Below are 141,738 nucleotides of genomic sequence, written 5' to 3' on the forward strand. Positions count from 1 at the left end.
TCGTTTCCTCCCTGCGGCCGAGAAAGAGGAGCTCTCGCAAACAAACACCGGCCACCACGCATTGGTGGTCGTTTACCACTCCAACGTCGCTAGCCACCACCGAGGAGGCTCCACCGTCCCTAGATGAGTCAAAAAAAACCTCAATTCCATCTCTACCCCGAAACCTCAGAGACCCGACCACTAAAGGCCCCAAAATATCCACCCTCTCGAACGGTTCTAAGCTAAACCCCGATCACCACACCTCCTCTGACTCCGGCGACCTCCAAACCCGACGATAAGGGTCGACGGCTAAGGTAAATAAACCCTTTCCCTATCTTATTTTCTTACATTCGAATGAAAATAGGATATTCGTGCTTAGATCGAAAGAGAAAAAAAGCTAAATACCTTTGAAATTTTCGGTTATGTTTTATTGATTGCTGATAGAAATTGGGTTGTTACATGGCTTTTTGTTCTTCCCTCCCTGTGTTTCTGATCGGGAGTCCCTCTCTGCTTTTTTTTCCGGGCCCCCCGTTTACATTGCTTTTGGGTGGGTTAAATACCCATTACATAGAATAAAAAAAAGTAGTGGAGCAAACTAGCATGGGCGGTATGGGACTTGCACGGTATGGGCAAGGTGTTGGGTTTGGAAATGACACTTAGTGGGGAACAACAGGGCATGGGTTGTGCATGGGGGACATCAATGTATGGAAGCTGTGTACGGACCAAAAATTGGTTACTACAGTATTCATTAATATTTTTTTTTTTGAAATTTTAACTCTATTTCTTTCGATGATTGAAGAGGGGAGCAGTCAAAGATGGATAAAAGGAGATGATTGAGAATAATCATTACCTGAAATTATCATATATATTAAATTTATTTATATATTTTTATTGATAATTCATTTTTATTTCTCTTTAGAATTTGAAAAGTTGACTCATAATATAAAATAACGTGGCTATTCATGGGGGAGTAACGGCAAAGATGACCTTCTAGGAGCTCTCGCACGTGCCAATCGATAGCACCAGGCAGATAATGTCCATACAAATTAGGGACCAAAAGTTGAAGTTGGGCGGTTCCTTTCTTCTTTCCTCGGTCTGTGCCGTCCGATCTTTTGTGTTGATGAGTGTTTGGACATATCGGATAGATCATGACCCTACGTAGTAGGTATAGTACAACTATATCGATATGTCTCAAATAATTATCCAACAAATCAATTGATTTTTACTCATTTAAAAAATACATATTTCGAGGTAGTTGAATTTTAATTTAATTAGTACGAGATTTAAATTAAAGTTAATATTTAACTGATATAATGTTAGTTTTCTAATTTAGTTCACACAGTATTGTCAATTTAAATGCATAATATTTTCATAAAATAATGTAATTAACTATGGATATAAATTTAAAAATGGTATAATTAATGCTTTTCTGATAAAAAAAAAATTTGGAAATGTCACGTATTAATCTTCTAGAAACCTTAGTACGTACGATAAGGGTGGGGTATTATTATTTTTTTCATACGTTAAGGGTGGGGTATTAATTTGTGCGAAGTAGGGCACTAGCTTAGCTGGTTGGTGGCTTGGTGCCGATGCCTTTGCGTCGAGGTAGGAGAGGACGGGGACCAGATGGATACTCCGGTTAGCTACGTAAAAATAATCTAAATATTGTCTAAATATATATACATATTTTAAAATTTAAATAATATAAATGGGCAGTATATGAAATTAAAAAAATAAATTTAATTTGAACATGAATATATATTTGCCCAGTGCCTAATATACATATACCATCTCTAGATGAGTTAAATATAAAAAGTCAAGTTAGGTAGTCAAGTACACAAAACCCGCATTAGTGATTACATGATAAAGTACGTATTTAGAAGATTGTAGTAGTTTTTTTTAAAAATATTTTATTAAAATTTGATTTTGTTTTTTAGGGAAGATTCAGGCAACGTGACTTGAAATCAATCCAACGCTTATATTCAATTGAAGACTAGTTAAGTAGTAATGAAAATCCACTTAAACTATAATGAAATAGAGTTAGATTCAACTTTGGCTCCCACTCACTCACTCTCTCCCTCTCTTTTTTCAACTTTCATTCACGACTTCTTCACTAAAAAAACGCTAACATTCAACAAGACCAAGGTTTGAATAAATTGTTAATTCGTTTCCTGTTTACCAAGTATTACCATAGTATTTAATCACATACATCAGTTTTGTCACATTAATTTTAATTTCTTTTTTATAATTTAAAATTTTTGTTTAAATTTTTAGTGATTGTTGATTAAGTCTTAATTCAATTTTTTTTAAAAAATGATTCATTCAAATATGTTTAAATATATTTATCTTTAATTTTAAGAGATTATGAGTATTTTAGATATCAAGTTATTTTTTTTTGGATAAGTAAATTATATTCATCCAAAAAAGAGTACAACAAAGCTGTTACAAGAACAAGGCAAAATCAGCACTAGATCAACCCCCAATTTATACCCACTTGCCTATTTACATCATCAATCTCCTGTAAACTATAGCTATACAATTTGATTTTTACAGCATCTTTAATACTACTTACAATCATATCAGCAGAACGCGAAACACCCCTAAAGCTTCTATGGTTACGCTCCTCCCAAATGTAATACAAAAAACCAGTCCAGCCAAGCTTAAGAATCCTCACCCTGAGAGATTTGCCCTTCAAGTTAACAATCAACCATTGAAGGCAATCGTCCCAATTAAGCGAAACAGGACGAATCCCACAGGAGACTAGCACAGCATCCCAAACTTCTTGAGCAAAGAAGCAATCAGCAAAGAGATGGTCCCGGGACTCAATCCCAGACCCACACAGGACACATCCTTGATCCAAGACCAGACCGAACCTAATCAGCCTATCTCTCGTAGGCAGTCTATCAAGGGTGGCCATCCAGGCAATAAGGGAGAATTTTGGAATATGAGCAGGGAACCAAATGATCCTGTGCCAAGTAACTTTCGTTGCACGAACTCTGATCTGATCCCAAAGCCATTTACCCTTAATCAGGCTCCAATTAGTACAAGGAATAAACAAGTTCCTAGCCTCCTCACGAAGTTTCAACAGCTTTTTTAACAACCAGCTGAAATAGGCTTTGTACTCAACTTCCCAGAAGCTTACAGCTTTAAGACAGTATGCATGTAACCATGCAATCCAGAGAGAACCATCATTTGCAAGAATTTTTTAATGAGCAAAAGGCAGCAAGCCTTATTCCAAAGAACAAGACTTCTTAGACCCAGACCCCCCTCAGACCTAGGTGAGCAGATTTGGCTCCAACTTACACGAGCACCTCTGGCAGGGACATCACAACCTTTCCAGAAAAAACGCATGCAAAGCCTCTCAACATCATTGATAATCCCCTTGGGAAGAACCAGCTGCCTGCTCCAGAAGTTAAAGATACTGAACAAGACGGTTTTTACCAACTGCAGCCTGCCCCCAAAACTGAGCTTTTTACTAGACCATTGAGCCAGTTTACCTTTAATACGTTCCAAGAGAGCAGAACAGTCCTTACCCGTGAGTTTACGAGTAACAAGAGGAACTCCAAGATACCTGACAGGGAACTGCGCAGTCTTAAACCCAGTAGCTTGCTGGATCAGACCAAGAGTGTTAATGTTTAAGCCACAGGCAAAAAATTCTGTCTTCAAAACATTTAGCTTTAATCCTGACAGTTCGTAGAAAACCTCTAAAGTGCTCAGCACTCCCATCACAGACTCAAGAGAGCCATGGCAAAAAACTAATAGATCATCCGCGAAGCAAAGGTGAGTGAGAGAGACTCTCTTGCATTTGGGATGGAATCTAAAAATTCCTCTCTTGGCAGCAGCATTCAACAGGGAGGATAGGACATTCATTACAATAACAAAAAGGTAAGGGGATAGAGGATCCCCTTGCCTAATCCCCCTAGCCCCTTTAAAGTACCCTACTAAACTACCATTCAAGCAAACAGAGTACATAGGGGTGGTAATACAAGCCTTGATCCAATTGCAAAACACATCAGGCAGCCCCATTGCCTCCAGAACAGACAGCAAAAAATTCCAGTTAACAGAATCAAAAGCCTTTTGCAAATCAATCTTTACAGTACATCTAGGAGAAAGGTTTTTCCTAGAATATCCCTTCACAATTTCTTGAGCTAACAGGGTATTATCAACTATGTTTCTACCCTTGACAAAAGCTGATTGATTGTATGAAATCAGACCAGAGAAATAAAGAGTAAGTCTATCAACAAGAATTCTGGTGATAGTTTTGTACACAACTGAGCAGCAAGAAATAGGCCTAAAATCCTTGGCTAGGGCAGCATTTGGAGATTTAGGGACCAAAACTAAGGCTGTGGAATTGAAGGAAGACAGTAAACAGGATGTAGAGAAGAAATACCTCACAGCAGCAATGAAATCACTGCCCACAATGCTCCAGGCAGCTTTGAAGAAGCCAGCAGTGTAGCCATCAGGGCCAGGGCTTTTATCCTTCCCTTGTCTGAAGAGAGCCTCTTTGATCTCCACATCACTCACCTCCTTAGTAAGACATATATCTGCACCTTCAGGAAGACAAACATTAATCAAGTTCTTCAGATCTTTAGCAGGGCAGCCTTTAACTGAGGGGTCAGGAGAGCCAATGAGGTTAGTAGAAAAACCCACTAACTCAGCAGCCATATCTTTAAAAGAATCAAACACCTACTCATCCTCGCTTTTAATAACTCTGATAGTGTTCCTCTTTTTGTTAGCCTGAACCTTCTGATGAAAGAACTTTGTATTCAAGTCCCCCTCACTAAGCCAATGAGCTTTGGCTTTCTGTCTATAGAAGGCAGCTTCAGCAGTTTCCAAATCCACAAGTTCAGAATGAACCCTATTCTCATCATCAATCCTTCTTAGAGCTGTGTGAGTCAGATTAAAAGTTTGGATATGCTCCAATTCAGACCTTTTATCTTTGACTCTACCAGAAATGTCAGAGAAAAACTCATTGTTAAGCTCCTTGAGTAATGGCTTAAGCCTCCTCAGCTTATTGAAAAAACAGCACATAGCAGAGCCTCCACAATGTCTCTGCCAGGAGTCTCTAACAGTGATCAGGAACCTATCATGGCCAATCCAACAATTAAAGAACTTAAAAGGCTTTGGGTGCATGGTCATTGTTGCCTTATGTGACCACAACAAGCCTAAACAATGGTCAGGAACCCCCTGGGCTTTATATTCAACAAAAGAGTCTGGGAAATCCAATAACCATTGATCATTGACTAAAATTCTGTCAAGCTTGCGGGCTAAGAAAGAGTCATCCTGCTTGTTGGACCAGGTGAATAAAGGCCCAAGAAAAGGATGATCAATAAGGTCTAGGCTCTCCAAACACTCCTGGAAATCTTTCATATCAGGGGTGCAGTGGACTCCCATGACATCAAAGTCAAAACTCTCCTCTGCTTTGGCAATGATGTTAAAGTCCCCACCCACCAGCCAGGAGGAAGGACCAATGTCTTTATCAACAGCACCAAGATAAGACCAAAGGCCCCGTCTAAGAACACCATGGTTGCTACCATAGACAGCAGTAATGGCAGTCTTATGCCCATCAACAACCCCAACAATAGTTATAGCTTGATCACAACAATTCAAAACATTGAACAGCAAATGCTTCCTCCAAAAGATCCAAAGTCTGCCTCCCTCAACAAAGTCATAGTTCTCAGCATAATTCCAGTCACCAGCCAATGCATTAGAAAACCTATCAGAGTTAACTCTTTTAATGCGAGATTCCATCACACAGAAGACATCCACACCACAAGCATCAAATCTTCTAAGCACCTTCAATTGCTTAAGGGGGTTATTAATCCCCCTAACATTCCAAAAAGCAACCAACATTCAAGCTGGAAAAGATTGAGCACTATTGCAAGTGCCCGGAACACCCATCGTACACCTAGCTTTCTCAAGATGATCTTTTTTCTTAGATTTGATCTCGTTAAGCAACATTGCCACACCCATAGAAGCTACTCGGGCTTTCCTAGGACCCTCAACCACAGTCTCCGTTTTACTGGAAGAACCAACATCCTCTTTTTTCCTTCCCTTAGTCCTCTTTCTCAAGGAGTCTTGGAGGGAAGGGAAATCCACAGAATGAACCACTTCCTGTAACTGGCTCAAACTACCCTCAGTAGCATGGCCCTTATCCTGTTCACAAGGGTCAATCACCGTCAGGGGCACCGTACTCAACAAATCAGCAGCAGGAAACTGTGAGGAGGTAACACTGGCTTACTTCAAAAAAGGCACAGTAGCCTCCTGCAATGCAAGTACTGTTGTCTCAACAGCTGCACCAACTTGCAGACCATTCACCATTTCTTCTGCATTGTTATTTAGATTTCCAGAGAAAGAATCTGTCATCCCCTTGGAACTGCTGACTGATCCAGCAATCCCCGTAGAAACCCCTGGTAAGTCCCCCTTACTTACAGGCACCATAACATCCTTTTTCCTCCAAACCTGGACCTCTTTGAGCTTTTGAGGAACTTGTCTATCCACAGAACAAGAATTAACGTGGTGTCCAAATGATTTGCATTTATCACAACACTTGGGCATCCAAGGCACATGCACTTTAATACTAACAGAGGAACCATCACTAACAATAACATGAATAATATCAGGAATGACAACCCCTGCTTCAACCTCCACACAAACCTTGGCAAATTCGAGCCTATTCTTTGAAGATGTAACCGAGTCCATAAACAGAGGGTTACCTAAGGCACTCGCTATGTAACTCAAACCCTTTTGAGAATAGAGCTCTAAAGGAACATTATAAAGCTGGATCCAAATTGGCATAAAGGAGAGATCAAAACTAAGTTTCTGCATACCAGGAACCCAATTCCTTAAAACCAGTGGCTTGTTCTGGACATGCCAAGGTCCATTATCTAGAACCCAGTCCCTCAGGCCAGCATCCAAGAACGAAAACACATAAAGATTAGGGCCAGCGATACTGACCTTAACTTGCGAAGAGTTCCCCCAAATTGATTCAATGATTCGCTTCATAGATCCGAAGCTCGGGGTTGAACCAATGAATTGCCCAACAAGAGCATTATTCCAATCAGCTATACCTTCATCAATTACCTCAGCCGGAGGTATAACAGTGGCCACTCCATCACACATCTCAGGGGGAAAAAAGTCGAGGGACTGCTCCTTCGATCCCACGAAGAGCTTCTTCCAATCGAGGCTCAATGACCGCGACTCCATACAGCAACAATAAGAAAACCTAGAAATCTCACTAAGAACAAGAACGAGAAAGGATTAGAAACGAGGAAGAAAATCTGAGAGACCATTAGGCCTGCTAACGTGCGCCCAGAGCATTTCCATTCAATAAAATATTAAATTTAATTATAATTTATTAAATCTTTATTTAACAAATTACAATTAATTAAACTTCTAATTATATTTTCTGTTAATTACATCGACTATCGTTAAGTGGCCGAGGTAAAAGCCGAAAGGCTAGAGGTGGAGAACAAGATCTTCTAGAAGCTAAAACTAAAACAAATATGGGATTCAGAAACTAATTGGCAGGTGGTCAGCATGCACAAAACCATATTAACACAACACACCATCTTTATATGAAACAATTTAAAATACAGGAAGTTTCAAAAATATATATAATAAAAGTATCATATAAATATTATAAAAATATTAATTCACTAAAATTTATATACATTATAAAAAAAATTATTTAAATATTATATTTTCATTGTTCAGATCCGTTTTTAGTTTGTTCTAACTCATTCCACACACAAGTCAATCTTTAATTTTCATCTCTAAATAGAATGAAAGGTTTAACATGTCTAAGTTTTAACTCAAATTTAATTTATTAAATATCATTTAAATATTATAGTTAAATATTAAATAATTACTGAATTTGATTTATTTGATAACTCAAAGTGAAAAAAAAATTAAACTAAAATCAAATTCCTTAATATGGTAAAATATAAAAATAATTTGATGATACAATCTACGTTTCTACCTTTGACCTCTATAATATAATGGCCTCACTCTCTCCCATCATGTACAAGCAGAAGCCAGAAGAATTCCCTTTCTTTCCATAGTCATTTTACCATTTCAGGCTCCCCTTGATACTTTCCCCATGTATTCAATTGCAACCGTCTCTTCTCCTTTTACAGTTAGAGTCGTTAACAGTAGCTCTCCGGTTCCGCGACTGACTAATACAGCGACCGTGAGAAATTCGGCGCGGATGGTGGCTTCGTCTGTTAAGTCTGCCTCCGCTGCGGAAAACAAGGTGGCGGGAAGTTTGTATGAGATTCTTAGGGTGGAGAGAACGGCGTCGTTCAATGAAATCAAGACGGCATACCGGAGCTTGGTCAAGGTTTTCCATCCAGACGCGATGGGATAGTCATCGGACGGCCGTGATTTCATAGAGATACGCAACGCCTACGCGACGTTGTCGGATCCGACTGCGAGGGCCATGTATGACATGTCGTTGGTGGGGACACGTCCGAGGCGGATCAGGACTCGGGTTTACCCTACTCGAAGATGGGAAACAGATCAGTGCTGGTAGAACACGGACATTTGACAGAGGAATCTGTTTCTGTCACAGACCTTTTTTTTTTTGTTTCTTTTCTTTTCATCTTCAGCCGAGGCAGCCCAAAGTAAGACCAAATCAAAAGAAAATCTAAGCGATGGGAACTGAAAGTGAATGATATTGTTTTGGAAAAATCGTAACCGACCTTCATTTTCATGGTTCAAATGCTAGCTTTTGGGAAATCTATACCTGTGAAGACGAGAAATGGGTTCTGAACAGTAAATCAGTAGAGCGCACGCCCCATCTTCAACAGGCACAATACCGAAGCATGGCCGAGGTTTTCCATTCAGACGCAATGATATATCATCGGACATTCGTTATTTCATAGAGATACACGACGTTGTCGGATCCGACGGCGAGGGTGTGTATGACATATCGTTGGTGGGATACGTTGTAGGCTGATCAGGACTCCGGTTTACCCGACATAAAAATTGGAAACCGATTAGCGCTGGTAGAGCATTGGCATTTGATAGATGAATCTGTTGGTTTTACAAAATTGATGTTTTGCTGGGAAAACTGAAAATGTAGGAAATTTTCGACACATGTGTTGCCAATGTTATTAGAATTTGCTGTGAATCCCTGATTTTTCTTTACATGTCGGTAACTGAGTAAATACATTTACTTGTGTTTTCGAAAGATGAAGCAGTCACGACCGAGGAAATAAAGAAGATCCCATTTTCAACGAGACGGATGCACTACAAATTTCTACCTGGGAGCGTAGAGATTTTGTAGTCTTCAGAACGAAGGAACTATCTGTAGCTTTTAAGTCAACCACCATTGCTTTAGTTCCAAGTATTCCGAATCCTGCAAGACTGACCTTATTTCCTGCTGCAGTTTCGTTTACAAACAAGGGTAATTGCTAAACGTATAAAGTCATTGTCCGCTAATGTTAATTAGCAACTAGAAAGCTAGTGGATAATGTATTATTTGCTCAGGATAATTTATCTTGAACTAATTAGTTTGCTGATGCTCAGATCAGTTGAATCCAAAATCGATTCATTCAATGGTTCGGATAATGTAATTAAATTAGAGTTGAATTGAAACCTTTAAAACTGCAAAATCATAACCGGTTAAATTGAGATATATGGTATTTCAGCTCAAATTTGAATTTATACCCCAAATTAACACATTCTTCATCTCAGACCAAACCTTTTTAATATTTATAACATTTGAAACAAAAAGAGTTAGTAATCTAAGGATAGTTATAGGGGTTCAGCGCAACAAACCACAAAATTCAAAACGGACATGGTCCATAAAATGTATAACCTACACAGGTAGACATTTATTTATAAAATACTTTCATTTTGGTCATCCAAATTCAAAAACTTGTAAAATAACCACTACAACTATTATGTTTTCATTTATAAAATAACCATTCCACTCCACTCCACGTTTTTCTCTCAAATCCAAAAACCTCCCCCTTTCTATTCACGTCTCCCTCACTCTCTTTATAAGAAAGAATAACTAAAAAAAGAAAAACAAATCCTAAATCCCTATGAAGAACCAGAAAGTTTTCTTCTCTTTTCATTTTTGTGCATAAATAAATAATAAATCGAAGAAGATGTGTGTTGGGAGGATCTGCTCGTGTTGCATATGTTTGGCAATCATGGTAATTGTGACTGGTACATTGTCTGGTTTTGGTGTATTCAAGAAAGGGTATCATAAGCTCAAAGACTTAAAGCATGATGAATATTATCATTGTGACCCTTCACTCTCTTCTTGTCATACCTCTACTAACTTCGCTTATGGACTTCCCCCCTTCACTTCTAATTTCTCTCCTTTCTTTATTAACTTTCTTTCTTTTCCTTCTTTTGTTTCATATGTTTTCCGGTTGGGATTCATGGATGCTTTTTTCTATTATTTTTGTTTATAATGCTGAGAGAACGACCCGTACCGGAGCATGGCCAAGATTTTTCATTCAGACGCGACGCTGTGTCATCATCGAACGGATACACGACGCTGTCGGATCCAATGGCGATGGTCGTGTCGTTAGTGGGGATACGTTCGAGGCGGGTCAGGATTCGGGTTTACCCGACTTGAAGATGGGAAACCGATTAGTGATGGTAGAGCATCGACATCCGATGGAGGAATACGGTACTGTTACAAGTAGTTTTTTTGCTGGGAAAACACAAAATGTAGGAAATTTTCGACACATACATTTAAGAGTTGAGGAACGCAAAAATCTTATTTAATCAATGTTTAAATTAAATAAAATTAAAACAACTTGGGAAAGACAAATAAATCCGTCCTGCAAACTCTTTACTTTTACGTGAATTCATCTTTTTTAAAACTATTGGACATTCCATATATCTATCGTTTGCTCTTTAAATGTATTTTTCATCAAATTTGTTGTTTATTTTACTTGAATTTATATTTTTATAAACTAATATTATAGTCACGTTTATATAATTTAAACATCATTTGGTTTTTTGAACTCACGTAATCAAATTATTACTTTAATCTCTATGGGTTTTTTTTCATAGGTCAAAATTTGATTATAATTTTTTTTATATCATATCTGACATGTTATAATAATTTTAATTTAATAATAACAATAATAAAATATTACATTATTTATATATTTTATAATCAAATTAAAAATTAACTTTTATCTTTAATTATTTTTAGACTAAATTTACTTTTGCGACTTTGTACAGAATTCCACTTTAAATTTAACTTAAATTCTTCTATTAATTTTTGTATGTTGCAAAAACTATAGATATAATATTTATATTTTGATTCAATCACTTTTAATTTTAGTACTTTTGAAAATTGTAAAAAATTGATTGTGACTTATTTTACACATAATATAAGGACTAATCACGGAATTTAACTCAAATTTGTAAAGTTAAATGGACGATTGAGCTTCATTCGAATTAAGTACATCTAGTAGTATTACATAGATAACAAAGATTACCACTAATAATATGCCATGTAAGCGCTTAACTCTACTTCGCACTGTAGGAAATAACTTGCACCTTTTTTTATCCGAGATGAAGTTAAAGTCCGAACACAACCGAAATTCTGTCGTAAGAAACAACATAAATTTAAGTCAAAGTGAAACAAGGTTAAAGTCCTTTCCTTTTATATATTACTAAATACTTTTTATTATTAACCTCAAAAATTTTCATTGAATCTAAACCCAGCAGCCAACAAGAGACAGAGAAGATCTAACGCTAACCCCCAGGATGAGAATTACTGTAATGACAGCTGATGAACAGATCCGTGGCTTAGATGTTGATCCTCATGAAACTGTTAAGTACCCTTTTATCCCATCTATATCCTTATTCTAAATCTTTAATCTTCTTTTCACCGATTTAATGCTTTCATTGTTTCTGATAGGTTGAAAATTTGAAAGCTTTGCTTGAAGTTGAGGTTAGAGATTAGTACCCTTTTATCTTTATGCTTCGTTTTTTTTTAATTATTTGGTCTTTTGGTGTTAATAAGCGAAGCTGTTTGCTTCCCAGATTTCTGGGGTTTTTGAAAGTTGATTATTGAGATTCATTAGCTTATTTTAGTCGATAAAAGGTTAAATTTTTATCCCTTTTCCCATAATTGTAGGATACCATCGAAAACTCCACACAAAAAAACCCCCATTTTTCTTTTCTTTTCACAGTTTCTTTCTCATCCGAATGGAAGAATGTGTCTTAACCAAAGTCCTCTCCTTTAGCCGACTCGAGTACCGAGTCGAACTCGGTCAGTACATTTTATTATTTTTAAGTTCGAAGTTGGCAACATATAAAGAATAAACCTTTAGAGTCGAGAGATGTGGGGAACAGGTTGACATGGGGGCCTAGAAATCTTGCTAAGCAAGCGGCGAAAGAGAAATCACCCTCGCCAACCAGCAATCTTATGGCTGCTGTTGTAATGCATTATCCGTTTTTCTTCTTTATTGAAATCAAAGCTAAGCAGATCCATTGTTGATTCCTTGACATGCAATTTTCGATAATTCTGTGTTCCTAATTTTTTTAGTGCATTTTATAAGAATTATAGGCCTGGCTTTTCAGTATCTTCCATTAAAACATGCATGCATTCAACTCCAACATTTTATAGTTTTTCGAGATTCATGTTTCCAAACAATCTTTTTGTTAATGTGATGCTTCAGTTTCGTTTAGTTTTAGCGTATGAAATGAAGAAGACCAAAGGGTAAATTGATTAAGTTTTATGAACATTTCGACTTTACGATTCAAGATTAGTTTCTTTAATGTTATATGTAGTTAATTAAGTAGCTGGGCACTGTGAATCATCTCTTGTAATGGTTTAAGTAGCTAAGGCTTTTAGCCTCTTTTTCTCTCTTAAAACTATAACATTATCCCTTATTACACATTAATTCTCACTTTATTCCCAATACAATTGTTATGTGCTATCATTTTATTTTCTCTATTACTCTAGCGTGGGATGGTAACGGGTTTGTTCTACCGAATATGATCTAAAAATTGAAATCTTCCACCTGCACTTGATCCAATTCAAATTTAGAAAATTTTTCATTCGACTCAAAATTCAGTCCCATTTTTTAGTTTAAAAACGCATTTGACCTGATCTAAATATATATAATTCATTTTTATTAGATAAAATAAAGACATAGTTGAAAAATAAAATAAAATATATATTATTGTAATTTTTTTAAAATATAAAAGATAATTATATTATCATGTCATATCAGAGTTTTTCTACTTTAAACCTGAACCAAACTTACTCACACTCTACAAAATATCTAATCCAACCCGACTTCAATCCAAATGATAGGTCCAAATAAAATGACAATCTCTTATCCAATAATATGTTCCTGTAAAAAAATTATGCAACATAATCAAAGGTTGTCACGTATCATAAAAAATAGGTGAAATATTATTCTCTAAGTATTAATATTTTTTTTAGAAAACATAATAGAGGTCATCACATATCGTTATAATTTTTTTAGTATAATTTTTAACTTACAGTAATTTAAAATAATTATTTATTTCATCAAATATTATTTTAGTATTAATCTTAAACACTTGAATCTAAAATCAAACTCTTGGAAAAATACATTGTTATCACACTTTTTATTTTTTAAATAGTTTTTTATAATACTTTTTAAAAGATAATATACTAAACTAATTCTAATTATAATTTTTTATCACAAGAAATTAATAGCTAAAACTGTTGGTTATATATATATATATATATATGGTTAGAATCCACATATAACGTAAAACTCATTAATTTTATACAAATATAGGATCGTTGGATGAGTGAAAATAAATGGCTGAGATTTACTCTTTGTTTTGTTTCTTCCAATGAATATCTTCTTATTTACTACGATTAATTTTATTAAATCTATTTTCAGTCATCTAACGGTTCTAAACATGTGTAGAACTAAAAAAGTTATACATTTTATAACCTATCCTATCTCTCATTATATTATATATATATAACATACAGAAATTGGGATTTTGCATTAGACCCCGATCAGTGTAATCTCAAAACCAGAAAATACAGATCATCAAGGCCATTGTAATATCCAGCAATCAAATTAATAAGCACAACAGATAAATTAGAGGATTATTCTCATACCAACACAAAACAAACACATAGAAATAATTTAATACTTGTAACCCTTAACATACAAACTCTCCGAAGCCAATCCGCCGGCACTTCCTCCGCCGTACTTTCCGAGCGTGGCCTCCGAATTCGCTTTGCACCTTGACAAAAATGCTTCCTGCGCTTTCGCAACGTTCTCCTTCTTCCCTGCCCATGTCTTGAGCGTGCTCTGTTGCAGGGCTCGTCCGAACGAGAACGACAACGTCCATGGCTTCAACACGTCGAGTTTGTTCATCGCGTCCAGGTTAACCGTTGCTTCTTCCTCGCTTTGTCCGCCTGATAAAAACACGATCCCCGGCACTGCCGGCGGGACGGTTCGGCGAAGTGCGGTCACCGTGTATTGCGCAATCACCTCCGCTGCAACCTGTGCAGATTAATACAAGTGTTTTTCAGCCATCATGAAAATATAAGAAAATCACTGATCGTCTGTGATAATATATGGTTTACCTTTGGGCTGTCAGAACCTGGAGTGACCATATTAGGTTTCAAAAGGGTGCCCTCAAGTAAAACATGGTGCTCATTCAGCGCTTTGTAAACCGCCGCAAGCACGGTTTCAGTGACGGCGGCGCATTTCTGAATATCATGAGGGCCATCGGTTAGCACCTCAGGCTCAACAATGGGGACCAGTCCATTTTCCTGACAAATGATGGCGTAACGAGCCAACCCCTGCGCGTTCTGTTGTATCGACAACTCAGAAGGCTCGTTGGGACCGATCTTGAGCACCGCGCGCCACTTGGCGAAACGCGCACCAGCTTTATAGTATTGCTGGCACCGCGCGCCTAAGGAGTCGAACCCTTGAGTCGTGGTCTCGCCATTGGTGCCGGCTATCTCGACGGTGCCCTTATCTACCTTGATACCCGGAATGACGTTGTTATCTTCAAGGACCTCAACGAAGGGTTTCCCATCAGATGTTTTTTGGTAAAGCGTTTCCTCGAAAAGGATGACGCCGGAGAGGTACGACAAGGCGTTCGGAGAGGTGAAAAGGAGCTCGCGCAGGGCTTGGCGGTTGGACTCGATGTTCTCGACACTAATACTCGAGAGACGCTTTCCAATGGTGCCGGTACTCTCGTCGGCCGCCAAAATACCCTTGCCTGGGGTGGCGATGTACTTGGCGTTCTTTATCAACTCCTCTGGAGACAAAAAGAAGAAGAAGAAGAAGATCCATGCATATTAGTCCAAGCTAGGATTAACGAATTCATGCATTAAATTTGGTATCAATAATGAACAGATGAACATGCATTTTACAAAGCAGAAAGGTAATCCTACGTAGTTACAGTGCATGCCATGCATTGAAAGGTGATGGTGACATCTTCAGCATGAATATATACAATAATATAAATATACTACGGTGGAATGAGAGAGTTTACCTGCATACTTGCCAACAAAAGCCGACATGGTTAAGGGTGGAGAGGAAGATACGAGGAAAATACAAAAGCAAATCCAAAGGAGCACCACTCTTATATAGATGAGATCGTAAGGAATATGCTACATATAAAAGATTCCATGACGTGCAACAAGAGCGTTACACGTGTCAAAAGAGGAACCATTGGAAAATTATCATAGTCGGATAAAGTAACGAGTGATCAGATTGGTGGCCAAGTGGCAGCTTAAATCCATGCATTATCCCTCCTTACAATGTATCGCAAATTGCTTATCCTTGAAACTGTTGTTTTGTTGGGGGAATCCTCAATCAGCCACATCCTTAACAATTGGTCCAAACTCTTCACATTATAAGCAACAAATATCATATCGCTGCACTGTAGTTGCCTTTTAAATTGACCGTGGAACATCTGTTGGCCAATGCAAATATTTTTTCCCAAATTTCAGGCATCTAGCTTCAACTTAGAGATAAAAATCAAATTACTTGGCCTCGTTTTATTAGATTAATTTATCGGTGTTCAATTGCTGGTAACCTCAAAACGTAAAATGGAATTTCATTATATTGAAATGAAATTTTGTGGATCATGCTACAAAATATATAGGAGAGGATGCTATATTATTATGCATAAAGGTATACCATGAAAAAGAAATGCAAAGTTGTTCTGTGTATAAATGGCATCAATGTGTAAATGGTACTCTGACTCTTATTTTTTTAAATATTTGTATCTAATATCTATGTTCGACGTATTTAAACTTAGATTTAAGGATATGACGTTTTACTCACATGATAAAATATCTAAAAAAAATTAATTATCATCGTCTCAGGCACATACTCATAACTCAAGTATGACCGGTCATCATCATCGGTTCCAAAATATGGGTCCCCGAACTCACCCATACCGGGGAAATCTTGATTTAAACCAATATCAATCTCAGAAGTCACAATCTTTACTCTTGGGGAAGCTTTTGCACACCAATGTACACCCCGAGGAGCCTGGGGAATCAAGTGAAATGATCATAGTAGACCAACATAAATCTAATCCGAAATTATTCAAGAGAACGAGATACTCAAAATCTTAATGCCCCCTTTTTATAAGTAATGAAATAGCTTACAGATATGAGATTGAGAAAATTGATGCACCCTTTTTTTTTTAAGTAATGAAATAGCTTGGACAACTGTATTTCCTATTAGAATAGTTGCAATATGTTAATCACTACTCTCTGATGGAGGGAAATGTCAAATATCGTTGATTTTTTTTACCAGTGCTAAAATATGAACTCCAGCTATGCAACATAATTGTAAACATGTCAAGGGTGTGTAGATCAATGTGTAAGTATTAACCGTTAATCGGTATAATGGTTATATTGTATCTGCGTTAATAATAGCATACCAATGACAACAGTCTGCTAGTTTAAGTGACCTACACAGATAAATGATGCATGTCCAGTCTAAAATGCTCCTAGCAATACGCAACTGCAGATATTTCGAATGAATGTATGTTATCGAGAGTCTGATGTGAGTGCTGGATATGAATATGTATGCAATAGAGGTATGGTTCAATTTTTTCAAGTTATTCCATGTATTTGGAGGAACCTTGGAGATCGCATCCTAATATCCATGTATTGACCATGAGAGTTGGGCACAAGAGTTCAAGAAAAAAGAGGAGTTCAAGCAACATAGAGAAGAATAATGACTATTATGGTATTGGGGATGGGGGGTAAGAAAACTATACCATTAACAATATCTAGAACCACAAAAACATAGAATTTAGGTGACAAATAATGCAGATATGCAGCATGCAACCAAATTTCATCAGCCAAAGAATAGGCAGGACTTTGAAAATCCATGCAAGCTATAATTTATGTTGATCAGGATTCTTTGTCTAAATAATCCTTAACAAAATAGCATTTGGAACTAGGAACATTTACCTGGTTCACTAATATCCTCAACTGGTTTAGAATCCATATGCTAGACCAACAAATAAAACTTACCGTGAGAAAACAACTATACAAGATTACAAACAAGATAGAATCTAAATCAAACATAAACTCCGGCTCAACTGAATCGAGTCTTAGTCCATTTTCATTTCCTTTCCAAAGAGAGAAACAATTTACAGATACGGCCATCATTATCCCATTCATACAGTCATTAAAGGAAGCAATGTTCTCCCCTAATTTCCGATACACATGAAAGCTATCTCGTTTTTAATTTTACATATTAGAAGTAGAAGTTCAACAGACAAGCAAAAGCTAAAACAGTAAGACATATTGCAGAACATTCGTTAAGAAACAAAATCATAGTAAAGAAAACCAAGTACGGTCGTTTCTTTTCTTTCTTGGATTTGCCACTCTATAAATGATCCTGATTGCAACAACCGAACACGACATAAATACTATATACTACAGAACACTAGCCTATTGCTATGCCATTGCCACAACTAGGGATTTAATTTATGATTGTAATTGCGTTGTATTTATCGAGATTGCATAATAACAGATAGTATTGCCACTATTGCAAGTATCGCGGTTGTAAAATAACAATTTCAAACGCTATCTTTATCGTTATATAACAATCACTATTCCAATAATCGACCGCTATTTAAATCCTTAACTCCAAACGATCACTCTCTCATACACCAACTTAAAAAAAAAAAAAAACTCATACAACAAAATGGTGCTATGATCAATAGAATTAAAGTGAACCAGCATATAAAAAGAGTATTTAGCTCCCAATCATAACGTAATACTTAATCCAACAGTGGAACTAAAAAGGAAAGAGAAAATCGCCTCAGTGACCAAAAAAAAGTTATAATATACGATTTTAACCAACTTTTTTTGGATTTGCCAAAATGACCAACAAAATCGCAACGCGAAATAAAAATCGCAACGCGATCCCCAGAATCGCAAATCAGTTTCCAAAATCGCAACGCGATTCTTGAAAATCGCAATGCGATAGTACAAATTCGCATTGCGATTTTCCAAAATCGCAACGCGAATATTAAAATCGCAACGCGAACACATAAATCGCAACGCGTATCCGTAAATCGCAACGATAATCCGTAAATCGCAACGAGAATCTGTAAATCGCAACGATAATCCGTAAATCGCAACGAGAATCTGTAAATCGCAACGATAATCCGTAAATCGCAACGAGAATCTGTAAATCACAACACTGAAATTTTGGGTATATAACACTGAAATCATAAACTAAATCCCTAAATCGCAACTCATTCCATCTCCATCTATCACTCTCTCCGGCGACATCCGTTCCTATATCCAACGACATCCTTCCCAATCCGGCAACAGGTTTTAGTTTCGCAGCTCGTCTGTTTAGTAAATTAATTTACAACCATGAAATCATCTAATGTTGATCATGTTTGGATAGATTGGTGTTTTGGAGGGTCATGGGATAATGTTCATGGTGTTTTACAATATATGCCTTTACCCATGAATCTTCAACTAAAATTGTCTTTACAAAAGTTAACTTATGAAACTCTAATGCTACGTGTTTCAAATAAATTGAATTTAGAGCCCCTAAGTGGATTTAGGCTATCTTATCAGAGAAATGGTAAAGTTTATTTGTTAACCGACAATGAAGATGTTGAACGATTCATTGCTTACATTAGTGTTTCACAAGATGATGTTACATTGTATGTTGTTGAACCTAGAAGTAGTATTGTTGGGTCAGTAGCGGGTAGTAATCAACTAAGTTTTTCTCAAAACCCACAACCTTTCTCTAATCCAAATCCCAATCAACTTTCAGCACCAAATTCCGGTTTTCGTATTGACCAGTTAGACGATGATGAGCCAACAGAAAAAATTGTGAGTACTAGTCAGTATTCGAAATTTGTCTTGGTCAATATCCGAACTTTGATATTGGTCAATACACGGATTTTGATGATGTTTCAGAAGAAAAACAGACCATGCGTGTAATGATATTGATATTGGTCAATACCCGAATTTTGATGATGAAAAGCCGATGCCGAAGAATGTATTGTTGATGATAATGAGGAGGAAGTTACGACTGTGAATGAACATGTTGAACATCCATTCTGTAATTCATATATCCTGAAGAAGAAAAAGAAGAAGAAAAAGTCCCCGAAGAAAGAAAATGCCACGGGCGTATAACTGGAATATGCCAGAATTACTTCAGATACCGGAAGAAGAGTTGATAAAGAAAGCAGTTGATTGTTACACAAAGTTATTCGTATCAAGAAAGATGATTGTTTTGATACAAAGGAAGACTTGAAGATAGCTTTATATACGAAATGTGTGGAAGATGGCTATCAACTAAAGTTAACAAATCAAGCAAGATCGTTTCGAAACAAGGTGTATGATTGACAAAACTGTACGTGGCGTATGATTGCAAAGAGAATAAAAGATTGCAAATGTTTCAAGTTAGGACTTTTATTGATAAACATACATGTTCAAGAACCCAAGTTTTTCCTCACCATAGACAGGCAAACAAAAAGGTGTTGGGTGGTTTTCTGGCTGAGTTAATGTTTTTGAATGGCAGGGTATATCGGGGACATGAATTATGACTGACATGAATGCTCGGTTCAAGATTAGTATATCATATTCTCAAGCTTGGAGAGCCAAATGTTATGCCTTGGAATTGTTGAGGGGGTTGCCAGAAGCATCGTTTGCCCAACTGCCGGCTTATTGTCACAATTTAAAGCTGAAAAATCCTGGGTCGGTAACTCATATCAAAACAGATAGAGATGGACGCTTTGAGTTGCTGTTTATCGCCATTGGTGCTACGGTTAGTAAATCAATATAATTTTGTTGACTCATTTTTGTTAGTTACATGCATTTCACATTTAAATGATTATATTTCTTGTGTATATTATTTTGTAGATTCGTTCGTTTATTACTTGCATGCGCCCAGTTATTACAGTTGACGGAGCACATTTGAAAGGTCGATACCTTGGAGTAAACTTATTAGCAGTAGCCATGGATGCTAACAATGGGATATTGCCAATAGCTTACGGGGTTGGCAAATCTGAAACCTCTGATTCATGGACATGGTTTATGGGGCATCTTAGGGATTGCATAGGTCCTATTAGCAATCTGACAATCATATCCGATAGGGCAAACTCAATTGACAACGCTGTTAGAAGGTGTTTCCCAGATGCTTTTCATGGACTTTGTGGTGTTCATTTGTATAGAAATCTAAAATCAAGGTCTGCTGGTATAAAAAAGCACAAATGGACATACTGGAAGGCTGTAAAAGCTTATCGGGAAGTGGATTTCAATAAGCATATAAATTGTTTAAGACGTTTTGCCTCAGTGTGCTCAAACACTAGAAGATGTCGGGTTTGAAAGATGGTCAAGAGTACATCAACTTGGAGCAAGATATGGTTTCATGACGTCTAATAGTGCAGAATCAATCAACGCTCTAAGTCGTCATTCCCGGAAATTACCCATTACTATGTTAATGGAGTTTTTTCGAGCCTCTATTCAACAGTGGTACTACAAGAAAGAAACCATGCAGGTATTATTTCTTTGAATTCGTAACTTATCATATTTATATATTTTACTAAGTATTGTTTATTTAAATTTACAGGAACATTGGAACATCGTGTTACACCATGGACTGAAAAAAAGATAACGAAACGTGTTGTGAAGTCAACGTCATGGAGAGTTGAACCATGTTCAAACACTTTGTTTCAAGTACTGGATAATAACTTAAATGGGCTAGTCGATCTAAATGCAAAGACGTGTAGTTGTATGAAATGGCAAACATCTGGTTCCGTGTGGCCATGTTATAAAAGTTGCTCTTCATTTAAACCAAGATGATTCAAGCGCATACGCTATGGATTGCTACACTACAGAAGTTTATCGACAGACTTATGCCGAGATTGTCTACCCTATTCCACATCCTTCTGAGTGGGACATACCAGATGACTTACAAACAGTTTTGCCACCAGCCATGGACAGAAGGCTACCTGGCGACCAAAAAGTCACGATCGTATACCGTCTAAGGGTGAAGAGAAGAAGAGATCGACATGTAGTCGGTGCAAGGAAAGTGGTCATACAAGGTTGACATGTGGATCACCAGTGCCATCAAAATCATATTTTCCTCTACCAAAATATGGATCCTCATCAAAATCCAAAGCTCATATGGTGTCAAGCAAAAGGCAATCATCTTTAAAATCCCAATCACAATTGGCTTCACCTTTTGGGACTGTTAACTTAGCTGATTTTTAAATGCAAACGTTGTATTATGTGGATTTATGTGTGAACTTTTAACATTTTCAGTTGAATTAATGACTCAGGCCAACCATTTTGACTTAACCAACTCTTGTTATTCAGTTGTTATCACTATTAGGCATGCATTTGACTATCGCAACACGGAAATTACAATCGCAACGAGAGAATCGCAATGCGAAATGAAAATCCCAACATGAAAATCGCAATGCGGAAATGAAAATCGCAACGAGAGAATCGCAATGCGAAATGAAAATCGCAATGCGAAATGAAAATCGCAACGAGAGAATCGCAATGCGAAATGAAAATCGCAATGCGAAATGAAAATCGCAACGAGAGAATCGCAATGCGAAATGAAAATCGCAATGCGAAATGAAATCGCAACGAGAGAATCGCAATGCGAAATTATAAACGCATTGCGATTCTCTCGTTGCGATTTTCATTTCCGCATTGCGATTTTCATTTCGCATTGCGATTCTCTCGTTGCGATTTTCATTTCGCATTGCGATTTTCATTTCGCATTGCGATAGTCATTTTTGCCTTCAACATAATGCAGATTGAAATCAACAAAATCAACCATTACATTTCAATCAATTAAACAAGCACAAATAAGAATTATGTTCGCATCAATTACACAAATCAACTTTTACAAATCATCTTTTACAAATCAATTAAACAATCAAAAAATAAGCAATAATTCTTATTTCCGATCATCTACTATTGAATCAACTTTTACAAATCAATTAAACAATCAAAAAACAATCAATTAAACTATTGAATCAACTTTTGCAGCCATACATCATTTTCACGCAGTTCACTTCTGAGATTAACCTGCAGAAACCAAACATTTGCTCAAACAACACTTTCTACACATCTAAAACCTACAAACAGCAAATTATTGAATTCTAGGTACTTAACCAAACATTTTCAAACCAAAAGTATATAACTTACCAATTGTTTATGGACATTTTTATAACGCGGATGCAGGTAGGCAGCGTCTCGTATATATCGATTTAGCCATATAATGCCGAAACCACAAGCCTACTGCAGCTCTATCTCTATCGGTGGGAGGTAGATACTTGATGCTTCCCGTCATTAAACGCTCCAACGCCAAGCATACGAGAGGACCACAATCTCCTCTGGCTCCGCTCGTTTGTTGTGGCGCGGTCTCGTCTCTAATAACTGTAATATTGAGCTTCTTTGGCTTCTTGTTTCCAGAACGAGTCCAATAATTGATCGCATCCAAGAATTTAGCCAAATGAGAGCTCCATCCCTTAATAACATCTCTTAAATCAGCCAATGATATGTAATTTATCATGCTGTCATACACTATTGTCTTAAGGGATGGGAGCTGAAGCTCGACGAGAATCCAATGTTTACGTTCCAAAACAGGGATAAACACCTGCAATCATAAGTAATAATTCATTCATTTGCGCACTTATTTCATAAAACCTTTAAACTCAATCTAAAATAAATACTAACCTTATCGACCTCCCACCATGCAGGATAAAGTTTAGCTTGTCCATTGCCCAAATCAAATGATTCATCTCGTGCATTCTTCAAGTGAACGGCGTGAAAAGACGTCGGCATAATTGTATATCGTATATTTTTATTTTCTTAAGTTTTCTTATTATTAGAAGACGTGTCACCCACGCATCGATATGCTGTTTTACAAAAAAAGACATATATTAGTGACTTACATAAATTTAAAAAAAAAATTAATCAAATTGAAATATAAGAAAAATATAAGACTTACCCCCCATCGAAATAGCCATTGTCTTCGACCCCTAATAATACGCCCCACCAAGACCGATCAAGCAACAAATAGATATCATCGGTGAGCTTGCATATGTCAGTGAAACACCCCTGGCTCCGCTCATGTAGATAAAATCAACAGCGGTATTAGCCCAAAGGGTGTTATCCAGAATTGTGTCCGGTAGTTGTTCCCTCTCCTCTTCAGATACCGGTATGGTACTGGCCGGTAACTCATACGAGAGCCAACTTGAATCCATCATGTCCGGCACGTCAGAGGGTTTCTCAAGAAGCCTACATATGACGCCATGTGAATCGGGCTCTTGAATGGTGGGAGGGACCTCTTCAATGATGACAGTGGCCTCTTGAACGGTGGGAGGGGACTCTCGAGGAATGATAGGGGGCCTCTTCAACGATAGGAGTGGACTCTTGAGGGATGACAGGCGAGTCGGGCTTCTTCTTGCGGTGTCTTCGCACTATTGGGGTGTACGGAGACTTAATAGCACGTGCACGCTGTCTGATGCGTGAACTCCGTCGTGCAAGCATAACCCAACGTAAAGCATCCACTCTATCGGGCCGCTAAATAATTAAATACAAAAATCAGTAAATAAACATACATGATATTTAAACAGTGAAAACAAAGACAAATATGTTTCAAACTTGCATTGTATTCACCCAAGTCATTATTCTATCATAGTTCACAAAATGCATCAGATAACAAAGAAAAATATGTTTCAAACTAATACCCTGAAGTTAGTATTTGTCTTTGTTTTGTCTATTGGTTGAAGTAATGCAATCCATTCAAGTTTCAATTTGCAGAAGAAGAAATAGTTTACTTTCGCAACACGAAACTTAAAATCGCAACGCGAAACCAAAATCGCAACGCGAAATGAAAAACGCAACGACAGAATCGCAATGCGAAATGAAAATCGCAACGAAAGAATCGCAACGCGAAATGAAAATCGCAATGCGATTTTGGTTTCGCGTTGCGATCTTGTCGTTGCGATTTTGGTTTCGCGTTGCGATTCTGTCGTTGCGATTTTCATTTCGCGTTGCGATTTTGGTTTCGCGTTGCGATTTTAAGTTTCGTGTTGCGAAAGTAAACTATTTCTTCTTCTGCAAATTGAAACTTGAATGGATTGCATTACTTCAACCAAAAGACAAAACAAAGACAAATACTATTTCACAGTGTTAAAGAATACACAGTTTAGCAGAATTGGCAGCAACCGAACAAATTTACTTTCAACCAAAAGACAAAACAAAGACAAATACTATTTCACAGTGTTAAAGAATACACAGTTTAGCAGAATTGGCAGCAACCGAACAAATTTACTTTCAACCAAAAGACAAAACAAAGACAAATACTATTTCACAGTGTTATTCTATACATAGTTTAGCAGAATTGGCAGCAACCGAACAAATTTACTTTCAACCAAAAGACAAAACAAAGACAAATACTATTTCACAGTGTTAAAGAATACACAGTTTAGCAGAATTGGCAGCAACCGAACAAATTTACTTTCAACCAAAAGACAAAACAAAGACAAATACTATTTCACAGTGTTAAAGAATACACAGTTTAGCAGAATTGGCAGCAACCGAACAAATTTACTTTCAACCAAAAGACAAAACAAAGACAAATACTATTTCACAGTGTTAAAGAATACACAGTTTAGCAGAATTGGCAGCAACCGAACAATTTACTTTCAACCAAAAGACAAAACAAAGACAAATACTATTTCACAGTGTTAAAGAATACACAGTTTAGCAGAATTGGCAGCAACCGAACAAATTTACTTTCAACCAAAAGACAAAACAAAGACAAATACTATTTCACAGTGTTAAAGAATACACAGTTTAGCAGAATTGGCAGCAACCGAACAAATTTACTTTCAACCAAAAGACAAAACAAAGACAAATACTATTTCACAGTGTTAAAGAATACACAGTTTAGCAGAATTGGCAGCAACCGAATAAATTTACTAAGCAATCTAAGTGAAATGGCTAATCTAAGTGAAATTACGAGTAAATTTATCATTAAGTTAAATATGGAAAATCTTAAACTTACCTCGTTGCGTAGAGTATGAACCTCATTCTGCAACGATACTATCATCTCACGTAGAGCGGCAACCTCACCACGTAAGTTGACACCTCCACACGCCATGCACCATCGTTATCGCGTAGAGTACCGATCTCCTCACGCAAGACATTGACCTCATCACGTAACTCCCTTGACTCATCCCGTGGAGGTGGAGGTGGAGAACAGGGAGATAGGAGTCGTGGCATCTTTGCCGGTCGCCTATCATGAGGTGATGGTGGAGAAGAGGCTCGATGATGTGACGGGATAGGTGATGGCTCTCGTTCTAGAGGTGTATAGTCGGGTCGATCGGGTGATGGCTCTAGGTGAGGTGATGGCTCTCGAATTGGAGGAAGTGGATGCTGCTCATCATCCGTGCCATCAAAAAAACTCTGACTAGCTTGCCACCAATCAGTGGCAAGCTCTTCCTCCGTGGGTGTCAGTCTTTGTAATGGAATGTTGGCCTCCTAAAATATAAAAACTCAACAAAGTTAAACGTCTACTATTAATAACTTGTTTATATATTATATGAAAGTATTTGTGTTAACTTACATTATTTATTGTCGCATATGGTATTAAGTCTTCCCAATCCAACAGAGTTTTCCTCTTCCAGGAAATAGCCCTGGGAATATCATTTGACGTTTTTATTGCATATGTACGCATGCTGGGGAAAGCCTCGAATATCCAAATCTACAAACAATATAATAACAAATTAGTAATTGTTAAATAATTAATTATAATTTTAGAAACATTATATAGAAATTCTTACCTTAAAGGCCCAAACAAAGCCTGACAAAGTGTATTTGGACCCATCGCCCCGCAAACTTTTGCGGTCATCAAAGGCAGACGACAACTTAGTCCAGGTAGCTTTCCATATATACGAATCCCACGGAAACAGATTCCATGCATTCAGGTCCTCTACCAATATTATTAGCTCCCGATGAATAGGTTGTCTGGCCTCTCTGCCTAAAAAGCCGGCATACACAAGTAGTAGAAGGCATACTCGGACAACATCGACGTCATCCATCCGAGTGAAACCAGCTTTCTTATTAAACAATTTCTTCAGGTCGTCGACATGTAGGTTCGGCTTCTCCATTGACTCATCCGGAAAAACCCGGGATAACCATGATGGGCGGGCGATATGACGAGTGTACCGGCCTACATCATCGTGTCCGAATCGTAGACCAGTGATTAAGCAGAACTCCTTCCGCCCAAAACAAGTATACGCTGGTGGAAAATGAAACCATATCTCTTCCTCACCACGTTGTATACTGTCGGGTAGATTTGATGTCATGGTCTGAAGCCACAAATGGGTCAAATTAGCATCTCCACCCGGATGTTGTACTCTCAGCCATGGCCCGAAGCAGGTTTCCTCAAACAATTGTCTTTGAGCAGGTGAAAGCTTCGAAGCAATTGTAGTGGCCAGGCTGACTTTATTTCTCAAGGTCAATTGAGCCGAAAAAAATTTCTACAAAAACAATAAACATACCAAGTTAGATATACCAAAAACTACACTGTGAAGATATACCAAAAACAATAACATAAAAGTAGTAGTTTATTCTTGAAACTAAAATTTGCAACACTGTTTTGTCTTTTGGTTGAAATGAAAATCGCAACGAGAGAATCGAAACGCGAAATGACAATCGCAACGAGAGAATCGCAACGCGAAATGAAAATCGCAACGAGAGAATCGCAACGCGAAATGAAAATCGCAATGCGATTTTGGTTTCGCGTTGCGATTCTCTCGTTGCGATTTTCATTTCGCGTTGCGATTCTCTCGTTGCGATTTTCATTTCTCTCGTTGCGACAGTCATTCTCTCGTTGCGATTTTCATTTATCTTGTTGCGACTCTTCTGCAAATTGAAACTTGAATGGATTGCATTACTTCAACCAAAAGACAGAACAAAGACAAAGACAAATACTAACTTGAAAATCGCAACGAGAGAATAGCAACGCGAAATGAAAATCGCAACGACAGAATCGTAACGCGAAATGAAATCTAAGTGAAATGGTTAATCTATTATTGAAATGACCAGTAAACTTATCATCAGTTTCAATATGAAAAACCTACAATAATGCAAACATTTCAAAATAAAAATAATTAAAAAAACTAACCCTCGGAGGTTGATTTTCCATTTCTGAATATTGTGGGGATTTCTGACCGTGAATGGTTGTGAGGGATTTCGCCGGAGATGGGGACGGAAATCTTCGGAGATGGGGACGGATTTCTTCGCCGTAGAGAGTGAGAGATGGAGATGGGACTGAGTTGTGATTTTAGGTTTTAGGTTATGAGTTGCGATTACAGGATTTTGTCTTAATATTCGTTTTTGTAATTTGAAAATAAAATACGCGTAGCGATTATAATGGCGCTTTAAATATCGCGTTGCGATTTACGGATACGCGTTGCGATTTTATGTATTATCGTTGCGATTTACGGATACGCGTTGCGATATACGGATACGCATTGCGATTTACCCATACGCGTTGCGATTTACGGATACACGTTGCGATTTATGTGTTCGCGTTGCGATTTTCATATTCGCGTTGCGATTTTGGAAAATCGCAATGCGAATTTGTACTATCGCATTGCGTTTTTCAAGAATCGCGTTGCGATTTTGGAAACTGATTTGCGATTCTGGGGATCGCGTTGCGATTTTTATTTCGCGTTGCGATTTTGTTGGTCATTTTGGCAAATCCAAAAAAAGTTGGTTAAAATCGTATATTATAAGGCATTTTTGGTCACTGAGGCGATTTTCTCAAAAGGAAAATAGCAAATATTAAAAAGAGCATCTTTAGAATATCACACAATAACTTAATTAAGTAATTAGATTTAAATATAATTATTTATGAATATATATGTAATATATTTGAATAATTAGTGTAATTGTTGAATTTTATTATATTAAACATAATTAAAGTATTTAATAAATTATATAATTTATATTAAGATTGATATTATGAGATTACATGTGTGAAATGAAACAACGATCTAATGGAAAGTTAAATTTTTTCTTCTATTGTTAATTTTCAGATTAATTTAAAACAAAAATATGTTAATCTTTTAAACAAATGAAGTCTTTTCACCATTAAAATTGATCGATGATCATTTTATTTATTAATAATTTGTGCTTTTGGGAAAGTTATTAATTTAAAGTTTATTATTTTTTTATTCTAAAAAGAAGACTTTAATGTATTTTTTTAAATGCCAGCTAAGGATCGAAAATAATCATAATGAAAATAAATTAAAAGTTCAATGACTGCTGTAATATAATATTTAAAAATTTGGTGAACAAGGTGAAAATATACTGAAAATCAAGTGACTACCCAAGTAATTTACTCTTGAATTCTCGGAATAAAAGTTTAAAGCGAAGCAAAAAAAAAAAAAGAAGGATCTGGAATTAGGGATCGTATGATCTTGTAATCCTTTAGCTTTGCTTCATTCAGAAAAAAACAAGAAGGATCTAGAAAATCGGCCATAACTATGATCAAGGAAAGAGAAAAACAAATTTTTAAAGAATAGAAGGTGAGTAAACGGTCATTAGAAGGATCTAGAATCCCTAAAGAGTTCTACTTCTATATAACCTCGTTACCATGTCATGGAGGCGCCATTCTGATCTTTCTGTTCTAAACTCTAAAACTGATTATAATCCTCTGTTCTGGGCTACGCTGTCTTTCCTTTCTGGGTGCTCTTAAAATCGGGTTTTGAGTTATTCATAAATGGCTGACACAGAGACGTTTGCTTTCCAAGCTGAGATTAACCAGCTCCTCAGTTTGATTATCAACACTTTCTACAGCAACAAGGAGATCTTTCTTCGTGAGCTCATTAGCAACGCTTCCGATGTAAGCCTTACCCTTCTCTGTCTGAACTTTTTCTTTAAAAAATGTTTTTATTATTGAGGTTTTTGTTAATTATAATTTTATCGCGTGGTTTATTGGATCTGATCTCTCTTGCTTTGAAGTTTGCGGGTTTGGTTTACTTAATTGCATTATAACGAAATTTATGGTTTTTCTGTTTGTTTTCAAGTTATGCAATGTTCTGTTCTTTGGTTGCTCACTTCGATTGCATATTACATTTGTTAATAAAGTTTTCCCTTTTATCGTTTGATTTATTTGTTAATAGTTAATAGTTTCTCTTAATGTTATGAATTTATAGGTATGAGGTGAAACTTTGTTTCTTGAAGCTTAATTAAACCTGCAATTCGATAGTATAATTCTGTTTATTTTTTCTGGGTTTTAATGTTTATCAATATTGAATTATTGTTAAAAATGTCTTTAGGCTTTGGACAAGATTAGATTTGAGAGCTTGACAGACAAGAGCAAACTTGATGCTCAACCAGAGCTCTTTATTCACATTGTTCCAGACAAGATAAGCAACACCCTGTCCATCATTGATAGTGGTATTGGCATGACCAAGGCTGGTAAGTTCATTTTTGCTTCAGTTTCTTGCACATTTAGATGTCGAATTTTAATTAAGAGGGGGTGATAATGTGATTTTATCTCTGTTATTACAGATTTAGTGAACAATCTCGGTACTATTGCAAGGTCTGGGACCAAGGAATTCATGGAGGCATTGGCTGCCGGTGCTGATGTTAGCATGATCGGACAATTTGGTGTTGGTTTCTACTCGGCTTACTTGGTCGCCGAGAGGGTTGTTGTTACAACGAAACACAATGATGATGAGCAGTATGTGTGGGAATCTCAAGCCGGTGGATCCTTCACTGTCACAAGGGATACTTCTGGGGAGAACCTTGGTAGGGGTACTAAAATTACCCTTTTCTTGAAGGAAGACCAGCTTGAGTACCTTGAGGAGCGACGTTTGAAGGACTTGATAAAGAAGCATTCTGAATTCATTAGCTACCCAATTTCCCTTTGGATTGAGAAGACGACTGAGAAGGAGATTTCCGATGATGAGGATGAAGAGGATAAGAAGGATGAGGAAGGGAAGGTTGAGGATGTTGACGAGGAAAAGGAGAAGGAAGAGAAGAAAAAGAAGAAGATCAAGGAGGTCTCGCACGAGTGGTCATTGGTGAACAAGCAAAAGCCGATTTGGATGAGGAAGCCCGAGGAGATTACCAAGGAAGAATATGCTGCATTCTACAAAAGCCTTACAAATGATTGGGAAGAGCATTTGGCTGTCAAGCACTTTTCAATTGAGGGCCAATTGGAGTTCAAGGCTATTCTCTTTGTTCCAAAGAGGGCACCATTTGATCTTTTTGATACGAGGAAGAAACCCAACAACATCAAGCTCTATGTTAGGCGTGTCTTTATTATGGACAACTGTGAGGAGCTCATTCCCGAGTTTCTTGGCTTCGTTAAGGGTATAGTTGACTCTGAGGATCTTCCTCTAAACATCTCTAGAGAAATGTTGCAGCAGAACAAGATCTTGAAGGTTATCCGAAAGAATCTGGTCAAGAAGTGCATTGAGCTCTTCTTTGAAATAGCTGAGAACAAGGAAGATTACAGTAAGTTCTATGAGGCCTTCTCCAAGAACCTCAAACTTGGTATCCATGAGGATTCTCAGAACAGAAACAAGATTGCAGAATTGCTCCGATATCACTCTACCAAGAGTGGTGATGAGATGACCAGCTTGAAGGACTATGTGACCCGAATGAAGGAGGGTCAGAATGACATCTATTACATCACTGGTGAGAGTAGAAAGGCAGTTGAAAACTCCCCATTCCTTGAGAAGTTGAAGACGAAAGGTTATGAGGTGCTCTATATGGTTGATGCCATCGATGAGTATGCTGTCGGTCAGCTCAAGGAATTTGAGGGCAAAAAGCTTGTGTCTGCAACAAAGGAAGGTCTTAAACTTGATGAGAGTGAAGATGAGAAGAAAAAGAAGGAAGAATTGAAGGAGAAATTTGAGGGTCTTTGCAAGGTCATCAAGGATGTACTAGGTGACAAGGTTGAGAAAGTTGTGGTCTCCGATCGAGTTGTTGATTCTCCCTGCTGTTTGGTAACAGGTGAGTATGGTTGGACCGCCAACATGGAGAGAATCATGAAGGCCCAAGCTTTGAAAGACAACAGTATGGCTGGATATATGTCGAGCAAGAAGACGATGGAGATCAATCCTGAGAATCCCATCATGGAAGAGCTGAGAAAGAGAGCTGATGCTGATAAGAATGACAAGTCTGTGAAAGACCTTGCTCTTCTGCTATTTGAGACTTCTATCCTCACATCCGGGTTCAGTCTCGATGACCCAAACACCTTTGGAAACAGAATCCATAGGATGTTGAAGCTTGGGTTGAGCATTGATGAGGATGCAGGGGATGATGAGGTTGATTCTGAGATGCCTCCATTGGATGATGTTGATGCCGAGGACTCCAAGATGGAGGAAGTCGACTAAGATTATAACATGTTACGATGAATGGTTTTATATTATTCTGATGACCTCTTTTAGCTTTAATGTTTTAGTAATGGGGAATTCCGGAGTAGTTTGTATGTTTTTTTCCTTTATTAGTAATGAGCAATAATATATGTTTTAGTAATGCGGTATAAGCCATTGCGTCTTAAAAGAGCAGCCCTGATCATTGACGCCTGTTGCAACTTTTTAATAGCATGCTCTTGATTTTACTAATCATTACCTCGTCTGTTTTGGTTGACCCTAAAACCATACCATAATCATTCTTGATTTTAATAATTGCAACTTTCCATTCGTTTGGATGTTTATCTGTGATTTCCACTGTATAAACAGCGACTCCAAACTTTTTCTCCTTCAACACCAGTTATAATGATCATCAATTTAGCATGATTCCTCCCCCAACCCACCTGGTATGGTGCATAATCAATTTCGAATGATTCCTCCCCCAGCCCAACTGGTATGACTCCGCTCATAGCAACAATCCAGTCGAGGATCAGGCACTGTTTGAGCCCACTTCTAAAGGTAAACTCGTCTTGAAAGATGCAAAGTTGTTAACGATACTTAGGTTTAGTCCGCAGGCACTGTAGGCAACTCCGTCTCGAGGTTAAACTTGAGAACAGAGGGGAGCCTCTTGCTGCTTGACAAAACCACCACATTGTTTTGCATTCATTCGACCACCCGATGGACACTTTAGTCCGTGGTCAAAGATTAGTGTCAGGACAAGAAACTGAGAGCCATTAGATAGCGCCACACGATCAGAGCAAAGGTTTGCATGTATTTGTGAAAATCGGTGATGGTGAATCCACTGTTTATATGGGTTCAGATCCTTCCCAATTCTGTTATAGACGTTTTTACTCGAAAGCAAATGATAATTCAGTATGCAAAAGTTATTGTGGGCTGGACTCTTGGAGCTAAGTATTCTTTGTTCCTTATTTGCGCTCTCTTTTTTCATCAGATTTAGAAAAGTATCCAAGAAGTTGAGGAAGATTATCTAGACAGCATCCGGGGAATGCCAACTAAATTCTCTTACGAAGAGTTGAAGAACGTTACCAATAATTTTAGCAACAAGCTGAAGGTGGCTTCGGGTCTGTTTTCCATGGACCTTACCTTAGGCTTCTGAAGTTGTGGTGAAGCATCTCGTCGGCTTTGGTTTGGTTAACAGGTCCTTCATGGCTGAGGTTCAGACAATTGGAAGTATTCACCATTACAATTTGGAAAGCTATATAGGATTTGTGCTGAAAAATCCAATAGGATATTACTTTACGAGTACATGGCTAATGGATTGATAAATCAATGGATCTTTTCAACAAAAACCAAGAAACACCTCTCGGTTGGCAGATTAGAATAGCCAAGGGACTAGCCTATCTTCATCAAGATTGCAACCGAAAGATCATTCACTTAGACATCAAGCCTCAAAAATATCAACGCCAAAGTTTCGGATTTCAAGTTATCTAAACTAGTTGGAAGTGACAAAAGTCGAGCTCATATTCTTTCTCAAACATAATAAAACCCAAAAATACCCATCATAGAAACCAATTTTGATATTGAACAAAGAAGTTGGAATCTCACTAAAACTGCTACTGATTTGCTTATTTGCCTTACTCAACTTTTACATTTTCAAACAAATATTTCCATATTCCAGAATAGAAATCGAAAAATTCTTTTCAAATGGCCCCACAATTCTTTTTTACATTAAAGACCATCTGAAATCAACCAAAACCACTAAGAAGAACAACCAACAGAATATTCAATGGTTGAATATGGACGCGCACAAGAAGAAAAAAATTAACCAATGAACCAAAACATCACAGAGACCCACTCTCTTTTCCAATTTATATTTGAATCTGCCATCACAGCCTAGTATGAAATAAGGCCATATGAAAGCTTTAACCCAATTGCTGATTTCAGGTATCATCGACTTGTGAGTGGAAAACAAAGCTCGGGAATGTCGTGGTGATGTCTCTGTTCAACGAAACAAGCAAAGAACAGTTGAAGTTGAGCACACATCACTATCAGTAAGTCTTTTACGATAACAAAGCTGATAACGTTGCTTACTACAGAGTAAATTCGGAACTTACTTGAGGTATTGCAGGGTCATATTTTTCAGAAGGGATGGATGTCGCAAAACTAGACTTCGCCACTCTTCCTTATCAATCCTCCCATCATGTTTTGTATCAGCTTCCTCAAAAGTCTGACAAAAAGATCCGAAACTTAACATGTAGAAACTAGATCCAAGAAGAAGAAAAAATTACAAGAAATACAGCTTCAGTTAAATCAGATTGAGTTATTACCTTGTCAATTATACTTTCTATAACATCATCTGAAAGGTTCATGCCAGACTCAGCAAGTGTAGCCACTACCATTTGCTTAACCTATAAATGAAAAATATATATAATGAGAGAAAAATAGAAAAAACAAAAATGATCAAATCAAAATCACAGCACGTACCTCCTGTCTCTCAATGTAACCTTGCTGCTTGAGATCGTATAGTTGAAAAGAGACTGCAAAGTAAAAAAATATAACAATTAAGAGAAGACAAAGCACTTAGTTACTGGAAGAAGACATGCTTAAGTTCATAATTGTATTTCTAGTATTTAGATTCAACAAGTTAACACGATTAGTGCGGTGGCCAAATAGGCAAATCGAGGACTTGTTGCAAACAACTTAAAATATTGGGCACATACACTCAATCTTATCGTCAATAGGAGCATTTGGATGGAAGACAGAAAGAGCTCGAGCAAACTCTTCAAAACCTAGAATTCCATTGTGCTTTGTATCAAACAGGTCAAACACCTGTAGTGAAACCAGAAATACGTGGAAAGTAGCTCAAGATAATTTGTGCTAAAATACTACGAATAACTGGCATGATGAGATTGACAATAATTCTTTTATCAATAATGGGAACAAAATAGTAACTAACATTAGATAAAATATTACCCGATCAGCAAACAAGCTCTCCTTTTTGTTTGTTTTGAATAAGGCCAGTTGAAACTCCTCCTGCCAAATGGAATATAAACAAAAGTCAAATACTAAAAGGACCATCCAAGTTCAAAAACTCGACAAACATAACAAAAAGTATTGATTCACAATAAAATGTACCAAAAAACTAATTAAAGAAACCTTGTTAATCAGCCCATCGTCTATCACTGCACTGCTTATCTTCTTGAAGAGTTCATACAGTGCTTCTATTTCACTTACACTAACTGCATCAGGGTGAGCAAAACAACAAATTCCAGTAAAATTAATTACTAAAATAACGTAGGCAAAGTCCAAAGAAGATGATAAATTATGCAAAAGCACAGACACTATTGTTCTAGCAATAGAATACAAGCTTCACAGTATAACTTGAAAAGAAAAGAAAAAGAAAATTGATAACATACAAACTGTCTCCCTTGCGAGAAGTTCAGGATCCCCGAGACCTTTCGGTTGCTTGTACAAATCAATATCACAACAGTGCAATACAGAAGCAAATAAATGCTTCAATCCGTCTAAGCACTGCAACATGAAACCGAGATTTCAACCAATAACTGTATGCTTCAAACCAAAAAGTCCGAGCCCGATTTGTGAAAAGAAGTATGCTTGGCGTCCTCAACTCAAAACAGTATCTGTTGCACAAATGAAACCAAGAAATATCTGAGGAAAATTACGTATTGTTTTCTTTTCACTCATTAGATATAATCAATACAATCAGACAATGCATACAGCAAATTCAATAATCAAGAAATACAGAGCGACGAGAGAGAGAGAGAAAAAGAGTAATCGTATAATTAAATAATATCACATACGTCCAGTTTGATCACAAATCACTAAGCTTTAGTTTTCTCAAGAAATTGCAACGGTCAGAACTTGGAATGATATGCATATATATCGAACAGAAAATTCCAATCGAGAAGAGAAAAAATAACAATAAGCCCAATTCAAACCTAAAAAATACATCTTCATAAAAAAATTGAACATGGTCAGGATCCAAACTAACCAAACCTGATCAAGATCTACCGGAAGCATGGAAAATTATAAATTAAACTATTTACTTTAAGCTAACAAAGATTTCAAAATACGTTCTTCTGAATTTTCTTGGAAAACAAACAGAGGGAACAAATGAATTTATGGAACCAAAAATATGTTAATTATTACCTTTTCCTGGGGAGAGTGAATGGGTGTAGTATGGGAAACTGTGAAACCGGAAGTGAGTTAAAAAAATGGAGATGGCGATTGAGAGAGCTGGAGATTTCAATGAGTTATATCTACGCAGACATGAAAAAATATATATAATATTTTTAATTAATTAATTGAAAATAAAAATGTATATATAAATTAATTAAATAAATAATAATTAGATACTTACTAAAATTTGATAATACGTGGAATCTGATGCTGATACTTGGATAGGGAAATTGCTTTTCTTTTGTCAAGAGCAGCTTCGTCACTCGTCGGGACAGGGAAACCCAACACGGCGCCGTATTGTATTATTGATTCACCGATGAATTCTTCTTTATTGGTATCATGGTAATTTGAAATTTAATTAGTTAGATTCAATTTTAATTATTTTAATATCAAATATTATTATTTATATTAACAAAAGATGTAAAATCAGTCAAATTTATGTTATATTTATTAATGAAATAATTTTAATCTTAATTAATTTTAAATTTTAAAATATAAATAAAAGTAAATGAAGAATATATTAAATGTTTAAATAAAAATAAATAAATTTAAAATAATTAACTGAAGATAAATTTATAAGTTTAATTAATTAATTTTTAAATATATTTTATTTATTTTTAGAGATTTTCTTAGAAAAATATTTAAAGTGTTATTTTACTTCTAAAACAAATTCATATGTGTAATTTTACTCATATTTTTAATTGCATTAATCTCTCTTTAACTCATTTAATTTTTTAATTATTGATTAATGTTGGTGTGATAATTAATAGTAGTGACATAATATCCATGATATTGATATGATGATTTATTATATTGACGCGATAATTTATGTGTGAATGATGATGTGAAAGAATACTAACGTTATTATTATTATGTTGATGTGAGATTCAATAATATTGACATAACAACCTATGATGTTGACATTTAATAGTATTGACATAACGATCTATAATGTTGACATGATATTTTATGCACGTGTAAATAATGACATGATGAAGAATTGACGTTAATCAATATGATATTAATATGACAACCAATAGTTTTAACATAACGATTCATGGTACTGACATAACGATATATGATGTTGATGTGATAATATACATGTAAATGATGATGTGACAATTAAATAATAATTTGTCACTGTACATACGAAGCTCAAATAATATAACATATAATAATTTATATGATTACTAGGGATGTAAATGAACAGAGGCGTTTAGTGAACTATTCGTATAACGTTCGTTTATGTTCATTTGTTAAGCTAAATAAACTAGTACGAATAAAATTTTTATGTTCATTTAACAAACGAACGAACACGGACAAATGTATATTCGATTCGTTTATGTTCATGACCAAACTCATTTACCTTTTTTTACATTTTAAATATTAGTAAATGTATGAATTAAATTGAACCCATGGTGAAATTTGGAGGTGAATTTTGGAGTTTAACTTATAAAACTTAAGGAGTTTAAACACTAGTGCCGTAGTTTTATCATTTTTAGCTTACAAATGAAAATGTTCACGAACGGTTAAACGAACGTTAAACGAACATAACATGTTCGCAAACCTTAAATGAATATATTCATGAACACTAAATGAATAAACACAAATACCTTACAAAAATAAACAAACACAAACACGATATTAAAAATTTAAACGAACACGACCATATATGAACACATTCAAAAATAAATAAACAAATATTAACATACTCATATTTGTTAAAGTTTAATTCATTTACGTCCCCTAATGATTACAACAAACTATATGATGATTATTGTTATTATTATTTAGTGAGGTTTAGTTTTACTGTTGTTATAATTTAATGTGTTTTATTATTAGAATAATTATCGATTGTTCAAGAAAAAAAAAATACCATATGCATGAAATTCAATTTCTACCCTTTCAGATACATAAAATTGCTGACATCAAATCGCTAATGTAATTAAATAGAGGTAATATGTTTCAATGTTCTCATACGGAGTATACATCAGTAAGTTTTTGGTTACTGGTGAGGAACACTGTACAAATAACTCACTCTTTGGTAAATATTGCCAAAAATAACTTATTTTGCTGTGATCTCTTATGTTGTTTCGACTCTTCATTTTTCTTAAAATGTTCCCATCCGACGTATGTCTAAATATGGTAGGAGGATATCGAGAAAGCTCTTAAAAAATTAAACATTACTATGTTGGACACATACTTGTATTTGACACTCGTACCAAAACCCGAGTAATATAATATTGTTTATCTTTCTTACTTTCTTTTTCTATATGTAGAGCTCGTGTTTGCAAAGAGGACAGCAAGATATAATTCGGAGCCATTGATCCACACACTTGAGGTGAAATATGTGGGAACATGGCAACTGCCTCACTTCTTCTTTGTCTTTATAATTGGCTAGGCAAATGCAACATTCCTTTTCAAATTCAACCACAATAAACAAAGAAAAAGACCCATTAGCCTGCAAGATTAACCTAATTTTCTTTTAAACCATTCCTTGTGATGAAAGAAAAACTAGAACTGAGCATGGATTATGGTATATATATATATATATATATATGACTTACCGGATCTTCGTTTGCCCGGCTTGTGTTGCAGTCCGGATCATGATCGAGCTCTAAGTTGGTGTTAATTTCTTTATATCTCCAACTAGGCAGCCTGGAGATCTGATCATCAGATGCTCCTCTGTCGATGGAACCCATGTTCATGTTGTAACCTAGGAGGCTGCTGGTAAGTGGCACACAACAACATAGGAGAAGGAACAACAGGAATGGGAAAGAGTAGCTCAGAGCATTCCAAGTTAACAATGAGATACAAAGTACGTGGAGATTCGGAGCTCGATGAAAAGATCGAAATCGAGAATCGAACACCCAAACATTTCCCATTACAAACCATATTGCAAAGAACAGCTCTAGTGAAGTCCGGAATTTGTTCATCAAATGTGAGCTCCTGAGTATACTATAATCTCCATTAATAGACAAACAAACAAGTTTAAAGCTTTCCCTAATGCTTGATTTGTCTCAAATTTTCTATTGATCAACTCATTATCTTGGCAGAAAACTCCATTTAAACGCTAATATGATATTTTCCAAAATTAGACCTTACACTCTGTTATGCAACCATAACAAGAAGATTGAATCAAGTGATAAGAAGCTTACCTTGATTCTTCATTTGTTCTTTGTAGTTCGATGTCGGAAAGGCCAAAACGATCTGCTTGAGATAGGTGAAGACGATGATAACTCCCATAAAGAAGTAACAAACTAAGGAGACAACCAATATCATATCCAACAATCCATATTCTCATAGGCCAAATAGGCCTCTCCTCCTTTGAAATAGCCAAAGTGAATGAAATGATGCTTATTTGAATAACCAAAGCCAAGAACTCCAGCATCATCCAAGTACTAGAATTAAAAGGGTTGGACCCAAGATCAGACCTTGGTCCATTTTGATAATGAAAAACTCTTCTCAAGAAGTTAAACCACCTCGCTCTAGATATCCTCATCGCCGTTCTTAACAAGATCGAAGAAGACGGGGCACGATGAAGCCTGTTCCGCCCTAAAGCAATCCTATGTTCTTCCCCAAGAGGATTTGATGAAAATGGAACTGGTGTGCTTGAATTACACGTTGAATTTGGTTGAAAAGAGTATCTGGTATTCATGGTTCCAAATTTCTAACTCTCAAACCAAATTTATATGGTACCAACAATTAGGTGTAATCCTTTAGAGCAAATCATATGAAACTGATGATCATCAGTATATGATATTGAGCTAGTTCATAAAACAAATACCAGGTAGGCTTGCATATCTGCAGTCACAAGCCAAACTCTTAACCCACCAAATCAAGACTAATAAAAAAACCCCATCTCCAGATAGCAAAGCTAACCTCAAAAACTAACAAAGACCCACACTTTTACAGAGAATTCACCCCACGAAAAAGCAACAAACATAAACAAAAACTGAAAACTCAGGTGGGTATTGAAGGAGATAAATAGAAGGATACAAAGGGTAGATGGTGACCCAGGAATCAACTGAAAGAAATTTTTTTTTTGCTTTGATTCCAAGTGAAAAGAAAGAGGCGAACCAGGAGGAAAGCTAACCTTTGGCCTAACTTCCCTGAGGGTTCTCGTGTCTTCTGTAAGAAAAGCAAAGCACTGCTTCTTGAACTATAAATCTTCTTCCTTTTCCTTATAAAGGCAAAAGAGTTTTTGATTCTTGTATTTTCAACTTTGAGTTAATCTTAATTTAAAGCTTTAATTATCAATGTGGAAAACAGATTTTTGTTTTCATAATATATTCAATCATATCATATTCATGTAAAATATTTTGAATCATGGCGGGTACAGTAGTTGCGGGCAATTTTTCACCCTTTTTGGCGTGGCCACCAAATCCAAACCAAGTCGTTCCCACACAATATTATCATGTTCATGCGCAAATGAGGTTCGTATTCTCCGGTAAATCGGGTGCGTTTTTTTAAAAAATAAATAAAGAAAAAACAATTTTTAAATACAATTTCAGTTTAACTTGAGTTTGAGCATGAATGATGATTGATGAGCGGTTTGATATTTAAATTGTTAGAATTTCAATTTACAAAATTTTTTAAAATTTTAAATTTATTTATATTTTTAAATATTATTATACAAAATTCTAATGATTCATTTGGTTAGGAAACATGTTAATCAATTTAACTCATGAAAACTGCCCGGGATATCTAAATTTTGGGATTGGATGATCATGGGAATTGTATTGTCCTACAAAATCTTTCTCGTTGGAACAAGAGAATTTTCATCTTTAGATCATGCTTCCACTTAATTTGTTATCTCAAATATGCTTAAACACATACTTTACACGTTTTATTTGGGGCAAATGTACTTGGGAGGCCCTGTAATATATAAAGTGGATCAACTTGATCCCTCTATTATTAAATGGATCATTTAGACCCTACACTATAAAAAGATGTACGGAAAGCTTGAGGTTATATGTAGTTTGTTATTTTGAAGATGATCTTCGGTAATTTTTAAACCTTCGTAATACAAGACTCGTAGAAACTGTCAAATCTTCATTAACTAAGGTATTTAAACAGATTCTTTGCTCGTCGGTGCCTTCCGAACACAAGTCTCTAAATCTATTATATTGTATAGCGAAGATCTTTGACAAACCCACATGACCTATTAGAGCGAAATTCAATGACTGACGACCATGTGTATTTATTAGTTGACCTACGAATAGCTATAATGATCTTATGCTTGACACTGCCAGCTAATAATCATTATAAGTATCCCCAACCAAGATTAATCAGGCTTGAAACCCTCACAACCCCCATATCGTCTCCTTCATCCTCCATAATTAACTCTCTCTCACATAAAAACACTGACCAATGATCGTTCCTTCATCAGTCGTGTCTCTCCATCAAAACAAGAAAAGGTAATCCGTCAACAACAAACGAGACTTGTTTGTTGTCTCCAACATAATTAAAAATATATATAGAATAAAAATAAAATTTATAAAAAAAAAATAAAATCAGTACTTTTTAGTATTATATATTATTAAAATAGTAAAAAGATTTATAATGTTTTATAGTATCCTGGTCCGAACTAATATGTATCATAAACTTAGAAAATGATTAATAATATTCACATCTCGTTTTTAAATAAAATCATATCGTGAAGTTAAAATTTTATTATTAGGATTTAGTTTTATTCCTAAAATGCAATATTATCATTATATTAATTTATAACTCGGTAATTTTATAAAAGCCAAATCATAATTTTATGAGTAAAATATATTTTTATCATATATTAATTTATGATCAGCTTATAACCACTTATATTCATGACTCTACCTCCGATCATATAAAGTAATCATTTTATATCACTATTGGTTAACTTTCTATATACGACACGAATATATATTTTATAATCGTGGTTCATTCCAAATGATTGGAAATTGCAATATATTCAACAATATGTGGAGTTCAGCATCTTCAATTAACATTGTCACAAAGAAATAGATGGATTAAAAATTTTGGTCCTTTTATTTTAACGTGAATTTGACCAATTGATAACAACATGAGAATCCTATAACGGCCATGAGTTCAAGGGACGGAGAATAGTCCTTTTCAAAATCAATTTATTATTTATACAACATATTAAAAGCAATCTCCCTTAATATCTCTAACCATTGAGGGGAATTGTTTCTCATTTAAGTATATTTGTATTATGTTTATATTTTTTATACGATAAGTGAATTATCATAAATTTATAAAAAAAAATATGAAATACATTTTATATAATTTTAAAAATCTTTAATGAATTATAAAATAAATATTTGAAAGTACATTAAACTCTAAAATCCTAATTATATATATACACACACGATAACCCTAAAGTAGATATATATTTTTAATATAATACTTAATTTATGCGATTGATTCAAATCCTTAAATTTAAAGAAATTGTATTTAAATATAGAGTTGATTACACTATACGTCTCCAAATTATGATCATTGTTTTGAATTGATCTCTAAACTTTTGATCATTCTAAATTCATCCATAAAATATAACCCTCATTCTAAATTGATCCCAAACTTTTGAACGTTCCAATAACCTCCTCAAAATCACTCAAAAGCATGGGGATGAAATTATAATTTTCAAAAGCTTGAGGACCAATATAGAATGAGAATCATAAATTGAGGATGAATTTGGAAGTTTCAAAAATTTAGGGATCAATTCAAAATGAAAGTCATAGTTTGAATATGTATGATACAATTAATCTTAAATAAATAAAAAATGCCGATTAAAATAATACTCGTTTGACTAAATTTTTAACAATTTTTTTTATGTCCAATCGCTCTAATAATACATACCTTATCACAATATTTCAATGTTAGACCATTTATTAATGCAATATAAATCGAAGCAAGCAATTCTTACTCTTTGTTAAGTAAGAGATTAAATTGTGTTCTAAGTTTCTATTGGTGGATGGTTTAATTATTTCAATGATTAAGTGATATTGTTACTCTTTGTTCGGGATTCAAACTTTATCCTTTTTCATTCATATATATATATATATATATATTTTAGGATATTTCATATCTTTGAAATATTATTTTTTATTTTTATTTTAGTATTTAGTCAATCTACTTTTATATTTAGAAATTCAAATCCAATTATTAACGTTATTAATTTTTTTCTTAAATTTAAGTTTGTTACAAAGTTTATTTTTCATGTGATCTTCAAATTGTTTTGTTTTTATTTAAAATCACATCGATAAATTTGTTAAAGAATTTTAAAAACGATAAATTATTATAAGTAAAAGTAAGAGGACTAAATTTCAGAAAGAGGAAGAGTACAGGGATTTGGGGTAGATTTTAACCTAATGTAATTAATAGACAAACTATTTAAGCATAAATAAAAGTGAGAAGGCCCAAAAAACATAGTCCAATATTAAAGTAAAGAAATTCAATTGGGCTGATCTTCAAATTTTAGACCCGAGTCAAGCAAACGCGTTTAACCGACAATAACTTGCTTAACTCGGATCCGAAAACCGAATACGGTTGCATTCTTTATTTGGCTTGCCTGTGGGAAACAGATCCTCTTTTCTAGCTCTCTCGGGTTCTCTTCGTCCAATCGAATTTGTTGGAGGTTCAGACAAAGGTAAAACTCTAATTGTACTTTACTATAATTTGTTTTCTGATTTAGGGTTTAATATGATCGTTGAAACTTTTTTCCTTTATTTTTTTGTTTGTTTGCCGATGAAAATAGGATTGAAAAGTGTTAGGGCTTTTGCGCCTTTTCGTATATGATCAATTTTTTTTTAAATTGAACCTATTATTCAAGTTATTTAGCTCTTTCTTCTTTTTTTGAGTTGATAATTTTGAACTTTTTAGCTTCTTTCTCATATACCCGACATTTTTTTCTCGATTATGTTTCATTGATTGTTATAAGAATATATGTTGAATTTGGAAGATTTTGGTTATTGAGTGTGCATCAAAATATCAAATGAATTAGGGTTTTTGCACTTGTTCTTCTATGATGAAGTTTGTTTATATACCGTGCCAATTCTTCAGGTAATTTATCTCTTTCTTCTTATTCCTAGTTCTGAATTTTGAATATTTTAGCATTTCTCAGATACCAAGAAGTTACTCCCCCCCGGATTATTTTGTACTTATCGTTATGCGAATACTGTTTAGTTAGGCAGGTTCAGGTTGTTTGCTGATAACATTTGGAAGCAAACATGACTACTGCTGCTAGACCAACATGGCAACCTGCCAAAGGTGGGAACGAACAAGGTGGTACTCGCATTTTTGGCCCGTCTCAGAAGTATTCTTCTAGGGACGTTGCAGCTCATACTACTCTAAAGCCTAGGTGATTCTTTTTAAACTTCTCTGTAATGTATAATTGTTTTCATATGCATTAGGGGAAAAAATAAAATTTAGGTTATTAAAACATATTTTTGATATGTTGTTAGCTTTGCTACTGTTCTTAATTGAATGCATGATGTATGTATGTATATGGAAGGTAATGATTCTGGCTGAAATTATATCTTATTTGTTCATCATATATTTACTGTTATCCTGCTCTTGTTGTCATTTTACCTGTATGATGTTGGAGTGATGTATTTGCAAGGGTTGATTTTGGAGATTCTGTATCCAAAACCTATGTTACTCATACTTAGGTGTGAGCATGTCGGATATGAGTATGTGTCTCATTATCATAGCACATAGTCAAAAAATTTCAAGTTTCTTCATGTATCTGTAGGATTTTTGGAGGTCATATCCCCATCTACACGTGTTAGGCAGTAGCACAAATTTTACACGGGTATTTCTGGAAAAATGAAGAGTTGGAACAACATAATTCAAAATCATACTTCTAAGCATTTAGAGATGTGTTGCAGCTCTACTTGTATCATAAATTAGCTTATTTATCGGTTTGTTTTGCATGTGTGAGAATGCAGAAAGGATGGGCAGGACACCCAGGATGAGTTGCAGAAGAGAAACCTCCATGATGAACTTGAAGAGCGTGAAAGGAGGCATTTCTCATCAAAGCATAGGTCCTATAATGGTAAAGAAGAAACATTTGAGCAACTGTTCTTTGTATATTGCCATAAATTTCCTATCATTTTGTTCTTAATATGTGAATATATTTTTGTAGATGATAGAGATCATAGGAGGGGGAACTATCTTCTTTTGGAAGGTAAATTGCCAACTTGCCTATTTGTTTTCGAATTAATGTGCTCTGAAAGCACTTCACTAATTGCGTAAGTCACTGTAGGGGCAAAAAGGGAGGCTGAAGATCGAATTGTTCCACACAGTGTTGATGCTGATGATTCTGATGTGGAAGTCAACAATGACGATGAAAGGTTCTACTTGCCTGCCTCTATCTCTGTTTTTATGCTAGCACAATTCGTCTCTCTGATGATAGAATTCTTTAAGTCTTTTGGATGGTTTAGAGGGCATGGTGTAACATATGGTATATTGTTTCATGATTTCTGTCTTTCTGAAGTCAATAAAATACTAAATTGCAAAAACGAGTTTCATTCTGTGTGAAATCCGTAAAAGAATTATCCCTGTTATTGTTGGTAACTTCTGGATATTGCTGTTTCTCTACATTTTTTAAAGATCTTAATTTTTGTCTCAAGTGACGACGACGAGGAGGATGATGGAGAAGCTCTTATGGCTGAGCTTGAACGAATAAGGAAGGAGAAGGCTGAAGAGAAACTCCGTCAAGTAAACTCTATACCATGGTTTTTCACTAAATTTAGAACTATGCTGTTAGATATCCTCTTGATTTTACACCCATAGAGTGTATCATTTATAATATTTCATCAATAACAAAAGAAATGCCTAATGTTTTTGTGCAGGAAAAATTAGAGCAAGAAGAACGGCTAAAAGCCAAAGAGGCTGAGCTTCTTCTGGGAAACCCACTACTCAATAATCCAACATCTTTCGGTGTAAAAAGAAGGTACCTTGCAGAATCAAAACCTCCCCCTCTTTTGTTTTTTTAACTAAAGTCTGACATTGCAAGCGAGCTAACTTCTTTGTTTGGTTTAAGGTGGGATGATGATGTGGTTTTCAAGAACCAGGCCCGCGGTGAAACCAAGCCTCAAAAGCGCTTCATTAATGATACCATAAGGAATGACTTCCACAGGAAATTCCTGCTGAAATACATGAAGTAATAGTGAAGCAAAATTATTGTTCTTATTTCTAGCGAAGTCTGCATTTCGTCTAGCGGATTTGATGATGGCTTATCTTTTCTAGAATATGTGATGTTGCGAGTTAAACCTATATCTCCTATTGCATATGGAAATGATGTGTGTTTTCCTGAAATTTTTTAAGACTAGTAACTTCTTATTTCACTTTACTATGTTACACTTGATACGCTAAGTGAGCAATTCCTGGTCCTAGGGAATATAGGAATTAGTTATTGGTATCGATACCATGACCGGCCGGATTTTGGTTTCGGAAAAGGATTGGATAAAGTTTTAAAATTGAATGCCGAGCTTGATGATATAACCAAACGGATGTTGGTTTGGATTATGGCATCTACAAACTTTTTGAACTGAATATTTGCCAAAAGTGTAGGCTGCCATTGCGCGTAATTTATGAGACTATATATCAAGTGTATTTAGAACTTTCTAATATTAAAATTTCGGGTATCTTCCAGAAACTTAATTATCTATTAAAAAAACTTTTTACGTAGATATTTGAAGCTCCAATCTTATTTAAAGGAGTTAGACCAAATAGTTATGGTTAAATATTTGTTAAGCTTGCTTGAACGGTTTAAATGGAGGAAATTAAACGACGCCGAATGTGTTTCACCATCAAAACGACAGGGTATAATTAGTATTTTCTTCACATTATCCTTCTAAAGCAAACAACTCTACTCAAAGCTTTTTATTTTTATCTTAAATTTCCAAAAAAACAATGGAAGAGTCTCAAGAGATTCTGCTAAAATCCTTGAGCACTTTCGGCGTTTCGATCCCGGAGAACGTTTCGGAGTTTAACGACTTAACTCCGACAACGCTTATTTCCGTCTGCTGCCAATCACTTAATATCCTCGGAAACAACGAAGACGACGATCAAAACGACGTATCGTTTCCCGATTCAGTTGAAGATTATGTCTCTACGGCTGATAAGTTCAAGATCTGTTCCGACATCTCACTGGCTTTTAAGAATCTGGGTTATGTTGGTGACATGAGCTATCACAAGGTACAGTGTTTTTCTCAGTTTTTTGAAGGAAAAAAAAAATAAGGATCGTCATGTGAAATATGGAGATGAATTTAAATGGAAGTATACTGTTTTATTGGTGAATTTATAATATTTTGGATTTTACAGTGATAATTTCTTATTGCTATGGTGGATTTTGATGAAACATGTTAACTTATGGATGATTGATTTGCGAAATTGAATTTTACCCTTAAGAAAGGAAATTTTCTGTAGAATTTTTTTTTCTTTTATGGAAAGAAAAATTCGAAACAGATGAATCTGAACACTGGCTAAATGCGGGTTTGTAGCTCTATTTCGTGCACAATAGATTCAATAAAATTTTTGAGAAGTTGCCATGAATTTTCTTTGATTTTCGTTTTTATTATTATTCTGAAGTTATGCTTAGAACAAATTATATGTGTGTTGCTTACGGCAGTTCTTATATCCATCAGAAGAGGACTCATATAAGCTGGTAAGGTTTTTGGTGGAGAAGCTTTCCGGTTCATCTGAAGCTGTAAAATTTTCTGGGAAAATAAATGTCGGTCTGAGACAGGAATTGGAGGAGGATAACTTAGAGCAAGATCTGGAGTCTTTTACTCAGAATCTGGATAAGGAAGAGGTTGATCAAAATCTTCAAAAAGTTGAAGCTATCTTGCAAGATCTAAGAGTAGATGAATTGTCAGAATCATCCGAGATCAAGACTGGTGATGTGGCCATCATCCATGACCCCCTTAGGGGGTGTGATATACCACAGAATGAGCTATTTAGTGATTCAAATGCTGAAGTTGTGGAATCAAACGATGCATCTGGAAATAAAGAAATTGCAGATCACAAAGATGATGAACATGTTTCAACTTCTCCCAAAGAGATGAACTCCAAGGTGCATTTATTTGACCAAACTAAATTTCGAGTAAAAACTAAATATTGGCTTTCAATGAGGTTCTGCCTTTTTCTAGTTTATAACAGCAGTGTTATAGTGTACAAGGAAAATTAAGTGGCCTTAAATTTAGATATGGGGATTGACAACAAGTGATGTGAGGAATACACCTTTGCTCAAGCTACTTGGATTCCACACAAAAGAAGTTGAATTCGACTATTTTATTGTCATGCTGAGCACAAGTTTGAGTAGTTTAAGCTATTGAGCAAGCTTAATTTAGGTATCTTAATGCTCAACTTAGTATATCGTGTGATTAATGGAGTTTTTTTTTATTTCTACTTAGTATTGAAAGATATCAATTCGAGCACAAATAATCAAGTTTTAGCATGTGAATGGAGCTCATTTTTCTACCATGTAAATGAGCTTAATCAAGTAAGCTCGAGTAGTTTGATTACAGAACCCGAGCTGAGCTTCAAGATTCTTAAACAGGATTCAGAACAATAAAATGTCCATTCTTCTATGAGTGTATCTGATCTCCGTTGTTTTACCAGATTCAGTATGAAGCAGAAAACTTGCTATCTCAAGAAAAAGTGCTGAAGGAGGAACTGAAAGCAAATACTTCGCAACTGCAACATCTTGAGGAAGAGCTTGGATCGTGGAAGGTGGCAGCAGATATGGCATTTGATGAAAGTCACCCTATGGATTTTTTCTTGGAGCAACTTAAGAAGCAGATCGATGCCAAAAAGCATAATATTCTGGAATTGGAGTCACAGTGGTATTATAAATGTTCATAATAATCTTTCCATGCTTTCCACAGACATCATTTAGTTTGAGCATGAAAAAATTGCACTAGTTATTACTATGAAAGATTGCCTATGTGTAATCGAATTAGAGCCCAGTGTTTCGGTAGCATACTAGCATCAGTATCAATTTTAACTTTGCTTCATTTTTTTCCTTTGCAGGGATGCTTTCCGAAAACCTATTGAAGAGAAAAAAAGAAACCTCGAGGAATGTTTATATGCAAACAATCCGGAGGCTCTAGAGAAACTCCAAAAGTTAAGAGAAATCGAGCTAGAAATGCAGTTCACCTCATCTGAAATTAGAAAAAGGTATGTTATCAGAACTAATGTCTAGTATCTTTTGCACATTGTTGTTATTAAAATAAAATAATATATATCGCAAAGGATTTTGTCTTTAGTTTTGTCTGGAAGATGAAATGGTATAATCCATGCCATTTCCTGTTGTAGAGTCTACCTATGTTCCTCAGGTTCAGGTGTGACTGTTTTGACTGTACCTGTGTCATGCATATATATGACACTTACACTAAAGCGCAAGCAACATAGTTTTGTAGCAAAAATATTTATACACTTGGCTGTGCACATTCCCTAAATTATTTCTCCTTGATGTAGACATTGTTTCTTGGTAACTTTATAGGGAGGAGGAATGCTTGAAACTTGCCGCTGATCTCAAGAAGCAGCCCAAGGTGGCATCTCGCAGGTCCTATATTGAGAGAATAAAGGAGATCACGAAAAATAGTGGCAAACTCGACTTGACATAGATCGCATCTTAAGAGAAACTAGGGCGCTCCAGTTAGAAAGCAATTCCATTCAGGAGAGCCTTCATCGCACCTATGCTGTCTTGGATGAAATTGTATTCCGGTCTGTACTGACTGCTACTTCAGCTCTCTTTGAGCCCTCATTTCCGACTTTGCAGCTTTACTATAGGCGATGCATTAAATGGAGCTGAATTGAACTTTTTCCTTACAAAGAATTGTGTATGTGCAGGGAAGCAAAGAAAGATGCAGACCGGCGACAGGTTTATAAGCTGCTCACCAGTATCCATGACAGCTTTGAGCAAATCTCTGAGAAAATTCTCGCAACCGATAGAATCCGAAGAGAAACAGCTGATCTTGAAAAAAAACTCGCTGCCATGTCTTCCCAAAGCTTAAATGCAGATCATCTACAAGCCGACCTTGATGCCATTGCAAAAGAAAACAAATACCTGGAGCAACAACTGCGAGACAATTGAAGCTATGGTGTCACTGGAATCTGTTATTTCGACTTAAGGTGATTTTGTTATTAGTTTAATCATATTCGAGTTCAGAACTTTGAATTTAGACACAGGTTTGTATTCACCATATTGTTTGTGAAACAATAATAACTGTGACCCTGACTGCTGTCACCGTTCAGGAGTCTTTTGTTTCCAACATCCCATTCATATAATTTTTTTGGTAAATTTAACTCGTTTTTATGAGTGATGCTAGAACGAACTTGATAGTATAAATTTGCATATTCATTAAAGTTAAGCTCTAGTTCACGACCGTAAAATCTACTGATTCCGGCAATGGCTTATCTCAAACTAATCTAGAGCTTTAAAGTGAAAATTGTTCACAAAGTCCAGCTTCATACGCCTCAAAGTCGACTCGACTCAGCTACACCTTGATGTCATACAAGAACAAAAACACCAAGTTCAGGAAGAAACTTGAATAAAAGCAAGGTAGCTTGTGGTTTCAATTAAACGGAAATATAACCTCATATACCAATTACAGGCTTTATATCATATCAATTCCTCGCAATTCAATTCAAAATTTAATACAGTGAGACATTATCAAGAGAAAGAAAAAGGAAAATTTGGCAAAATGCACCTAATCTAGTTGACCTCTTCAAATTCCTATTAGAGTTCTCTTATGAGCATAATAAGAGTTCCAATTGAACAAAAAACAAAAGGTTTGCTACCCAGAACAACAAGACTAAAAGAGATGGCAGGGACAAAAAGACAAGTCAGCAACAAACATTTTCCCCACCACACATTAACTCTAATATACGTCTGAGATGCCTTTTATATATACATTCCACGAGTAGGCCAGGCCAGTGTTTTACCTTCCGAGAAGTTCCTCAATCGATTTCTTCTAGACAGCATCATCGTAAGATTTCTAATGGTTCAGTAATTAGTTTACCAGTTTACCCGCGCGAGTTGAGGCTGCTCATAAGGGCCCGTTGGGGGACCTACAGTTCCCACAGCTGCTGCCATGGATTGAGACTGCTGTAGTAGGGTGTTAATGTTGGATGGAGGAGCCATTGTTTGTGGTGGCGATTGATAAAGTCCCGCAAAGGCACCATGACCAGCCTGTGAAGGAGAGAAAGGAAGGCGTTGGCTGTGAAGGGAAAGGTTGTATAATGAATTAACCTGCAAGTTGGATAAATCTTGCCCTTCTGCAGGCATCCAAAGAGCTGAACCTTCATTCTGCAAAAAACGTGTTGTCTTAAAATTAACCCCACTTATACAATGCATATAATCGTTCATGGTAAAACAAATTATATGGAAATAAGGTTGGAAAAGGATGGCAAAACCGACCAGTGGTCCAGTTGTGTATATATGATGTTCCTTTAATTGCAACGCTGCAATATTCTCCTTGCTGCTAGAGCTTCCGGAAGTCACAGATGGAACGGGTATATTGAAACCAATAGGAGGAGAAGCCAATCGACCATAACCGGATGGAATTGCAAGATGAGCAGGATTTCCTGCATTAGTTCCAGGCTTGATCTGTGGTAGAGGGAATTTGACCCCAGGTGGAGTTTCCAGGTGGCATGTATACGTTGCCGGTTAAAGGTTGCAGAGGAAGTCCAGTGGGGCTTAGAAATTGGTGCATAGGATGCATATAAAAAGGTGAAAGATAGTGGGGATAAGGGAAGTAATTAGGTGGAAATGGCTGCCGAAAAAGATGAACGGTTTGTGGTGCAGCAGCAACAGAGTTCTGAATAGGTGGAGTTGAACAGCCAGATGGAGCTGGAGAATTACCACTCTACAAATTTGACAACTCAAGTGTAAGAAGCATGTAATTATAACCGTATAAAGCATACTGTCATTTGATTTCACTATGAAAAAAAGGAAAAACAGACTATCATCTGAAGTTTGCAGGGACCTATGATAGCTGATTCTTTTTGTCATATTCCATGCTACTAAAGCACCATGGACTATAAGACTAAAGTAGAAACTGAACCAAATACGGAAATACAAAGGCCACTTATCAATAATTTTTTTTAACTATAACCAACCGAGGGGACACAAAGGGGTAACCAATTAAACCAAATACATATATGACTTACAATTAAGTAGCAAGAGCTTACAACGAGGTTTGTCAGACGAGAAACATCATGGGTCCTTGCATCAGGTCCATCAAACTGTGCAGGGTGAGTTGCTGATGCTGACATGAAACTAAGACCATAGCTTGGGACATTTGGAATGATGCTCTGATTACTCTCCGGGTGCAGATGCATTTCTTGATTGGACTGGTCAACATTCAAGTCGGCATCAGATGAAACAGTACAATCTGATTCAGGCGCTTTCACAAACTCAGGAGGAGCTGGTAATATACCTTGGCTGTGGAGAAATCATAAAGGCCCAATGAGATTTAAAGATAAAGAAACAAAATATATCTTGGAATACTGTTTAAAGATCCCAATATTATAGCATCTCGTGTGTGCGTGTGTATCAATAGCAAATCAGGTTTATTTATAACTACATATTTTATCCAAACATGATTCTCCTTGGTAATCCACCAGAGGATTGAACAGAAATATTTTCTTCCTGATTTAGAACAGTGGAATGACAAAAACAACAGGAACCACCAATGCCTCAATTAATTTTACCGATTAAAAAAATAAAAACAATTCTATAACCATCTTTGGCATAAGGAAAAAAATAACAATCCAACTTAGATAGAATCTAAGATGATTATTTTCCTTGGCTAACAGGCATCAAACCAATTTAGACAGAATCTAGTCTGGTTTTTCCTTGGCTAACAGACTTGACCTCTGGCGTCTGAATAACATTGCACCAGAAAAATATAAATTATGTTAACTAAGCCAATGGTGTAGTGGCAAATGACCTACGCTGCTTAAGTCCTCGTTGACATCAACTCGTAGGTTCAAACCTCAGACAAACTCTTCCCTCTACCGCTGATCCAGAAAATTATATATGCGAACATATATAAATTCAAACAAATGTAGAAACTAATATCCACCAACCTAGAAGCAGGCTCTCCAGCAGTATCATCAACACCCTGAGAGGTTTCAACAGGCCTTGCAGGTTAATATCCAAATTAGTGACACTAGTGTGTCTCAATACTTGTCCAAAACTAGCATCAAAGCTTCCAAAAGTTAACCCATTTTTTAATGCATCAGAAACTTGGAAGTGGGTTGGAAAAGTAACATGTTGACCATTGCAGACATTTGAATCCTCAGGCAATGTGAACCGGCTTTCCAGTGACAGTTGCAACCTCAGATATGACCACTGTGTCAAAACAAGAGCAAAGTCAAATAGACATTAAAACAAGAATACCAAAAAGCACAGCAAGACAATATTTATGTGCATATCTAGGTAAGGGATGCTTCAAAAGCAGGGAGATCAATAAAACAATAAATGAATAAATTAGCAACATATCGCATAGATTTTTTTATTTCTATTTGTTAAAATGAAAGAAAAAACAATTAAAAGAATGGAAGTTTGAATAAAGACAGGTACAAGACAAAAAAGTAGAGACCACTAGCAATACCAGGAAAATTGCAAAGGGCTGCACAAACTTTTCAAATGGGATATTGTCAGGGAAACATAAAAGCAAAGCCAGAAAAGTCGAATACTATTCCCACCCACTGTCAAAGAGAAAAGAGTAAATACAGAAGCCCCCATGGAAGTACATACAAAAGGCAACATTGCACAGTAAAAGGAGATAAACAGGAAAGACCAAAAAAATTAAAACAAAGACCACATTGACTACTATATCCCACAATATTTTAGAGTATCACGGAACAGAAAGAAGAGGTAATACCTTGCTCTACCGGCTTAGACTGCTTAGCCTGTTCAGCAATCTTTGATTTTCTGGGTTCCTCCTTTCCATTCATTGAGAATGGAACCTCGGTCACCATTTTCTCAGTCTTAGATACGTCAATATCACAAGGAGCAAGTTTGTTTACTTGAATATGGCTTGATTCAGTACCTTCCTGTTGGCTTCCAGCTTCACGCTTTATTGTATCCAGGGCACCAGCATGCTGTGAGACAGTTGATGCCATTCCAGGTTCATAAGCAGATGAACTGACAACCGACGGAGTTGAAGTGGAAGAAGTTGATAGGGCGTTCAAATTTGAAGCAGACTTCTCTTGACCTTTGATAACAGAGCTAAAGGACTGAGCAGGAATGGAGGCAGGAGGTTCTCTGACAACTGTTTGCGCTGAAATAGTAGTTGTTTTGTTTACAGGTAAGCCACCTTTAGTTTCACTAACAATACCATCAACTGATAATTGGAGTCCAAGTCCATGACTGGAGCTCCCGTTTGGTAAACTAGTAGTGCCATTGGGTATGGCAGTCGGAGTTCTTCAAAGGAGAAAGATTTTATATGAGATACAAAAGTACTATAGAATTAACAAATTAAAAGGTCATAAAAATCATGCTTAGATACAAAGAATGTCATTATGAATATTTACTTTGTCATGTGAGGTGGTGCATTCTTTTTCACTTTCTGAGATACTTTGGAAGGTATAGAACCTCTATCTGCAGAATGATTAACCCCATTCTCCCTTCTTGCAAATGAATTCCTTCCACCTCCAACATCTTAAGAGAACAAGGCTTGTCAAATTAACAACTTACAAATAAAAAATATATAGGTTAAATCGATAGATTGATGTATAAAACAGAAGTAAAAGGAATTAATACCTTTAACAGATGATGAATAATAGTTCCCTCGAGTGCTCTGGCCCCCTCGCCCTTGTGTACCAGCTGTCTGCATGAAGAAGAATTCAGTCATAATTCACAATCTAGCAAGCCAAATAAAGCAAATTTAAACCACCATCCCAAAAAAAACATCGAGTAGACTAATTCTAGCATGTCATACTAGGACAGATTGCAGCTCAGCATTTTTAATTTCACATTTGCCACTGGATAGTTGTTAACAAGGAAACAATTTTTTCTAACCGTGGGTGGAAAGAATAGAGGAAATGACGAGAAGTTGTATTTCACCCGATGAAAGGAAAATAACACTTGCCTCCTTTTTCTTGTCGCGCTTCCTTTTCGCATCATGAAACGTATCTGCCAACCAAGCAATGGAACAGTTATACTTTCGAAAAGTAAAATGTAAGATACATTAAGCAAATGCGCTAAATGAATAAGAATATCAAAAAATGATAAGAAAAGGACAAGAGAATCTAATCGCAGTATGTCAAATCAGAACGCAGAGAGCTACCTTCGATAGAACCAATAAGAAAAGGAATTGAAATTTTGAAATTTAGAGTATTGATTTGTTAGTATGAAAAAGATTATTATGATGGTAAAATTATAAAATTAATGTTAAAACCTAAAAAATATTGAATAAAAAGGCAGACTGCTATAGCTGATAATAAATCAAAACAGAAGGAACGGGTTATAAAAAGGAACGAATTTCCCAGTAAACAAAGGACGTCCTTCCTCAAAGAAACAGAATCAATAAATCACTTTCCATTTACAAAAACAAGCCAATCCCAAATCTCGAAATCACAACTTTCTTCACTGTTCCAACACAAAACACGAAATCAACAACTCAAACAATGCGCAATCCATTTTCCCATTAGCAAAAACATACGAGAGCATGAAAACACCACCTCCCGAAAAGCACAACTTTCTCGCGCTTTTTAACACAAAAATCCATACATTAACAAACAGATCATTAACCCAGCAAACACAGAGAAACCGAGAAATCCCGAAAGGGCATCAAAAGCACTGACAGAACAGATAAAGAAGTCCAAAAGAAACATTCGAATCTTGATTTATTTTACCCATATAAAGAAGCTTTTGGGCAGTTTCATTGGGATCCATTGAGCACTCTTCGAGGATTGCATAGATTTCTTCATGGCTGTGTTGTTTCCCTGTGATTTCCCTTATGTTTTGGATCGTTTTCCTTGCATTGTCGGGGATCGAAACCCTTGACCCTTCAGCGTCACCTCCACCGGTCCGGCCGCCACCTTTGCTGCTCATGGTAGCAAAGAAAGAAAAAGAGAAAGAGAAGACAAAAGGCAAGGAAGAAGCAAAGAAACAATGAGGGAATTGAACGTCTTATGTATTTATATTATTTATAATAACTAGGTCATTCATTCATACAATAATCAAATTATTATGTATTTTTTTCCTCAATTAATGATGGATGTCTTTTGGTGTAAATATGTTAAACATCCATTTAGGCGCTCCATTTTTTTTTTACAAATTTTCAATAAATAATCTAATAATATATATTTAAAGTACTTTTTGAAATATAAATAATTTCATTTTTAAGTATATATTATCATTGTATTCAATGTTGATCAATCAAATATAAAATCTAAATATATTACAATAATTATAATTAAGAAAATTTACTATATTCTTTAATGAATATAAATATACAAAGTTTATATGAAATGATTTATTATTAATATATTAAAATTCTTATAAATATATATATATATGCAACACATTCTGAAACTTTTGAAGCAAAAATGAGTAGTGAAATTTCAACGTGTTCATCGAAACGGAAATAAAGCGATGGATTGTATGACGAAATTGGCGGATAGAAGTCATTACGATTGTGTGTAGTTCACAAAGCCACCGGTGGAGGTGTGTCCCCTGCTGCACCAGGATATGCTGACCGACACTGCTGTCTGAGTAGTTGTAGGTTACAATTTATTATCGCTCTTTACCAATATATATATATTATATAAAATTACACACATTATCACGATAAATATCTAATCTTTCTCTAGAGTCAATAATTACCGCGTTAAGTTTTTAACGACGAGTATCAAAATGAAACATAAACTAAATGTTAAAAATGATTTGAAAAAAATAAAGTTTGGGTACCAAAACGAATAAAAATAATAGTTTAGATATTAAACATATAGTTTACTCTTTATTTTTTTATGATAATGTGACATTAACTTACGGTGATACATCAATAATTACTATTAAATTTTTAACGACAATATCAAAATAAAACTTAAACTAAATATTAAGTATGATTTTAGGAAACAATAAAGTTTAGTACCAAAACAGAACAAAGGTAATAGTTTAGCTGCTAAAATTGTAGTTTACCCTAAATCTTAATAAACTTATTCTAAAAAAACCTAATTATATGTGTTAGTAATGTTAAAAACAAGGTCTTACTAAAACACACATAGATAGAGGGAGCGAACGAAGAAATCATCAAGCAGTGGATTTTTTTTACATTTTAAGATTTTACGGGTAGCGGTATTCTGTCTGCTACTGCGCCAAAAATCCTCTTTTGGTCTCAAAATTTTCTTCCTTTGCCAATTCTATTAATTCCCAGGTAAGATTCTTCCATCCTTTCAATTATACCCAAAGCTATATTTCTTGTTTAATGACTTTCATTCAACTCATTTCAGCATTTCTTTCAATCTTATGTATGTGTAGTTTTAAACGGAAAGGAACTTTTTTTTATTTGAGTTGAAGGTGGTTGGTTATGGATTCTCAGCTTCTACGATTTAACCCACCCACCAATCTTTCTTTTAAACCATTGCGCTCTCCCCGTTTTCCTTCCTTCGCCGCCCCTAATTTCATCCGTTTTTCATCATTTTCTTTTCCTTCGGCTACAGTCACAGGTACTTCCCTTTTTCGTAATTTCCTAATTTTTATATGAGAATGATCGCTGTTTGTATTTCGTTTCCTTTATCGAGTATACATCCTTACTTGATTTTCCAATGCTCTGGTTAGTTTATTGCATACGAGCATTTGCCTCATTAGTTTGTAATGTATGACTCGAGAGCTGTGTTTGAATCTCATTTACCATAAAATAGTTTTTGCTTTGTGCTTTATAAAAAAGAGACTACTTGTTGACTAGCGCATGGACCCAGTTTAGGAAACTTTGAGAAACATGCATCTTTTTCTATCTCTCTCCATTACAGGATTGGCTTGTAAGAGAATAAGGTGTGCAATGAAGTCTTATAAGTTATCAGAACTTAGTCATGCTGAGGTAGAAAGCTTGAAGGGTCGTCCTCGGATAGATTTTTCTTCCATATTTGGTGTGGTGGGTCTGTCTCATCTTTTGTTCTTTTCTGATACGCATCTCTGTTCGGTCCCTGCTGGCTTTAAATGTTCATATATGGTATGCTTCTCAGATCCAACCAATAGTTGATGATGTCCGCAGTAGAGGCGATGCTGCAGTTAAAGTGTCGGTGCTGCTTACAATTTTTTACGTACTTTTATTTTTTGTGACCATTTCTAGAAATGTTGTTAAACTTGTGGTTGTTTGTAAATATATCTATTGTGCAGTTATACTGAAAAGTTTGATAAAGTTAAACTACAGAAAATTGTGGAGAATGTCTCAGAGCTTCCTTATCCTGAGGTAATTTTTTTAAAACGAAAATACTCTTTAATGCATTAGTTTGCTTGTTGAGTTTATTTTATCTCCATTGCTTTTCTTGTGATGTTGCCATGTCTCAGCTTGATCCAACTATTAAAGAGGCGTTTGATGTGGCATATGACAATATATATGCATTTCATCTTGCTCAAAAGTCAGTGGAGCAAAGTGTTGAGAATATGAAAGTAAGTTAATACTACTGCTTTGTTATTGCATAATCCATATACTGTCAACATAATAAACATCTTAGTACTCTAATAGGGTGTTAGATGCAAAAGGGTTGCTAGGAGTATTGGTTCCGTTGGTCTTTATGTACCAGGGGGAACTGCTGTCTTGCCGTCAACTGCTCTAATGCTTGCTGTTGTAAGTTCATCAAATTGACTACAGTAATTATGTCTCTTGTTTCTTTTCCATTTGGTGGCATATCTAGATTAGATTTATATGACCTTTGGCTTATTCCTTGCTCCAGCCTGCACAGATTGCTGGATGTAAAACTGTTGTTCTTGCAACTCCCCCAGGCCAAGATGGCAGCATATGCAAGGTTATTTTTCCTTTTTGCTTTTGTTGAAATAACAAATAATGTAAGTGAAAGCTGATCAGTATTTTGTTATAGGAAGTGCTGTATTGTGCAAAGAAGGCTGGTGTGACTCACATTCTTAAAGCTGGTGGAGCTCAGGTCTGAGAACATTGAAGATATGCTCACATGCTGCATTTGAACTTCCTTTTTATCATCATCATATTAATTTGTTTTTATTTAAACTGAATTTTACAGGCCATTTCGGCCATGGCCTGGGGCACAGAATCTTGCCCAAAGGTAATGGTTCTTCAACAACCCTTTATCAGTTTTTGAGTTTTAGTGCTGATAGATATTTATGGAAATTTTGAAGACATATGAGTTATGATTTTTCTTGTGTTTGCTATCAGCAATTTAATCAGAATCTGATCTTCTTTTCTTTTGAACTTAACTGATTAATCAAAGTCTTTCATAAATTCTGACATCTGTAACCTGAATTTTATACATCGAGTTTTTCCTTGACTTATTTGCATCTTACATATTGATGTTATGCCATGTGGCTGAGAAATTGCACTATAAGCCTTCAGTTGTTTGCACCAAGTGTAATTTAATTGGTCCGCCATGGTCAATTTCCTTTTCACAACTTCTTTAGGTGCTTGTGTCATGTGGGTGGTGAAGAGCTTGTTGTTGTAAATAAGATAGGTAGGATTGACCAAATATTGATTTTAAATGATGTTGAATCATACCGTTTGAAAACTGTAATGATCAGAAAGCCATGCAATAACTTGTATATGATCAATAAGCTATGCAACATGTTTATGGTTCACTTTGCTACCATTTGAGCACGTTCTAGATATGATTAGCTGTTGAAGGCATGAAAATTTGACAAGATAACATATATTTTGGGTAGAAGAATTATTTATCATGACTGGACTTTTTCAGCTTTTGTATTGGTGCTCTAATGATTTTACCTTTATGGCAGGTTGAGAAAATTTTGGGACCTGGAAATCAGTATGTAACAGCTGCCAAAATGATACTCCAAGTAAGCTCAATTTGCTTGCTTGTAGAACTTGTACATTGCTTCGATTCAATCAAAGAAAGTTGTGGAGACATTTTCCTCTACTTATTTGATTCTACCTTGTGTTCGTATTTCCTCACAGAATAGTGAGGCTATGATTTCAATTGACATGCCAGCTGGCCCTTCAGAAGTTCTGGTTATTGCTGACAGACATGCCAGCCCTGTACATATAGCTGCAGATTTGCTATCCCAGGTTTTCACTTGTTTCTTTCCTTCTAGTTTGGTACTTTTTTTACTTTAAAATCTAATCTAGAAGTTGTCAAATTAACAATCCCAAGTACTAGATAAGAAAAACACTTCCATTGTCAAAGCATCGTAATGTATTTTTAACAGTTTTTGTTGGGATTTTGCCTGGGCTATATTTTCAGTGACCTTCCAATTTACATGCGACTTTTTTTTAATAATCCAATTCCCCCTTGTTTTTTTTTTTTGATAGAAGTTGGAGGTCTCATTAAAAACTCCCTTTGTATTCTTCCACATACTTAGAAGTATGCTGAAGAACATTGGAAGGAAGAAAAGTGTGCCTCATATTTTATTAAAAAGAATACCAATTACATGTGGTAGCACCAAACCCTCATAAGGGAATATACGCCATTACAAAAACCATATCACCTAATAATCTTCCATCTTCAAACAAAAATGCCCTAAGACAATAACTCTATTTCTAAGATAAACCTCAAGATGAAAGATAACATAGCAAATAAAAAACCAACAATTACAACCACAAACTAAAAAACGCCTCTGAAAACATCTGTCGGACAATCACAGCCCAACTGGAGGAACAAGTTCTAAAGAAACATCGCAATCTTCAGGGACCCAAGAGTCAGGTTTGAAGGAAGGATCAACTTCATGCACCAAGATTTTGAATAAATTAGCACCGACCTTCAACTCCAACAACTCATCAATTTTCCCTTGAACCTTAGTGAGTATTTAGATTTTAGCTCTATCAAAAGACGTAGGAAACTCACAACTGCTATCAATTGCAATTAACTTGCCCCACTTAGTTGCAATGTTTTTGAAGGTATCCCAATTCCAAGCGTGAAAAGGAATACCTTCGCAAACTACTCACACACGACGACACTCCACCACTAGGCTCTCTGACCAAGTTTCCACTCTGGAAAACCATTCTGCTAGAGTCTCTAACTTATCATCCTTCACGCTTCTCATCGAATCATAGTCATCAAAAACCATAAGAACTACATTTCCAGCAGCTCTCATTAGTGTGAAACCAACTAATCCTTTGGCTTGTATCTGGTTAGCAAGATTACCAATTTTGATAAAGTTCTTGCACCACCCCACAAGACAGTTACTCAACACTTGAAGTTTATCTTCGTCCACAACACCCTCAACTTCACAGTGTTTAATCCTCGATATATCTTCCAACCCAGACTTTGAACAATTATCGAGGACTTTCGCCAGTAAGACTATCGGGGTTTATATTTAACCAAAGAGACTCTAATTTTGCTGCCATAAATAAGATTACCATTCATCAAAGAAATCGCTTTCCTTCCTTCTTCAATTGTAGCATAGCGAATAAACCCAAAGCGAACCCCATACGAGTTTCTTTTTTCGGGAATGAAGGCATCAATAACTTGTCCGTGTGTGCCAAAAATATATCCTAGTCTCTTCCAATGGATCTTCTCCGGTAGGTTCTCAATGAATAACGTGACGCATCCACTTCTATACCCATTAGTACCATTTGTATGAGCTTCCTTCCACCGGTTTTGAAAACCATTGTTTCTCCTTCTCACTACAGAAGATTTTTCATTGGCAAACTCCTTTGTTAACTCCCTGGTTCCATGGTGAACTACATCAGCAGCAGAAAGAACGGGAGTTGCCTCCACTGACGAAATCCTCTCAATCCTATAATTCCCACCTTGCGAAGGAGACAAACCACTATCATCAATCCTAACAGCAGGTGGTTGATAGTCTAATGTTCCTTTAACAGAACATTTTTTCAGAGATTTGGTTGTGAGAGGACGATCACCCGACCTCACTGAAATTGCTCTTAAACTTTGCTGATTTTGGGGCGCAGAAGAGTGCCTGTAGGAAGTACCGTCGGCCTCAACTGTCCAACCTGCCTCACGGGCCAAGGCGACCAGTACATCGTTCATATTAGAACGCTCTGAAAGATGGAAATTACCGTATTGCCTCAAACCGGCCAGCAAACGTCTGGTGAAGGCTCGTCTGTTTCGTTTCCGCAGCTTAGTCCTCTCCTTTTCATTCTCCCTCTCACGTTTTTCCCTGCCAGCGTAGGAAGAAGTTGTTGCTTCGTCGGGTCCAGAGGGAGTACGAGTGGGGTTCACAGCGACTGCAGCAGACCTTGAAGGAGGAACAGAACAGTGACCTGCAGAGGATGCATCCACACCGTCTGTTGCAGCATACCTTCGAGCATCCACCGCATCTGTAGCAGCAGACCTTCGAGGTCGCATTGGCTGAGACGGGGGTTGGGATTCCATGGAGAGGTCTGGAAATAAACAGAAAGGAGGAAATGGAATATATTTTCTGCCGAACCCGTTCACTGGAAATAAATGGAGAATAGAAGCGATTCTCGACACTTGGAAGGTGGTTCTGGACGCGTTAAGACGCTGAGTCCGGTGGTGCAGCGATGTTGAGCACAGACGACGGGAAGCGGCTAAAATCAACAGAGGGCTTCGTCAAGATCTGGGACGATAGAATGATTCTATCACGAATCTAAAGCCAGATTTGAAATCACCGTGGTCCGGCGATCCTCCCAGTAAAAAACGGCGTCAAAACGGTGGTCGGAATGCGGCGGCGAACGGCTGACGGCAACGGCGGGTGTCGGACGATGGCGGCGGACAACGGGTGAATGTCGGAGGAGAGAAAAGTTTTCAACCACATCTGGGCTCGTGGAAATTCAAAATTTGAAATCGCCTAGAGAGAAGCAGGAGCTTCTCTCACTAACACGTTAAACAATTCCCCCTTGTTTTCAATTTTCCCAAGTTTTAGTTTTCATTTTAAAATGGAGAATTATTTGTGAAATCCAAAACTTACAAAGTGGACTATTCAATCCCACTTGTGACAACCATGTTAGATGGTTCTTTTGTTCCATTGTTATTAGAAAATACTATGTACTGATTGAAGAATAAAGAAAAGTGTTGACAATCAATTTGCCGCTTTTGTTGCCCCAAGGGATGTCACTGGTTAAACTTGGGATTTTCAGTTTACAAACATAAAATTTGAACCTTAGGAGGAGAGGGTAGGATTTTCGTGAATGGATAATGGTTGTCTCCCTTTCTACAGCCCAAGATCCAGCGTGCCTTGATCTGTACAGAACATAAAAAATCCCGCTTCTATTGGATGCGTTGTATTTACTGATAAAAGCTTGCTATTTTCAGGCTGAACATGGCCCTGATAGCCAGGTTGTTCTTGTAATTGCTGGAGAGGGTGTGGATTTTAAAGCTATTGATGAGGAAATTAGTAAACAGTGCCAAAGCCTTCCAAGGGGAGATTTTGCTTCAAAAGCACTAGGCCATAGTTTCACTGTTTTTGCTCGTGATATGGTTGAGGTTAGTTTCCATTTTCCTGATTTTCAGTTCATCTGTTTTGATCCCAACTTGCATTCAATAACTTTAGGTAGTGAAAACTTACAAAGGTTTAAGCACAATGTTTTTTTTTGTACTTATCTAATGGTTAGCCCTGCTCTGTGTAAAAGCGAGAAGTTCCAACTGTTTCTTATTTTGGGTTTATTTATGTTTCTGATTAATTCAAGCATATAAAATATCTTGCACTCTGTTTTATGGAATTTCTCATGATCATTTTCTTTTTAGGCTATCACCTTCTCAAATTTATATGCGCCAGAGCACCTGATCATGAATGTGAGGGATGCAGAAAAATGGGAGGGTTTTGTTGAGAATGCTGGTAATTTTTTGACATTTGTTTATATGATTTTATTATGGGCTTTTATTCTTGTGAAATTGGTTTGGGACCCAAGTAGAGAACATGCATATTTTGTGTAGTTAGTCTTACAAGCAACATAACCTGCATAACAAGCTCATTGCTGACAAAACTATATCTGCTGAGCATGATGGTGATTTCAGTTAAGCTCTTTGTCATTGCTCCTGCAGGTTCTGTGTTCCTAGGGCAGTGGACGCCCGAGAGTGTAGGAGACTATGCAAGCGGGACCAACCATGTTCTTCCCACGTATGGCTATGCAAGGATGTATGGTGGGGTGTCTCTCGACTCTTTCCTGAAGTACATGACTGTTCAATCTTTGACAGAGGAAGGCCTAAGAAACCTTGGTCCATATGTGGCCACCATGGCTGAAGTTGAGGGGCTCGATGCTCACAAACGAGCCGTGACTCTGAGACTTAAAGATATTGAAGCCAAGAAAAGTGTGAGATGATGTGTGTAAATCAGATTTGATGCTTTTTACCGTTTCCCGAGTGTGCAAAAAATAGCCTCTTAATTATTGTACTGTAAACATATAATCCCCTTCCAGTGCTATGCATGCAGGTGGTGTAGAAACTTGGATTTAGTTTAATTTTCCATTTCATTGGATAATACCAAATAATCTCATGAATGGACACTGTTCCTTCTGAACGTTTGAGATTTGAAAGGACAAAATTGTGGAACAGAACAAGAAAAAATATTTTTATTCTTTGTATCTTCTGTTTATAATCTATTTTTGCTCCTTCAAATATTATAAGTTCATCCCTTTTTTTAAAATTTTAAAAGTTTGCCTTCTCTTAGTAAAAGAATCTGCGTCCGTCTGTCTGTGTATATATATGTTTTCTCAAATGACATCACTATTGCCATTGCTGTCGCCATTGATGTTTCCTTCGTAAAAAGCGGAGTGAAGAGCACCGTCATGTAACCTGACGGATATGATTATCATCTAATCACCGGTTTGCAGATAGTTGCGATGGGACAATCCTTTGAAGTTGCGTGGGATTGGGATGCTGCATTTTGATTTGGTTTTGAATATTGATACAAACATCAAATATTTGTCTAAATGCTGTTATTGTAAGGGTGGATTATTACACAATTCTGGTCAACCAGTTTTTTTTATTACGACTTTTCTTTTTGTCGAAGCTTTCATGTTGGACGGTAAAAATTTATGTGAAAAAATGTGTAGATACTCGGTTTATCCGGGATTAAGTTGGAGTCCTGGAGAATCTAGCACGTGCCCAAACCAATTAGAAGCCCAACATGGAAATCAAAGACAGTTATGAGAAGGGTTAGTAAGTCATTATCAAGAGGGGTCGGTTTTTTTAACTCCTAGAAACCACTATAAGCCACGATCAACCACTGGAAACAGGGGGAGAGGTTACAAAGCAAAAGAAAAAGAAAAAAAGAGGAGAGGCCTCATATTGATTACACAGAGTTTTTTATGGAATCAAAAAAGGGAATGCTATGGCCATGTTCATTTTATTTCAATTAGATTAAATAGAAAAGAATAGCAACGATTTCCATAATTTAATACAAAAATAGAGTTGAGAGAGAGATGTTGTTTTCACCTTAGTGGTTTATCGTGACAGTCCGGAGCTTATTTTCAACGATCACTAAGATCATTCAAACCAAAAAACACAACAACGAGAGTAAACCGAGAGCTTTTTGAACTCAGAAAAAAACGAAAAGATAGATCAAAACCCAAACAAAACTTACAATTTTCCTCGGAGGAGACCGTCGTTTTGCTTCGCCATAGCTAAGGGTATTTTTCAGAGCCATCGAAGGTAAGCCCTCGCTTCTTAGATGTAAATTTTTGGTCGATTTTGGATTATGATTTGAGGGACTGCTTTTGGTCCTCTAGATGTCGATTTGGGGAGTTTATTTGAGATTGGGGTATTCTGTTTTGGGTTGCTTTGATCATCTATTCTCATAACGTGAGAGAGTGAGAGCGAAATGGAGAGTTGAATGAGAGAGGAGAAGATGAGTGAAGAGCTTGAGCGGCTCTGCTTGAAAATTAGGCTAGTTTAGTAGTTTACTTAGGTTATATTAATAGTTTCGGGTAAATTATAATTTAGGCCCTCACAATTTATGATCTCTTTTACAAAGCAGTCACTTTCTTGTATTAATTTTCTTGTTTCGCTTCAAATGTGCATGTACTATTTATGTTATTTTGCATATTATCTTAATTTAAACCGAATAGGATAAATTGTGTATAAGACCCTCTAGATTCATGTGTACTTTTATTTAAGTCGCTAGTTTATTTCCAAGTTTATATGTTTAATTTTACGTACATTTAAATTTGGCCATTTCTTTATATGTATGTATATACTTTTTTAATTTTTGTAGTTTAGCATATCATGTTTTTATTTTTTTATTTTTTATTCACATTTGTACATTATAGGTTAATATGCATGGTTATAGTTTTTAATTTTAAATATATGTATATAATTTTTTGTATGCTACGTTGTATGATATTTTTAATTTTGTTTAATTAATTTTGGCATGACATCCACTTTTTGCATAATTTGCATGATAGCCTCATTTGCATAACTCGATATATCACATAATTGGATTAAGGGTAATATACTTTTAATTTAAAATTGTTTTAAGTGGGCAGTCATAACTGATTTGAGGTCCGCTTTTAATGATTTTAAAATAAAAGTGTATCCCATTAGTGACGCCTAAAAATTGATCTATCACTCTAAAATTTGGGAACAAAAGAAAAGGAAATGTTCGTTTATTTAAATTTATCGAGAAAAGATTGTTATAACTTTTAAGATCTAGTCTCGATATTTGTAAATAATCGAACATTCTTTATCTTTATAAAACGACTCGGTAATTTTAATTTAATTTATTTGAGTGCTTTTGAATGTTTTTTTAAATTTACATATTTGTTTTATGGGATCAAAAGCCAAATTAAGTTTGAATTTATAAAGTTCATTGCAAAGACGTTAATTAATCGACTAGGTACCGATTTAGGGCGTTGTGGGGGTGCTAATCCTTCCCCACACGTAATCGACTCCCGAACTCATTTTTTGGTAACGCAGACCTCAATTTGTTGTTTTAATTAAAATTAATTTTTATTTAAAATGACAAAACATTTTTGGGTGCCCAATCACACCCTAATCAAAGATTGGTGGCGACTCTTCGAATCGTATTTTTTGATCGTAAAGAAAATTCAAAATTTTTCGAAACGAGAGGTTTTTAAATCGCATTTGTTTTTAAATTAAAAACCAATTGAAAGAGATAAGTTAGAAATTGACGTGGTTTTCAAAATCTCACATTTTCATCTTTTGAGAAAAAAATCGTTTCGACAGCATGACGATTCTGCTGGGGAGTTTTTTTTAGAGAGTCAGGTCGATGGTCAATTAATTAATTGTCTTTGCAATTGAAAATTATAAATTCATTTTAATTTTGTTTTTGATCCTTTGTTTGGTTTTTTTTTATATATTTTGTTTTTTTTAATTTAATTCGATTAACTAATAAATAATTGTATTGATTTGTTTGCTGATGGTTTCAGATTAATTGTGTGAATTTAGGAAATTTTGAGTGTTATTATTGTTTGTTTTTTCGCTTTTCCTCACACACTGCACAGCTGCATTATCATAACATGAGCTAAAACCCCGCTCCGTCCTAATTAAGTAGGAGTGAGAGACTATGCCCTCGTGTGGTTTTCACATCCGCATGGGATAGTGGATCGCTCCTGGAGCTCACGCCTTATGGTCCTCGTGATGTTAATCACCTCCGCATGGACATAAGGAGGTGTGTTCCCTCGAAATTGAACTCGGTCCCCTAAAGCCTGTGATGGGCCAGGATTGAGGGTTCGACAGCCCAAGGGGGCACCGGCAAAGACAATTCGAGAACCTATTACTTTAGAACCGAACCCAGCATATAGTGAACATAGAGCCCAAACTTAGGTCGAGCCTAACCCGAACCTTAAGAGTCCCGTGAGAAGGGTACACAAGGAAAAGCTTTTTGAGTCATTTATTTTCACTTTTCGAATAAATGCATGCGAACTAGAAATCATGCGGTTAGGTTTATTTGTCAAGCAAGCATGTGAATTAGATATTATGCGGTTAGGGTTTTAATGTTCAAACAAAGCATGGGAGTAGATATCATGTTGGGTAGGATCTACTAAAACATGATTGGGTAGCCAACATGTAAGGGTAGGTTTTATTTAATGATTATGATATTTATTATCTTGTTGTTGATATTATGTGTACTAACCCATTTTTTTTCTATGTCTATTTTGATTTTGATTTTATTGCATTTGCATCTTCATGTCATCACAATGTGTTAATTCGCAAGTGATTGACTAATAAGAAGGTTGGACATATTGAGACAAGAAATTCTCAACCATGTAGTCAAAACCGGGAGGTCAAAGATGTTCAAATGATCCATGAAGAAGGACATCCGATGAATGAAGAAATCTCAAGCTGATTGAAGACTTCCTTTAATCGGACAAAGGCCAAGATGTTGACTCAAGAGATAGATACAATCATACTATGGACAAAAAGACCCTTCACAAAGACATGAAGATCACTTCGTGTTGAAAGTAAACATGGAGACCTCACGATTCAATTTAAGGACATCTGGAGTCATCAAAGGTAATAAAATACGCCGACAACTTTGGGTGCAATGTTATATTCCATGAAGAATACGGCTCAAGAAAATGAAGAAGTGAAGAATCACATTTATATTTTGACTACATGGTGTACTGAATTCTTGTTGTCTAAATGAAGATTGTTCTATGGTGGTCACTTTTTGGAATTAACACATTGTGCATTTGCATTTGCATTCATATTAGCTTTAATTAATTTATTTTGCTATTGTTGTTTTTTGTCATTTGGTTATCTCATTTGTACTAACTTGTTTCTATGTTGTTTTTTCTCTTTGTCTGCATTGCATGATCATAACATATTCAAAAGGTGTTGATTTGTAAGTGGTCATCATAGTAAAAGGTTTTCATGACGGACAAGGGGTTTCGTGATCAAATAGACTATAACACAGTCAAGAAATGGCATCCTGAAAAAGCTTCAAAAATAGTGGAGAGTTGCGCGTATAAAGATCATATGTCTGACGAAGAGCACAAGGAGATAAGAGAGATAAAAGAACAAATGTCCAAGATGATGGATAGAATAGATGTTTTGTCCAAAGGAAGAGAGACTTCTACAAAAGAAAAGAAAGAGCTCAATGAAAACAATCTCGAGGTGTCAGATATGCAAGGGACTACTTTAGAACCTGTTGATTCTAGTCAGTATGAGAAATCACGCACAATCATTGTTCGTATCAACAAGTTGTTTGGAAATGACAAGTAAATAATGGCAACTATAGAAGTTCAAAAGGATGAAAATAAGATATACAGTCAGAACTCGTTGGTGTTTGATAGTTTACTCCAAACAACAAGGAAAATAAAACTAGAAACTCCAGTTCAACCCAAGTTGAGAGGTGACTCTCGTTGTGATTCCATCCCAATATCATATAAGGAATTGTATGATGAATTATTAGAAGCCTGATAAGTGGCCCGCGTTATGTGAAACCTTTGTAACCTCCATATCCAAGTTGGTATGATGTCAACGTTCGTTGTGAGTATCATGCTGGAATTCAAGGACATTCTATTGAGAATTGTTCTACCTTCAAACGTCGAGTCCAACTTCTTCTAGATCATGGAGTATTGGAGTTTGAATTGAAAGGACAACCCAGTTTGAAAACGGATTATCCTGTTGAGTTTGAACCAAAAGTGACCAAAGGTAAGGGTATCAGTGAGGACATCCAGGAAGAAAATTGTTTGCCAAAATACGGAACTCTGATTTTCCATTTAAGGAGTGAAAATGATAAATTGAGTAGAGAGATAGAAGCTATGCAGGATGTTTTTCAAAGGATCAGTCAAGCTTTTAAATTTGTTGGTATAGAAAATATCCCAGATGAGTGGATAATAGGGGTCCCTAAACTTAAGAATGATATTGAACAATTGAGAAAGAATTGTAAGGTGCAAGAAGGTCGAGCCGAGAAGTTTTCTCATGATTTACAAATTGCAGAAAAAAGACGTAATATAGTTGTTAAAAATTTGGGAAGATATCAAGCCAAAATTCAGACGTTGAACAGATCCATTGCCAATATGGAAATCTCATATCAGCGCTACAAGCGGGAGACTAACGCTGAGCTAGAAGCCATTAGAGCCAAGAACAAGAAGTTAATGAAGATTGTAGATGACTGCAGTGACCTTATACAAGAGCTTCATAACCACAATGACTTTCTTATAAAGAAGATTCAACAGCAGTGTCTACAGCTCCGAGAATCGGCACTCAAGATAGAGAAAAGAGACAACGTCATGAAAAAAGCTATGACCTAAGCAAGCAATGTGGCTCAGAAATGGGTTGATTTAGCTGGCTTTGTAAGAGAATTGAAGCAGATTGACAACTCGACCCCCGAGCATGAGTGGAAATTAAATTGGCTTTTGAAGGAGATAGAAAAATTTGGATTGAAAGTTGTCCGTTATATGTAAAGTTTGTTTGATGTACCGAGACCTTTGTGTTCAATGAAAGTTGTTTTAAGATGGTCACTCTAGAATGACACCTTTTGTATTTGCATTTGACATTTGTATTTGTATTACATGTATTTATTTAAGCATTTTACATGCATTAATTATAAAAACACAGAAATAATTTATGGAAGGATATGTGACAGTAATCATAAGATCATCCATTCATACTACTTCCTCATCGTCATGAATAAACAAATGGAAGCAATGGAGCAATCTCATAAGGGATTACAATATCAGTTGCAAGAGTAGTTAGTTGGGTCACAACAAGATACGAGGAATCAAGCATCGGGTTCTTTACAAGGCGTATCGAATCAAATGATCCAGGTACTGGTACCACAGGCTGCTAGTAAAGAGAAAATAGAGGATAAAGGAAATCAATCTCATCAGACTGGTACATCAAGAGTGATAATTTGTCCTGGAGCGTCTAACTCAGACCTAGGGATGAGCCTCGTCAATTTTGAGCAATTTTAAGACAAATTCAGGTGGTTGAATGAAGCCATTGAAGATATGAAGATTGTTAATACCCCTCACAAGGAGTTAGAAGCTAGAGAACTTAGTTTAGTCCCTGATTTGGTCATCCCACATGAATTTAGGGTGCCTAATTTTGAGAAATATGATGGCACTAGTTGTCCCATAATTCATCTAAAGATGTTTTGTAGAAAGATGGAAGAGTACCTAAATAATGACAATATGTTGATTCATTACTTCTATGATAGTCTTGCTGGGCCAGCTATAGTATGGTATAACCGTTTGAACAAAGAACAGATCAAGACATGGGTCAACCTAGCTGATGCTTTTCTGGGACAATATCAATATGTTAAAGGCTTAGCCCCAAAACGTCATGACCTTCAAAGGATAAAAATGAAAGCTACTGAGAGCTTTAAAGAATATGCCCTAAGATGGAGAGAAGTGGCAGCACAAGTTCAACCTCCTTTGTTAGAAGAAGAAATATCATATATGTTTCACGATTCACTTCCAGCTCCTTTCTTTGAGTTAATGTTGGGAAAGTCGACGAATAACTTCAAGGATCTTATGACAGCTGGAGAGTTAATTGAGGATGCAATCAGCAAAGGAAACTTGAAAGACACTTCTAAAAACCCAACCGATCAAAAGGAACAAGCTGATGAGGTGAATGAATGTCACGTCTAGAGCTCTCAAAGTCGTAAAAGAAAAGGGGTAGCGGGTTACTCGAGGCGTCCAAAGAAAGTCCCAAGATCGAAAAATGCTTTGAAATTGTTTCAAACTCCTATCTCAGATTTGTATCCCCATTTGATTGAAGGTCAATATCTCACACCGAGGCCAGTGAAAGTGCAACCAGACCCTTCTGCTCATAGTTATGATCAATATAGTGTCTGTGATTTCCACTTGGGGACATTGGGACATTCTACGGGAAACTGTAGGCCGTTGTTAAAGGAGATAGAGATTCTTGTGGCAAATGGGACGTTAACAAAGGAATTGGTGGAACAGTGGATGACGAGCTCGAGTGGGGCATCAAAGAGCAATATGTAACATCCGTTTGAGTTAAGTACCACGACATTAGATGGGTAATGGGGCATCCTAGGTAGGAAGAGATCATTTCATTCTATCTTGAAGCTTTATTCCATTTGCAACATCTTGTTTGAACTTGTTTTTCCATCATTTCTCAGTTTTTTTATAATGATATTTAAATGAATTTATGTTACTTTAAGGATGGTGAGCATTGAATTAAATTTGCAATTTGAAATTCTTTGAATATCAACTGAATTAAAAAAAACTCTGTAAATGGTCAGAGTTATTGTTCTTTGACAAAGTGACATGATTGAAAACTGGTAAAATAAGGACCCTGGACCTTACCCCCAGGATATACAATCGAACACCATACCCTTTCTTGCAGGATATAACCTTCTCGTCTTATAAGGGGATGAACAAGAGGCTTGGTATTCAGGTATGTATAGGAGCGGACAACGTGGGGCATCTTTTGTGTATGATGTCACGGAACTGAATAGACCACACTTTTGTTGATGACGTTCAATGATGATTATGATCTTTATGGATGGAATAGTCGAGTAGGTGAATCTAGTTTAGGTCAGTTGCTTGGGAATTGAACTCTAACGATGAGATTTTCTGACTTTCAACAATACCTAGACTATGACAGGTTCTTCTTGACAAGCTTAAGAAATTGGACCCGTATACCCAAATTATAATATTATATGTATACAATAAAGCTTGAGCTGTCCCTCTAGAGCAATTGGTTAAACGCCCCGGCTTTATGGATATAATTTAGCTAGCCTAATAAAGGTGATGATATTATATATATACAATAAAACTGAGCTATTCCGCTAAAGCAATTGGTTATAGAGGAAACTCGAAAGCCCTGGCTTTATGAATAGATTATATTCAAACCATGACCTTGATCGGGTACCTGGCAATTTGGTGTATGCTCCATTGTGATTGTCAAGTCAAAGACTTTGTGATGAAATGAACCCTTCAGCTAGCCCGATAGAGGCAAATTACAATAAAGCTGATTTCAGCTAGCCAGATAATGGCAAATTAAATCAATTTTATAAATAAGGAGTTTCGGTAAAGATGAACTAAGAGAGTCAAGTAACACCTGTTATAGTCAATTTCACACTAGCACTCAGAAATTTCATTTTTAGACCGATATTTCTGCACTGCCTTTGTTAGAGGAGTCTACGAAGCTTGAACAAATGGAAGATTTCAGAGAACTGAAATAAAAGTGTTCTATAAAGTCTAGTAATTGATTATGCAAGTTGCTTCATTTTGTCCGTATCCGATTAAAATACCAAGCCAGAAGGAGGGGCATATTGTGATGTTCGCAAGGACCGAGAAAGAAATGTAAGTTTGTTGGCCGAAACCTTAAAAAATAGGAAGCCAACCTCAAGTCAACCCATCAATTTTGACACTTGTCAAAGAGTTATAACTCTAAAAAATTAAATAGTTATTGATTCTTTTGATATTCTTTGAACTCGTGTTTATGATTTGATTTGATTGTAAGCCTGAATTAAGGGGCAATGTTTTATAAAATTCTTTCATTCTTTGATCCCTATAATAAGAGAAAAGGGAAAAACATTTTCAAACATGACATTTCAAGTGTGAAAGATCCTTGAAGCTTGTGAGACTCATTATTCCTCTATTGGAGAAAATGAATAAGCAATGCCAGAACATGAAGCATTCCACGATCTTGAAGTAGATGGTCCAAGAGAACAAAATGAATGAAGAATGAAACTTATAACATTTCCTTGTGACGTTGTCAGTAACCTGCCAAGAAGAAGATGGTCTCGTTATTCGGAAGGGGCATTTATCACAGCTTGTATAAAATGCAAGACATTTTGTTAGAAGAATTGACCACTTTTTAAGTGTTTATGACAATGTGAAGAGACGCCTTCAAGATACTTGGCAATACCACTGTGAAGTGATACCAAAATGAGAACATTCAAGTTAGGATATGTTGGGCACGAAGAGATCTAAGAGTACCCACTTTGGGGCATGACCAAAAACCCAAATCATGTTGGGATGACAAGATTCAGACCAAGAAGTTATTGAGAATGAGTCTCGTAACTTGAAGTGTCAGGGGCAGATCGTGAATTTAAGCAGAGCTTACCTTGTAAAGCAAATCAACTGAGCATTGATCAATGGCAGAGTCCTGGAAGAACAACTCTGAAAGCATAATTGAGCCAAAGACGGAAATGGGGCAATACATTCATATTTCTGACCATAACAAGAAGTTGGGAGAAAAAGCAATTTCTCCGAAATAAAGATAGAAAATGAAGACAACAAGAAGATAGAAAAAGATCAGAAGGCTCTTCAAAAATGCAAATTGAAAATTATGAGTTGCTACACTGATATCAAAGAAAACCCTGGAAAGGAATGATCAAGTAGAAAAAGACTGAGTTTGCCACTTTCAAGTCAAATGAAGATGGAATCGACATTTATGCATTCATGAGAACATCATTTGCATAAAAGAAAATGCATTACACTAATACATTTAATTGCATTCGTGTTTCATACATAAACACATGGTTTTGACAGATCTTCCAGTGAAAAGAGAAGATGCAGGATGTTAAAATCCCGACAATTGAAAGGTAGAAGTTAAACATCAAATACAGGGAATCATGTTTAGAGAGGCAGAACTTGAGGAACGCAGGGGTCAATCCACAGAGAAAGCTTTGCTTTGAAGAGGGGCACGTGGACCGATCATTAAGTCATTTTTATGAAAGGAAATGAGAAGGATTTCTCATTAAAATATGAAATTTGAGATTTTGAAGAGTAAGAAAAGTTTCTTACCCATCTATCAAAGTAAGTCCTTCAGGCCATCAGTAAGTCTTTCGAGCATGATGATGAAGTCCTTCGGGTCATCAGTAAGTCTTTCGAGCATGATGATTAAATCATTCGGGTAACTTGTAAGCCTTCACCGAAGAGTAGTGAAGAAAATCCATCAGTAAGTCTTTCGAGCATGATAATTAAATCATTCGGGTAATTTGTAAGCCTTCACCGAAGAGTAGTGAAGCAAATCCATCAGTAAGTCTTTCGAGCATGATAATTAAATCCTTCGGTAATTTTTAAGCCTTCACGGAAGAGTAGTGAAGCAAACCCATCAGTAAGTCTTTCGAGTATGATGATTAAATCATTCGGGTAATTTGTAAGCCTTCACCGAAGAGTAGTGAAGCAAATCCATCAGTAAGTCTTTCGAGCATGATAATTAAATCCTTCGGGTAATTTTTAAGCCTTCACGAAAGAGTAGTGAAGCAAATCCGTCAGTAAGTGCCATCAATAAGTCTTTTGAGCATGATGATGAAATCCTTCGGGTCATCAGTAAGTCTTTCGAGCATGATGATTAAATCTTTCGGGTCATTTGTGAGTTTCTCGAACAAGATGATAAATCCTTCGGGTCATCCATAAGACCTTCGGGTAGGATATTTTCACACCAAGATGATAAGTCCTCCGGGTCATTTTAAGCCTTCTCGGAAGAGCATTGGAGCCAGCCATCAGATCATCAGATGTGGGAGGAAATAGAAGGTTCTCAAGTACAAAGAAACAGAACAATTGATTAAAAGAAAATGCGCACGAATTAACCGATTCAAGGTCCCAGAAAGAGAGAGGTTTAGATGGTAGCCGAGTCCAAGAAGATTCTCATATATAGTTGCGAGACAAGCTCCTTCAAGAGAAATTGATTCTCAAAGATTCTTTTAAATTCTAATTTTTTTTAGTATAATGTTTTTCAAATCTTCAAGCATACATTAATAGGTGGAAACGTTTGATTTTCAGGATTAACCTTCAAAGTTGAGCATTCATGGAATAATGGTGAAGCAGAATCACACTAGAAGATTGTTCGAGTTCTACTCCCTGAAGCAAGAGGGAGCGAACCCGTAGGCAGAAGATTATTCGAGTTCTACTCCCTGAAGCAAGAGGGAGCGAACCCGTAGGCAGAAGATTGTTCGAGTTCTACTCCCTGAAGCAAGAGGGAGCGAACCCGTAAGCAGAACATTGTTCGAGTTCTACTCCCTGAAGCAAGAGGGAGCGAACCCGTAAACAGAAGAGTGTTCGAGTTCTACTCCCTGAAGCAATAGGGAACGAACCCGTTTTTAGAAGATTGTTCAAGTTTCTTAATCCCTGAACAAGAGGGAGCAGGCCTGTCATTTGAAGATTTTTCAAGTTTCATTTATCTCGAAGTAACAGTGGAGTGGTTTAATCTTTTAAAGTTCTCAGGATCGGACAAACTCGATTATCTTTTGATCTTTGCTCTATTATCGTTACACGACAATGAGCAAAGAGGGGCAGCTGTAGATACTCGGTTTATCCGGGATTAAGTTGGAGCCCTGGAGAATCTAGCACGTGCCCAAACCAATTAGAAGCCCAACATGGAAATCAAAGACAGATATGAGAAGGGTTAGTAAGTCATTATCAAGAGGGGTCGGTTTTTTTTTAACTCCTAGAAACTACTATAAGCCACTGGAAACAGGGGGAGAGGTTACAAAGCAAAAGAAAAAGAAAAAAAGATGGGAGGCCTTATATTGATTACACAGAGAGTTTTTTATGGAATCAAAAAAGGGAATGCTATGGCCATGTTCATTTTATTTCAATTAGATTAAATAGAAAAGAATAGCAACGATTTCCAGAATTTGATACAAAAATAGAGTTGAGAGAGAGATGTTGTTTTCACCTTGGTGGTTTATCGTGACAGTCTGAAGCTTATTTTCAACGATCACTAAGATCATTCAAACCAAAAAACACAACAACGAGAGTAAACTGAGAGCTTTTTGAACTCAGAAAAAAAAAAACGAAAAGATAGATCAAAACCCAAACAAAACTTACAATTTTCCTCGGAGGAGACCGTCGTTTTGCTTCGCCATAGCTAAGGGTATTTTTCAGAGCCATCGAAGGTAAACCCTCGCTTCTTAGATGTAAATTTTTGGTCGATTTTGGATTATGATTTGAGGGACTGCTTTTGGTCCTATAGATGTCGATTTGGGGAGTTTATTTGAGATTGGGGTATTCTATTTTGGGTTGTTTTGATCATCTATTCTCATAACGTGAGAGAGTGAGAGCGAAATGGAGAGTTGAATGAGAGAGGAGAAGATGAGTGAAGAGCTTGAGCGACTCTGCTTGAAAATTAGGCTAGTTTAGTAGTTTACTTAGGTTATATTAATAGTTTCGGGTAAATTATAATTTAGGCCCTCACAATTTATGATCTCTTTTACAAAGCAGTCACTTTCTTGTATTAATTTTCTTGTTTCGTTTCAAATGTGCATGTACTATTTATGTTATTTTGCATATTATCTTAATTTAAACCGAATAGGATAAATTGTGTATAAGACCCTCTAGATTCATGTGTACTTTTATTTAAGTCGCTAGTTTATTTCCAAGTTTATATGTTTAATTTTACGTACATTTAAATTTGGCCATTTCTTTATATGTATGTATATACTTTTTTAATTTTTGTAGTTTAGCCTATCATGTTTTTATTTTTTTTTATTTTTGATTCACATTTGTACATTATAGGTTAATATGCATGGTTATAGTTTTTAATTTTAAATATATGTATATAATTTTTGGTATGCTACGTTGTATGATATTTTTAATTTTGTTTAATTAATTTTGGCATTACATCCACTTTTTTGCATAATTTGCATGATAGCCTCATTTGCATAACTCGACATATCACATAATTGGATTAAGGGTAATATACTTTTAATTTAAAATTGTTTTAAGTGGGCAGTCATAACTGATTTGAGGTCCGCTTTTAATGATTTTAAAATAAAAGTGTATCCCATTAGTGACGCCTAAAAATTGATCTATCACTCTAAAATTTGGGAACAAAAGAAAATGAAATGTTCGTTTATTTAAATTTATCGAGAAAATGTTGTTATAACTTTTAAGATATAGTCTCGATATTTGTAAATAATCGAACATTCTTTATCTTTATAAAACGACTCGGTAATTTTAATTTAATTTATTTGAGTGCTTTTGAATGTTTTTTTAAATTTACATATTTGTTTTATGGGATCAAAAGCCAAATTAAGTTCGAATTTATAAAGTTCATTGCAAAGACGTTAATTAATCGACTAGGTACCGATTTAGGGCGTTGTGGGGGTGCTAATCCTTCCCCACACGTAACCGACTCCCGAACTCATTTTTTGGTAACGCAGACCTCAATTTGTTGTTTTAATTAAAATTAATTTTTATTTAAAATGACAAAACATTTTTGGGTGTCCAATCACACCTTAATCAAAGATTGGTGGCGACTCTTCGAATCGTATTTTTTGATCGTAAAGAAAATTCAAAATTTTTCGAAACGAGAGGTTTTTAAATCGCATTTGTTTTTAAATTAAAAACCAATTGAAAGAGATAAGTTAGAAATTGACGTGGTTTTCAAAATCTCACCATTTTCATCTTTTGAGAAAAAAATCGTTTCGACAAAATGAATTTTCACAATATGTTATAAAATTAATTTAATTCTTTGTTTATTTATTTTTACTTGATACTTGAGCAAAGAGTTGAATAGAACTATAAATAAGACGAGACAGATCGTAAGCTATTCGAGTTTGATTCGATCAAAATTGGTTAACACTCAAATTAATTGAATTCGATTCAAGTTTCACTCGACTTGAGTTCTTGAAGAGCCCAAGCAAACTACTTGATACCGACTCAAAAAACTCAAACAATTCAAGAAAGTAATATATTGAAGTTTTTTTTAAGTTAAATTATTAATAATATTAACATTTATATATTACTTATTTTTAAAATATAATATAATGTTTTCATGTACTTAAGGTTCAAGTTTGAACCAATTTTAAATTTGAGCTTTAATCGAGTCAAGTCTGAGAACATTTTGAGTTCAATTTTTTTTAACTCGAGTTGAGCTTAAATTTTTTATTTCGAGTTCGAATCGAGCTTGAAAATTTTAAGCTCATGAGCTTTTGTGTGGAGTTATAATTTTTTATTTTGAGATCGAGATGAGCTTGAAAAATTTTAAACTCGTGAATTTTTTTGTCGAATCAAACCCGTATTTGAACTTTTCAAGTCGAACTTACAATACTCAAACTTGACTTGTTTACAGCCCTATGGCTGAACTGTAAATACGTTTGCAAACCGATAAAAAACCAAAAATTAAACAGATTAATGTTGCCATTGCCACTTTTCTAGACAAATAGGAAGAAGCAACATGAGAATGTTTATTCTTGAACACTTAGTCCACACTGTAATTATTCCAACATCACTTGCATATTCACAAAAGAACTCTGAAGAAGAGCAAAAACACTGCACATTTGCAAGCTCTCCGCTTGCTTGCTTAAGTCCAGAGGATGAAACATACAAGATTTCATCATCTTCTAGTATCCTCCCTGTATGAAAGCGTTCAAGCAGTCCAGCTCTGCACGTTGCTCGCTCACCACAGCACGAACAGCATCTCTGATAGAAACCATGCCAATCATTTCCTTGTCATTGATCACCGGAATGTGTCTGATACGGTTATCTGCCAAAATGACATAGGTTAGTACTAGGTCCAAAAGGAACGGTCTCAATGAACACCAACAACAGATATCATAGACGGTCGCAGATCATATTACCTGTCATCAGTTGCATTGCTTGCAGAACTTTGGTCTCAGGTGTGACCGTGATGAGCTTGTTCTTCAACCACCATATAATACGATCTTAGAATTGTGAAAACGAACAAAATGGAATATATGTACATCTAAACGATCAGCCATATATGATGGAAGTAAACCAATGAATTTACTCGAATAAAAGCCAAAAAGAACCAATACCTCTTCAGTCATGATGTCCCCGACCTTAGTTGACTTGGATGATCTTCCATGTATTATTATCTTCCTAAGATAATCTGCAAGTATAACATCAAACAGCAGAAATAAACTAAAAATCAAAACTGTACCACACCTCAAAATCCTTCAAAACCTCTTCTTGATAGTTAAGAAATGCAAAATGAAGCAAATTATAATCTTAGCAGAGCAGAAAGAATTTGATGGGCGCCCTAAATTTGGTATAAGCAATGCTTAAGAAAAGTGCGGTATGTGATTGTTTGACATGAAAGAGCTAGAAGAAAAATCCACACCGAAGTTAATAACCGCATTCAATGGCAAAGGTGAAGGGTGACATTGGGATAGGACAAGCCAACTATCAACATGCTTTAGCTTATAGGTTTCGAAATCTACTTTAATCTTACAGACCTTAGTTCTGTTTGATTCAGATAGACTAATTCGCGACAAACAACACAAAAGTCCTAGCCTATATACTAAATCCAACATTCATTCAAAATTTAAAATTTTGGTGCCAAATTGATTTTATCAAGTTGTACTTGTTAACTACCTCGCTCTGTGATGATACCCGCAATTGATTTCTGATCTCCAGGTTGTACAACCACCAGGGCACCAACATTGTGTTGAGTCATCTGAAAAAGATTGAACTCAATAAGAACGTAAATCAAGTATTCTATGAAGAAGCTGAGAATCTGCAAAAATTGTAAAGATGCGTACCGACTTCACAGCATTGTACACAGTGTCATCTGTAGTGCACCAAAGCCAGGAGCCATCTGCAGCTTTACCTTTGGCTTTCAAAACGTCTGAAATAGTTGTGCTTTCAAACCCATGTTCTTCCATACTAGCAGATGAAACTGATCTGGAAAACATAACGGGTCGAATAAAAGGATTGACAACCCGAATGCGATGCAAGACCGCATTTTTCACTGTAGTTCCATGCACCGAAAAAGCTTGAACTGCACGTTGCATTCTACCTATAACAAGTGATCAGCTAAAAATAAAGCAGAGAAATTGTTGTAGTTGCAGATGTTACATATCAAAAACCAGTCAAATCATCTCATCAACAAGGACAACACAAATGACAGCACACAACTTGATACCACATCTTACATGCTAGAAAGTTAAAAAAAATACATCCATTCCATTATTCTAACAATATGATTTCTTGAATCTCAGTTCAAAGAGTTAAGGAGATTCAAGTTACTTGGATTCTTCTCCTAAGTTGTAAATGAAAAACAAGGATATATACCAGCTTAAACAAGGAAGATCCACCATGGAGACAATAGGAAGCAGATCTTAAGAGTATCAAAACAAAATCAAAAGGCAAAACCACCCCAAAAAAAAAAGAAGTCAAAATTTCAATAACTAAACTGAAATCTAAAGCCAAAACATAAAAAGAAATGATACAGTATAACAGAGGATGGAAGAACAGACCTGGATTGAAGAGAAAACAAAGTAGGGTAAACTGAGAAAGGAGAAAGTTAAAGAACCCTATAAAAGCGGTTTAGGAGCATTTTAACTGCCACAATGAACGGATAAACCCAACTACACGAGATTCCGCAAAGCCTCGCAGCACACTGATTTGTGCACATTTTCGAACACCTAGGATTGCGCTACGGACAATACAAATATTCTAAAATTGAATTAAAATAATGGTTCAATTACGGTGGTGGTCACTTTTATTTTATTTTGTTTTCTATTTGTACCACACAACTTTAATAAATTATAATTTAGTCACTTATAAGATTTATCACAAAAAGGTCACTTATATTATCTATTTATAACATAAATAATTACTTAAATATTAATTATTATTATATTGATGATGTAACACATTAATAAAAAAAATTCATTTCTAATTTCATGAACTTTTGTCATATCATTTTTTCTTCTCATCTTTATTTCGTTAAGAACTATAATTTTCGTTGTCTTTAAGTTATTGTCTAGTCTTCGTTCGTCATATGTTAATTCGTAAAATGTATATAAAATTTGTTTCTTCCTCTTATTTCCAATTCTTCAATTAATTTTCTCAAAAAAAACTTATGAAAATTCTAAGTTTCCTATAAATCTTCAAAACTTTTCAAGATTTAATTTACAAATTCGACAACAAATTATAGTAAAATTTTGGTTAGAACTCCTCTTCATTGTTGCTAACATCTTGATCATTCATGTTTTAAGAACGATATCATGAATGTAAATAACTTTACAGTATAGAAATATTATTTCATTCATTTTGATACATCCTAATTCATGGAGTTCAATGTTGTTCTAGCTAGATCTTAATGGTGAGAAAAACAGAAAGCTTGTTACGAATAACATACTTCAATAGTAGTGGAATCTAACAACAACATATAGAGATTTGATAATTTTTTTTATTTTGTGACATTTGAGGTTTTTTTAGAGAAATCTATACCGATAAAACAATAGACGAAAAGAAAAACTATTGCTTGATGATGATTGTTGACCAAATAGTGGGAGAAACAGACGATGGTATCAATGAAGATTGTGGGGGGGGGGGGAAAGAGAGTTGTATAATCTTTTTATTTTACTTTTAATTTCATTAAGTTTAAAGGTAAAAAAAATGAAAAATACTATATTCATATTTCAACTAAAGTTCAGATATTAAATTAAAATGAATTCCATTTTTTAATAGAAGTTAATGTTTTAGTGATCATTTTATAATAAATTGATAATATAAATGATCAGTTTATGATTACTTGATAATATAAATGATCAAAATATAACTTTTAAAAGTTGGATGGTCCAAATAAAATGAAACGAAAGCACGCACTAGCGTAATTTACCCCAAAAAAATATGTTTTTATTGTCGCTTACTAATAAAACAAAATAATAGCCTGATTTTTCCACCGCCCATCTTATCCGAAACCCCTGATTCGAAATTGGACCCACTTTAAGGTTTTAAAATTGGGGAAGACGTGGATTGATGTTGGGGTTCTCAATCTGTTACCGGGCCGACCCATTGGTTTACTTTTATAGTAAAAAATATAAATGATCACTCGTAATTCCCATTTCTGTTTTTTATCCTTGAAAAGTTCTATTATGATCTTAATATTATTAATTTATTATATCGCAATCACTCCACCATTAATTTCTGTTAAGGGTGTAACGCCATTAATCTCAAAGACCATTTCAATTTAAATTAAAATTAATTTACAATACATTTATATTTTTAATATTATCTAATAGTTTAATTGAAAATATAAACTTTTATTATTATTATAATATTTATATTATCAAAATAATTGAGATATTCAATTAAGACAAAACAAAGAAACTGAAAATCAACTCAAACTGTAGTCTGCGAGGATCAACAATCTGCAAGTTCAAAAACCATGATTACTCAAATCAAATTTTGTTTTATTTATTTGTAATTAAATTTTATTTTATAATAAAAAAAATAAGTACTTTATGTAAAAACATTTATGAAAATTTCACCCAATAACATGAAACAGTCATTTTTGTTACAAACTGATCCCTATTTCCAATTATATTTATTATTTTGAAGTAATAATATATTATTTAATAAATTAAAATATTTAATCACGTAGAATCACTAACAAGTGACGTTAGAAGTTTGGCAATATAAAAATATAACCTTTATTTTATGTTCACAAAACTACGGAATAAGGTATCAAACAACATACAACTTTCCATATTTCATTTTCTGCATATAAATTGCTCTAAAGAAAAGGAATCACAAGTAAACCTGAATGGAAATAGACGAACTATTCAGAAAAAATAAAATAAAATACTATTACAGTTCAGGAAAACAATTATGAAGCTTTGCTTCATTGAAGACCATAGCTGAATTCATGGATTTCCACCTTCCTTTGTTGAAATAAACTGCTTTATAAAAACTTCAACACAGCTGAATTATGACGCCATTGCCGGCAAGCCGACGAGTACTGAGACTTTGAACTCAGTTTTAGCAATACAGACTCCAATGTGTCGAAAAGTTTAACTGCAACTCATCTTAGCAATTATGAAAGCTACAATGGACTTCAAGAAAATTATTGAATCATGACAAGCAAGCTTTCACAAGGGGCAGAGGCCTTTATGCATGTAATAACTCAAGCAACCATCAAAATTCCAAGGTTAAGGGACATGACTATTGAAACTTGGGAGGTGGGGCTAGATATCTACTAGCTGCTTGATATCCCAACAACAAAAAACAACCGTAAGAGTTGCATGCCGGGATTTTTCTAAATCTAGGGACCATTAGCATCTGTGAAGGGGAGCAGGATACATGTCCAGAGGTTGATATCGTAAGCGATCATTATGAGGCAAAGGTCCCTCCTGTGTATTTTAACAAGAAAGTACATTAAGAACAAGGTAAAGAATATTTATTTCGCTAGACAACTTAGTTGTTAGACAAAGGGACAGCACGCAGTTTCGACAAAAAGACGAATAAAATGCATAAACAACTCGGACAGACTATATCCAAAATGATAAATCCAGTAAGGGTTGGAAAGTTTTTTCACCACAAAAGTTGATGGTTTAAGGAATGTGTCCGTACAAAGACTGCACTAGATATGCTAAAAGAACTAAACTAAATCTCGGTTGTTAAAAAATTCTCTGTCCTTACATTCTCAAAGGTGTAATGAAACATAATAGTTGTTGAAATGCAAATAAAAATACCTCATCCAAGTTGATCTGGAATGGTTTGACAAAGTCCTCGAACATCACTGGAGAGAGTCCCTTAATTTTCTCCTCAACTTCCTACAAGAAAAAACAATTCAAGATTAGCAGGGAGCATGACACAAACCCCAAGCCGAGTTATAGGAGCTCCATAGGAGATACATAGCCAATAATGGATGCCAAAACTAAAGAATTGCTAAGGTATGGATGTAATCTCCCAACCTTAATTATGTTCTATTGAGATGAACAACATTTATAAAAGATGATTCCAAACTTGAAAGGGTTCAACTGAATATGATCTATCCTAAGAGTTTATTTTAAGTTAAACACTTATCATTGACAAACCATAAGCAAAACATACATTAATTCAACTAATATATGGAATAGTAGTACTTTTAGCATACCAATCCTGTTATCCTTGACTTTTCCAACAGTTCGTTTGCAATCATATCCAGTATGTGCCTGTTGTCTTTCAAAGCATTTATTGCAAGCTCTTCAGTCTCTTCAATGTACTGCATGAACTCCAAGCATCATAATTTCAGTTGAAGTTAAAATGTTGGAAAATTAAACAGTCTTTCAGCTCTATACTTAAAGGGGGGGGGGGATCAGCTCCTGCTTAACAAACAAAAATCCCACACACAAATAACTTAAAGGCATGCACATATTTTATTGAGATTTATCGAAGGGGCCAAATATCTATTTTGAAGTGAAACCAATTTGTTGGGAAAAACTAGATTATGTCCCTAGTATGGTAGTAGAATGCAATTTTACGTGTTAATCCACAATCAGATATAAGAGTGAGATTTCCCCCCAAATGCCAAAATTCCTACTTTCAGGTAAATTTAAGACAGTTCATCAGGTAATCATGTGATTAAACTCCAACAGAGGTTCATATCGGTCCTACGTGAATATCACAACAGAAAAAATATATTTGCAATTAAACCTCTCTTCTTTGTAACAGAAAGAAAGATATTTCACTATATTTTGTTCTTGACCAATGGGAATCAGATTAAAAAGAACCAGATATTTGTTACTACTATGCAGACAGTAGCACCCATTACTAATAGACTAATGGTAGGTTATCACAATAGCAAACAACAGTTATAAAAGACAGAGCAAGCTAAAATTACCCGAGTCAACTCTCGAGTAAACAGCTCAGAGACTTCAGGTGTCATATTGGCAGGAATTACATGAGGATCATCCCACTAGCACAACAAAGGAGGGTAAAATAATTAGTTAAAAAGAAATAGGATGTTCGTATAAAAATTTACAACTTGAGATTTATACCCTATATTTTATTAATTCACCATCTGAGCTATCCGGTCGATCTAACAGCCCCACTCTTTTGGTTAGTTGAGTTAGCCCTAACCTTGCATTTTGTGGACTGATCACCATTTCCCTTGCAATCTGAAGAGATACATTGAGTGAGAAAAACAAGATCTGCAGGTTACTTCTCATATAAAAAACAAAGATATAGGTCAAGTTAAGACACCTCGAAATGGAATTAGCTTAGATACTTTCACCCTTAAAAAGGAAATATGATGTAAAAATAAGGTGCTTCTATAAAATATACTCCTATCGAAAGCTAAGCTAGTATTTCAGACATGATTTCTTGGAGAAGAGAACTAAGTCAAAATTGCCTTCTTAATGCCTGAAAGGTGAGTTGCGAAAATGTAAAATGCCATGAGGCTAACAAAGTTCAATAGCAAAAGTTAGAGACTAAATGGGAGAACAAGAGTAATATTTGTTAAATGAGCAATGGATTTAAGTAAACTGTGATATCAAAAAGCAAATGCATTAAGGCAATAACCTTTGTTATCTTTTCCAAATCATCCCTTCCACCATCAGTTATGTCATCACCAAACACAACGAGTTCAGAACAACGTCCACCGTGAGCTACCACCATTTGCATTTTCATGTAGCCAAATGTTGTATAACCTTGGTCTACCATGTCCTCACGGGGGTAGAATACGGATATTGCAGTTTCCTACTCATGTTGGGAAAGAGTTAAAAAAAGGATAAAACAACAAAAAGGGAAATACAAATGAAAAATCCATAACAAGCCATCAAATAGAAACCAATTTTTGAAACAACATTTGTACCTTGCCGCCAGGCAGGAGCTGAGAAAATGCATGCCAATCAAATCGAGGAAACAAGTGAGCTAAAACTATGTGACCAGCTTCATGAACAGCCAAAAGTCTCTTCTTTTCAAAAGATACCTATATTACATTAACTGCAAGTCAGAAAAATAAGCTACAACGTCCTTTTGTACATGATGATCAACAAATTCCCAATAATCAATGGGATGTAACTTAAAAGAGAAATACTATTTCTTCCACACTCCTCTACTACTCTCCACCAAATGGTTACACTAGGAGATTCTCATAAAACTTGAAAATCATTTTTCCCCTATTCTTTTGTTAAATGCTTTTAGTGCTAGCCAGTCTCAGGCTTCTACTAGGAGATTTTTCCAGAAATTTTATAACCAGTGACAATATCTCTACATGTAAAATATGTACCTTTGGAACCGAAAATAGCAAAATCAATCTTCTGAAAGTTTGTGGCATATTAAAACAAAACAAAAACAGTTGCAAATTTCAATCTATAGTACTAATTCAAAATAGTAGATTACAGCACATACACTTGCTTCACATTTCTGTTGCTCTTCCTCTGTAAGGAGTACACCCATACCTTCAAGCAACTGTTTATCTAACACATCAATAATATCTCGCTGGAAGATCTTGGAATGCCCTTTTCTCACCTGCAATAAGATTTAAATGTAACAGAAACCCAAGGCCTAAGGAAACAACAAAAAATAACTTTCGCTCAGATCGCCTTAGAGATCACCACAGTAGTCCAAAGATTTCCAACCTAGCTTCAGCGCTGGGAAGCATGGATACAAACAGACATGGGGAAGTGGCACGTTGCAACAGACGTGTGGTTCATAGATGTGTCAGAATTTATTTTTTTATTAATGATAAAATGAGTACTTACAGACATTATTGCTGCTTCATTAACAAGATTCCGGATATCTGCCCCAGAAAAACCAACCGTGCGAAATACAAGCTGTGGGATGGGACAAGATGAGACACAATTAGCCCAAAACCAGATTAGTCCTTTGTCTTTCAAACTCAAAAACTTAGCGTGTCTAATTGAAAACTGATTACCATATTGTGCACACTACTGCACCAAAAATGAGGCACTCCATTTCTCTAACAGCACAGCACATATTTTCTCTCCTCATTCTTACATTTATTTTAAAATTTTATTAATTCAAATTATTTGTCTATTTCCCTATAAGCAGAGTGTGGATTGTGCAGAGGTCCAGCCATATACCTATGGGGTCTTTTTAAAACTACAATAATATAAGCAAGTAGCAGAAAACAAATTTTGCTCAATCAAATTATATGGCTAACTTTTATTTCTCAAAAACGATGACATAAAGATATGCTTGTTTTCTTGTCCCTTTCACTAAAGTGAAGCAACACGACCACCCAAATAAGTTGACAGATATAAATTGATAAAAACAGCTGTCTGACTTATAAATACTTAAAAAATGTTGACATAATAGACATTTTTCAAAGTTCTTCTTAGTGGGGTAGATGCAGAAGATAGAACTCTATAAAATACAGCAGAATCTTTCCAACTGAAAGAAAAAATGATGATTATGTATTGAGTTATTGCCAGGTTCAATAAAGTGAAAGAAAGAGTAATTTCGTAAAGTTGCTAACTACTAATGCTTGTCCCCTTTTTAATTATTTAGAAGGCAGCTGTCATTGCCCTCTCAACTTATTTCACAAAGGAAAAAAAACCAGGTTAGAGAATCTTGTAACCTAACCGAACATGAAGATTCTAGGTATAGGTTGACCAATCTCAGCATCTTTTGAACCCATTCTTGAGCATGTCAAGAGGTGTGAATTGTTATGAAGACTGATCCATATTTCAGGAAGGCAGAACTGGGGTACAAGGTTAAGAAAATGACATCAAGTGCATAATTGTTGGATAATAGAGCTTGCTAGTGGATTAAGTTAAGCGGTATTATATTTAACATCAGATAAGTTTTACATGCAATGATGACGACGTTAACAAAATGCTATTTATTTGCCAATGGCAGACATTTTATCTCTTCAATCTATAGATGCATGATACATGAAAAGAGAGTTAACATGAACTAGACCAAGTTTAAAAAAAAACATGAATATGAATAGACCAATCACTATACATAGACACATGCTCAAATTACATTGAATTAACTTACCTGTTCAAAGTTCACATCTTCAGCTAGCAGCTTTCCTGCACTATGCACACCAAATATTTGCACTCGTTGCTTTGCATCTGGCAAACCAATGTATAGACGGCGATCAATACGTCCAGCACGAACAAATTCGAGGTCCAATTCATCTGGTCTATTGGTGGCACAGATAAATATCACTGCTTGTCTGAGTGAAAACCGATCAACACCAGTTTTCTCCTTCCTATATGACGTAGAGCTTAATAAGAAACTAATTTGCAAGTATGAAAAGGCCTAAGAAGAGAAGTTTAGTCTGCAAAGTGAACAGAACAACAAAATATGGATCTCCTTTCAATAACTAAAGATATCGCCATTTTAGGATTCAAACTGAGTTGATCTTGACAAGGTGCTACCCGACCCGACCCGAGAAGAAAGGGTTTTCACCCGTGACCCGACCCGACCCGATGAAATTAAAGTTTCACCCGACCCGACCCGAATATATGACTTAGAAACCCGACCCGACCCGACCCGACCCGAAATAATAATAAAAAAAATTTTATTCAATGAAAACAGTGACTTAATTGAAAAAAATTATATATGGAGAGACATTATTGTAATTATCCCTAAATATATAGGATAAAATTATATATATTTTTCGGGTCGGGTCGGGTCGGATTTTTTTCACCCTAAACCCGACCCGACCTGAACAGTACATTTAAAAAAAAACCCGACCCGACCCGAACCCGAAATTTTTTTTAAAAAATCCGACCCGATCGGATCGGGTCGGGTCGGAACCCGTCGGATTCGGGTTGAGTTGCCATCCCTAGGTGCTACAGTACAACATCAAAAGAGAGTAGCAAGCCTTGTTCATGGAGTAACAAGAAAAATGTGGGGAGAAGTAAAAATAAGAGACTTTTGAACTAGAAGGTAAAAAGGAAGGAACATCAGCTGAACAAACTCTACCAAGTCAGTCTACCACCTGGAAGGCTCATAATAAATTGATCTCAGTTAAAATGGTTTGACAATCTTAGTAGAAGGGTCTCCCATCGTACGCTTAGGGAATTATTCTTAGTCCATGGTCCTGTTATGAGAGTTTTTATTCCCAACCAAACTAGAAATCCAAAATACAGATTTTCCACTTTTGCTTTTGTTCATTTTAAGAGGGAGGAAGATCTGAAGAGGGCTGTTGATGAGTTTAACGGGATTGTGATTGATGGAAGGAAGATCTCAGTTAGTCCTGCCAGATTTAAGGATGAACGTTCAAGGTCAAGGGTGGTGCTTTCTTCTTCAAACAAGGTTGCTGGTCAGATTAATGCAGAATCTTCAAAATCAAGAGAAAGAGAAAACATTAATAGAAGCAGAAGGGATGATAGAACTTATAGGGATGCTCTGTTGTCCAATGGGAATAGAAGGGGGAACAATGATCTATTGTCTGAGGATATCCAGAGGAGGAATGTCAAGAAAAATATATTTGAGATGCATATCCCATCAGAAAGTGCCAACTGGGTGAAGAGGTCGTTAACAGGGATTATCAAATACTCTTTTCAAGTTGAGTTCATTCGGAATACATTATTAAAAGAAGGCTATGATGTTCAAATTGCTAGATGGGGCTATGTCTGGAATTCTTGTGTGATAGTTCTTAAATCTCATGAGGAGATGCTAGAGTTATGGAGCAAAAAGGAAGGGGTTTTAAAACAGTGGTTTGAGCGAGTGGAACCTTTACTGAATGAAACCGGGGTACCAATGGCCTTTTGCATGGCATAATTAAAAGGGGTTCCTTTGTTATGCTGGAATGAACCCTTCTTCGACAAGTTGGCTGGTAGATGGGGCAGTGTGGTAGATATTCATGATAGTACAAGGAAAAGAGAAGACCTCACAATGGCAAGAATTTTATTGAAGGTGGAAAGTCCCTTTAATGTTCCAGAGGTGATTACTCTTGGATCGTATGGAAGATCATTAAAAGTAAGTATCAAGATTGGATCAGCTAGTGAGTATTCTAGTTCGTTTTTCAGTAATTTTCCGGTGGAGGATTCCGGCGAGATATTTTTTGAAGAAAGTATGTCTGAGGAAGATGAAGACAGATTGTTGTCAGTTCATGGGGAAGGTGAGACTTGCGCAGCAGGGAAAAATCGTCTGTCAGTGGACAATTAGATTGACCAGGGAGTGTTTCGTGTTTCTGGAGGAGCTAGTGAGGACAGACAGCTAGCAAGACTTTCCTTAGATAGGAAAGATATTAAATGTGGTCTGTCAGAAAGTCAGACTGTTGGGAATTTTAAAGTTGGTGAGTATGCAGGTTTGGGGATTAGAAGTCAAAATTATTCAGCTGATGGATCTCAGGCCCATTCTGAAGACTCTGGGCAGTCTGGGTCAAAATACTTTTCGGGTTTCATTTCTGGGCCAGCATTTACAATTAATAAGTTTGGGGAATTGGTTGAAAACCTTCATTTATCAAGAAAAAACAGGGGAGTGTCCAATGTATTGGAGACGAGCCCAATTGTAGAGAAGCCATTTAGTGCAGAAATAGAGCCCGAAGAAGAAAATTTAAGACCGATGGAACTGGTTTCAACTAACAACTCAAGGGGGAGGCAGTTACATCGCTCTAGAAGAAAGTTCACAACAGAGAGTAATGTGCTGGAAACTAGAAGTCTGAGCAGTTGCAAAAGGGTATACAACAGGTCGAGGGAAAGAAGATACTGGTATGGGGATTTGTTGAACATCTCATCTGAAACAGGGGGTGCAATAGTTAAGCAGAGGAAGCTAGATGTTGATTCCAGTACTAAAAATCAGCTTTGTTTATCAGCAGAGAACATTGCTGATGGGAGTCTTTTTCCTTATCTTGACAATGGATATGGGGGTGGGAGTGTAGAGAGGGAGATTGAAGGTTACTTTTCAGAAGGTGATTGCTTAAAGTCCAAATCTGGTTTGTTGATCAGAAGGAAGAGAAGAACTAAAAGGATTTTGTATCGAGAAGCCCTTGACCATGTGAGCATTGATACAACATCCTCCACAGCTTTTTCGATTCTATTGAAAGAAGCGGTAGAAACTTGGGAGGTTAGCAAGCTTTTGGGTGTGTCTTTTAAGGAAGGCAAAGAAGCCTTTTTGGAAAAAATCATAGCTTTAGAGAAAGGCGTGAATGGGGTGAATAAAGGTTTGGTTGATTGAGGGTTGTGTCTGTACCTATTTCCTTTTATGAAGATGACAAAGTTAGTAATATGTTCATGGAATGTTAGGGGCTTGGGGAAAAACGAAAAAAAGAGGGCTGTTCAGAATTTAGTCACCAACTTTAATCCTACTTTTCTTTGGCTGCAAGAAACTAAGACTAAGAAATTTAGAAGGTCTTTTTTTAAGAGAAGTGGAATTAATAAGCTAAAAGGAATTTTGGAATCTCCTTCAGTTGGATCAGCGGGGGGCCTGTTGTGTTGTTGGGATGACAATGTTTTTGAGCTGGAGAGTCAGTTTATTTGCAGGAGATTTATAGCTACTTTCGGTAAATTTCGGAGTAATAATTCCAGGTGTGGTTTCATCAATGTTTACGGTCCAGCAGTGAAGGAGGAGAAATCTGGTTTTTTTGAAGAATTAAGCAGTTTTCTTAGTGGACAGAATTATCCCGTTTGTGTGGGAGGGGATTTCAATGTCTATTTACAAGATGAGAAAATGGGAAGGGGTCAAAGTAGGAGTTCAATGGAGATCTTTAATGAGTTCATTCTTCATACGGGCTTGATTGATCTCCCTATGAATGGGGGTAGGTTCACTTGGTGTAATAACCAAGAGAATTCCACTTTTGTAAGATTGGACCGTTTTTTGGTTGATTGTCGCTTTCTAGAGTTGTTTCCGGGCATTTTGCAGTCTCTTCTACCAAAATCTTTGTCAGATCATAATGCTATAGTTCTGGAGAATAAAGGAGTGGACTGGGGTAGAAAACCGTTTAGATTATTCAATTATTTGATGGATGAGGAGGGTTTTGAGGATTTGGTTGTTTCTTCTATTCAGAGTGGTAAGGATAGTCAGAAGAAGGCAGGCGTTTTTAGTCTGATGAGGAACACCAAACATGCAATTAAGAAGTGGTCTGGAAACAGAGATAAGTATCCAGGAGCTTTGATTTCTGAGTTAGAGAAGAAAATTTCGTTGATAGAGGATGATATTCAACAGAAGCAAGGAGTTGTCGACAGTGAGGTATTAACAGAGTTGAAAAATTTTAGAGCAGAACTGTGGAAGCTTCACAAGATTCAGGAGCAGATCTGGTTTCAGTACTCGAGAACTAATTGGATTGTAGATGGGGATCGCAATACTAAATACTTCCATACTTGTGCTACGATTAGGAATAAAAGGAATGCTCTACTCGCTTTAAATTTCAAAGGGGAAACAGTTGAAGATCCAACTGCAATTAAGGCCATAGTTAAAGAGTATTTTTTTAAGATCTATAATGAACGAACTACGTTAGAAATTGATGATTTGAATCTGGATTTTCCCAGAATTTATTTGGAGCAGAATCAGTTCTTAGAGCAGGAGTTTTTTGAGGAGGAAGTTTGGGATGTTATGAACTCGTGGTAGTAACAAAGCTCCGGGTCCTGATGGCTTTAATCTGGGATTTTTCAAGAGGTTTTGGCAGGTCCTTAAGGTAGATATTATGAAATTCTTTCATAATTTTTACTTGGGGAAGGAATGGGAACATGGAGTCAATCACACATTCATCACTCTTATTCCTAAGATTTCAAACATTGGTGGTCTGGACGATTTTAGACCTATAAGCCTAGTTGGTGGATTGCATAAGATACTCTCTAAATGTCTGTCAAGAAGACTTAGGAGCTGCATTTCAGATTTGATCAGTCCAAGTCAATTCGCTTTTATCCCCGGTCGACAAATCCTGGACTGTTCTCTTATAGCCAATGAAGGGATTGACTTTTGGAGGAAGAATGGTTTAAAAGGTTGTGTTTTTAAGGCTGATTTCAAGAAGGCATATGATACTCTTGACTGGCCTATTTTGTTCAGAATAATGAAGGAAATGGGCTTTGGTTCTAGATGGATAGGTTGGATTTCGAAATGTATCACATTAGCAACTGTTTCAGTTTTGGTGAACGAGGTTCCTACCGAGGAAATTCCAATGGCGAGGGGCCTTCGGCAGGGCTGTTCCTTGTCTCCATTGTTGTTCAATATAGTTGGGGAACTCTTGAATCTATTAATACTGAAGGCTGTTTCAGGAGGGCTTTTTTCGGGTTTGGTCATTAGAAAAGAGGAGAGGAATTTTAATTTAACTCATTTGCAATTTGCTGACGACCTTATTATGTTCTGTGGGGCGTCGAAAAAACAGATCTTGAATGTAAAGAGGGTGCTTCGGGTGTTTGAGATTATTTCTGGTCTTCAGCTGAATTTAAAGAAGTGTAAATTATTTGGGGTGAACTTAAAGGAAGAGGAAATTAAGGATTGGGCAGCTATAATTGGATGTTCAGTGGACTCTTTTCCCTCAGAATATTTGGGACTCCCTCTAGGTCCACATAGGAACTCCAACATTCTATGGGATCCAGTGGTTCAAAGCTTTAATAAGAGGTTAGCGGGCTGGAAAGGCTCCTCTCTGTCACTGGCAGGCAAGCTAGTTCTAATTAAATCAGTTCTAAGCTCTCTCCCTATATACTTTTTGTCAATGTTCAAGGTTCCAGCTTCAGTTTACAAGACTCTAAATTCTATTATGTCAAATTTTTTATGGGGTGGTGGAGATGGGAAAAAGAAGATACATTGGGTAAGCTGGTCCGACGTTTGTAAACCAAAAATTGAAGGAGGCTTGGGGGTTCCTAATTTAAATGTGGTGAATAGGGCACTTTTGGAAAAGTGGGCTTGGAGGTTTGCTATTGAGAGGGAGGCGGTTTGGAGGGAAATGCTCTGCATCAAATATAAATTGGACCCTTCCTTGATGCAGATCGACAGTAAAGTTTCTCCTAAATTTTCTTGGATGTGGAGAGATATGGTGAGTAATCATTATAAAGCTGATTCGTTGGATTGTAGTATCAGAGGTAAATATAGCTATAAAATTGGTAATGGGAGGAACATTCGGTTTTGGCAAGACAATTGGGCAATGGATCATCCTTTGATGGTATTGTTCCCTAGACTATTTTCTATTGCAGTGAATAAAGCAGGAAGATTATTTCAGTTTGGGGAGTTCAGTTTGGGGAGTTCAGTTCAGGGGGTTGGATTTGGAACGTTCAACTGAGGAGAGAGTTGAATGACTGGGAATTTGAGCAATGGGCAAATTTGATGGCTGTTATCTCTGATTTTTCTATTTCTGCTGATGTCGCTGATGGACTGTTTTGGAAGGGGAATGGAGAAGGGGTTTTCACTGTGAAATCATGTGTCAATCTATCTTTTTCGGGTTCTCCCGATTCGGAGGAAGCTAAATTTTGGAAGTCTAATGTTTGGAGGGGTCTGTTGCCTCCAAGAGTAGAGACTTTTCTTTGGCAAGTTATCTTAAAAAAGTTGGCAGTGAAGACAGCTTTGGTTAAGAGAGGTGTTCAGGGCATAAATGATACTTTGTGTTCTTTTTGTAATCTAGAAGAAGAGTCTTCATCGCATTTATTTTTTTCCTGTTCGGTTGCTTGGCCAATTTGGATGAAATTCTTGGGCTATTGGAATTTTCAATCCGTTTTTCATGCAGATGCTAAAAGATTCTTATTGGCTTGGAATGACTTGAAGACCAACTCTCTTATCTGGTCATTTATCCCTGGAATTTTCTTTCTAGCAAGGCGCAGGCTTGCTTCATGGTTTCTAGCTAAGGAAACTCATATTACTATTTCCAAGGATGATCTTATTGCTGACCCTTCCTTAGTGGATTCCTACTCGTCCCATTCTAATCGGATTTCAACCGTGTTTCCTTGGTCCCCTCCTCCAAAAGGTTTTATTAAACTTAATGTGGATGCGACTACTTCGAGTGATTGGAAGAGGAGTGGTTTAGGTGGTATTTTGAAAGACATGTCTGGTTCGATTCTTGGCTCCTTCAAAGAGCCTGCTGGTCCGGGGGCCCCAACTTTAATGGAATTGAAGGCTATCCTAAAGGGTTTAGATTTTTATGAATATATTTGTCATAGGTTTAAAGATAGATTGATTATTGAGAGTGATAGTAAGGTGGCAGTTGGCTGGGTTAAGGATGTGGTCTCTTGTCCTGTTGTTTATGTTCAAATTGTTAAAGACATTATTCAAAAGCTTAGTGTTTTTGAAGGTTTTATTAGTTGGGTTAGTAGGACAGCCAATATAGAGGCGGATGTCCTAGCTAAGGCTGGTATTGGTTGAATTATGTTCTGTTAAGGGCTGTTTCTTTCTGCTTTTGTATATCTTGAGGGAGATTAGTTTGTATTACTTTGTTATATTTGAGTTTAATGAAATCCTAGGGCACTCTTTTCCTCCTTCTGCGGATTAAGGATTTATGCTCTTTCTAACAATAAGTGGGGAAAAGTTTCAGAGTTTGGCAATTTCATGAGTAATAAATGGATTTGGAACATTCAAACGAGAAGAAATCTCTGTGATTGGGAGATGGATTACTGGATCCGATTGATGTCATTACTGGAGAATGTTGGCCTTTCTGATTCGGTGGATGATTTTCTGGCGTGGTCAGGGAAGGGAGATGGATTGTTCACCGCTAAATCTTGCAGGTTGACCCTTTCTTCCAACTCAGGGGGTAGCCTCAGTTGGAAAAGGTTTGTTTGGTCAGGTTTGGCTCCGCCTAGAGTTGAAACTTTTCTCTGGCAGGTTTCTCATCAAAGACTGGCAGTTAGAACGGAGTTGATAAGGAGAGGTGTTACTTTGGAGGAGGTCTCTTGTCCGTTGTGTGCGAAACAAGAGGAAACAGTTCAGCATTTGTTCATATCGTGTCTGGTTGCATGGGACCTATGGAGCAGTTTCTGGAGGTTATGGGGAGTCTCGTCAGTTTTGCCTAAAGATCCAGTTTCTTTGTTGTCTTCATGGTCGGACTTAAGGCCAAAGTCAATAATATGGAGCTTTATACCGGGGGTAGTTATATGGTCATTATGGAAGGCTAGAAACTTGGTGGTTTTTGATGATTGGAAACTGGATAGACCTTCTCTTTTCTTCATATGCAGATTTAGATTGGTTAAATGGTTCCTAGCTAAGTACCCGAACGTTATCATTCAGGTTGACTCTCTTGTTGGGGACCCTACACTAGCTGACAAGCATCAGACTAGGGAACCTAAAAGGAATAAGGTTCAGGGATGGCTTCCTCCTCCACTTCATTTTTTCAAAGTTAACATTGATGGGGCAGTTAGTGGGGATGGGCTGCTGAGGGGAATTGGGGGCATTTTAAGAGACTCGGAAAGGAAAATTCTTGGGTCTTTCTCGCACGCTGTTGGTCTAGGTCCTCCTCCACTTGCTGAGCTGAAAGCCATTGAGAAAGGCATTGACTTATTTCTCTCGTCGGAATGGGCGATGAAAGGAAGGTTAATTATTGAGAGTGATTGTAAGTCAGTGGTGGATTGGATTTTGCTGCCGACATCATCTCCTCGGTTTCTTAGGTTGTTGGTTCAAAAAATTGCTACCCTAGTCTTGGAGAGGGAGATCATTGTAAGACTTATTCCGAGGAGCAACAATTGTGAGGCTGACACTTTAGCTAAACAGGGAATTGGATGAATTTTTATAATTGCCTTAGAGGGTTTTCAGTAGGGTCTTGTTTTATTGAGGTTGTTGGAACTGTGATAGTTTTGCTATTGTTTATGAGAGGTATGGTCGTATAGGGGGTTTGTTTAAGTGTTCTGTAAATTTTATGGTTTTGTTAGTCTGTCTTCTGGTTGTATATTATGTTCTGTGCCATTGATCAATAAAATCCTAAGGCACTCTTTTTCTCCCTCCGCTGATTAAGGAACTTTCCCAAAAGATCCATTAATCAAGAAGGGGGTTAATGAGGCCTATAATTCCTATCAAAAATAAATAAATCCGAAGGCAAACAAATAGCTAGAGGAACAAATGCTGGCATATGCATGAGGTAAACTAGTACACATACTCCCCATCAAGCTGGGCGATGAGTGCTTCAAATGTTGCCCTTCTGCGAGGATCCTTTCTTGCATGCCTTCCAGCAATGGCATCAATTTCATCAACAAACACAAATGCAGGTGCCTAGAACAAAAGAAATATATATGAAATTCTCGTAAGTGGAAAACAGCTAGACCCAAAGTAAGAAAATCAATAGTTATTACAAGGAAAATAGAACAATAATGCCGGTATATTGGAACAGCTACTTGAAAGGCGGAATAACAACGTGTAAGCACCCAGCAAGCAAAATTATGAATACAGAAGATAAATTCCACTGCAGCATTTGGTTTTATGTATCCATAGTATTCAACTAAGTCATAGGAATGCCAACAATGGGAGAATTAGATTCTCCTAAATGTTTTCCAACAGAACCTTTAGAATTGAAAGTGCTCATGGACCTTAAAAGATCTGGAAACAACTGTCTGAAAACTTAAAGAGAAAAAAGTAAACTTTCTGACACCATTATTTGCGCCAATAAATCAGGGAAAAGGAACCTTGTAACCTTTAATGAAGGATGGTCAGTTGACTATGATTGATGTCCCTACTTCCTAACATGAAAGCTGTTTTCATTGGTATTATAGCAGCCATCCCCTTTTCATTAATGAAATTACATTCTTCCATGGAAAAGGGGGAGTGAGTGTAGAAAGTCATACAGGCATGAAAAGAAGAAAAAAGTACATTCAATTTCCAACAACAATCTTACTAATCTTTGGAGGTTTTACTATCAAAATGCTCAAGAAATTATTACTAAATTTTATGAAACCTTCTTATCTCTTATCCAAAGACTTATAAAGGGCAAAACACATTTATAATTATCCATCAACAATAATTGATCATATGCTGCAATTCCGTTTTTCTTTTAGTAACTGAGACTACTAAGTGGTTATGATGCTCCAAAATGTAAATACTAAATAAACAAATGAGTCACACCAAACTCTAAATCTACCACTGGAAAACAACAAATTTTCAAAAAAGAAAAAATGAAAAGGGAGAGTAATGAAGAAGAAGGCTTACATTTCTCCTTGCTATAGAAAACATCTCATTGATCCTAGCTGCACCACTTTTTTCACTATCTGTAAACTCTGCACCAGAAGCAAAAACAAAAGGCAACCCACTTTCTTTTGCTAGAGTTCTAGCAAAAAGTGTTTTGCCAGTCCCAGGAGGTCCAGAGAGAAGAACACCCTGTCATGACACATCAACGACATGCTTACCTCATTGTCCAATCAACTATAGAAGACTGAGAAAACATCTATCGAGTATAAAAGTTTACCCTAACAAACTGAACGCCTTTTTCATAGTATTGCATAGGATTCCCCATATAAATCATCAGCTCATCAAGAAGATCCCAAACATCACCGCCCAATACCACTTCTTTATACATGGATTTTGTTTCACCAACATCTCCAACAGGCTGAATAAGTGCAGAAGGCAATCAGAATATAAGGATGTGAAGAAGGGGAGAGACAAAAGGGAAACCTGAAAATTTTACCAGGATGAAGTTTTCCGCATAAGCCATATCAAATAGTTGGTTATACTTTTTGTAAAGAAAGCGCTTAGAGGTGACATGAAGAAGCATTGCAGACTCCCTAATAAGCCATAAAATTAATAACCCAGGAATAAGTGCAATCAGAACTTTCATAAAATAATGGATCTGCCGCTTCTGGAGGAGGTCTACTTCAACTCCAGAATTTGAGATAACCTCAAATAAGTGAGGATCAAGGGGAATATCAACCTGCAATATGGTGACAGCAACAAGATATTTTATGAAAAGGATATATATGACCCTGTTTCCTAAGCAACATTAAAGAAAAAATGTTCTTACAATATATTCTAATGGAAAGCCTTCTTTCATTGTAACATACAATCTTTTCAAGTCCTCTGTGAAGACAACAGCAGCAACCTGTTTTTAAAAAGAATGCACTATCAAAACTTTCTCCATTGCTATTCTGGTATCCCACAAAAACCATAAAGAGAATTGTTTCAACAACAAAATTATGTTAGTGCCATGAACTTAAACCCCTGAATTTCAAACCACAGTGTATCTACTCCCTTCCTTTTATGTTGGATTTTCACTATTTCTAAAATTTAGAGGAATCCTATATAACCATCTAAATCCTCTGACCTAAAGAGTAAATAAGGGGAATATGCTTATAATGATTTGTGTGCAAAGTGCAAGCGTATTTGTGATGCTCATGCCTATATGCATACATGACAGAGGCACACACGTGTCTGTATACAAATATATATGTGCAGAGACACCACATATATAAAGGTTGCAAGTACCATACTGATAAACATTCCATTTATATAAAAAAAGCGGTCCACACTAGTATAATGTATTTCAATATATCATTTCAGTTTCACGATATATATAATGAAAAATATTCCGAACATATTTGCTTATATGCATGAAAATGAAAACATGAAATTTAACTCAAATTGCTTAATTGAGAAAAGTTTGAACAATTTTAATAATTGAGAGAATATACATGATGATGTTCATTGATTATAACAATACCAACATTGTAAATTAACACGTATCATAGTCCTCTAAACAATTAAAAAAGTACTTAAAATTGTTCAAAAGTGAAAAATATGCTCCCAAATAATACCATAGCACCTAGAGGATAAAATTGGGAGTGAAAATTGCAGCTGTTAATTTGTAGAAGAAGAAACCCATAAAATGCTAATTTTAAAGACAGAACACGAAGCACAGTTGGGTGTAAGCACAAAAGGTCTATGTTTTGTCATGTATGACCAGTTGACCAGTGGCATTTATTGACCCATTCTGTCTATGTTTCTGCAGTATCAGTTTTAATGTTGGTATTCTTTCCTTATGAGATTTCATTTTGCAAATCTCTCAACAGCTCCTTAGCTTTCTGAGAAGAAAATTGAAGTAATTTTACCACTCTACAACAAAAATCTCTACCTAAATATTTCCTGATGTTTGTGCCTTTTGGTACTGTAAAGCAGCTGCTCGTTAGTGATTTTATGAGATTTATAGCAACAAATTTTGCAAAAGGAAAAAACACACAAGAGATTTGTGCTCATTGAAACATGCCAATACAATGCAAAGAACTGAGAGTACCTAAAGCAGATGGAATTTACCAGAATGTACTCTCATAAATACAACTATGATATTTATATGTGTGTATGTATTTGAGGGTAACAATACGAAATTCACCAATGAAATACAGAATAAACTCCATCTAGTGCAGGAGGAAAACAATAAAAAAAATACTTAAGCAATGAAATGCAAGAAGTATATTAGTTATTTCCCCAAAAGTGTAAGAATAGATGGTACACCAGCTTACCTCAGAGGAATCAAGTTTTTGAAGAAAATAAGTGTAAGGTAACTTAGGACGATATCGCCACCATCTCTTAGATATCCATAGAGCTCTAGTTCCTTGTGTTTCTGTTACCTTTTCAACTACATCCTTGCGGAGGCTATTTTCCACCTCTTTCATGTCAAATTCAACTACATACTTGGCATTTATAGAATCTAATTGCTCAGATAACTTTTCCTTTTTGAGGATCTCTTTCCATGCTTGTAGCCTGTCACGCCATGTTCCCATACTATCCGGAACTTCACCTGCAAGGGCAAGAATCAATAAAACAGGGCGTCACTGAACACCAGGAGAGAATACTGAATCATTATAGACAGGTAAAATGCAAGCCAAATCCCCCACAAACCCATATGACTTAAAAAAAACATCTGTTATAAATCAACCACAAATTATACCTGACATGCAAAAAATGCTAAAGCAGGAAGCAAGTTATTACTTATACAGGAGATGAAATAAAGCAATATACTAGAGTGAAAATCTCCAGTGAAATAAGAGAAGACTCAATATAAAAGGCATGGAAACTTTCTTGCATAAAAGCAAATAAAACCCTTGCTTTAATTATTGATGGCTATGTACATGCATACACTTTAACTGACCCGAAATGCCCAAGTCTTTTCTCAGCTCCTCCTTTTCTTCAGCATTCAATCTTGCATCACTGTCAATAATTTGTTTCACATTCTCCTTAGAAGGCTCTGGATCATCATCCCACGCAATTTCTCCAACATAAGAACTGTCATGAATAAGCATTCCATTCGGTCCTTCGATAAATTTCTTCAATTTGAGGCCTTTGGGTGTTGTCTTCCTCCATAAACCCTTCTTAAACCTGTAGTTACATGAAAGCTAGAGAATATAAGAATTAAAGTTGGAAAGGCCTCCATGATGCCAAATCTCTGTGTTGGTTTACCATTTTCAATGTATGTATCACAAGAAAGAACACAAGTTAAAAAAGTTTGGGGGACAATAGAAACATAAAATAAACATAGATTATAGACACATGTGAGTATATAGGCCAAACAAATACTTGATAATAAACCAGCAGTAAACTAACCAAGAGATTCGGGGGCCAGGGCTACTTGTTACTCAAAAACACTAGCAATAGACAAAATTATTGGAATCGTCTTATGAGCAGAAGATATCACTTGCATAACCTTCAAGAATTTAGAAATTAAAGCACAACACATTGTTTTTAACACAACAAATCACATTATTCCACAATCCCATACTGAGTATCTAGACCTTTACTGAGAATGACACTGTGCGTTGTCTGAAATTGAATTCATAGACAGACATTGAGCAACATTTGTATAATAAGAAGATTGATATTTTTTAATCGCCCTGCAAACACATGAAAGTAACCAACTTACTCCAAAAACAAGAAAATAAACAAACAATAAGCAGCAAAATCTAAAAGGCTAACAATTATGAAAATTAAATAGGAGGCAATCAAATCGTCCATTAAAACTTGAACTTATACGCTGGTTGGTAAATCATGCAGCAAACCACAACTAGATAGTCATGTCTGGTATATCATTAGAATGAAGAAATTACTAAACTGCATTTGCAAGAAAAAAAAAGAAATGCATTTACTTTCTAATATTACTTGGAGAGGGCTCAGGAATCAATGCCTCCATATAAGCCTCTGTTAATTGTTTTCTTTCTCGATCTTGCAGAGGAGCTCGCACGACAGCATACAATTTTTGACAAGAAATTATTACAACAAAAATATATAGGAACAAGGCAGTAATCCGCTTGATATCCCAATTTTTAAAATCCTGCAAAACAATTAACCAACTATCAGCTTTAAAACAATGAAATGGTTGATAAAAAATAGAAAAGCAGAAAGCTACAATGAACTGGTGCACAATGAGCTATATCCTGAAACTAAACTTCCATGGCGCAATTCCCAACCTCTATTAAAGATTCTTACACTAATTTTAATTTGTAATTCATTAGACACACGCACACATTAAGAAAAATGCAATAATCAAATGGTAAAAATAAACAAACTAGCTAACCTTCCAACGCTCCCACTGATTCCAGCTAACAAACTCGGGGAGCAACTCGGTCCTGAACCGATTGAATTCACCCTCGCCCTTCCTGAAACCTTGGTTAACTCGACCCACCAACTTACCAATCCTCACATTCGCCTCATCCAAATCAAACCCAGTTTCCTTCTTAACCGACTCCCCAAATTTGGACCAGAACTTCTCAGGGTCGAAGCGGAGCCAGGCGAAGCCATTGGAGTCAGGCCCACCGGGATTGGCAGACGAAGAAGAAGCTCTGATTATGAGCCTGCGCCTTGTGGGGAGCTGAGAGAAAGTGAGGGCTTGAGGGGTTTTAGCGATTGACATGGGAGAAAAGAGAAGAGAGGTTTGGGCGCAGGGAAATGGAACCTCCATTTTTGTTGGTAGCATGACACTACACACTAGTGAGGAACTTAAAAATGAGGCTTATCGGCTGGGTTGAGGGTTTATCTATGCCCATTTTGGATGGACCGTTGTCTGGTCCGTTGACACGTGACTTGCAGGCGAGCATGTTAAATTTAGTTTATCAAACAAAACATCAAAATCCTTTAAAAACTCGAAAAACTATATAAATTTTTTAGGCTTAATACAAAATTATATTTTTCTAATTTAAATGTTTAAATTATTTTTCATTACATATAGTTAATATTATAAATATTATTATTTTAAATCTCAATCATAACAGTCTTTAAAAAATTCGGTTAAATGACACGTATTGAGTTTATAAGATTTTAAAAAATTTATTTAAAATAAAAACTTAAAATTATAATTAAAAACCTTAATTTTTTTCAAATATAAAAAAATTACTAAAATTTATCAAACATTAGTTATATCATCGTTGTTGTTACCATCGATCATTGCCTAGTCAACGTCACCCACTAGTAACGGATCATTGTCTCAATTTCTAAATTCTTAAACTTAAATCCTTAATGAAAGTTGATCGACCGTTTGGTCACCCATTCACCTTTAGCCATTCACCTTTAGCCATTCACGATGAGCATTTGGGAGAGATTTACCAGTGCAGGGGCTGAGGGGAAGGGGGACACGCGTGGGGGAGGGGGAATTTCTTTAAAAAATGATTTTTTTAAATAAAAAATAAAAATTTCAAAAAATATATATAAAATTTAAAATTAAATGAATGCAAAACATGTCATTTTACGAATTTTTTTTACGATAATTACTGTCGAGACATTTAAAATGAAACGTTAGGTAACTGAATTGATCGAAAAATAATTTAGGCACTTAAATAAGAAAAATGAATAGTTTTAAAACTTATTTTTATATTAAGCCATTTTTTATTTCTAAATGGGCGAGTGAAATCTATGAAGATCAAATTTGAATATCTTTAGTCAAAATTTTCATAAAATAATTTAATTTGATTTAATTCTAAATATAATTAAAATTTGTATACATATTATATATTAAAAATTATAAAGTATTATTATTAATTACTAGTTGATTTAGTGAATGAGATATTAGATTTTTTAAACAAAATCAAAATTTTGAATTCTATCGTTTGCAAAACAAATTGGAATGAGAGGGATTGTCTCTATAATAAACCTCTATGAAATTAATCAAAATAATTGATCAATAGATCATATACAACACGTAAAGTTAAAATAAATATAAAATGTTAAAATAATGGAGGATATATTATAAAATGTATATTAGTTTTATCGCAAAATGGGAAGAAAATGATAAAATGGAATGCGGATGTTGCAATCATATAGCGCTCTGTATTTCAGTGTTTCCATTCTTCACTGGACCACTACCACTCTATCACTCTCTTCCTTTTGGAATTTTTATGGGATTGCTTCACGGTCCGGTTTCTTTCTCAGATACATATATATAATCGCTTTACCAATCTTTTTGCCGTTTATTTTTTCTTCTAATCTGTTCCTCTCTGATTCTTATTGGATGTCGAATGCCGTATCTCTGTTTTTTTCTTGCCGTGGACACCACAGATAATCTAGTAAGATTTCGTCAGTCTACACGTTCATATTTCGATCAACAACGCGCTTACGTATGAATCATCAGTTTTTTTCCCATCTCGCGTTCAAACTCAAAGAAAATTTTGGTTTTGCTACTGCGTATATTTCGGGTTAAACAATTAAAGAATATACTATTCCTTTTTTTTACTTTAGAAAAAGGATTATATACAATAGCAAAAATAAAAGAAAAATAAATTATATATCAAAGTGTTGATCTGTCAGATGCAGGTAGTAATGTGGTTGATTATTGCATTAAATACAAATTTTATTTAAAAGATAAGATTAGCACGCGATTGTGAACAAGCCACGCACGGCTTGAATCTGAAAGCGTTGGGTGATCACGCGACGCTGATCACGCGATTACCTCCGTGGCGAAGGTTGTGGACTTTGCCGCCTTAGTCTCCAAGCAATTGTTTCTATAAATAGGTAAGCTGGGGCTTACATTATACCTTTGGCAGTCCTTTGCAAAAGCTAGTACAAGCTGTGTCCTTTTCTGTCGTCTCAGTATTCAAAGCATCCGTCAAAACGACATTTTATTTTGCGTAAGAAGTCAAAGGTTGTATGTATTTATTTAGAAAAAGTCATATAGTTTCTAATTAACGTGGGTTAAATTAATTACGAGGGAAACTAGAGAAAGATAACTTCAGCAAAATACATGAGGAAGAGGCTTGGAAGGTTGAAGGTGGAGATGGAAGCTATCAGTAAAGAGCAGCAAAGCATCAAGGATGAGCAGAGTCAAGTTCGAACAAAATTCAATGCGGTTGAAGAAGAATATGAACAGCTTCGCAGTGAAACTAACCGAATTATTCAACAAACGGCCAACACTCAAATTCAACTCGGTTTGATGTTCGGTATCCTCAGGGCAAGAGAAGAAGGTGATCTCGGCAAGGCTGCTCAATTAACTGGACTACTCCGGTAAACCCTGCTGTTTCCTTTCTCTTCTCAACGGATAACTTTTAATTGCAATGTTGCTTATATTATTTTCTTTTTTTTTTCTGTGAAATTATGGGCAGAGATGCTAAAGTGGAGCACCACTGCGGTAGAACATCAAATTCCATTGATCTGAAGCGCCAAACATGTCAATGCCTGTTATTGATCTGATCTTAAATCTATTTATTCATGTACTAGACGTGTACTGGTGCTAATCGTATTTAAATGTTATGAGTTTTGATTGTAACTTTTGAAATTTCTTACAATGAAGGATTGTTCCAATTATCGTGTATGCATGTTGCGACACTGTATGATATATTGACAATCAAAATCACAAAATTTTATCTGTAATCTATCCGTATTCACCAATTATAAAATATAAGATATATGATGCAAAAAAGGGAAGCTTGGTGCGCAAACTTATAAAACATTGGGGAAGATGACTTTGAATAAAATTAGATTAGATTTTATAATTTTATCTTATTACGTTTTTGTCATCTATGTAAGAACGAAGAAAATATTTTTAGAAGGGTAAATAAAACATGTTTACATGTTAAATTAAAATATCTTAATTAAATTGTTATAGTAACATACCTGAAAGTAAGTTCAGTTTTAAGAATAGTTTTAATTAAACACAATAAAATTACTTAAGTAAACCGCAATAAGAAGAGAAGTACCGATCTAGATTACTCTTGGATGAGTAATACAAGTTTATTGAGGGGTATTAGCGTTAAAAAAATGTTTTTTCAGTGGCGGATCCATTACATATTTAAGGTGGGCACGTGCCCACATTAAAATTCAAATTTTCTTCAAATAATTATATATTTTAATGGTTGTGCCCACCCTGAATTTTTTTTTTTTGGATAAACCAGATTTTTTTACCCAAAATAGCAGAGTTATGCTACAACCAAAAACCAATAAGCAGAATGAACAAAATAAACAAGATACGAAAAAACCAGTGATTGGTTATACAATTCCCCAAGCATTACAAAGGGAAAAATTAGTGCAATTTAGTCTATTAATAGGTTTCCCCCTAAGACGTATACTAACAACTTCGATAATTTCCTTGAGCAAATTGTCGTCAGTACGCGATCGGCCTTGGTACATTCTGCGATTTCATTCTTGCCACAGGAAGTAAATAAAAGCATTCCAAGAAATTTTCAAGATTGTGGTAGCAAGGGATTTCCCTTTCCACGTTAAGCACGCCCGAGAGACCATTGCTTCCCAAGTCAGAGCTGTGAAGGTCATCCCATTCAGTAGAAGAATAGATTTCCAGAGATCGACAGCCATGGGACAAAGGGAAAACAGGTGATCCCTTGTTTCATTACAGTTTTTGCAATTTACACAAATAGCAGCAGTATTTATTCCCATTTTTTGTAGCCTATCACTGGTAAGTAACCTGTTCAAAATGGCCATCCAAACGATTAGGCTATGCTTTGGGATATGCATAGGATACCAAATGAGCCTGTGCCAATGAACTTTCGGCCGCTGCATCCGAATCTTGTCCCAAATATCATTGGTGTGCAAAATACCTGAAGTAATCAGAGGATAAGCGATGGTCATCATTTTGAGAATTCGGTTGATACACCAGTTGGTATTTCTCCCAACTTCAAACTGCCAAAAGTTTTGGTGCTTAAAAACGTAATTATGGAGCCATGCCACCCAAAGAGAACCTTCGCCTGCAAGGATCTTCTTAATGAGACTATTAATGCAAGCATGTTCCAAACAAATGGAAGTGTTTTTCAGCCCTAAACCTCCTTCAGACTTTGTAGAACAAATCTGATCCCAGCTTACTCTAGCTCCTTTTGCCGATTTGTCTGCTCATTTCCAAAAGAATCTAGAGCAGAGTTGATCCACTGATTTTAAGATATAAGTTGGGAGAATTAGTTGTCGACACCAGAATTTACTGACACTAAATAAAACTGATCTGATAAGTTCGAGTCTGCCATCATAACTAAGGTTCCTAGCAGACCAGTGATGCAGCCTTTGCCTATTTCTGTCAAGCAGTGATTCGCAGTCCTTCAATGAGAGTTTACGAGTAACTAAGGGAATCCCAAGGTACCTAACAGGCAGACATCCCAATTTAAATCCAGAAATATATTTCAACTCCTCTAAAACCGTAGAAGAAATACCCACAGAGAAGAGTTCGCACTTGGTCGAATTTAAGTTAAGTCCTGAGACTTGATAAAATTGTTGAAGAACACTCAAGACACCAACCACTGATTCAACGTTTCCTTTACAAAAAATCAGTAGATCGTCTGCAAAAGAGAGATGCACCCTAAAATTTTATATGTGTCTATCTCGTATAAAAATTATATGTGATTAATATATATGTGTGTCCACCTTAAAAAATATTTATTGATTCATTATTGGTTCTCCTTAGAAATTTCAAGTTAAAACAAATGTGTTTACAGGGTGTATGCATCAATAATCAATTGACTTAAAAAATTATATAAAAAATATATTATATTGTAATCCGTCCATATTAATAAAAAAAATTAGATGATTAACACTCATGATCCATTCTTTCGATGCATTCATTGTCTTATAAGGAGATATTGATTCCCTTTTAATTGTGTTTTAGTCGTACCAATCATTAACAATCATCACAAGAGATATATTACTGCAAGTTGGTTTTACAGATGAAAGTTTCTTGCTGCAACTCACGCTACAAAATAAAATTTAATTCAAAATGTCATTTTAAGACATGATTGCATTGTTTTGGATAGAATAAAATAATATATAAGAGCTCAGTTAATTCCCTTATCATTTACTCCTGAAAGTGGAGAGCAGATTCAGATAGGTTCAATGGAAATTAAGCCACAGCTTCCACGAAATCTTTCTTCGTCCAAAACATTCGCCTTCCTCGCGAGATTTAACTAACTCATAAGGAAAGTGAACAGAAACAAACATTTGCCAAACAAATTGATGTGTATATATATATATATATATATATTTGTTTGTACGGACTTGTCTGTCATTTCTCTGTTGGCAGGTTGCTATTTTCGGCAAACAAATTGATGGATAATTCAAGGGCGGCTTTCGGGCCGTTCAACGGCACTACTCCGGCAACGGTGACCGTAATAATCTACCCCGACGACAACGGTGGATCAGCCTCCAACTCCAAGTACATATTCGGGGGAGGATTCGGAGTATCTATACTTTGGGTGGCGACTATAATATTCATGATATTAAAGATCAAAAGATGGGGTTCTGGATGAAGCGTTTCTTGCCAGGGTAGCTGCCAGATCACCTCTTCTAACTCATGTGTTATTCATTCTAAAAATAACGTTGATAACGTGTGAGAAACATAACGTTCATGATATTTTGTATGAGATTGTGAGAATGGAGGTTTATTTTTATTTTTTTGAGTATGGAACGATTATAAAATAGTATTTCTTTGAAAGATTATTAATCATTTGATAATGAACGCTTAAACATTCTTGTAAACGTCATGTTAGAATTCAAAACTTCTAGAAATAACAATCATCTATTTAATTACTTGGACCACTTAGTTCGTACAAAAATTGAAATTTTAGATATCAATGAGGAAAAATATTATGATCTATGCTAGACTTTTAAATATACTATGCTAAAATAGTAAATTTTCTATATTTAAACATTTAACAAAAATGTATAATTATTAAATAAAAAATAAACTATTTTAAAAATTAATATAAACGGCAAATTCGATTAACTATATAATTACGAACGGACTTGCATAATTTAAGGGCGTACTATTCAAATAAATCTTTGATTCAATCACACAATTCTAGAATAAATCCCTAAAGAATCGCTGTGGTCCTTGAACATCGGATCCGACTGCCCTCTTTATATAACGATGCTTGTTCCTTGTTTCAATATCAGTTACAGAACTAAAATTAAATATTGAGGGAACTCCAAAAGGCTTAGGGACCAAAGAAGCCTATTTTCCCTCTGGCTCGGTCCCTCTGCATTTTGGTTTTCGCTCCTCCAAATTTCACAAACAACTTTGCTTATAAATCTCAGTCCGTTTTAGTTTTGATTCTTCGAATCCAAGTCGATAACAATGGTGGCACACGGCATGATCAAGGAGAAGAAGAATGGTTTGAAACCAAGAGTAAAGAGTTTTAAAGTGAGAGTCGCACGATTAAAAACAGATCTGAGAAAAATCATAATGGAGGATCAAAGATGTGTAAAAGAGGAGCAAAGAATTATCAGAGATGTTAAATGTCAATGCGATGAAGTCGATTTGGAAACTCAAGTTATTGTGAAGCAATCGAGTACCAGTAAGATTCGGCTTGATATTGTGTTCAATATCGTAGGAGTTCGTCAAGACGATGACATTGAATTATAGATGCCTGCCCTCCGTAGCTGCATTAGTTCCGTTTTCTGATAAATGAAAGCTATAGGTTTTTGTTTTCTTTTAAATGTCGATATTTTTTATCGAGATTTAAATAAATGTCAATATTAATGTTCTCTTATCAGTAGTAAAAAGAGAATGTAACATTGCATTCTGTTTTGCTTCATAAACATCTATTATGTTTTTCCTATGTTTGCAGCATTAAAAAGGAAGTTTTTTAGCACGAACCAATTTATTTTAATGATTAAAGAAATCGTTTTTATTTTTAAAGGTTACAGGTGTGAGCACCTGTAAAGATGATTGGAATTTCATCGTCAAATGTTTGAAAGTACTTAGAACATATAATATTTTATAATACTCTTGAGCTTAATAAAAAATAAGTTTTTTTATATAACTTTTAATTATGATCAAAACTATTATAAGATTTGGTGATTTATAGTTTAGATTAGTTAATTTAACATTAATTTCATATAAATTATTACTTTTAATTTAATCGAGTTATATTGTTTAACTTTTATTATTAATAAATAAAATCACCTACTAAAATTGTTAAATATTCTTTAATTAAAAATTTTAACTTTATCATTTTACTTGCCTCTCATTGAGGATTCTATAAAAAAAAATTTGGAGTTACAATTCCGCAATCATTCTTTTGTTGATCAAAGCTTCATACCCTTCGATTAGTCAAAGTTACTTGGCAAGATCCCTAGTAGGTCTATGACATCTTAGGTCAGATATAAACGTTAAGAATCAATATATATATATATTAAAGCTTTTATACAAAATAAAAAATAGGATCCCAAATGAATTATCTCTCAAACTCGCATTATTGATCTTCTCCAACTGATCATCTTTTTCTCCCTCTGAAAGAACCATTGAATGCTCACTTGGAGTGAAAACGTGTTATCTTCCCAAAGCGTTGAATGTTTCTAGGTCAAATAATTATATATTTTAAATCATTAAAAAACAATAGTCTTACAACGATACTGCTTCCCGAAAATTCTCGACATTCTTCTTCTGGTTTCCAAATTATATATTCATACGACCATTAATGAAGCCATTTTTTGTATATGCATGGTTGGTCTATTATCTATAAGCGTCTTCTGGGTTTCATTTAACGAGAAGAAAATGGGGGTAGTAGCGCCTCATTGCCTGTTTTACTTATCCATTCGGTCTTTTCTAAAGCTTCAGCATCTGCTGATTCCTTTTCAAAGCATCTAATTCTGGGAACAAATATTTACCTTTTTTTAAATGAACGAGAAACAATTAGGACAAATACTCATTTGATATTAACAACCAAATTATTTTCATGAAACTTGTACATTTAACGCTTCTTGTATTTTTAATAAATACTCATTTCATAAACGGGACAAAATCATCTCGTCATGCAATAATAGAAACTTTAAAAAAATCAGTAACAACTTCTCAAGCATATTTCAAGGGGAAAAAATAATAAAAATTGAGTGGAACAACATTCTTCACTTTCAAAAAGTTCAGAGGACCAAACTGAATTAAAAAATTATTTAAGCACTGAAATTATAATAAAATATAATTTAAAAATTAAATACTATTTAATTTATTTATTTTTTATTAATATAAGATAAGTACAAAACATTATATAATCAATAATAACCTTCAATTATTTGATATTGAATGCTTATACACCCAGTAGTCATGTGAGACCTCAAGAAATAACAATTCATATACTAAAAAATTAATTTTTATATTTAAAATAGTAATATATATATCAAATAAAAATAAATTATTTTAAAAATAGTTAAATGACAAACTCATATTAACTATATAATTATGAATGAACTTGCATAATTTAAGGCCATATTATTGAAAAATCTATTCATAGTACATGAGAACATTAAGAAATAAAATTGATGTTAATGTTAACTAATAACCAAAATAAATCCCGAAAAGATTGCTCGATCTCAGTTAAAAAATTGTGCGATCCTTTAACTTAGCACTTGACTCACTCGCTATAAAACGATTCTTCTTTCACTTTTCTGTACATCAGATACAGAATTAAGATTGAGTATTGAGGGAACCAAAAGGCTTAGGGACCTAAAAGCCTATCTTTCCATTCGGCTCGGTCCCTCTGCATTTTGGTTTTTTGCTTCCTCCAAATTTTAGTTACAGTTTTAAAATAAATTTCAGTCTGTTTCAGATTTGATTCTTTGAATTGGAGTAGATAACAATGGTGGCACACGGCATGGTTAAGGAGAAGAAGAATGCTTTGAAACCAAGAGTGAAGAATTCTAAAGTGAGGTTAACGCGAGTGAAAGCAAATGCAAAAAAGATAATAATGGAAGATCAAAGATGCATAGGAGAGGAAGAAAGGATTACGGGCGATGAACTCGGTTTGGAAACTCAAGTGATTGTGAAACAATCGACTTCTAGCAGGATTCGAGTCGGTATTGTGTTCAATATCGTTGGAGCTCGTGAAAACGATGACATTGAAATAGATGCCGACCTCAGTAGTTTCCGTAGTTCCGTTTCTGATAAAACAATGCTATAGTTTTTGTTTTAAATGACAATGTTAACGTCCTCCAACTGTAAGAGAGACGGATGCAACATTGCATTATGTTCATAAATGTCTTTTTGCAGCAACCAAAAAAGAATTTTTTATTATTTTAATCCACTATCAAAACTATTTATAACATCGGATTTAGTAATTTGTAATTTAATTTACTCAACAAAAATTCGTCACTGATTTAAAGATAAGCTTTCAAACTCTCGCCATAACAATCTAATGTAATAAGCGAGAAACCAAAAAATGATTATTTCTTTCTCTCTTTTTTGGCAGGTTTAGTCTTCTTCCTAAAATATTTTATTTTCCCATTCAAAGTAAACTCTCCAAACTTATAATTGGCTTTTCCTTTAGTGATCTTGCAGCGAATAAATTATTTTTGTTATAAACTTATTATATATTGAAAAGATTTATCATATGATGACATTTTTTAATTTAATTTTTTTTATTTATAATATTAAAATTTAAATTCTGAAGTAGCTTATCTCACTAGGTTAATCGATAGTTAATTATCAAACTTCTTTTTTTAAAAAAAAAAAATCATCGAGCATGAATTTTACTATTTATTTGTATTATATTATGTTTAAGTTCGGATAGAGTACAAAAATGGTCCCTCAACTATAAGTCACTACTTTATCGAGTATTTCGATTATTAAAAATTACAAAATGATCTACATACTTTGTGAGTATTTCGACTATTTAAAGTTACAAAATGGTCAATTGACTATTCATATATTCTAAACTCATTATTTTTTGTTAAAAAATTGACGGTCCTCTGAGCTTGGTGTTAACTCGATGATTGAAATATAATAAAATCTGATCTTAGAATCTCAAATGACTATAAAACTCAAAGGGTTTTGAAATCAGATTTTATCACATCTCAGTTAGCATCTTAACATCCCGCCCAGACGACCGTTAATTGTTTAACGGAAAAGAGCGATTTTGGAACATATGAATAGTCAATGACCATTTTGTAACTTTTGATAGTCGAGAGACTCAACAAAATAATGATTTATAGTTTAAGGACCATTTTGTAACTTTTTGGTCTCCTGTTTACTGGGTGCAGGTTGTTTGTCTTTGGCCCGGCTGTGGTGTGGTCGGTTGCTATGTAGTAATTGTTGCAATGAACCATTAGTTTGTTTTGGTGTTGTATTATTCCCTTGTTAAAGAGTACTCTTTTCTTCGATTTAAGTTTAGATATGTTTTTAATGAGACTCTTTTTCTAGGTCTTAATTAATAAAATCTATTTTATCGAGCAAAAAAATAAAATCAAAAGACTCAATAAAATAACACCCAATTGAGGGAGCATTTAACCTTTAAATTATTACTGTTATTTTCAAGTTGCAAGTCAAATTTTATAATCAATATTTTGTCCAAAATGGAGCAACAAGGTGAATATGAAAGATGAGTATGAAGAGGAGGGGTAGAAGGTTCACAGACGTGGAAGAGGCTCTCAAAAACACATTCCCGGATCATACGTCTCAATCATGACTTGATCCTCGGTTGACAAAGTACGTCACAATCCATAATCAAAACCCCGCGATAAAATAAACATACACAACTTTAAACGACTGCAATGCAAACTAACACAATAACCCTCAGATCATCTTCTCACGATTTTCTAGGCAAACTCAAGGATATTATCCGACGAATCATAGAAAGCTAACTATATAATAAGGTTTTTAATCCCATAAAATTTCATAGCAAGTGTATCTCTTAAATTGTTTATCGAGCTGAAAAGATTGATGGCGAAGCCACGAAGTAAACAGTGGATTAAGCAGAAGATCCGATGGTTGAAATGAAACATGGGGAAGATAGGAATGGATCAACGGCGCATAAGAGAGGAACAAACCAGAGTGAAACAAAGGTTTGCCATTGTTGAACAACAATGTGAGGGGTTCAGGGAGGAGATTACCTGATTTGCAGGGAAGCAACTGTGAACCAAATTTTGGTCTCATCTTGCAGATCATTAATGCACGCAAAGATGGAAACTTTTCCGAAGCTGATAACCTCACTCACTTTATTCGATTTATTGTGTAACATCTATATATAGTATAGTTTATGCTACAAATGTTGCTCAATTCATCTTGAACTCTAACCAAGCTATTTATCATTAAGCTAATACATGAAGCTGGGAGTGTAATGTGTGTTATTAAATTATATAAACGTGGATATTGACAATAATTTGGGATCAATTACGGAACTAAATCTATAAAACTAATATCACATATGATGACAACAATAATATGTTCCAATTTGATGATGATTAGTTTTAATAATAAACTCAAATGATTAGGGTTTACGATCTTGTCAATTTAAGTTTCAAATTAATTTGACAAATTCAAATCAAGAATAAAAACTGTAGTGGAAGATACCAAGCAAGTCTAGTAAAACCTAACATAACGTCTCAATGGAAAATTTATTCTAAAAGAATCTGTGTGGGACCATTGAAACATAAAATTGATATTAAAGGCAACCAATAAGCAGCCTCATAATCAGTCATACCGACACTAAAATAAACTCCCAAAAATGATGGTTCCATCCCACTCGCGATTCCTTCACCTCACGCCCGAATGCCCTCGCTATAAAACTGATACTTCTTCATCCTTTCCCCCCGGTTTCTCCACTTGCTCGTTACTTGTTTCCTCCAATCTCACACGCGGTTTTACTAATATTAACTTATTGTATAAATCCATTGGATTGCAGTCAAAGTTTATATCTCAATCTATTTCGGTTTTAACTTTAGTTGGAGCTTCATATTCAAGTCGATTAACAATGGCCGTGCCGTGCATGTTCGGGAAGAAGAAGAACAAGGCTTTGGACCTGAAAACGAAGGGTTTGAAAAGTAGGGTCCAACGAATCAAAGCGGATATGGGAAGGATAAGGGAAGATCAAAGATGCATACGTGAGGAGCAAAGGGGTATAGGAGAAAGGTTTGGAGATGTTAAACGCCAATGCGATGAAATCAGATTGGAAACTGAAATGATTATGAAGCAATCGGATTTGAATTGGATTAGTCTTAGTCTTATGTTCAGCATCTTACGAGCTCGCCAAGATGGTGAATTTGACCACCTTCACTCACTTCCTTCGTTCCATTTCTAATACAATATGGTTTCTTTATGTCAATGTCGACTATCTGGAATCTCAAAGGATGCACTATCACAATCTGTTTTGCTTCGTAAATTTGACTCTCTTTTTTCAATGTTTTTACCCAACATTTGCCTTCTTTGTTCTGTCAAGGAAGAAATCCATCTCTGCGCTATACAATTGGCGATGGAGCAATCTTTTACATCTCAACAAAAGATCAAAACACCAATGCAACAACAGTATTAAAAGAAAAAAATAGATCAAGCAATGGAACAAGCTCAGTTGCACCACCCAGGCACCCAAACGCCTACAGACGACCACCAGAAACAATATAACAGTGACCCAAAATTCAAATAAATTGAGACCCGGAAACCGAATCATGCATATCAGATACCTGTCAAAACAAATGGAAAACTTATATCAATTCTTTAGCAAAAGTAGCCGTAGGTTATGCGATAGATAAGGATAATTAATTAGTATTTTAATATAATATTAACTCTTAGAAAGTTAGATAAAGATAACTACTAAGTAGTTTAGTTTAAATTAACTCTTAGAAAGTTAGATAAGGATATCTACTAAGTAGCTTAGTTTAAATTAAATACTTGTTCTCACCTACTATATATACATATTAAACTTGTAATCTATTGTTACTTGAATATACAACAGTGAAGTTTTTCACTTTTTCTTACCTTTGTCATTTAATTTATTTCATCACCCAATTCCTTTTAATTCACTTTACATCAGCCCTATTTTCAACATGGTATCAGTTAGGTGATCGATCCTTCACCTAAATCTAGCCTATTTTTTTTTCTTTTTACCCTATATATAGTCGTCAATCATGAATTCCGCCACTTCTTCATCGGAGGTCACTTCTGAATTCCTCGTTAATTCACCCCATTCAAACCTTTCTGATGTTTCTTCAACCTCTATCACTTGTCACCGATTGAATGGTGACAATTATATCGCTTGGTCCCAATCTGTTCGTTTTTATATAACCGGTCGGCGCAAACAACAATATCTTTTGGAGACCACACCAATTCTCGCTGTGACGAATCCTGAATATTCAACTTGGCTAAGTGAGAATACCATGATTATGTCATGGCTCATCAATTACATGATTCCTGCTGTGGGGGAAAACTTTATGTTGTATGAAACAACGGCTGAAATTTGGAGTGCTGCAAAGGCGATGTATTCGAATCTGGAAAATTCTGCTGCTTTATTTGGGATCGAGTGTCAACTTGCCAATCTCAAACAAGACAACATAACCGTGACTCAGTATTTTACTCTAATGTCGTTCCTATGGCAACAACTTGATTTGTTCAAATCCCGTGAATGGAGGTGTGTAGAAGATGCCGCTCTATTCAAGAAGATTGTTGAACAACGCCGTATATTCCAGTTTTTGTCCGGTTTGCATCGGGATCTTGATGAAGTCCGAGGACGAGTATTAGGACTCAAACCTCTTCCTTCAATCCGGGAAATATTTTCTGCAATACGACGCGAAGAAAGTTGACGTACCGTTATGCTTCCTGATTTGTAGCCCGCTGAAGGGTCTGCATTGCTCACTCACTCTCAAACTACTACTCGGCCAAAGAAAGGGAGACCTTGGTGTGACTACTGTAAGAAGGTTGGCCATCTGCGGGATTCCTGTTGGAAATTACATGGCAAGCCTACTGATGGGAAGTTTTCAAAACAACATCAACAACGTGATACTCAAGGAAACTGTGTTGTGAATAATGAATTACAAGGAAGTTTGTTTACTAAAAAAACAAATGGAATAGTTGCAACAGTTTTTTAGTCAGATGCACACTCATCCCAATCAGTACCTGTATGTAGAATTCATTCTGCTACTTTGGCTAATACATCCACCACTCCTACTTGGATTGTGGATTCCAGTGCAAGTGATCATATGATAGGTGATCTTCGGCTCTTTCACACTTTTCATGCCGACTCGTCTATCTCTCATATTCGAACAGCTGATGGTTCTTTATCTGGTATTACTGGTCATGAATCTATTCGAATAAATCAGGACATTTTGTTATCTCATGTTCTTTATGTTCCCAATCTCACTTGTAATCTTATCTCCATTAGCAAGTTGTCTGCCGATTTATGTTGTACCACAAAATTTAACTCTGATTTTTGTGAATTTCAAGATTCCAGCTCGGGGAAAGTGATTGGCAGTGCTAGGCTTTGTGGGGGTCTTTACCTACTTCCAGCAATTTTATTTTCCCACCCATCAACTTCCTTCGATGTTATACAACAATTTCCTTTACTTGAACCTTCAACCGATGTTATGTTATTGCATTTTCGTTTAGGACATCCAAGTTTCCTTTATCTTGCAAAATTGTTTCCACATTTGTTTGTCAATAAAAGTCTGAAATCTTTTTCTTGTGATATTTGTCCACTTGCTAAACAAACTAAGAGTGTTTACCTACCTTCTCCATATAAACCGTCCAAACCATTTACCATGATCCATAGTGATATTTGGGGACCATCGCGGGTTGCATCTTTACATGGGTTTCAGTGGTTTATTTTATTTATTGATGATCACACTCGTACTACCTGGACGTTTCTCATGAAAACCAAATCTGAAGCTTGTGAAATATTTAAACGGTTCCATAAGATGGTTGAAACCCAATTTCAGTGTTCAATCCAAATGTTTCATTCTGAAAATGGTAGTGAGTATTTTGCCAATATTTTGGGTTCTTTCTTTCAGGAAACTGGGATTGTTCATCTTACTTCGTGTGTCAATTCTCCTCAACAAAATGAGATTGCTGAGCGGAAAAACATACATCTTCTTGAGGTTACTCGGTCTCTACTTTTTTCCACAAATGTTTCTAACTATTTTTTAGGGGAAGCCCTTTTAACTGCCACTTATTTGATTAACCGTCTCCCTAGTAAACTGTTACAATTTAAGTGTCCAAGAGATGTTTTTCTTCAGTTTTTCCCCAATTTTAAACCGATGACTTCATTGTTACCCCTTAGAGTTTTTGGTTGTACTGTGTTCGTTCATAACAATGTTCCTTTCATGTCCAAATTAGATCCTCGAGCATTTCGGTGTGTGTTTATGGGTTATTCATCGACTCAAAAGGGCTTTCGATGTTATTATCCTCGTACAAAGGAATTCTTTATTACTATGGACGTTACTTTCCTTGAAAAAACACCTTTTTCCCTTAAAACTGCTATTCAGGGGGAGTCATATAATGAATATCAGTTTGTTGACTCACAACAATTGTCACTTGATTTGCAACCAGCTCTTTTTGATGAACCAACACCATCAAACTAGTTAAACCAGTCAAATAAGGCTACAAAATCGCTACAGCCATACTAAACGACACTATCGAACCCAGAAAACGTATCCTTGCCAAACCATTCCACCGAAACACATTTACCTCGGCATGATCAGCATATCACTTCGCCTCAAATACCTTAATCCGAGTTACAGATTTACAAGAGACGACAAAAATCAATTTCTAAATCAATCCCTGAACCTAATTCCGAGTCTCCCACACAACATAGACACTGTCATGAACCGGAACCAAACGAGAATCCTTTGGAGAATGAAGAAGGTAATCAGAGTTCTTCCACTAAATTAAATGCTTTAATGGATGATAATGACTTGCCGATTGCTCAAAGGAAATGAGTAAGAAAATGCAGAAATTATCCAATTGAGAGATTTGTTGCATACGGAAAGCTAATGCCTTGTTTTAAGAACTTTACAGCAAGTGTAGATAGCATTACTATTCCAAATACGATGGAAGAAGCATTGAAAGATCCCAAGTGGAAAAAGGCAGTAGAAGAGGAATTAAAAGCATTGGAAAATAACAATACTTGGATTATAGTTGATCTTCTGAAAGATAAAAAATCAATTGACTGCAAATGGGTATTCACAGTAAAATACAAAGCTGATGGTAGCATTGAAAGATATAAGGCGAGATTAGTGACGACAGGATTCACTCAATCTTTTGGAGTTGATTATCATGAAACGTTTGCTCCGGTAGCAAAACTAAACACTGTGAGAGTGTTACTGTCATTAGCAGTTAATGAGAATTGGGTGCTTCATCAGTTAGACATAAAAAACGCATTTTTAAACGAAAGCTTGGAGGAGGAAGTATATATGCGAATTCCACCGGGTGTGAAGAGCAATACAGGAAAAGCATGTAGATTACTAAAGTCCTTGTATGGACTTAAGCAATCTCCAAGAGCCTGGTTTGTCAGATTTACAAAGGTGATTATTCAGGATGGTTACAAGCAATGTTAGTCGGATCACACTTTATTTGTCAAAACAACTTCAAACAACAAAAAGGCAATTTTGATTGTCTATGTGGATTATATCATTCTAACAAGTGATGATTGTATGGAGATAGAAAGATTAAAAAAGCTACTGGCGAAGGAGTTCGAAACCAAAAACTTGGGAACTTTACGATATTTTTTAGGCATGGAGGTTGCAAGGTCAAAAGAAGAAATAATGATCAATCAAAGGAAATATATCCTTAATCTACTATCAGAAACTGGAATGAATGGATGTAAGCCGACAGAAACACCCATGGAAGCAAATCTTAAGCTAAGGAGAGAAGAACTGAGAAGTCCTGTAAATAAAGAACAATACCAAAGGCTAGTAGGTAAACTAATTTATTTATCACTTACTAGACCTGATATTGCGTTCCCTGTCAGTATAGTGAGTCAATATATGAATGATCCAAGAGAAGAACATTTAGCGGTAGTGAATAGAATTCTAAGATACTTGAAAATGACACCAGGACATGGGTTAATTTTTAGAAAAAGTTATGATAGAATAGTAAGAATTTTTTTGGATTCAAACTGGGCAGGTGAATTAACTGATAGAATATCTACAACTGGTTATTGTTCATTTGTTTGGGGAAATCTGGTTACTTGGAGAAGTAAAAAACAGGCGGTGGTGTCTCGAAGTAGTGCAAAAGAAGAATTTAGAGCAATGGCACTTGGAATTTACGAAGGAATTTGGCTTCAAAGAATGTTAACTGAGTTGGGTTATGTGCCAACAAATGGTTTGAACTTCAAAGTGACAGTAAATCTGCAATAAGTATTGCAAAGAATCCAGTTCATCATGACCGAACGAAGCATGTGGAGATTGACAGACATTTCATCTCTGAAAAGGTGAATGGTGGAACGGTGAAACTCAATTATGTTTCAACGAAGAATCAGTTAGCAGATATTCTCACCAAAGCACTTCCAAGAATTACCTTTGATGATATTATATCCAAGTTGGGTCTTTTCAACATTTACTCCCCATGTATAACTCTTTTGGTAAAAAAAAAACAGGTCTGTTGTGGATGTCGAAGTTATCATACTCATTTTCGAATATGGTTTATCTATATTTAAAGAATGATACTCTCTGTTATCATGATCGTTTGGACGTGTGCAATTCATTAACACGCTAAAAGAAGCTAACTCGGCTACTAATTTTTAGTTTTGCAAAAATAGGTGTTACTGATGTCTAATTGTTTTATGCACGGATGTAGTGTTGTGTTGATGGGCATATCGCTTGGTTTTTAGATGATGCAGACTTTGATGGGTCATTAATGTTAGCTTCCAACTGGGGAACCTTGGATTTTGTCATGGTAATTACTTGTCTCTTATTCTCATTGTTTTGATGCTACTGAACGAGTTGATCATTTTGTTTTATTGGACGCTGTTATTTATCAATTTAATAAAATCTCTTTTGATTTAGAAAAATACAAATATATTAACAATGAGGGTTTATAAATTTAAAAATAAATCTAAATAACGTAGTTATTTACAAAGAGAAGAAAAACTCCAAGACAAGACGCAGGTATCACTCCAAACAAAGAAGAGCCGTTCAACGGTATTTTCATAGAAATACAAATGTAGTAATTTATTATAGAAAAATGGTGCAGTTGAATAAGATTCTTCGCCCATCAAAGCTTCATTTAACATGCTATTTCTCTCTTGCTATCAACTCACTGTAGAATCAGAAGGGGGGGGGGGCGGAATTAGCAATTGAAGCAAAAGCATTAGTCATCTTAATTATTAGTAGAGAACCGGAGAGCAGAAGTGAGTAGTGAGGCTTGGGAAAAGTCATGCTTCTCTCTGGCTTTGAGGATTTGGAACATTAGAGCCAGCCTGATTTGTGTATTCACACTCAGTGTAGTCTCCTCCCCACATTCCACATCAATGGCTTCCAGTTTTTTAATTCTTTTATTTCTTCCTTCTTTTCACTTTTTCATACCACCATTCAATCTCGCCCACCTTCTTTTCTTACTCTACAAAATTTTAAAAAACAATCATGTAAGTGTTGATGATCTCATCTGCTGAGGATATCAATGTTTGTTGGTCAACTTTTTCTTATGCTTATTCTGCTTGAGATTAAAGCTTTCTTAATAATAAAATAATAAGGAGCTTTTAATAAACAATAATTAAAATAAATACTGGATGTTGACGGCCACCCTTTGCTCCTGATGTGTTGGAATGCATCCTGTAATTGTTTCACCTCGGCTTCTCTTTGCTCCCCCACCCCCCACATTGGATACTTATTTATTCATCAAGCTTGGAGGCCAAGGGATGTCTGATTTTTTTTATTCTCATCAGTTTCCCGTTCCTTACACTGATATTATTAAATCTAATAATTTATGATATATATATATATATATATATATAATTTATGATATTTTTTTTTGATGAAAAGCTAGTTTTAATTCAAAAAATATAATTAATGGTATATATATGTATGTAAATAATCACTGAGAAAAAATAGCTTCAGGGTTCATCATCGATCCTCCAAGCCTCTCCATTATTATCGTTATCAATGGCTTTTGATTTGTTTTCTTCGGAGAAAAGGGGTTTTGCTTCCATAATTTTGGAGAGGCTGAGCAATTGATATTCTCAAGGTTTTTGCTTTTTTATCTGAATTTCTAGAGAATATGAATTTATAGTATTTGTGAAGACTTCCCCTTATTTAACTAAACTGTTATTTTGGAATTTGATTCATGATTTAATTACATTAATGTAAAGTTCTCTTAATTAAACTATAAAACAGTATTTAATTGAACCTTCACATAAATGTATTAATCGTCATCAATGACTCGAATTATTTAAATTTTCTATATACTTTAATATTATATTTTATATTCATTTCATTGAATATACTATCTATTAATATATTATGTGTCAAACTTTAAAAATTAAGAAATAACATAGTTAAAGAAATTTAAAATAGATAACCTTACTATTAAAAACATAATTTTAGTATAATAATTTATTGGATACACTATAAATAGTTACTAAAATGAATCTAAAATGAATATGATTAAGATTAATAATAAAAAATAAAGAGATAACTCGTTAAATTCCGACGACATACAATTTCAAATGATCAAACGGTATCAGATCAATAAAGTTAAGACGTCACATCAATATTTTATTAATGTGATAATATATTAATGGTCGAATGATCGATTTATTATAAAATGATAATATCAATGACTAAATCGTTACTTTTAAAACGTTAATGGGACAGAAGAAAATTACTCATATTTCAATGACAGTTTAATTTAGTTTGCCGTAATTTATTTTGAAAATAACATTATAGCACAAGGGTGTTTTAGTCATTAAATAATCTATGTTGAATTGTTGACACGTACGGTATATAATATAAAAATATGGCCAAAAGGAAAAAGAAAAAGAAAATCTGAAGAGAAATGGGAGCGATAGGAAGGAAAAGAGAAGTAAGAAACGATCAAATTCTTATTCTTCTGGGTCTGAAGGTTAGTTTTAATTTTCCATTGGTGGAGAACATTTTTATTTAATTTTCGGAGGAAAAGCATTAGAACCCTAATTTAAAGTGCTTAGCGTTTCAAGCAAGAATGATTCGAATTTAATTTAACTTAACGAAAGCTTTTGTTTTTAACGTGAATATGTTTGGTTTACTGTAAAACTACAGATGAAGGAAGGGAAAAAAGGCAAAGGAGAGGCGAGGACGAGGAGAGGAAAAGCAGGAAGAAGCATGATAAGAAAGAGAAAAGGAAAGACAAGAAATCTCACAAGCACTCTTCAGATAAAGGTTTTAATTTTAAGCTTATAAGTTCATTGTTAGTTCTCCTCTATGTTTTGTTTTAAGTTATCGAGTATTTGTTGAACATTGTGTTTATGAAGCAAAAGTTGGAAGAATTGGGTTATGTGCATTTGTTAACTTAAGATTTTAAAATTTCAAGAACATCAAAGGGATACTTCGGAGGGGAAGATTGAAGGAACAATATGTATTCCATTGTGAATTGAGGTGTTTATATGTCTGTTTTAATGAGCTTCTAGTAGCTATAATTTTACTTTATGTGTCGGTTGGTTCAGTTTTCTGCTTTTATGGTTGTAGGATTTATGAGGACTCTTTGTAATTAGAGTGGTAGCTATCCCCCGGTATTTCTAAAATTCTACTTCTATTGAGATAGCAATACAATTGCAAATACTCACTATTCAGTCACCGAAATTGTATCTTAAAACTTTGGTCATGAAGCTGTTGATATATTAACTATATTAACTCTTAAGATGGCTGGATTGATGTGTTCATCTGCATCATGTTTTTTACATGCTTTTTGGAGTCTATGCTCGTGCTGGGAGTTGGATAATATATGATTAGTGAAGTACTCAGAGTTGATAGAGTAAGGATAGATATAGTGCTATTTAAAGAAAAGCACACTAACCCAAATTTTAGGCTTTTTGTTAGATTCATGAATTGAAGTGTAAGTTAACAACAAGAGACCACCATAGTGATATAATTACAGTGCCTGAATTAGAAAATTAGTTTTTACTTGAATTATTTATAGTTATATATTAAGTTACAAAATTCTGATAAATTTGTTATTTGAGAATTGTATTGAATGTCCAACACATCTCTTTATTAAATCTAAAGGTTTATGGTTTTTTTGTTGGATTTCTTAATACCATTTGTTTGGGATATGCTTTTGGTATAATGCTAAAGAACTAAAAGTTCCACATTGTGTCTCCTGCTTTTTGCAAAATAGTTATATCACGTTGATTTACTTTGTTTGACTCAGAGAAGAAGTCGAAGGAAAAGCACAGAAGTAAACATCAAAAAGTTGACCGCCACTCTGTGAGTCCTCTTGTACTGCTTTATAGAAGTCAACCTAGATTTTATGTCATAGTTTCCTTTAACTGCTGTGCCTAAGAATTAGGTTGCTTCTTGAGGCACATGATGTGAAATTGGAAGTGGAATACAGTCTGTATAGTTTGGACGTTTTGGTGTAATAGTTCATAGTTTTTTTTTGGTGGTGAGGGGTTCTTATGTTCGGTTTTTTCAAAAACAAGGTCCATAGCTCTCTGTTAAAGCATTGAGAATTCTGATGAACATTCATGATTTTGGAGTATTTGCCTTCCATTATTTAGGAATATTGAAAGCACAGATTCTGTGAACTTATGGGTTGAAGGAATTCTGGTAGGTTTGTAATGGTGGATACCTTGAAATCAGCTCACTCACTAGATGTCTTGTTAGTTCTGTTTTGTCATGTGTTGTGCTGCAAGTTCATACCTTTCCTCGGTAAATCGAAAAACATAATTTATAGACTGAGATAGCTCTATATTGCAGTCTGTTTTATTTTTCTTTGTTGAAATAGGTTGGCAAAATGACATTAGTTGCTGAACTTTAAAGTGCAAATTTGCCTTCTCATCAGTGAACTTTGTGGTTTCACATGTTTGGTCTAACATACTTTGCATCTTTATTTCATTGGTCCTAAGTGTTCATATAGTTTAACGTGCTGTACAAGAATGGTATAATCATGTTACAATACCTTTAAGAATATATACAAAGATTTTATACACGTACAACAATGACAAAAGCAATAAGTTATCAACTTGGGGTTAAACTTTCATTCAACCTTTCCACTCTTCTTACATCTTGGATTCATGGGGTTTGGCTATTGAATATGAAACCATGCGGTGTTGAATTCAACTTTTAAAATATTAGAATGACAGCTAGGCGCACACGAGTCTCTAATGCCTATATCATTTGACTGCCTATGCAGCTGCTGGTGGTTGTGTGAGAATGGCATTTTAAACACAGTGTTTACATGAAATTTACAATTTGCTGATGTTCTTATCTCCATTGCTGCAGAAACATGGGTTCAAGAGATTTCCGGTGATGACTATTTTTCAATGAACAATGAATTTGCCACGTGGCTGAAAGAAGAGAAGCGTGTGTTTTTCTCTGATCTTTCGTCCGAGTCTGCTCGGGATTTTTTTGCCGACTTTGTTAAAGATTGGAATAACCAGAAACTTGGATCTGAATACTATGAAGGCATTGCAAGAGGGCCACGGACTGCACATAACTGGAAAATCAAACAGTAGGAAGGGAAGAGGGTACCTTGATGCCTATATTGTTGTTTATTTTTCGCACTCCTTTTATATTTGTTCTGATTTGTAATGTAGTACCGGATAAATGTTGTAGTTTGCAGACGTGCAGCAAAAGAAATATATTTGGTATTTGCCTATAGCTATCCCATGGGAACTGGTAGTATGGAGGGAAGATGTACTCACTGGAGAAACACTTAACATATTGCTAACTGGGGGGTTCGGAGGAGGTGGCAACCATGGCTAATGGATACCCCACATTTTTACTTTTTCATTTGCAGAATTCTACATATTTTGTCACCTTTTTTCTGACATTATATTCCTATTTCAGAGGCGGCAGATTTTGCCTATAATTAGAAAGGTTTTTATTGTATATTGTATGGTTGTTGAAATGATTGCCTCTTTTGTACACTAAAAAAATGGAATATACATTACATTTAAAAATAATATAATTACTTAAATGTCAAGCTCCCTTATTTAAGAATATTATAAATATAAAATTTCATCTACAGCAAATATTCAATGTTAGATAATATATATTATAAATATTAAAAAATACTAAATTATATATTTAATAATATTTCATTTGTATTTAAATGACAAACACCCTATTGAATAATATACTCTGGTGGCATATAACCACTGTTCATCACCAAAGCCAACAGTATCATTTCCAGCTCTAAAATCCAAATCTTAAAACACTTTGATACAGCTACACACCAGACACCCTTGTACTTAGTAGGTTCCAACTATCCATTTTGTATTTGCTTCAGTTTGATCCCCGCGGAACATTATTTTCATTCCCAATTCTGAAATTTTGGGATTCATATCATTGTCCAACAGAACATTGCTGTCCTTTAGGTCTCTATGAAGATAAAGAAGCCCATTAGATATCCCAACAATGAAGTCATATCTCCTCCTCCAGTCAAGTGAAGGCCGTCTTGTTTCATCTGCAGCCATTGTCCGTCATTTATTTTTGAATTCTTGAAGGCCTTGTCCAGAATTCTCTGCAAGTCTCTTCACTGCCACTTCTTGTCCGAACTGCAGCTCACCCTATGGATTATTATTATTATTATTTGGTTACAATGAAAACACTGAGCTCAGTGGATGTGGCTGCTGCTCACTACTATTTGATCAGCTTTGAGAGTATTCTGTATATCATCAGGTGGCTGCTGGAAAATCAACAGACCCAGATCTGCTTTGCGCCCCAAGTTGGCAAGTTTATCAGCAAGTTTATTAACTCGACGAGAAATATGACAGATTCTTACGTTCCAACGGTGAAATATATTTCTACCTCGTATACTGGTCCAAATCCACCTTCTCCATTCTTGTTTGCAGCCGAAAAGTTGTTAGTAGCAGCTTGAATAGTGGCAAATTCACTAAGGGGAGTTCAAGATCATCCTCACTTTCAGCTTTGCTAATGGTCACTTGATTTTCTGGCTGATGAGCTGTCAATAGGAACATTGACAAATTAACAAAGCAGCTTGGTATCGTAATTTATAGTTTTTGGTGTTTGTTCTTCGCAGCTTGTGCCTGCAATGCTTTCATGGGTGTTTGCATACAAAGCAGCTGCTCTTGTTCAAGTATACAGAGACAATGAGGACCAGCAATTTGTCTTTCCGGAAAACGAAGAACAATCAAAGTAACTGAGTGTATAATTTTGTTTTTGGTAGAACACCTCCAACACTCAACTGAACCCTCCCTAGCTGATTTGGCCTTTGGGGAAGAAGGAAGACTTTTATAGAATTTATGTGTTTTTTATTTTTTAAAGGGGTCAACGGGTGCCAAATCAGCTCCCTAACTGACACATCAGATTTCTGTCACACAGTTACAGGCATTAACGGTCGAGTGACCGTTTTGTTAGAAATCAATAATATTAGTGACATTTTTGTACCTTTTTAAACGTAAGTTGTGATAAGTGAAAATTAATTAAAATTTAGTGACCGTTTCTGTACTTTACTCTAAACATATAAAACTAATCAAATAAAAAAATATACGAAATAAAAGGGCCTACTACTCTCTTTTCTCTTCACATATCCCGCCGCCGCCAAGTTTCCTTTGAAAATAAGGTAATTTATGAAACCCTAAACTCAACTTGAAGATTTATACTTAGAATTATCTGCCTCTGCATCATTCTGCTATATTTGATTTTCTGTTTTCCGTCTCACAAACCTGTTGCTCTTTCTCATCTCACACTCTTTCTCTGTTTACATTGTTGAGAAGCAGAATTTTTGAGCTGTAGGTTTAGTGAAAATAGCGACCGGCGACACTGCTACATCACCAGTAGTTGAAACCCTGCGTTGAAACAAAAATGGCTGAGGAAGAGATGGAAGAAATAAAGTCGTTCAAAGGTTTAGGCTTATGCGATGAGTTAGTGGAAGCCTCCGACAGTTTAGGTTGGAAAGCCCCTACCAAAATCCAAGTAGAAGCCATTCCCCACGCTCTCGAAGGTTCTGCCGTTTTCCTTCTTTTTGACAAACTTTGTTTGATTACACTGTTTAAAGAATGTGAGGATTTTCGTATTGCAGGGAAGGATTTGATTGGGCTTGCCCAAACGGGTTCGGGTAAAACAGGGGCGTTTGCTCTTCCAATACTGCACGCGCTTTTGGAATGCCATTCGAAGCAAGAATATAAATCTGCACCTGTATTTTTTGCTTTGGTGCTTTCCCCGACACGGTCTGATATCAAACAAGTTCATTTCGTTATCATTCATGTTGGATTTTGTTTGGTTTAATCCTAATTCGTTATTGCAGGGAGCTTGCAATTCAAATAGCTGAACAATTTGAAGCTTTAGGATCTGGGATTAGCCTAAGATGTGCTGTGGTAAGTTTCCCGTCAACATGTACCCCATTGTTAGCAAGTTAAGATTGAGATTTCATTTTTGACTGGTTTTTATATGCTTTTACTTGACTGAAGTAGCATGGTGTTGTTTGCTGACTTTGAACATTGTGTCTGCTTAATTGTTTCTCATCATTAATGGGCTTTATTTGGATTGCATAAATTTTGGTTCTTAATTTGGAAAGCTTGTTGGAGGGGGGACCTGATGCAACAACAAATTGCCCTTGGGAAGCGGCCACACATTATTGTAAGTTCATTTGTTCTCTGCCTGACACACTATTTAGAACTTTAAGTAAATTTGAGCATAAGTGAACTAGGTTAAGTTCACCTGTGGTTTAAGACTTGATTGCAATTATGAAACTGTAGATTACAGTTAGATAAAAAATGATTGCAACTATATTAGTGTTAAGTTGTTGATGCCTCATCTAAGTTTATCTTCTAAGATGTAGTGACAAAGATTATGTCACATGGTATCCAGTATACATATGCTATGCTTCCGTCATCATAGTCCTTTTCTATTATCTTGATATATTGGTTGGTTGCACTACATGAAGGAATCCCCTTTTTATGATACTGATATCTTCTAGGTTGGCATGAATATCTTTCCTTTTTATGATTTACCTGCAAAGAATTAGTGCAAGGGCTATGTACCCTAGGTTTTGGTGTGTCTGTGAGCTTATTTAGATAACACCAACTTTCTTGGAAACTTTGTTTAGAGTTTATAAGATATTTCCTTAATGGTAGTAAGTAGTAACCTTCCTTAAATGTTAAATCCCAAGAAAAAATGTCAGTATACTATTGTTTTAAGTAGCTTTCAGTACACACACAGACAATTAATGGAACAAAGAATACATCGGAATATTTATTTTTTAAATGATTGAAATATAATCTTCGCCCTGTAGGTTGGAACGCCTGGACGCCTCGTGGATCACCTAACCAATACTAAAGGTTTTTCTCTACGCATGCTAAAATATTTGGTAAGAATTTCTTCTACTTCTTCCTGTTTTTATTTTTATAACGTCCCTTGGGATTCAAATTGTTGGTCATATTTAGTTTAACAGAGGATCTGGGATATAAAATGACTGGGTCATATTTTGTGAAAGCTTTTTTGTTCTTTTTCCACCCTTTTTCGTGAAGCATCCCTTTGTGTTCTTTATTTTAGCTTATATTAATTTTTTTTATCTTTTTCCACCCTTTTTCATTTTTCATCTGCCAAATTTTACATTTGCCAATTTCACCTTCATGATATGAATGCCGATGTCTTATGTGGCACTTTAAACCAAACTGAACGCTTCTATGTTAAGATTTTACTTGACATATTGGATTAAATGAGTAATAGAATACCCAACTTGTAACATGCATTTATTGTTGAGTGTTGACTGTTTGATATGTATATATATATTGTTGAAATAATATGTGCATGTATTTGACAGGTCTTGGATGAAGCAGATAGGTTGCTGAATGAGGATTTTGAGAAAGCACTTGATGATATATTGAATGTTATACCTCGGGATAGGCACACGTATTTGTTTTCTGCAACCATGACCAAAAAAGGTTTGGAAAACTCATATTTATTGTGTTCGACAAGAAATTTGTCCATGTACTAAAACAGTTTGTGTGGAATACGAAATATTTTATGTATTCAGTTAGTAATATATCCATATACTTTAATCTGTTTCACATCAGATATGGATTAAAATGATGGGAAAGAACTTTTAAGTTCTGTTTAGCTGAACCTTGTAAAGGCTTAGTTCAATCTTTGTTATTGTTAATTAATATCTTTGCAATAACTAGTGCATTGGCCGCACTTTATTGATGTTTTACTTGTATGCATATTCTTATTAAGACTTAAAATTATCTAATATATCATACCCTTCTGTATGTGAATGTGGATGTTTTTGTTTTTTCTTGTTGCCTTATGTAGCCAGTCTACCATCAGGGAACGGTATTTTTACAATTTGTCCTTATTTTTGTTTAGTACACATTATTTCTCAATTTGACCAGATTTTTACAGTATGTTGGCTTTACTATGTGGTGGAAGTTTGATTGCAATGTTTTGTTGATTGTACAGGTGAAGAAGCTGCAAAGGGCATGTCTGAGAAATCCTGTGAAGGTTAGTGGTGCTGTTTAAGCATAGTAATTTCTGCACTCTCTCTAAGTTAAAAGTTTCAAAGACTTTCAGTTCATTTCTCTTACAGATTGAAGCAGCCTCGAAATATTCAACTGTTGACACATTGAAGCAACAATATCGCTTTGTACCTGCAAAGTACAAGGTGCTTAATCTTCTTAGCCTCAAAATTTCTTTTCAAAGATGTGAAACATCATATAGTTAATCCTACTTGTGATGATTTTCGTGTTGGTTATGTGCTGAAATTCTAGTTACTGAAAAGATTGAGGAAACCTTTTGGTCCATTTTATATTAGATGCACTTGAGTTTGTTAAAGTAATATGAAAATGATGTAGAATAACTTGAGTTAGCTCAATGATAGTATATGTCTCAGGTCTAGCACACCTTGTGACCCCAGGGTGGTGTGCAAGAAAAACTTTCAGGAACCTTTAGACTACTTATCCTGGAGTGAGGGCAGCAGAAGGATTGATGATTTGTGTAATCCAATTTTCATTACCTTAACTTTTACATCATAGTACCAGAGTTTGAACAATTAAATTTCACACCCTTCCCCTTTTTGGACCCTTGATGGCTGTATTCAGTTGTCTTCATTTCCTGGAAATTGGCATGTTAAATACTAATATTAGCATCCAGACCCCTGTTTGAGAAAAGATAGGCCAGCATATGAGCTAACCCTGGGAATCTTTGACAGACTTAAAAGACTAAAGTAAGTCTCTAATAGTGCTAGTAGGCATGACCATTCGAGTGTGTTCATGCTACATGCTTTGTGGTTGAATAGGGATTTTATTTTAGCTGAAATAGATAGTTAATTTGTACTTTAGTCATGGTAATCCTTCTTACTTCTGTAAGTGGATAAAGGGTGAAATATCTTCACCTTCTTGCTTCCATTGTTCCTAGATATCCGAATGCCTTCATCTATGTATTTTATTTTGCTGTGATTGCAGGACTGCTATCTTGTTTATATTTTGACTGAGATGTCAGGATGTACATCTATGGTTTTCACTCGAACATGTGATGCAACTCGCCTTTTGTCTTTTATTCTTCGGAATCTTAATATAAGGGCCATTCCCATTAGTGGTCAGATGACTCAGGTATTTTTCTTTTGTTTTGTTGATATTCTGATTTATGCTTCTGCTCGACAAATGTGGAATGCACCCCGCCTATCCAACCCCCCACAAAAAAATTGTTTTTCCTCTTTATTTTAATTTTATTAATTATTAATTGCACACTTCGCTGACATATTGTGATTACAGTCAAAGAGGCTAGGAGCCTTGAATAAGTTCAAGTCTGGGGAATGTAATGTTCTTGTCTGCACTGATGTGGCTAGTAGAGGACTTGACATTCCATCTGTGGATATGGTTATTAATTATGATATCCCTATGAACTCTAAGGTTAGTCTTTGCTTAGACCATGGAAAGAATGCATTCTGTTATTCTACAAATGATCTTAATTCTTGAGGGATAGTGCGCATAAGAATTTTGTGGCATTCTTTGCTGTTTTTTTGGGCTAATTTTTATGTGGGTACAGGATTACATCCATCGAGTGGGTAGAACAGCTCGTGCCGGAAGATCTGGTGTTGCTATCTCACTAGTGAATCAATATGAGCTGGAGTGGTATCTGCAGATAGAAAAGCTTATTGGTATGTCAAATTTGCTAAACTTGTTTCTAGGATGTTAGTCGATGAGTAGTTTGTCCAGCAGAGTAACCTTTTCTGTTTTCTGTATTCCAGGCAAAAAGTTACCTGAGTACCCTGCTCAAGAAGAGGTAGTCTTGCAAATCTTAGAAAGTGTGACTGAAGCCAAAGACTGTCGCAGATGGTAATCCACGTTCCTTTTAGCTTTGTCTATATTTTCATGTTGTTTGATTCAAACGCATCATTTTTGTGATTCTGTTTTACTTCTGGTTGTTACTGCTTTAACCTTTTGGTTTGCAGATATAATGCCCATTTCTTTAAATAGGGGCTTTTTCTTGTAGTAGACTCCATGTTTGATAGTGTGTCTTGCTTATTTTATTCATTCTGCCATTTGCTTGTATTTTTTTCTCTATTGAATTTTCGATTTTGGTGTTTATTTGAGATTTCAAATCATTTTTTAACTGAGATGACAACTTTTTCCAATTGTTAAAATTTAAACACCTCTGCAGAAACTTAAAGAAATTGGAGGCACAAAAAGGAGGAAGGGCGGAAATGATGAGGAGGAGGAGGAGGATATACAGAGATATCTGGGGGTCAAAGGCAAGTCCTCAAAGAAAGTTAAGAGAAGATGAGATTGCCTGCTTGTAATGTTTTTTGTCTCTGTTTACTTGTTTCTGGCTTCCGACTAATTTGTTGGGTTCAGGATATGAAATTAGCTTTTATTAAGTAAAATTAGTACTGGTAAGAGAATGAGAGAAGAACTCTATTTACTTTTGTTTTATTTTCCCCTTCTGGGGAAGAGATTGTACAAAACTCGGATTACAAAAGTGTCTTGGGTTTTAGTCCCACAATACATAAATTTAGGTATGTGTGGGTTCTTGCTCCACCGCTTTGTGTGGGTTCGTTTCCAAATAATTGTTCTAGTTTAGGTTGGGATCTACCCTAGTAGGATGTGCTACAATTGTTTCTTCTGGTTAAGCCCGACTATGTCATGTTATGTTGATTCTAATTGTCTCTATACTTGTAGTTCTCGGATTATGATTGTAATTGTACTTGTATCCACCTAAAAACACATTTGCATTTGCTGAATGATTTTGTTACAAAATTTTATTAGCTTCTGATTTAATTCCAATTCATATCTCCCTGGACCGTAACATAATGGATGAGGAAATTATGACATGCACGAGATAGAGGATGCCTCGAGCATTGTTCTTGTTCTTCGAAAAGCTGGTTTTGAATTATCCTTCATTTCATTGCTTATGAAATAATAACACTGAGCTTTTATTTAATTTTGTAGTTTATGTTTTTATTCGAGCCTGATGAACAACAGAGATGTTTGGTCGAGGTTTCCAGCTAAATATTCCGTGCATGGATCATGGATTCTTTGGTCCAGTTTTGCCCAAGTTTAGATTTGGTTTGATATTTTTAGTTTGAATTATTTGGATTTTGCTGTTACTGATAATATAATATACGAAGAAGGGTAGTTGAACATTTTTTTCTTTATTGACAAGGAAAAACAAAGAACTCAAATCACAGTTTGTCTCATGTGCGAGACACCTGCAGCAACGTCAACACCTCATCAGGTAGTGCTAGAATAGCCGGTATACCCGTACCCTTGATAACAGCCAACTGCGCCAATCCACTGCAAGGAAGTTGCCTTTGGATAGCAATGCTGCCTCGAACACACCAATGAACATTGCAACAGCTTACTCAACTCTCGCAAAACAGAACTTGCACTAATCACCAGCTCATCGCCGTTATGCACTCTTAACAAGAACTTGGTTGTCAAGTTCCTAGATGACCTGCTGATAGCCTAACTCCCATGCCCGCAGCAAACTGTCAAAGGGACTGCCCATGTCTCGGCCTTCATAACTGATCATCTCCCGATATTATGCTACCTTAATTAACTCGAATGAGACCTCCAGCAAAGGCATCACCATGTACACCTTGCACCGGGCCATCGGTGTTAACTTTCACCCAGTCCCTCGGAGGCCTCTCCCACTTGATCATGTGGCACTCCCTCCATACGCCTTAAAATTATTAGTAAAAGCAATCCATGAAAACCGAACTCATCCATCAATTGGATAGCCTTATAAAATAGTGATTCTTTTTCAACATTTAGGAACACAATGTTCATTCTACTTCACAGAACCCAGCATCCAGTACCAAATTACGTTATCTGCCACACTAATTAATTTGTTTATTTCATGCATGGAATTCTCACATAAAATAGCAAAGTGAAAGTCAGAAGGATCATGTACGTAGTAGCATCTAGGAAATATCTTCCATTCAACCTGAAATAAGAAACATAATGGTGAAAGCTCGTTCCTCTATAAATTGGTGGATTCTCCTCCGATAAAAGTTCATCGGCTGCTCCATATGGTTTATCTCTAAGAGAAGGTGTCGGAGCGAAGAAACATGCGGCTGAGATTCTTGGACCCACTCTTCCGGCTAATACTCTATGTGTTACACTTTTGAACTTGTCGTTTGATACAATCTGCAAAAAACATATTATTTTTAATACATATATATACTCCATTTGCTAATCTTTAGAAGCCCTCCTTCCATTTTAATTAATATATACCAGCAGAAAGTAACCAATATTGGCAGTTAAATATCCATGGAGATGTGGTACATCAACCCACTGATTCTGATGAACAACTTGGAGCCCATCGATATTATCTTCCAAAAGTATAGTTAAAACCGGTGCATCAATATGGCTGGACGTCCCTAAGGTCAACTCAGGCTGAGGACATGGCGGATGATAATGACACGCAATAAGAGCACCTTCCATCCCTCCAATGCTTCCCAAGTAATTCCTCCTCAACCCTAAAGCCTCGGACAACAATTCAGATAATGTCTCTTTCAACTGCACTATTTGTTTCATGTTTCGATCGTTGCCTTGCTGCAAAAACCATCAAATATCATACATCGTTTCCGAAGATATAAATTCGAAAAGATCGTTTAATCATCCTCAACCTGCAAACTTGGGGTATAACTTGTTCGTTTAATTCTCCATATGGGAATTCAATTGATAGAGTATCTCTCCATGCTGCCACTTTTATATTTGTATTATACTCGAACGCTTTCGTTACACGAATACCATGCTTTCTTCACCTCTTGAGGTTGTTCATGGAACTGACGAACGGCGTCCAACATACCTTCCATTGTGGAAATTGGAACTCCATGATCAACCATTCGTAAGAAGCCCCATGTTTGAGCTGCATCACGTATGGCGTAGACGATTTCCGTTCGGCATTACCGGGTGGCGTCCAACATACTTGCTCTCGAAGCCTTCGAGGTCTATCACCGGGAATTGAAGCCGCGCGGTTAAGGTGGCATCCGTGGAACAATTTGCTGGAAAAGTCTCGGGTGGCTGGATGAAGAAACCCGGAATCTCGGTGATTCCGGAATCGACTAACCCTTTAACTCCCTCCCTACTTTCAAAGAAAGTCTTAATTTCTTTGGTACGGATGTGATGAGCACCTAGATTTTTAGCTTCCATTGCCCAAATGGCTGTATATTTATGCGTGTATATATAGAGATGTAAAGGTTGAAGGAGATATATGGTCCGGAAAAGGCTGCTTTCATTTTTTAATCTGCGATGCCAAAGCAAGCTTAGTCTTGTGCACGTTTGTGACTTAAAAGACAATTTTTTAATTTCTTGGTACGAGAAATTAGTACTACTTGACAAAGAACAGTTCACGTTCATATTAAACAACAGATTCCCAGAGAACATGAATATCATGCGCCGACTGGACTTATCCTTGGATATTATTATAGCTTTCCTATTTTTTACTTGTTTTGTATAATTTATTATTATGGCTTTTCCCTTTTCCTCCTCATTTTATTGACACGAGCTTTGATTTTGAAGGGTAGGACATTGTGTTTGTGATTATTGTTTATTTCCTTCTTTTGTGTTTAGAAAACTAATTAGAGGTCTAGATGTCTCCTTTCCTTGACATTAGTGTCTTAATAGTGTTTGATTTAATCTTTTTTGTCTTTGATGTATCTTATATATATAGTATTTGTCTATCCACAAATTATATGTTCATTTTTATTAATATACATAATTATCTGACGTAGAAAATTATCTCATAGTAGTATGTGTTTGATTAATCGTGTTTAATATTAATAAAACACTAATATATTAGTGTATTTCTCCAAAATGATAATCTCTCATAATTTTAAAGTTCAATATATATATATATATATATATATTAAAAAGTCTAAACTAATACTTATACTTTCTTTATTCAAATTAGTACATAAATTTTACTTTTATCACACATTTTGTTTCTTGAATTTAACTTCGCCATTATTAGCTTATTGTGGTAAAATGTTTCACAAAAATAAAATGTAAGTATTTAGTTTGAATAAAATATAAATAGTAATTTAACCCTCTCATAAAAGTTAGACAGTTATATATAAAATAAAAAATGTAACTATCAATTTCAACTTTAAATAAATTTTAGAGTGAAATACAGAAACGATCACTAAACTATGTTGAAATAATTATTTGATCATTGAGATCTTAAAAATTATAGGATGATCATTAAATTTACCAGACAATTATAAAATGGTAATTAAATTTTATCAAACTATTATAAAAGATCGTTAAACGTATCAGACTATTACAAAATGATCTTTAAACTTATCAAAATCTCTCACTATTTTATAACATACAATGAAGTTTTGTAAAATTAGATAAAATAAATAATCATTTATAACTTCTAAAATTTAAGTGACCAGAAAGATCATTTCAATATTGTTTAGTGACCATTTGTACATTTTACGCTTAATTTATTAGTGGGGACCAGGCCTAGCCTTGCTTAACCATTATTTGGCCCTCGTACAAATTACAATGCAACTAAAAAACATGAGCCCAAGTACAGCCCAACCCGATACGATAAGAATCGGAGCTCCAATATGAAAACAACCCGACCCGGACTTGCTTTGCAATTCCAATTAGAGTTTTTTTTTTAAAAAAAAAAAACTTTTGTACAGTTTACTAGTTTAGTGTTTCCGGTCCACTTCTTCAAGCAGCGACAAAATATTTAAGCTGCAATTTCTATAATCTCTATCAACAACCTCAAATCATATTTTTTGTTGTTGTTTTGTTTTGTATTTGTGCTTAAATGGCATCATCCTTTTTCTCCAGAACTCTCTTGGGTCATCGCTTGATTCGATCCTCGTCCTCTGTCCCTCACGAACCCTTGATTTTCTCTAATCTTTTCAGTGTAAGTAACGATCTTTATCATTTTTTTAATAATTACTATTTGGGTTTCTCTCAATTTGTTGGTTTTTGATTGTTCAAATTTGCTTTTCTTTCTTGATATTTCAAAAGTGAATCCTTTTCTTTTGTCTTGCATGTGATCAATCTATCACTTTTACGAGATGGGCAAGTTCTGTTTTTTTTTCTTTTCGATTTTCTGTCTTCACCAAAGTTTATGTAGGGTTTTGATTATTTTTATAAAGAATTTGATCTTCTCTTTAGAAAATTTATATTTTGTATTATAGAATGCATATGCAGAAGATTATCTATTCTGCATGTTCTTTATTTAATTTTAATTTTGAATTTTCTGGTTATGTTTATGTTATCTTTAACCCAAACCATGCATTAGAAGTATCTAGTGCTACAATGGCTACTTTTATTTTCACTTATGAGTGAAATTGGGCTACTGAATAATTTATTAGCATGGGCATGTTGCTATTTGGGGCTTTGATATTAACTACACTGTCATTGAGTTACCGCTGACTCTGGTGACGACTTTAACTTGGAACTCCCCCGTTCTTGTAGTAGTTTTTATGGTCATGTGGCTCAGTTCTTATGCTGTATTTTTGTATCACTTGCAGAAGAGACAGTTTCGTGTACTGGCCGAGCCTTCCCATACCACATATAAGACCTCTGGTTGGCCTTCTCGTTTAATGGCTTCTGCAGCAATTGATGCAAGAACTAATTTTTCAACACAAACTCTTTCCACCGATGATCCAGTCGTTTCTGTTGATTGGCTTCATGCTAATCTAAGGGAGCCTGATCTGAAGGTATGCATTTATACTGCACCAGTAACCCCTTTAACTTTTAAGCATTGTTTGTTATAAAATGTTATGAATTTTGTGCTTGTTATCTGTTATGTTTTGACAGTGTGGTTGTTGTGTATATATAAGCCACATTTGATATTCTTGTCATTGCTTTATTTTTCTGAATATAGAAAGGCATACATGCATGTTATTAATAATTATAGTTAAGGTTTTGCTTGCAACTAATTTATTATCTTCATAGGCATCACCCCTAATATATTTCTACGTGCTTATGAAATTGTTATTAAAATAGTTTTTATATACTACATACAGCTCTAGCAATTTTGCAACTCCTGAGGAAATATTGATGTTAAACCACGAGTTATGTCCTTATTATCAATTTCCCATCATTGTTTCAGAGTTACAGTTAGTCATAACTCATAAATCCACATTTTTCAACTTAAAAAGAGAAGACTCTTGCAGTCTAATAATTGCTTGGTTTCTTAGAGTAATATATCATTGTGAAAGCATTGTTTTTATTTTTTGTTATGAATTTTGGTTTTTGCCTAAAGCCTATGAATAGTTTATTTGCATAAGTGTCTGTGGAAATCTTATGATAATTGGAAAAACACTTAATGCTTTCTCTCTTTATTGGTCAAACGCATTTTTATTATTTATCAGATACTTGACGCCTCATGGTACATGCCAGATGAGCAGAGGAATCCAATTCAAGAGTATCAGGTGCTGATTATCGCGTTTTCTACAATCTATTTTGGTGTCGCACTCCAAAAACAGTTAAATGCTGATGAATATTGAAATTCTGTTCTTATCATAGCAGGTTGCTCACATTCCCGGTGCTCTGTTCTTTGATGTTGATGGAATAGCAGATCGAACTACAAAGGTGAGGTTCTTTCTGTTTAATTGATTAGTTTCTTTTCAATCTTTGGGTTCTCTTGTTGCTAGATTACCGAGGTGCAGAAAAATAGTGCTCCTTGTCTTAACAACCTTTCCATCACTGTTTCTTTTCCCCTTGATATCTCACTGCTATCTTTTTTGGGTTTTACAAGCAGCAAATTTCTTTTCTTCCTTTGGGCATTATGTTTAGTCAAGTTGTTGCTTGTTGGAGAAGATTTGAATAAAATTTCTTTTTATAGGTCTGTGTCAAGCATTAGGCTATAATCAGATGTTTAGTGAAATTGGAAATAGTAAGAACAATTAGGGTGGTTGAGAGAAAATAGGAAAGAGACAAAAGAACTTGGAAGAAAACTAGACAGAATCAGCTGAGGGAAGTCTCATTATCACAAAGACTTGATATTCCATATGGAAAAACATAATTACAGCTAAAGTAACAGAGGTATTTTGAACCAAACCCTAAACCCTAATAAAGTTAAAGTTCCAATTAGAAATTTGGTTAAACACAATACCAATAAAAGGCCTAAACGCCGTCCTCCATAAAGTCACTTTGATAATTGCAGAATCAACTCTAACTTTGTACATGCCTTTAGCATTCTCGGTAATGCATTTCAGTCAAATGTTCATGGTAGTTTGTTACATGAAGTATTAATATTGAAGATGTACTAGATAAGTGAACCTTTCAATAACATATGCACTACTTTGCTTACTGTATTTGACTTCTCTCATTGAAAACTCTTATTAGTTGCCACATATGCTGCCATCTGAGGAAGCTTTTGCAGCTGCTGCCTCTGCTCTTGGTATCGAGAATAAAGATGGGCTGGTTGTTTATGATGGAAAGGGAATTTTCAGTGCAGCACGTGTCTGGTGGTGAGTAGCATGTTTGATAATATGATATCTTTTCAACCTTTACTGAAATCTTCTATCAGTATTTTTCCGATTCTAAATCTAACGGACATTATTCCTTCGATAATTGTAAGGATGTTTCGAGTTTTTGGGCATGGCAGAGTTTGGGTGTTAGATGGAGGCCTCCCAAGGTGGCGTGCATCAGGTTATGATGTTGAATCTAGTGCATCTGGTGATGCTATTTTGAAAGCCAGTGCTGCTAGCGAGGCAATAGAGAAAGTCTATCAGGGACAAACTGTAAGTATTCTTTAGATCTATGATTCTCTATATCTCTCTTTTCAATTCTTTAGATCTATATCTCCCTTCAATAAGAAATGTTTGTTCTTTAGAAGTTACGAAAATATTGCTATCGAGTTCAAATGATGCTTTTTGAAATAAGCAAGTATGGGAATGCTATTGGAGGCATGTTGCTGGGTTGAACATTGTTATCTAATATTATACAGCTTTCTATACTTATGTTTACAGTATTATACTCAAATTGTTTTTGGTGCACGTATCCTTGTTTTGCAGGCTGGACCACTGACATTTCAAACAAAATTTCAGCCACATCTTGTCTGGACTCTTGACCAGGTTGAATTGCTAGCCTAATATACTTCACGTGGAATTATGGTTTTGCTACCTCAGTTTTCTTCAAATCCTGATGTCTATTAATGATTGCAATTTTATTGAATGCACCTTTATAACACATACTAATACTACCTTTCTAGATCCATGATGCATGATTATTATGGTATGATCTACTGATTGAACATTAACTAGCGTTCACAGACATCACAACACAACTTATTATGGTTGAAATCAACAGTCAACATATGAGACAATTCATACAAACACTTGAAAGTACTTTGTTGTGACTTATGACATGTCCTTTACTGAAATCAGCAAAATAGGTGCTATTTTTGGACCTGGCTGTTAGTTTGTCCATCAGTACTCCCT

At 35.5% G+C, this 141,738-nt stretch overlaps 14 protein-coding genes, 1 long non-coding RNA gene and 1 pseudogene across 22 annotated transcripts in view; 8 read left to right on the forward strand and 8 right to left on the reverse strand.

Moving 5' to 3' along the window:
- Window positions 1-14,105: 14,105 nt before the first annotated feature.
- Window positions 14,106-15,603, reverse strand: LOC120121418 (fructose-bisphosphate aldolase, cytoplasmic isozyme 1). The gene is made up of 3 exons (XM_039140777.1): window positions 15,487-15,603; window positions 14,567-15,249; window positions 14,106-14,483 (listed from the first exon to the last, which is right to left on the reverse strand). Exons 1-3 carry the CDS (start codon window positions 15,512-15,514, stop codon window positions 14,121-14,123), a joined length of 1,074 nt encoding a protein of 357 aa, XP_038996708.1. The 5' UTR covers window positions 15,515-15,603; the 3' UTR covers window positions 14,106-14,120.
- Window positions 15,604-17,062: 1,459 nt separating this feature from the next.
- On the reverse strand, window positions 17,063-42,667 carry LOC120121488. Its single transcript, XR_005515994.1, has 4 exons — window positions 42,655-42,667; window positions 41,173-41,178; window positions 17,195-17,333; window positions 17,063-17,108 (listed from the first exon to the last, which is right to left on the reverse strand). It is a non-coding gene; the product is annotated as an uncharacterized LOC120121488 (long non-coding RNA).
- On the forward strand, window positions 29,089-32,023 carry LOC120121428 (heat shock protein 81-1-like). Its single transcript, XM_039140783.1, has 3 exons — window positions 29,089-29,378; window positions 29,815-29,956; window positions 30,050-32,023. Exons 1-3 carry the CDS (start codon window positions 29,256-29,258, stop codon window positions 31,882-31,884), a joined length of 2,100 nt encoding a protein of 699 aa, XP_038996714.1. The 5' UTR covers window positions 29,089-29,255; the 3' UTR covers window positions 31,885-32,023.
- LOC120121476 (calcineurin B-like protein 3) lies at window positions 33,623-35,493 on the reverse strand. Its single transcript, XM_039140831.1, has 8 exons — window positions 35,280-35,493; window positions 35,020-35,102; window positions 34,837-34,896; window positions 34,584-34,692; window positions 34,348-34,400; window positions 34,191-34,271; window positions 33,978-34,090; window positions 33,623-33,861 (listed from the first exon to the last, which is right to left on the reverse strand). The coding sequence occupies exons 1-8, from the start codon at window positions 35,401-35,403 to the stop codon at window positions 33,804-33,806; spliced, it is 681 nt and encodes a 226-aa protein (XP_038996762.1). The 5' UTR covers window positions 35,404-35,493; the 3' UTR covers window positions 33,623-33,803.
- LOC120121438 (coiled-coil domain-containing protein 22 homolog) lies at window positions 35,450-50,210 on the forward strand. Its single transcript, XM_039140792.1, has 9 exons — window positions 35,450-35,462; window positions 41,045-41,047; window positions 46,950-47,268; window positions 47,702-47,993; window positions 48,027-48,145; window positions 48,694-48,917; window positions 49,105-49,251; window positions 49,577-49,800; window positions 49,927-50,210. Exons 3-8 carry the CDS (start codon window positions 46,984-46,986, stop codon window positions 49,698-49,700), a joined length of 1,191 nt encoding a protein of 396 aa, XP_038996723.1. The 5' UTR covers window positions 35,450-35,462; window positions 41,045-41,047; window positions 46,950-46,983; the 3' UTR covers window positions 49,701-49,800; window positions 49,927-50,210.
- LOC120121446 (E3 ubiquitin-protein ligase At4g11680-like) lies at window positions 38,318-40,193 on the reverse strand. The gene is made up of 3 exons (XM_039140800.1): window positions 39,222-40,193; window positions 38,631-39,012; window positions 38,318-38,479 (listed from the first exon to the last, which is right to left on the reverse strand). Exons 1-3 carry the CDS (start codon window positions 39,719-39,721, stop codon window positions 38,333-38,335), a joined length of 1,029 nt encoding a protein of 342 aa, XP_038996731.1. The 5' UTR covers window positions 39,722-40,193; the 3' UTR covers window positions 38,318-38,332.
- LOC120121456 (protein CWC15 homolog) lies at window positions 43,621-46,398 on the forward strand. Of its 3 annotated transcripts, none has more exons than XM_039140809.1 (8): window positions 43,621-43,714; window positions 44,255-44,425; window positions 45,015-45,121; window positions 45,212-45,253; window positions 45,332-45,419; window positions 45,699-45,786; window positions 45,921-46,021; window positions 46,112-46,398. In XM_039140809.1, exons 2-8 carry the CDS (start codon window positions 44,295-44,297, stop codon window positions 46,233-46,235), a joined length of 681 nt encoding a protein of 226 aa, XP_038996740.1. In that variant the 5' UTR covers window positions 43,621-43,714; window positions 44,255-44,294; the 3' UTR covers window positions 46,236-46,398. The 3 variants fall into 3 exon arrangements, with proteins under 3 accessions (XP_038996740.1, XP_038996746.1, XP_038996752.1); XM_039140815.1 differs by having other exon boundaries at window positions 43,624-43,714; window positions 44,251-44,425; XM_039140821.1 differs by having other exon boundaries at window positions 43,624-43,714; window positions 44,259-44,425.
- Window positions 50,211-51,082: 872 nt separating the features above from the next.
- On the reverse strand, window positions 51,083-56,185 carry LOC120121495 (annotated as a pseudogene).
- A 1,134-nt stretch (window positions 56,186-57,319) lies between these two features.
- LOC120121503 (histidinol dehydrogenase, chloroplastic-like) lies at window positions 57,320-64,672 on the forward strand. Of its 4 annotated transcripts, none has more exons than XM_039140857.1 (15): window positions 57,355-57,467; window positions 57,572-57,759; window positions 58,063-58,184; window positions 58,276-58,328; window positions 58,430-58,502; window positions 58,601-58,702; window positions 58,779-58,880; window positions 58,987-59,058; window positions 59,131-59,193; window positions 59,290-59,331; window positions 60,014-60,073; window positions 60,192-60,302; window positions 63,469-63,639; window positions 63,901-63,991; window positions 64,198-64,475. In XM_039140857.1, exons 2-15 carry the CDS (start codon window positions 57,621-57,623, stop codon window positions 64,473-64,475), a joined length of 1,479 nt encoding a protein of 492 aa, XP_038996788.1. In that variant the 5' UTR covers window positions 57,355-57,467; window positions 57,572-57,620. The 4 variants fall into 4 exon arrangements, with proteins under 4 accessions (XP_038996798.1, XP_038996788.1, XP_038996782.1 ...); XM_039140851.1 differs by having other exon boundaries at window positions 57,356-57,469; window positions 57,614-57,752; window positions 58,056-58,184; XM_039140862.1 differs by having other exon boundaries at window positions 57,357-57,467; window positions 57,572-57,752; window positions 58,056-58,184; window positions 64,198-64,672.
- Window positions 64,673-79,172: 14,500 nt separating this feature from the next.
- LOC120121541 (CBS domain-containing protein CBSX3, mitochondrial-like) lies at window positions 79,173-81,471 on the reverse strand. 2 transcript variants are annotated; one of them, XM_039140882.1, is made up of 6 exons: window positions 81,379-81,471; window positions 80,555-80,807; window positions 80,388-80,469; window positions 79,829-79,902; window positions 79,631-79,691; window positions 79,173-79,536 (listed from the first exon to the last, which is right to left on the reverse strand). In XM_039140882.1, exons 2-6 carry the CDS (start codon window positions 80,804-80,806, stop codon window positions 79,394-79,396), a joined length of 612 nt encoding a protein of 203 aa, XP_038996813.1. In that variant the 5' UTR covers window position 80,807; window positions 81,379-81,471; the 3' UTR covers window positions 79,173-79,393. The 2 variants fall into 2 exon arrangements, with proteins under 2 accessions (XP_038996813.1, XP_038996807.1); XM_039140876.1 differs by having other exon boundaries at window positions 81,272-81,417.
- A 2,537-nt stretch (window positions 81,472-84,008) lies between these two features.
- Window positions 84,009-103,521, reverse strand: LOC120121532 (ATP-dependent zinc metalloprotease FTSH 12, chloroplastic-like). Its single transcript, XM_039140870.1, has 19 exons — window positions 103,114-103,521; window positions 102,686-102,870; window positions 101,695-101,921; window positions 101,066-101,343; window positions 99,574-99,651; window positions 99,241-99,483; window positions 99,022-99,162; window positions 98,766-98,933; window positions 97,723-97,835; window positions 88,755-88,971; window positions 87,491-87,562; window positions 87,138-87,257; window positions 86,599-86,715; window positions 86,307-86,483; window positions 85,784-85,903; window positions 85,627-85,701; window positions 84,901-85,008; window positions 84,497-84,577; window positions 84,009-84,154 (listed from the first exon to the last, which is right to left on the reverse strand). The coding sequence occupies exons 1-19, from the start codon at window positions 103,510-103,512 to the stop codon at window positions 84,077-84,079; spliced, it is 2,997 nt and encodes a 998-aa protein (XP_038996801.1). The 5' UTR covers window positions 103,513-103,521; the 3' UTR covers window positions 84,009-84,076.
- A 2,073-nt stretch (window positions 103,522-105,594) lies between these two features.
- Window positions 105,595-109,264, forward strand: LOC120120188. The gene is made up of 4 exons (XM_039139872.1): window positions 105,595-105,669; window positions 105,745-106,028; window positions 106,127-106,201; window positions 109,039-109,264. The coding sequence occupies exons 2-4, from the start codon at window positions 105,769-105,771 to the stop codon at window positions 109,262-109,264; spliced, it is 561 nt and encodes a 186-aa protein (XP_038995803.1). The 5' UTR covers window positions 105,595-105,669; window positions 105,745-105,768.
- A 10,498-nt stretch (window positions 109,265-119,762) lies between these two features.
- On the forward strand, window positions 119,763-121,641 carry LOC120120205. The gene is made up of 5 exons (XM_039139888.1): window positions 119,763-120,264; window positions 120,445-120,599; window positions 120,921-121,055; window positions 121,145-121,294; window positions 121,510-121,641. Exons 1-5 carry the CDS (start codon window positions 119,763-119,765, stop codon window positions 121,639-121,641), a joined length of 1,074 nt encoding a protein of 357 aa, XP_038995819.1.
- A 6,920-nt stretch (window positions 121,642-128,561) lies between these two features.
- LOC120121566 (DEAD-box ATP-dependent RNA helicase 10-like) lies at window positions 128,562-133,684 on the forward strand. Its single transcript, XM_039140892.1, is given in 14 exon segments — window positions 128,562-128,814; window positions 128,893-129,040; window positions 129,118-129,224; window positions 129,388-129,449; window positions 130,105-130,179; window positions 130,636-130,753; window positions 131,272-131,315; window positions 131,401-131,475; window positions 132,275-132,421; window positions 132,584-132,721; window positions 132,858-132,969; window positions 133,060-133,131; window positions 133,134-133,147; window positions 133,473-133,684. Coding segments are annotated over 14 exon segments (1,374 nt in total). The 5' UTR covers window positions 128,562-128,675; the 3' UTR covers window positions 133,596-133,684.
- An 821-nt stretch (window positions 133,685-134,505) lies between these two features.
- LOC120120216 (1-aminocyclopropane-1-carboxylate oxidase homolog 1-like) lies at window positions 134,506-136,468 on the reverse strand. The gene is made up of 5 exons (XM_039139898.1): window positions 136,226-136,468; window positions 136,125-136,184; window positions 135,548-135,868; window positions 135,225-135,460; window positions 134,506-134,635 (listed from the first exon to the last, which is right to left on the reverse strand). Exons 1-5 carry the CDS (start codon window positions 136,466-136,468, stop codon window positions 134,506-134,508), a joined length of 990 nt encoding a protein of 329 aa, XP_038995829.1.
- Window positions 136,469-137,975: 1,507 nt separating this feature from the next.
- LOC120121587 (thiosulfate/3-mercaptopyruvate sulfurtransferase 1, mitochondrial-like) overlaps window positions 137,976-141,738 on the forward strand; it is a 7,574-nt gene continuing 3,811 nt past the window's right edge. The window contains exons 1-7 of one of the 2 annotated variants that reach the window (XM_039140910.1): window positions 137,976-138,203; window positions 138,820-139,008; window positions 139,666-139,725; window positions 139,820-139,885; window positions 140,642-140,766; window positions 140,877-141,039; window positions 141,313-141,372. In XM_039140910.1, the coding sequence (XP_038996841.1) occupies window positions 138,102-138,203; window positions 138,820-139,008; window positions 139,666-139,725; window positions 139,820-139,885; window positions 140,642-140,766; window positions 140,877-141,039; window positions 141,313-141,372 (765 nt within the window). In that variant the 5' untranslated portion in view covers window positions 137,976-138,101. The remainder of the gene's footprint in view (window positions 138,204-138,819; window positions 139,009-139,665; window positions 139,726-139,819; window positions 139,886-140,641; window positions 140,767-140,876; window positions 141,040-141,312; window positions 141,373-141,738) is intronic. The other variant, XM_039140916.1, reaches the window with a different exon arrangement.

Source organism: Hibiscus syriacus, unplaced genomic scaffold (genome assembly GCF_006381635.1).
Source record: "Hibiscus syriacus cultivar Baekdansim isolate YM2019G1 unplaced genomic scaffold, ASM638163v2 tig00001120_pilon, whole genome shotgun sequence".
Lineage (NCBI taxonomy): Eukaryota > Viridiplantae > Streptophyta > Magnoliopsida > Malvales > Malvaceae > Hibiscus > Hibiscus syriacus.

Bases quoted from the DNA above. Each gene is read 5' to 3' on its own strand.
- LOC120121418 (XM_039140777.1), bottom strand. From the start codon at position 15,514: ATGTCGGCTTTTGTTGGCAAGTATGCAG. The intron at 15,250-15,486 runs GTAAACTCTCTC...TTTTGTCTCCAG, and splicing joins TTTTGTTGGCAAGTATGCAG to AGGAGTTGATAAAGAACGCC. The intron at 14,484-14,566 runs GTAAACCATATA...TAATCTGCACAG, and splicing joins CAGGTTCTGACAGCCCAAAG to GTTGCAGCGGAGGTGATTGC.
- LOC120121428 (XM_039140783.1), top strand. From the start codon at position 29,256: ATGGCTGACACAGAGACGTTTGCTTTCCAAGCTGAGATTAACCAGCTC. The intron at 29,379-29,814 runs GTAAGCCTTACC...AAATGTCTTTAG, and splicing joins TCATTAGCAACGCTTCCGAT to GCTTTGGACAAGATTAGATT. The intron at 29,957-30,049 runs GTAAGTTCATTT...CTGTTATTACAG, and splicing joins TATTGGCATGACCAAGGCTG to ATTTAGTGAACAATCTCGGT.
- LOC120121476 (XM_039140831.1), bottom strand. From the start codon at position 35,403: ATGTTGCAGTGCTTAGACGGATTGAAGCATTTATTTGCTTCTGTATTG. The intron at 34,401-34,583 runs GTATGTGCCCAA...TTTACTTTGCAG, and splicing joins TATTGACGATAAGATTGAGT to TCTCTTTTCAACTATACGAT. The intron at 34,091-34,190 runs GTAATAACTCAA...TCTTTTTGTCAG, and splicing joins TAGAAAGTATAATTGACAAG to ACTTTTGAGGAAGCTGATAC.
- LOC120121446 (XM_039140800.1), bottom strand. From the start codon at position 39,721: ATGAATACCAGATACTCTTTTCAACCAAATTCAACGTGTAATTCAAGC. The intron at 39,013-39,221 runs GTAAGCTTCTTA...TAGTATACTCAG, and splicing joins AGAACAAATGAAGAATCAAG to GAGCTCACATTTGATGAACA. The intron at 38,480-38,630 runs GTAAGTCATATA...GAATTTGAAAAG, and splicing joins GCCGGGCAAACGAAGATCCG to GAATGTTGCATTTGCCTAGC.
- LOC120121456 (XM_039140809.1), top strand. From the start codon at position 44,295: ATGACTACTGCTGCTAGACCAACATGGCAACCTGCCAAAGGTGGGAAC. The intron at 44,426-45,014 runs GTGATTCTTTTT...GTGAGAATGCAG, and splicing joins CATACTACTCTAAAGCCTAG to AAAGGATGGGCAGGACACCC. The intron at 45,122-45,211 runs GTAAAGAAGAAA...ATATTTTTGTAG, and splicing joins AAAGCATAGGTCCTATAATG to ATGATAGAGATCATAGGAGG.
- LOC120121438 (XM_039140792.1), top strand. From the start codon at position 46,984: ATGGAAGAGTCTCAAGAGATTCTGCTAAAATCCTTGAGCACTTTCGGC. The intron at 47,994-48,026 runs CCCTTAGGGGGT...CACAGAATGAGC, and splicing joins TGTGGCCATCATCCATGACC to TATTTAGTGATTCAAATGCT. The intron at 48,918-49,104 runs GTATTATAAATG...TTTCCTTTGCAG, and splicing joins CTGGAATTGGAGTCACAGTG to GGATGCTTTCCGAAAACCTA.
- LOC120121503 (XM_039140857.1), top strand. From the start codon at position 57,621: ATGGATTCTCAGCTTCTACGATTTAACCCACCCACCAATCTTTCTTTT. The intron at 58,703-58,778 runs GTAAGTTAATAC...GTACTCTAATAG, and splicing joins AAAGTGTTGAGAATATGAAA to GGTGTTAGATGCAAAAGGGT. The intron at 59,332-60,013 runs GTAATGGTTCTT...CCTTTATGGCAG, and splicing joins GCACAGAATCTTGCCCAAAG to GTTGAGAAAATTTTGGGACC.
- LOC120121541 (XM_039140882.1), bottom strand. From the start codon at position 80,806: ATGCAACGTGCAGTTCAAGCTTTTTCGGTGCATGGAACTACAGTGAAA. The intron at 80,470-80,554 runs GTACGCATCTTT...AATCTTTTTCAG, and splicing joins TGTACAATGCTGTGAAGTCG to ATGACTCAACACAATGTTGG. The intron at 79,537-79,630 runs GTAATATGATCT...TCATTTTGGCAG, and splicing joins AGCAATGCAACTGATGACAG to ATAACCGTATCAGACACATT.
- LOC120121532 (XM_039140870.1), bottom strand. From the start codon at position 103,512: ATGCTACCAACAAAAATGGAGGTTCCATTTCCCTGCGCCCAAACCTCT. The intron at 99,484-99,573 runs GTAAGAACATTT...ACCATATTGCAG, and splicing joins GCTTTCCATTAGAATATATT to GTTGATATTCCCCTTGATCC. The intron at 99,163-99,240 runs GTAAAATTTTCA...GCACTTATTCAG, and splicing joins ATGCGGAAAACTTCATCCTG to CCTGTTGGAGATGTTGGTGA.
- LOC120120188 (XM_039139872.1), top strand. From the start codon at position 105,769: ATGAGGAAGAGGCTTGGAAGGTTGAAGGTGGAGATGGAAGCTATCAGT. The intron at 106,029-106,126 runs GTAAACCCTGCT...AATTATGGGCAG, and splicing joins CAATTAACTGGACTACTCCG to AGATGCTAAAGTGGAGCACC. The intron at 106,202-109,038 runs GTTATTGATCTG...CTCTGTTGGCAG, and splicing joins CGCCAAACATGTCAATGCCT to GTTGCTATTTTCGGCAAACA.
- LOC120120205 (XM_039139888.1), top strand. From the start codon at position 119,763: ATGGAAGAAGCATTGAAAGATCCCAAGTGGAAAAAGGCAGTAGAAGAG. The intron at 120,265-120,444 runs GTTAGTCGGATC...GATATTTTTTAG, and splicing joins TCAGGATGGTTACAAGCAAT to GCATGGAGGTTGCAAGGTCA. The intron at 120,600-120,920 runs GTAAATAAAGAA...AGTAAAAAACAG, and splicing joins GAGAAGAACTGAGAAGTCCT to GCGGTGGTGTCTCGAAGTAG.
- LOC120120216 (XM_039139898.1), bottom strand. From the start codon at position 136,468: ATGGAAGCTAAAAATCTAGGTGCTCATCACATCCGTACCAAAGAAATT. The intron at 136,185-136,225 runs GTAATGCCGAAC...TACGTGATGCAG, and splicing joins AGTATGTTGGACGCCACCCG to CTCAAACATGGGGCTTCTTA. The intron at 135,461-135,547 runs GTATATATTAAT...TGTTTTTTGCAG, and splicing joins ATATTGGTTACTTTCTGCTG to ATTGTATCAAACGACAAGTT.